General features: G+C 45.0%; 1 protein-coding gene across 1 annotated transcript; it reads right to left on the bottom strand.

Annotated features, from left to right (window-relative positions):
• Positions 1-5,665: 5,665 nt before the first annotated feature.
• LOC311157145 (uncharacterized protein C1orf21) lies at positions 5,666-109,253 on the bottom strand. The gene is made up of 6 exons (XM_084211571.1): positions 109,115-109,253; positions 64,153-64,358; positions 46,607-46,701; positions 17,581-17,657; positions 13,833-13,893; positions 5,666-6,578 (listed from the first exon to the last, which is right to left on the bottom strand). The coding sequence occupies exons 2-6, from the start codon at positions 64,244-64,246 to the stop codon at positions 6,540-6,542; spliced, it is 366 nt and encodes a 121-aa protein (XP_084067697.1). The 5' UTR covers positions 64,247-64,358; positions 109,115-109,253; the 3' UTR covers positions 5,666-6,539.
• Between the last annotated feature and the right edge of the window lie 15,239 nt (positions 109,254-124,492).

The following is a 124,492-nucleotide window of genomic DNA, read 5'->3' as shown; positions in this document are numbered from 1 at the left end:
AAAAAAACAGGTCTCACTTGGGCCTGATGAGGTGAGTCTTTGAGGGGTGTATCCCTCATCCTTGCTCTGTTACGAGCGTTCCTCCACCACCTCTCTTCCTGTAAATTTTCCTCTCTGGAAGTTAGGATTAAGAAAATGAGGATGAAGATGCAGGAGTCCTAAATTCAAGTCCTTGTTCAAGTACTGAGCAGTATTTATGATATGAAGTAGAAACCATTGCCAGCCTTACTAGGGAAGTGCTAAATTCTTCAGCCTATTGTTTCTGTGTTCTGGGAACATCAGGGCTTAGGGACTGGAGTATTTTGGAGCAAAGGCCCTTTCTGCCCCCTTCAAGAAACAAGGGACAACAAGTCCTCACCCTTCCTATTAAAACTGTATTTATTAATTTATGTCAGTGGTTGTATTGAGGGCCTGTAGCTCAACTGTCACGTTTCCATTTTCCATGCAGGTCACCCAAAGCTGTGACACCCTTCACCCAAAGCACTTCAGCTGCTCTGACCAAAATTCAGCCACAGCTGCTGCTCATCCCATCAGCCACCCTGGCTCAAAGCTGCTGTGGCAGGAGTTCCATTTTCTCCCCAAGTGCTGCATGAAAAAATAATGTTAATAAACATTTCCAGTAAAACACTGTTGATCTGCAAAAGTTCACTCAGGCTATTAATGCCCAGCACTGGCAAATTCATCTTTCCTAATGCTTTGGTGGAGAGCGCAGAGTGATGGGCTGGGGCCCCTGCAGAATTGTGCCAAAAAGCCTGTGTGGTACCCACAGGTGTTCTTGGGAAGCAGTGGGGCCACCCCAGGATGTGGCAGATGCCCCACTGGCTGCCACTCCAGGACAGACCTGATGGCAGCAGTGCAGGGCAGAGAATGAGAAGCATTCCAGAAAACCAGACTGATCCTTAAAAAGCCCAGCCCAAACCCTGCCCCAGCGCTTTTCTGCCCTTTGCCTGGGGCTGCCATCAGTGGGGAACACAGGGCTGGGGAGGAGCTGGTGGATTTTGGGCACAGGGGACACTCGGGGGTTCAGGAAGGGACACGGAGCAGCAACGTGGGTGAGAAAAAGGAGGAGCTGGTGATGCTGAATTTGATGCATTTCAAGATTTCCCTATGGACCTCCTGGCAGGCAGGTTGGTGGTTTGAGACGTGCCTGAGGCTCCTCTCTGCAGCAAAAGCCATTTCCTCATCATCCTCCGGCCCAGTACTCCTCATGATTGAAGAAAATGAGCAAAAAAAGCTTCGAAAGGTCTAAAAAAAGGGGAAAAATCTGGGGAAAAGATGCTCAGGTGAGGACAGAAAAGACATCTCCGCCCCGTGCTGGCTCTCTGGCACTTTTATGTAATGGAGCACGTGGCTCCCCACGTTCCTTGTGGGGCTGGACACGGGTTCTCTGGCTGCCAGGCTGGAGCATCTCCCTCAAATGATGTCAATCTTCACTGCACTGGCATTACAGCATCATAAAAAATTACAGAGCTGCTATTTTGGGTAGCAGCTCTCTCCGAGTCAGTGAATAAATGCAGCTCCATATGACTCACTCTGGGGGATTATTAATAGACACAAAAGCAGAATGCCAAAACCCCAGGAATATGCTCTGTTCCCACATGGAGCTTTCTAGCTCCTCACAGCAACTGCTCTTGAGAACTTTTTGTTTCAAAATTTAATTCAATATACAGATATATTAAAAGAATTAAATGTATAAATGTTCCGTTGAGCTCGCACCTCGGAGGCTTTAGCAGGGGCTGTTCTGCAGGGATGAAGGATGGTTGCTCCAGGGTGCCAGGCTCCATCTGGGATGGCAGAGCAGCAGGGTGGAGAAAGGGAGTCATTTCGAGAGGGAAGAATCACAGGCTTCTCCTTTTGCTGCCATGGGTGTCCATGAGGCTGGTGGTGGAGTTGGCTTCTACGAAGGAGGTTCACAGTCCCACACATTTTGATGATGAAGATGATGATCCTGAGGATGATGATGGTGACTCTCCCATCTTCAAACGCAGAGTGAGCATTTCCCTGGGTGTCATGGGTAGATGTGTGCAGCTAAATTGAAAGAAAATAACATGATTTTTTATAAAGCAAAGACATGAACATTTTTGAGTTCTATCAACTTTCCCATCTTGAAGTACCCTGGGCTGGGGCTTCTTTCCCTTTGCCACAACAGCACAGTAACAAGAATAGGAATTTCACTCAGGGCTTACCCAACTTCTTGGATGTCTCACCTCCCCAACAACAAAGCAAATAAAGTGCCCTTCCAAAGCCATGCCTGTATTTCTTGTGTCATCTTCCCTAAACTCCTACAGAATTAAACTAAACAGAGAGATATTTCAGCCTGAAAAAGGAGAGTTGCCCAGCAGTACCAGGACCCAAAAACATCTTTCATAAAGCCACATTGGCAGAAGTGCCATTAATCTGTGGTTTCTCAGGGAACACCCTATAAATTGGCTGTACCTGTCTCCTTATTGAGATCAAAGCTTTTGATTTTTCAGAGTGCAAGTGCCATTACTTCCCCCCTGGGCTGGGGCTGCCCCAGACAGGTAAAAGCTTCTTTAGCACAGGGGATGTTGCTCAGACTCCCCAACACCCCACCAAGGACTTGAGTCAGGGCACTGGTCCTATAACCATGGAATCCCAGAATGGTTCGGGCTGGAAAGGACCTTAAAAATCATTTTGTTCCATGGGCAACCTGGAACAAGGTTCCCTCCTGCCATGGGCACCTTCCACTAGCCCAGGTTGCTCCAAGCCCTGTCCTGCCTGGCCTTGGACACTTCCAGGGATCCAGGGGCAGCCACAGCTTCTCTGGGCACCCTGTGCCAGTGTCCCAGCACCATGGTGGAACTGGAAACCATCCTTTTTGTGCAAAGCCCATCTGACATCTGCTCCTTGACAGACACACACCTCGCCAGCCTCTCCTATCCTGAAGGTCTGGTGTGTCAGCCAGGCTGATCTGGAGTTGAGTCATTGCTGACTCCAAATGGAAGTGACAGGAAATTACTGTTTTACAGACCTGGTAAAACCAAAATAGCTGGGAACAGAATATTTCTCTCCAGGCCCATTCTCATGCGATGACAGCGATGTCTTCGGAGTTCAAACACGACTCCCTGGTGCTTCATGGATCCCTTTGCTCCCATCTCATCATCCAGAGTTTAAATCCTGCTGTACTCTGGGGCCAGTCATCAGCCTGGGTGTTCTTACACCAGGAAAGAGGCACACTGCAAAAAATCCTGGGATTGTTGAAGCCCTGCTGCTCCTGCTGTTTACAGGGCAGGGAGAGGTGCACTGAGCCAGCCTGGAGCTGGTGGCCCATCCGTGGCCACAAAGGGCTTGGGGCAGGGGAGGACACAGAAGTGCCTCTGCTGGGAGACCTAATTCAAAAGAACCAAACCTCTGACTGAATGCAAGGGAAGAAATCAATGTTAATTTGGGGGTGGAAGGGGCTGGGAGGGGGCACAGGTGAAGTGGAACTCCCAGTAATTAAGCAAGAGATACAACAGAGCCCAAGGCTGGGCCTGGGGTGGGCAGCAGCTCCTCAGTTCCCCTCCCAATGCTTGGGGCAGGCTCCAAGGAGGAAAACCAGCACCACTCCAAGGGCTCTGGACAAAGCAGAAAGCACTTCAAGGGAAGAAGGTTGATTGCAAAACCCCTTCAGCACCATTTTCTCCAAGATCTGAGAATACAATGTGGAGCTCAGGAAATACTGCATCAGCCTCCTGAAGAGAAGCTGGGGCCTCAAATCACTTCCCTGGCATTTTGAGAGGAACCTTGAAATCCCATTTACAGCCAAGCACAGCATAGCAGATAGGAGCAAGTTCTCCTTCTCTTCCCAGCCTCCTCTGCTCCACACTGCTGAATGTATTTGAGCAGAGCAAAGCAATGGGGAGGTGGAGCTCCAAGGAGACACGATTTTCAGGCAGAGTAATCTGCTTGTATTATTACAGACCTTCAGCTGCCACATATATTTAGACTTCTAACAAAACCTGCCAGGGTTTTGCAAAGGTGGAAGAATCCCAGAATCCCAGGAGATTTTGCAAAGGTGGAAGAATTCCAAACCCCCTGCCCACCCCTGTGCACCACAGCCTTCCCAAATATTGCCATCTACAGGTCCAGCAGGGAGGCTTTAACTCATCCAGAAGTCTAAAGCACCTGCTGCTGGTTGGGATCCGAGCACAGGGAAGGTGGGAATTGCTTCTCCTCTCCCACAAAACGTCCACCGAAGCGCAGGTCTCCAGTGGCAGCAGCAGCAGCCAGGAAAATGTTAAATAAAAGAACTATTAAAACTAAGAAGTGGCTGAAAGAAAGGCCACAACGTGTCTAACACAGTGTTTGTGTGGGACATTTACACACAAGATGTTCAGCACCTGGATAAGGAAATGTTCCAACACAACAGAGCCAACCCCATCACTCCTGCACTGCTGTGAAAGCTTTCCAAAGTGCTTTGCAGAGAAGGGTTTGTGGGACCAAGCCCCAGGACTCTTTATTAATTAAAGTGTTTTAAATAATTGAAATGCAGAGTCTCTCAACTCTCCCAAGCGCAGTCACCTGCTCAAGAGCTGGCATAAATTATGGAAAAAAATCATATCCAGGAGGAGAGAGACATCACCTTGAAGAATTCATCCCAAAACCCAACAGCTCCGTAGCACTGAGAGATGCCACAGCCCCAGGAACAGCCGTGGGATGGGAGGGAGGCAGAGAAACTTTGTCTCCAAGGGGTCAGGATACTTGGGAGGGGCTGCCTGGCAAATGCAGCTGCTCCAATGAGCAAGGATTTAGGGAAATCAGAGCTGGCTGGTGGTTTTTGGCCATTAACAGGATACAGCTGAATGTGCCATAGAGGACCCTGACACTGAGCTTTTATAGGAGAAGCTGCTGAAGCTTTGGGTTGTCTGAATCCTGGAACACAGCAAATGCTGTGCCACTGGGCTCAGCCTGAGGTGGCCAGGGGCCTGGGGAGCCTGCAGAGCTCAGAAAGAGCTCCTGCCTTTAGGAACAGGTTGATTTGCAGCCTCACAGCTGCTGCTGCTGGATGGGCTCACAGCCAGCCCTTCAGTGTCCCCACTGCTCACAAAGGTAAATCCAGTGCAGGGATGGCAGCAGAGGGAGCTGGGGGTTTCTGGAGATATTCCAGGTACAGCACAGTACTGGTGGGGAATTAAATCTTCTGATGTGGACTGTCCAGCCCTGCTTAGAGCCAACATTCAGGGAAACCCCTTTAGTCAAGAAATTCAGCAGTAACTTAGAGATTTGCAGAGGTCATAGGTGATCTTTGAGGGCCTTAGATCCTTTAGAGGGATCTGATTTTCAGAAAGCCCAGTGAGAAATGGCCAATATTTGGGCTGAGTGCCCCACTCAAGTGTCAGCCACATCCTAGGGGATGCTGTTAGTTAATGCACCCTCAGTCTGGTCCACACCCAACCCACAAATGAAATCAACACAATGACAGCAAACTACACTGACAAAGCTTCTCCACTGGGTGCAGTGCAAACCCTGCCCCCATATGGCATCAAAGCTGGAAGAAATATCAGCACAGGTAACAATCTTCTTTGAAATAATAAATACAAAAGCTGTATTTTTTTTCTTTTTTTTTTTAACTCATGACAGCATTTGTTAAAAATATTACATCTGCTTTTGAGAAGGTAATATCCTCTCCATTTAATATGGAAAAATAAACTCTACAGGACACACAACACATCCCCCCAGTTGGCACAGAGCTGCTTTAAGAGATCAGATCCACGGGACACATCAAGGCAGAGGAGAGGCTTGGTCTTCCTTGTCCCCAGACTCTTAAAACTTCGTGTTGTAGGAATGGTAAAAGACAAGAATACATAAAAACAGTAAAATGTTTATTTTCTTAGAAAAAAAGAGATTCAAAATGATTGTGATCACACTCCCATTCGTGCTCAGCAAAGCCAATACTGCAAGCTTAGTCCTTGATTAAGATACCTTTTAAATGAAACTTTTTTTCCTCTTAAAATACAAGTTCCTGCTCCTGTATCACTTCCAGTATTTCAGTGATAACATGCTTTTAATGGATAATAGTTTCTCAGCTTCTTCTCAGCTGAGAAACAAGGCCTGCCATGGCAAAAACATCCCATCTCCAAAGCTTGGAATCACCAGCACTAACAAGCACTCTGGCCCCAACACGGACGGACACACAGCTCAGGGGTGTTTCTTAGATGCTTGGATGTTCACTTATGGAAGCTTGGTATAACACTACCTCATCTGATAGAAAACAGGCCAGAAGCCTCAATAAAATCAACAACGTCTTTTGGATTAACTTTTAAGGATTTGCTGCATATCTGGACACAGAAAAAAGTGAGAAGTTGCAACAAGTTTTAACTAGCAGCAACAAAAACAGTTCCTTACGAGTTCTTAGCAATATTCCTCATGTGTTCATTAGGAAACACTGTAACTGAATGGAGCATATAATGTGGAAATGGTCTTCTTCTGTTATGGAGTGCTGTTCACTCGAGCAGACGTCCCAAAGGTTGTTTCCAGAAGGCTGGGTTGGATCTATATACACTGGAGGTGCTCCTGGGGCGAGGGCAGAGCTGGCACTATGTGACATCCTCCTCCTCTGAACAGTAGTCACGACCCTGCAGGGACAAAGGCCAGGCAGTTGGTACTTAGAGAAGCACACAGGAATAAATCCAGGCAACACTTACTGAGAGCAGTTCTCTGAACCTGGGGGGTTTAAATTCAGAGCTGGGTAGAAACCTCAGACACAGGGAATTTGCAGGAAACCAGGACAGAAGACACTTCCCTTTCTGTCACTATTAATCTCATAAACACCATCCCCCATATAGTGAATTCCGGGGGGGCTCCAACAAACTGATTTACAAACCAGCTTTATGTAAAGACCCACCTTGATGGACACAGCCCTGAGATTTGTTGTGAAAGGATAATCTCCGAGGCAAAAGCAACAAAGCATATAATCCTATGAGCAGCACAAGGCAGCTGCTGTGAACAAGAATCCCTCATCTGATAACCCCAGCAGAAGTTTAACCCCAGAGCAAAAGATGCCATTCGTATTGAAATGAAGCTTGTACTACAGGGGATTCAGCCTCAGCTTCACAAAACATGGATTTCTTATCAGGCCAGTCATGTAATGCCTTCTGTCCCATCCCAAACACAGGTGTGGAGCAGCATCTCTCTGGGTATTCCCCTTGGGACGGCCTGGAGAAGGCACATCCCATCCCTCCCTACCCAGTCCTGCAGAGCAGCAGGAAAGGACCTGTGGGAGCCCCTGTCCTTGCTGCCCTGCACAAAACCAGCTGGGCTGAGCTGCTCAGCACAAGCCACCCAGGGGATCTTGCATCAAACAAGTGCCTCAAGGGCAAGACCCAAAATCTCCACCTCTGGACTATTTCCCGTTGTTCCTGAGTGCTGGGTGGATCACCTGAGCACCGGGAGAAGGAGAGCCAGAAAGACAAAAAAAAACCTGGGGAGATGTTTTGTAGAAGTGATCAGTTGATTTGGGACACACAGCTGCAACAAAGGCTCCAAAAGGTCTCTGCAGTCCCAGTGCCAATGGTGGGACTGCAGAGCTGGCTCTGCTGGAGCCCAGACCCAGGAAATGTGCAGGGCTCTGACAACTCCCAGTGGCCCAGCACTGAGAGCAGAAGGGTTTTCTAAGTACATTAAAATAATCCCCAAGAGACTCAGCAGCCCAAATTCCAACTCAGCTATCACTGACCAAGAAAGAAGGGGAAAAAAATTACAGTTTTTGAACTAAAAGCTGTAACTCAAAAGGAAGGAACACTGAAATTCTTTGCAGTGAAGCTCAAATCTGTTGGTTTTCTTCAGGCCAGGGACCACATTTGGACAAATCCAGGAGACTGAGCTGGTGGTGGTGGTGAAGGCATTGTCCAAAATACTTCAGAGCTGTGAAAGGCAGCAGTGACTGAGGGCTGAGCTCAGGGCATCTCCAGGACATCCCTTTACTCAAGAGGAGCCCCATGGCCCAGCACTCCCCACTGGTGGCCATCACTACTCTTAAAGCCTGGAGCAGACCCAAATCTGACAGAGGAAAAGCCATCCTGCATTTCCCCCTCCTACTCCTCCTGCTGCTCTCCTGCTTCTGGGTGTGCTCCCTGGCTGCCAAGTGCATCAGTTCTCAAATGGACACCAAGAACTGCCCCAAACCAACGTGCTGAGCCAGCCCTAGCCATGGCACAGACACACCACCTCCCAGCAAGGCCTGAAGGCCACCAGGAGCTGGGCTGGTCCTTCCAGACATGTCACTTCCACCTGCACTCTGCTGGGACACATCACACCCCTTCTGGTGGCCCGGCCAGCTCAGGTGATGCCCAGACTCTGGTGAGTCCCAGCAGTGCCCAACAGAGCTTTGGTATAAATGTTACTCCCCAAATGCATTTTTGTCATAACAACAAGGTCAGCACTGCTCAGGAAGATCAGAGAAGGAATAAAGTGCCCTGTTGTCACAGCCCTCCCCACTGCACCAGAAATCCAAGACAAGGCTTGTGCCCTTGGTGCTGCTTGGGAGGGGCTGCCACTCCCTGCTGGCAGAGCCAGCCACAACCCAGTGAAATACTTTAAAATGTCTATTTTTGGCCTGTGGGCTGTTTCAGAGGATGTCTGCCAGATGCTGGATCCCTTGATCACTGAGAGGCTGCTGTGCTTGACACAGGCAGTTATCTTGGTGGGCCTGGGAACACCTGATGGGAAACGGTCAGCTCAGAGCTGGCAGAAACCACACTGCTCCAGTGGAAATGTCCCTTGGACCAGGAGGCCTTTAAAGGTCCCTTCCAACCCAAACCACTCTCTGACTCCATGGTTCCATGACTGGCAGTCAAATTCTGGCTGGGGGGGCAGGCTCCTGCATCCAGAGGGGCCAGAGGCACAGAGCAGGTGGCTACTAACAGGAAGGTATGGGCCACCCATGGACTAAGTAAGTTGTGGGGTCAACCTGCATGGGCCATTCACCTAAAAGTTGGACTCAATTATTATTGTGGGTCCCTTCCAATCCTGTGATTTCTGAGAAGTTTGAATGATTGAAAGTGTAAATGAACTATGTTGAGGAAGATGAGAGCTGTAGTATGTGCCTCCAAGTCCAGCTAATCCCTGAGGAATCCCATCTCCCACCTCTGCAGTTTCAGAATACAACTGTCAGCTTCTGTAGATGGCCACAGAACACCAGGAGTGTTTCTAAATGAGTCAGTGAGTTTAAGGTAAATTAAAAAGCAGACTGATGTTCTTTTTCTGCTGCCTGCACCCAAACCAGAAGGGCTCATCCCCCATCTCTCCCCTGCTGCACCTCCAAAGTGCTCCCCTCCTGATGCCCCTCCAGGGGATGCTCATGATACCCTTTTAGGGAATAAAAAGAGAAATCAAAAATTTGCAGGAAAAAGGCCTTTTCCCCATTGTGTGGGTGACAGGCCAATAAACAACCTGGCTCAATGGCCCCCTGTGCCCGAGGACTGGGCCAGGCAGGGGAAGGAACAGGAGGGTGAGGATGGAGGGGATGCAGGGGAGGGAGAGGTGGGAGGGGAGGAAGAGGAGGCAGAGGATGGAGAGGGCCAGCATCAGCCCTTTCTCCTGTGGGCTGAGGGGCTGGGGACACAGTGACACAGGGGCCCCTTCGAGGGGAACCCTTTTCACCAGGCTGGTTTTGTTTACAGCGCTGGGGGAAGAGAATGCCGGGAGGCGGCACTAAATCACTGCATACCGTGCTAATTTTTGTCCCTTTCTCATTTTGTTAGGGAAAAAAATCAATGGAGTCATTAAGAGCAATCCACTTTGCTAATGAGTTTCAGCCTAATCACCGTGCCCCGGCTGCGTGGGGCTGGCAGCCCGCTCCCAAGGGCACTCCCTTCCCTCCATCCCGCACAGGGAGCTGCTTTGTGCCCACTCCCTGCTGCCATCACTAACCAGGGATGCAGGGAGCTGCTGCCAGCCACCCTTCCCACGGGATGGGTGTCTGTCCTCCCACCGGCCCCAGGTGAGTGGACTGGTGCAGAAATCCCTGCACACCCACCCCAACACATGTGCTGGTGCTCAAGACCAAGCTGACCCAGGAGAGAACCCTGGTCATTCATTTATTTGCCTGAATACCAACACAAATGGCCTGATACCAAGACATGTTTCTATCTTCTTAATCAGAGCTGATAGCTCAGAACCAGATTTATCCCACCACAGGAGTGCAGTGATTGTCCCAGTCCCAGGTGCAGCCAGTGGAGCCCATTTCTCCTCTGCTGGGCACAGCAGATGTCAGATTTATCCAGCAGCAGCAGAGCTCCCTTTAGGAGGACTCTTCAGTCGCTCTCTGCCTCCTTCTCTGGTCTCCAAAGCCATATTTCTGTGTATTTCTGCCTTCATCTCTCAGGTCAAGCAGATCACTTGTACTCCTGACCCACATCTTTCTAATTTACTCCAGGGAACGCTCTCCTCGAGCTTAATTGCTGCTATTACCTGTTGCTCATCCTCCACTGGAATATATTTCTGTGATTTCAGGCTAATTTTCAATAAATGATGATAATGCTGACAGCAGATGAGCTGCCTCCTTCCCACTGCCTGTCTCTGTTCCATTTCCCCCTGAACTCTGGAACACAGGTGCTTTTTGTCTCCCAAAGCAAAGCCCCTGACTCTACTGCCAATAACCTCAGTGAGTGGGACGCCCCAGGAGGACTGGCTGCAGCTGCTGCCAGATGTTGGAAACATTTCTGAGCCTGCTCTGCCAACACTCAGGGCCTTGAGCTGCACACAGCTCCTTGGTCTTCCTCTCTGCTCTCCTCTCCAGGCTCTGCCAGGGTCAGAAAGTGTTTGGACAAGGCTTTCAGGCCCATGGGGGGATTCTTGGGCTTGTCCTGTGAGCTGGACTCCATGGTCCCTGTGAGTCTCAGCTCAGGATATTCTAACTACACAGAACAGTAACTACAGCTTCTTGTGCTGTCCACTGCTCAGCTCTCTGCAGCTGCTCCCAGTCTCCCATCTAACCTCTCACTCTGGCTTCTCATCAGGTCTTGGGAGTATTTTTACCTCAAATTCTCCCGTTTCGGGAAGGACTGGGCTGACTCCAGCAGAACCAATATCTAAGCCTACATTGGAGGCTGACTTCCACATTCTCAGCCAGTCCTACCCCAGCCCTCATCCCAGTATTTCCTCCTTCCAGCAAACCCTTTGAATGGCATTACCACCACCACAGGCAGCTCTGTACATGCCAGTTCAGCTCCAGCTCCTGAAGCAGGGACAGACTCACTCAGAGACAGAGCAGATGTCCCCCTCTGAACGACTCACAGTGTTTTGACACTGAGTTTTGGTAGACAGAAGCTCCATGCTTCATGACATTCTGTTTTTTACCTCCGGGTGACATTTGCAGGAGGCAGTGGAGCTTTGTAGGGGCAGCCAGGAATGCGCTACTGGGGGCAGCACTTCCAGAGAAACTCTCCAGACTGTTTCAACAAGGCTTTTTTGATCTCCAGGACTCACAAACACTTCCTGTGTGCAGCTGACAGAACAACAGCCCGTGTTCTCTCCATTTCCCACTCTGGCTGCAGGAGTTTCACTCCACAGAATGTCTGTGCCAGGTCCATGCAACACTCCTGCCTAATGCTCACATGTCAGAGCTGCTGCTGGGCACTTGGATCTGGTGAGCCAGCACCCCTGGGGATCTCAGTGGAGCTGAGGGTGTTTTGCTCCTGACTGGAGTCTCCATCACAAATCCAACAGCCCTGGTAACCATGGGAACACCACAAGGTTTGGGACCTCACCAGCCGCAGGCAACACCCGCCACAGGTCCACAGACCTTTTCAGCTGCAGCTGATACAACCCTTCTACATGTTTGACTGCTGTCCTCCATCTCCCTGCAGAAGGGACTGAAAACGCTATTGAAGGATCAGACAAAGCCCCTTATATTTTCCAATCTTTTTTGGCATTTGTGACAACACCTAGGAAAAAAATGTGTTGTGAGCAAAGATGAATTAAAAACCCCAGAAGTTTTCTAATGAAGACTATTTCCTCAGGCACGGGAGGTCCCCAGGGAACACAAATCCCACATTCAGCTGCACATTAACTCCTGCCAATCCCATCAGCTGTCAGCAGCTTGGTCTCTTTGACAGATAAACTGTGGATTTCCTCTGAACAGACAATCTCCTGATCCCCAGGATAAATTATCCCCAAGATAAATTAGCCCTGGAGATCACCTGGGAGCATCTCAAAGGCGATCCAAACAGCTCCAAGCGCAGGAGACAGGGTCAGCTGCACCTCAGTGTGGCAGCTGGGGAATGAGGGTGTTAGTGCCCTGCCACTGACCTCAGGAACAAAAATTAACCAAAATTCATAATTAGATACAGCCTGATGGCATTGTCTGGTCTGCAGATAAGATACATCTTTGCAAAATCCATTTTACTGGAGATTCTGCGCTCAACATTCTGGAAGGTGATGATGTCCAGGAAAAGCAATCTGAATATTCATAGGGTGAATGCATTTATTCAAAGGAGATAGAGCTGTATTATGGATATGTAGAAACTCACATTTTAAATGCATTAGGTTACATAAAATCTTGCCCCTGTGAGATACTGGGTACAGAAATATTCTTCTCAGGAATCTATGAACTCCTCACTTTTCCCTTTTATGTCTTCTTTTGTTTTCATAATTTTTATTTTTTAAGAGGAAAGTAACAAATGTGTTGCTTGGGACAAACACAAGATGCACCCACTGCAGCACTCTGACTCCTAGGACCAGGAGCGCTGGCAAAAAAGGCAAAGTTCAGAGCCATGCAAGTAAAAATTTCCCTTCTACTCTGCAACCCAACATGACAACAGAACAGAACAGAAGAATAGATTAGACTAGAAGTATTTCAGTTGGAGAGGACCTACAATCATCAACTGCCTGAGCACTTCAGGGCTGAGCAGAAATTACAGCGTGTTGTTAAGGACATTGTCCAAATGTCTCAAACACCCACAAGCCTGGGGCATCCAGCAGCTCTCTGGGAAGACTGTTCCAGTGTCTGACTGCCCCTTCCAGAAAGGAATGCTTCCTCATATCCAGTCTGAAACTGGGAGTACAAACTGGTACTCCGTGTACTGCTGATTAGGAATCAGTACTCAGAACAAAATAATTCCTCAGTGTACTGCTACTGAGGAAGAAAATATTTAATTTGAAGTATTTAAACAAGATGCACAACTCCCAAACAGGCAGTGTAAAGAGTAAATTGGTGTGTGAACATCAGCTCCCCCATCTCCCTCCCTCATACTCCCAGCATGAGCTGTGCTCCAGCTCCTTCACTGCTGTCTCACAAAGAAGCCAAGTGTGTCATTTAAAAGCTTTCTGAAACACACAAAAGCTGCTCTTAGGACAGCTGAGATATGCAAAGAATTATTCATCCTCTTCTTCAAAACATCTCCAGCACCATTATTTCACTGGCACAGCCCTGGGGCAGGGTTACCCACACTCACAGCCACACCACCCCTTGGAGCCAGTGGCTATTTCGAGGAGATTCAGCAAGAATTCCTGGGGTATCCCAGAATTAATACTTCAGTTGTCTCCCAGTGAGATGAAAGATCAAATCAGCAATGATGTAAAACCCCCCTTTGCTCTTCACCTTTACCCAGCATGTACGTCCTGAACATCTGAGTTAGCCTGCCATGAATCCCAGACTGGTGGCATTCCCCCAAAACAAAGGATTCTCTCAGTACCTCCTGCAAACTCTTCCCCTCCCTGGTCTTCCCTGCACTTGAGCTATGTAACCAAGGAGCTGGAAGGGAAATCTTGGGCCAGACCCCTCCAAATCATGGAGGACACAGAGAGCTGCAGCAGGCAGGTCACTGTCCTCCCCACGCAGCTGTGCCCACCCCTGAGGGACACTGGATGCTCACATTACTGTGCCTTACCTTTTCAATTTTTTCATCAAGCATTCTGAAGAATTCTTGTTGGCTTTCAGAGATGTGCATGCTGGAAGGCAAAGGAACAGTATCAATACCAACAGGACTTCCTCCATTATAGAACAGCCCAGGGTTGTTGGGGGGCCCAGCTGTCAGCTTCCACCACGGTGAAAAATAAATCACTTTATGCTTTCACTTACAATGTCAATTTTTCATCTTTTTTCCCCCTGTTTTTTGTTTGCCCATGAAAAATTACTGCATTTAGTTCTGTGTACATGTGCAACACGTGGGGTGGTATCTGGGATCCACATGCATCCAGAGAAGACTGCTCCCTTTTCCAGGCTGATAGCACAGTACCACTCTGAGAGGGAGAGTGAGAGCCCTCTCTCTGTCAGGACAGGAGGTTTTCCAGGACTGCCAATCTCACCACCACAGAATGAGACACCCACAATGTGAGGTTAAAGACTCTGTCCTCTTGTCCTGCCGCTTGTACTGGGGGAGAAGAGACTGACAACTGCTGTCCCCTCCTGTCAGGAGCTGTGCAGAGCCACAAGGTTCCCCCTGAGCCTCCTTTTCTCCAGGCTGAGCCCCTTTTTCCAGCTCTCTCAGCCACTCCTGGTGCTCCAGACCCTCCACTTCAACCAATTCTTCAGCACCAAGAGGCTCAGTGACAAGATTTTGCATTAGTAAAGAGGGCTGGAAAACACTCTTTTTTCATTTTCTATAAAATGCTGATGGTCACACAAGACCACAGGTCCTTCCCTGTGGGGAACTTGCAAGCAAAAGAAACACAGAAAGGATGAGGATGGATGGCAGGTGTTTATTTATGGGGCAGGTGTTTACGGTTTTTTGGGGTGTTTATTTATGCTAGGGGACGGTGAGAGCCTCCCTCCTGAAGGAGTAACACCCCTCCAAGAAGGGGAGGCTGGAGCATCCTCTGGACCAGCAGCAGGGAGGAGCACTGGGCTCCCAGGCAGCTGGGGAACCGTGCCAGGGACTCCATGTGCAGCACAAAAAGATGCAGAAAGGGGAGGAGGGGGACCGGAGCCAGCGGTGACAGTGATGCCAAACGGTCAGAAGGACACACAGCTCTTGGAGATTTTCCCCAGCACAGAAAGCTGGCTCAGCTTGCTGAATTCCCAGCCATCCCCTCTTCCTCAGAGTGATCCTTTCAGCTGTAATGAGTTAATGCTCTCCCTAAGTGCCCAACAACGGGCTGCCCTTCCCCACAAAGCTCAGCATTGAGCCCTCCCTGCCATGGGCTGAACGTATACAAAGATCTGCTTATGTGGGACATAAATGGAGCTCAGTTCACACGAGGAGGGCTCAGAAATGGCATTAAAACCTAAAGCTGGTGATTCAGGAGCAGGAACAATTCACCTTTCAGTGGTTGAGGGAGTTCCTGTCCCCAGCTGTCTGACTGTTCCTCAGGTTCCCACCTCCTCCTCAGATGGGGAAGAGATGCTTTTTTTGGGACAGCTGACCCCATCACCTGCATATTCAGGTGCCTTGCAAAGGGATTTTAGGGCAGTGCAGCCCTTCCTGAGTAGGCAAGTGCTTGAAAAATAGTCTTGCCTTTACAACATCATAAATCCAGTTTCTAATAAAATGAGATAATACTGTAGTGACTCACCCCAACCATCATTTGTACGAGAACTAAAAGAAGGCAGGGGAAAAAAAAAAGAGTATTGTCTAGTCATATCCCTGAAATGGATTCCCACAGGATAATCCTACAGATCTGGTCTAGTGGAAGGTGTCCCTGCCCATGGAAGGGAGGTTGGGTTAGCTGATTTTTCATGTGCCAACCCAAACCATTCTGAGAGTCTGTGATTTGGCAGGGTAAAAGTGGTCTGAAATAACCACTTTCATTTGGTGCTTCAGGCTGTTGTCACTCCCTGAGTTATGAACCTGTCCCAGGGTACTTGGTGGGTGTGTTTGATCATTCAAGGTGTCAGGGGGGTGAGTTTGGTGATGAACAGACAGAGCAAGTGCCTGTGAGGTCAGAGCAGAGGGCAGGGGGAAGCCCTGAAGGTGTGGCAGGCACCAGGGCTGGGTGTAAAGAGGAAGGACCAACCCTTCTCCCTCTGCCAAAGACCCCCATAAAGCTACTGCTGACTCCCTACATCCCCTGGTTTTAGAGTCCAGGGCTCTGGATGGAAAAATTGAAATCCTACTGCAGGGGAAAGAGCCCTCACAATCTTATTTTTCCGCTGACATCAAAATATTGTAAAAGAATTTATAATTTGGCACTTAGTCCGTGTTTTTTTAAGAAGTAACATCCATTGTACCAGAACAGTACCATAAGATGCATCTAATGAGCTACCTATTAATTTCTGCTCTTCCAGTTGATCTTTTCCACCCAATGCCACCCCACCCTGCAGTCAGAATTGTCATGGTTTTTAGATGATAAACCTTAAGAAAAGAAAAAAAAATTGTACATTATAGTAGCTGTTTGCTGACTTGGCAATTAGCAACTCAAACACGTGGCCACTTTATAAACAGAAATGCTGTGGTAGGTTGGGCAAACAGCAGAGCCCTGGGCAAACACTGGAGGATCTACCCAACAACCTTATGTGACATCCTACACCTCTCTGGGAAGTCTCCTTAATTTTGCAGGTCTGTGACAGAAATATTTATCTCTGTCAATGCAATGTAAAAAACAGGCTTTTTGGTCAGTTCTGATTTCTGTAGGGACTTTTCAAATTAGAGCTTTATGAAAGAACGGAAGCCATGGCCCCATGCAATTCCTCTGCTGTGGGTGTACCAAAAGATGACCCAATGAAAGAACAGCCCTTTTTTATGCCAGAGTAATTAACCTCATGTTAGAACATCTTAAATATATCTCTGACCCTGCTGGGAAGGACTGAGCCACAATAATGAAGCACAGCTTTGCTGAAGAGTGCTTCTACCTCCACCTCCCTACCATGAATTTCTTTGCAATTGCATCCAAAGCAGTTGGCTTTTCCCTTTGAAAAAAGGCTGAATTACACTGTCAGCTGATTAGGAAATAACTGAAGTTTCCAGACTTGAAATTGTGTTCAAGGCACCTGAGAGACAGCAAGTTTAGGTTAGTACGTGCCCTGAGGGCAGGGCACAAGGAACAGCATTTCCAAAACCCAAATCACAAACCTTTATCGCTTGTTCTTCATGAACCCAATATGTGGCTCTGTGTAATCAGTTATTCCTCAGTCAATTAGTGATTAAAATGTAACACTGAGTTAGAAAATAAATGAGTTATTACTATCAATAACCAGCTCTGCCACAAGAGGCAAATATTTCACGTAACACTGACTGACCCCAGGCAGAGCATGGGCACAGAACTGCCAACCAAGCAGCTACAGAACAAGTTCATTTTAACAACCTGACCATTCCCAGTCCCAGGCAGAACAGCTGCTAATCTAAACCAGGAGCTAGCAAAAACCTCCCTGGGGCTGACCCAGCTGTATTTAGGAACACTAGTGGATGTAGAGAAGTTTGTTCTATGTAAGTTGTATAGAAAGCTGAGAAATAGCATGGGGTCTTCTGTTTGGTACAGTAGGATGCATCTCACCTTTTTTCAAGTCCTGCATCTTTGCTGTGCAAAGGAATGGATGCTTCCCAGTCTTGGGACACAGGTGATCTTACCTCTAGTACTCAACTCAGCATGACTTTAGGGCTGCTGGGTCATTTTGTCTTTGCCTAGGCAGTAATTGTGAACCTCACAGACACTGTTTGTGTTTATTTGTATTATGATTTAAACAACAAAAATTGAACTTACTTTGCTCTGGGTTGATGTACTAATCCTGGGATCTCTTTATTAGATTTAAGTCTTGAATTTGAACTGGCACTTTTTTCCTGAAACACACAAAGAGCACACAACAGCATCAGTATTTATGAAGCACACAAAGGTGACAGGCATTTGTCATCAGGGCGTCACACTTGGCTGGGTCCAGGCTCAACTGAATGAGAAAAGCTCAGCAAAAATGAAATTAAAGGTAACACATGAGATGAAATGACCCCAGGTGGGCAATTTTTAAATGCCCTGGGCTCAGTGGCATGTGGAATTGCCTCTGGGTCAGTGGATGAAATCCAGGGATTGAACTCCATGCTTGCCGGTAACTCTCCAGCAGTCCATGGAAAATGGGGGGTGCTCATATAAATCAGTACCAGCACCAGGCACCACCTCCCCCAGAACAAGGCAAAGCACTGGGAAGGCAGTCCCAGAGTCACCCAGCACCCCCAGGCTGGCTCAGAGCAGAGTGGGGAAACATCAGCATCAAGGAATGTCTGCAGGAGGAAGCATGTGTCAGATGTGCTGGGGAAGAGCAGCAACTGCTCAGCCACAAAACTGGGCACAAGGGGCCCAAGGAAGCAAATCGGCTCTGAAGATCCCAAAAATAAGGATGTGGGGCTGCTGGAGAGAGTCCAGAGAGGCCACAGAGATGTGTCAAGGGCGGGAGCCCCTCTGCTCTGGAACCAGGCTGGGAGAGCTGCGAGCGTTCACCTGGAGAAGAGAAGGCTCCAGGGAGACCTTACAGCCCCTTCCAGTGCCTGAAGGGGCCAGGAGAGCTGGAGATGGACGTGGGACAAGGGATGGAGGGAAAAGACAAGGGGAAATGGCTTCCCACTGCCAGAGGGCAGGGTTAGATGGGATATTGGGATGGAATTGTTCCCTGTGAGGGTGGGCAGGCTCAGAGAAGCTGTGGCTGCCCCTGGATCCCTGGAAGTGTCCCAGGCCAGGCTGGATGGGGCTGGGAGCACCCTGGGATGGTGGGAGGTGTCCTTGCCCATGGTAGGGGGTGGGACTGGATGGGCTTTGAGGTTCCTTCCAAGACAAACCAGTCTGTGTTTGTAGACAAGAACACAACCCTGTCCTTCGCAGAGGACCAGAAGCATTAAAAACATCTTAAAAAGGCCTGGGAGGGGAGAGTTGAGAGCCAGCACTGCTTGGTAAGACCTCTTCATCATGTCATGAGCTTCTGTAACCCAAAACTTAGGGCAAACACGTATCTATTATCTCCAAAATCCTTCAGAGGGATACAGCCCCTTCCAGATCTTCCCAGTGCTGTGTGTTAGGGAAAGCTGCTGGTGCAGATGGGAGAGGTCTGAGTCAAATCTTAGAGCTCACCCGCTCTACAAATCCCTCTGTATTCCTTAGGCACATCACACCCATGGCAATTTAAGAAACATAAACCCAAGAATTAGTGTTTTTGTGGGTAATTTTGGTGGTTTTATTTAGCCATATTTAGTCTTTGAATGTCTGAATCACACAAGATTTTGGAAAGGGCTACTAAATCACTGATTTAAAAAAAAAAAAAAAAAGGAGGCTGTCTAGCAGTTAATATTTTAATGAATAATTCTACAAGGGCTGTAAACATCAACTGCCTCAGCATATTTAACACTGTTTAATGCATATCTTCTAATCCTCCTAACCAGGGAACAGTGCCTTGCATGAAAATAGCAGTGAGAGAGAAACAAGCCCTTCTTCCAAGCCTTAACAAGGGTGTCTGTGTTTGCTACACCCCACCAGCCACTGCCTGCTCAGGATCCTGTGATATCAGGCCAGAGCAGCAGAACAAAAAACAAAATCACTTTTTTCAAAGCATCTTCCAGTCTCAACAGTGCTAGGAGGGTGTGACATGTACATGTTGTGTGTGATGAACACGTGTGTACACAGACACACAACCCATGAGCTCATGTCTGACTCACACGGGTGTCAGAGCAGAACAAAAAGAGAGGGATGGGTCTCATGGAGAAGACAACAAAGCCTTAAATCAGCTAAAGCCCAGCCTCCTGAGCATTCATCCTCAGATCTTCTCCATGGGACAGGAAGGGGAAGGGAAGACTCTGATCTACAGCTCCTGTGTTGGGAGCTGTGATAAATCAAGGCAGCACACACTCAGCTTTCCACACCTCTGCTCGTGGTTTGGTGTCAGTGAAGCTCTATCAGGAGCTGGAGTCAGTCCAAATCCCAGCCTAAAGAAACTTCTGGCACTCAGGAACAAATAGAAAGACACAAGAAAAGTAAATGTTGCCTTCTCACTGTGGGTCTCAGAGCAATATTCAGAATATTAACTGACACGCATGGGAAAAGAGAAATAAAATTCCTGTTTAGTTGACTTAAGATTCCAGAGTTTACTCTTTCCCTCCTATTGCTCCTGTTAATTACCACACCTCAATTATCTATTAAAATTCTCTTATTAAGCAAAGAGTATGTTACCTTCTCCATCTGTTGCTCAGCAGGAACAGACAGAAAAGGAAGAGTTAAGAGAAAAATAAAACCCAACCAGGTCTCAAATTGGCTCATTGCTTTGTTTGTAACTCTTATTTACAGCAGTGATATTTCACTGCACTGATCGAAATATTGGCTTGGATAAAAATAGATATTCAAAAATAATTCTTCCAAATGCAAACAAATACAATATTTTTTCCTCATAGCTCTGAAGACAAACTGACTCATCAGAAATTAATGGCTTGGCTTCTAATTCCAAGCTAACAAAAACACCTTGAAATGCTTTAATGCAGTCCAGTTTGCTCTTCCAGAACTGACCTGACTTTGGCTGAAGGGTCACTTCTGGCAGTCCAACCTCATTTTCTCCCTTATTTAACATTAAGTAAGTTACCCTGCACCAAAAGAACCACAACTGGTTTTAGAGATCTAATCTGCTGCAAATTGAAATGAATATGCAGAAGCTTGGTTTTAATCTAGCTCTGCTTATAAGGATTATTTACAATAAATGCAGTAAATGCTGCCTCACACCACAGGCTTGAAAGGAAATCCCCCAGCATGCTGCATTTGTAGAGCAGCAGTAGCAAAAAGGGAGAATAGTGGACATTTTATTCCACATTATTTTGCAATTAATCATTATCAAGGTAGGGCTGTCATCCAATCAAGGTGATTTCATGTGATAGATTTGTTAATTATTGTTAATTCCTCCATAAAGGATGCACCATCTCCAGGATTTCAGGGCACTAACAGATGGCAGTGACTCTGCTGCCAGATGCTATTAACACAGCAACAGCCACTACTGCCATTATAATTAAATATCTGTCAACATTTCCCTTGATGCCTCCCCTCTGACGAGCCCATTTCTAGAGACATGTGAACTTCATTTGAAGTATTTTGCTTTTCTTCACAAGGCTGCCACAGATTCACTCAGGTAAGCTGCTAACAGTCCTTGTAAAATAATATTCCTGATTTATATCAAGATGACACTTTTCTTCAAAGGAGCCAACAGCACCTTTAAACTGCTTTCTAGACCTGAGCAAATCATCACTAAAGTCAGAGGAAAAATGAAGTATGTGCTTTCTTTTTATACCATAAAATATTCTTAAAAATAATTATATTTGAAAAGGAGGAACCAAATGCATGAGTTAGAAATGGACTGAATGATGAGATGTTAAATTTCAATATGCCAGCCCAGCACTTTTTAACCTCACTCAGTCATGAGCACCAGCCTCAGGTAGTAATATCTCACATGGGCTGTCTGCATCCATCAGGATGAACAAGGGAGAAGCACTGACCCATGAGATTTACTCAAGTTTCCTTGCTCTATATGTACTTAAAGGCTCATTTTTCATGCTATTGGCAGGAAGAGAGCCTCTCTTCTTTTCTCTGCCTACCTGGGAGCAAAACCACCTGAAAACATTTGCTTAGGGTAACTTTATAACAAAGGGGCAAATCAAATACGGAAAAATCTCAGATACTAGTCAAATTGGACGCAATTTCATCAGAGGAATCCCATTAGCCCTGCCAGAATGTGTACAGGCATCCAGTCCAGGAGGGTGTCTGAAATGGAATGTTTTATTAAATACTCTTGCTGTGTCAGGACAGTATCTCCTCAGCCCACCCCTGTCAGTATCTCCATCCTTGGAGATATCTAAAAGCTGTCTGGACTTCACCCTGGGCAGGAGGTTCTAGATAGCCCTGCTTGAGTCACGGCGCTGGACCAGATGACATCCAGAGGTCTCTTCCAACCTCATCCAGCCTTTAGTTCTGTGATAAAGTATAGTCAGAGCCTGGAAAAACCCACTTTTGAGTAGGTTTGGTGAGTTTGATCCCCAAGCAGCAGTGGGAGAGACTGAGGCCATTCAGGCACGCAAAGGGAAGGCAGCAGCAGACACAGTGCTTGGCATTCATTTTAGGAAAAAAACCTGATTCTGCAAACCCAGCCAGCACCACGCAGTGAGTCTGCACTGACACAGGGAGTGTAACCCAGGCTTGGCAGGGAAAATTCCTGTGCTTTCATCAGGGATCCAAAATGTGTTCCAGAGGGCAGACCTCATCCTGAAACCAGCCACTTAATGGAGCTCCTCCTTCCCAGGGAAACTGCTGGGAAATTCTGCTGCAGGAACTCCAGCTCCTGGAATGCAATATGGAAAAGCAGGATTCGTAAAGCCCAAAAAAAACCCCAAACCATTACTCAAAATAGGATAAAAACACGTAAAAAAGAGAAATGTGTAAATTCTGAGCAGCCCACCAAAAGGCCTCCATTGCTGAGAAGATATGGAATGCTGCTTTCAGTGTTTATTTACCAGTCATGCAGAGGGGCACACACACAGTGAGTGGTGCAGTAACACACTGATAACTCTTTTTAAATGCTTTTGAGATGTTAAAACTGTGAAGGGATTATTTTCAGAAGAACATATAATATGCCCTTTACACGCAACTCAAGCTGCAAGAGCTCAAAAATCAGAAAAATCCAGCCAAAAGTATAAAGTCAGGGGAAAAATAAAGAAGAAAACAAAGGAAGATGAAGGGAAAAGCTCCCTCTGGAGTGAGTTGCAGGACTTCTCCTGCAACCTAAATATAGTTCACCCTCAGCCCAAGTCAGTGGCCTTTAAGCTTTCATGGAGGACATCACTGAAGAGCAGGAAGTAAAAAAAAGGAGGGCAACTCCCACCACTGAAGGATTTTCACAGAGCATGTATTTACTAAGTCTAATGGCTACAACTTTCTACACATCCTCATCATCTTTTCTCCCAGGCAATATTAGAAAGTCTGGGCTAATTAGTTACAGTAATTCCAGCTAACATCAGGGCTTTGTGTGAAAAGCAGACATGGGAGCAGCAGCTGGCCTGATGACAGGAAATTAGGGCAGGTAAACAGATGAAATTACAAATAAGGCACATAAATGATAAATAAGTCCTACCAATAAATCCTGCAGGAAAACTCTTCCCTGCACCTTGCCACCCTGCTCCCTTTCAGAGCTCTGAGCTTTTATCAACCCACATGGTGAATCCTTGGGGTTCTTTATAGCTTGGGACACTAAGGTCCAGAAAAATAAAATCTGGATTTCTATCTCAAAGTTCCTTTCTGCAGACAGACTGATAAACCTCAAGGTGTCCCCTAGAGAAAACAAGAGGAGTAATCACTGGTGAAATGCCTCTGTTGTGAAATATGAGGATTATGCTGCCCTGACAATCAGGGTTTTCTGGTTCCTTCAGCCTCCACAGCACTCCGAAAGGTCAGCCAGGATAAGAAAATGAGCATAGCAGAGATAAATAAAGCCAGAACACTTGTCTCCAAAGGTGCATGAAGTTTCAGGTCACATGGGATATTGCCTTGCTCCTGCAAGGAGCCCTGCCCATCCGTGCAATAACCCCAGAGAGCAAGGGCAGGAAGCAGAGGAAGGGACACGTCTGCAGGACTGCCAGCAGCAGGGGATTTGCAGAATGAAGATGGGGAACGTCCCTTCTCCTTGGCAGGAGGCTGAAAACTGTCCCTTACAGCTGTATGCCCCAGAAATCCAGGTGGCAAGGTGCCATGGAGCATAAAGAACAGTGGCATCAAAAGATATCCAAAATACTGCAAACTAAATGCTACGGGCAGGAAGGCAACCTGCTCTCCAGCTCTCATTAATACACCTGATCTTCAGTGGTTTGGGTACGTCAGACTGGTTGAAACTTCTATCTAGCAAATAAAAAACAGATAGAAATTAGTTGATGTTGTGGAAGACTAGGCTGACTCTTGAGGAAACCTCAGAGAACATTTGGCAACAAAAAGCACTTGGCAACTCTGCACTTCTGCAGGTATGTTGTTCTTCTGGATTGTAGAGCCGCCCTAGATAACAAAACCCGGCTCAAAAATTAATTTTCTGCTTAATATTTTTCTGTGCCATCAACTATTCTGTCTCTCTCGCTCAACCAGCTTTTACTGAAATACACTTATTTATAGCAAATATAGATATTACTCATGCTCCCAGTTCCTCATGCGTGTCTCCTGAAGGCCTTTTTCCACCAAGTGCAGCAGCACAGAAAGAGCTGGCAAGGAGCATGAAAGAACAGGACTGGGTAAAGTCTGTGAAACATTTACAGCCGGGGACAAATGGTGTGAGAGGGAGTTGGGGTGGCAGGGTATTCCTGCTCCATGAAGGCTCCTTGCTGGAATGGCAGGAGGGTCACAGCATCACAATTTTGCAGAACTTTTTACTGGGATGGTTTTGAAGAGTTTTATGCCCTTCAAACCTATATGAGAGAACATAGCTAGAGAAAGGGGTGTGCCCTGGTTAAATAGCTGGGTCTACATTTTAAGCAGCTGTAGCGAATTCTTAAGCTGCTTTTCTAGAGCCAAAACTGGTCTTTTTCAGCCAGTTTTCGGAACATGCTCTACTTGAACCCTCTGTAAAATCAGCTTCCTGAAAGATGCCTTCTCATGCAAGCAAAGCCTCCTGTGATTTCCCTGCGCTGTCAAAACCAAACAAGACTGACGCAGATGCACACAGCTCCTCCTGCACTGCCTAATACAATGTTTGGGGTTACACTGTAGGATGGGCTCATGGAAATGATGGTGACCACCAAACAGCCACATTGAGGGAGGTGGTAAAAATAGCAGTTGGTTCCCCCCACCTGCAAACAACAGCATGGTGATGGTGCTTCCTCTGGAGTTAGGGTGGTCACTGGCTTTGATCTGTCAACTGCAGGTTTGGACAGACTATGCTTATTACATTTTTCTTATTACATCCAAGCAGTTCCATAAAGTGCACTGACATTAACCAAGTCTTTAAAGGGAATTTAGCAGGATACACGTGAGATGGAGCAGCTTGGCTGTGAGGAAAGGCTGAGAGAACTGGGATTGTTCAGCCTGGAGAAGAGAAGCTTCAGGCTGACCAAACTGTGGCCTTCCAGTGCCCGAAGGAGCCAAAAGGAAACATGGAGAGGGACTGTTTACAAAAAATGGAGTGCCAGGACAAGGGGGAATGGCTTCCCACTGCCAGAAGGCTGGCTGATGGGATATTGGGATGGAATTGTTCCCTGTGAGGGTGGGCAGGCCCTGGCACAGGGTGCCCAGAGAAGCTGTGGCTGCCCCTGGATCCCTGACAGCGTCCCAGGCCAGGCTGGACACGGCTTGGAGCAACCTGGGATAAGTGGGAGGTGTCCCTGCCCATGGCAGGGGGTGGGATGAGATGAGCTTAAAGGTTCCTTCAACCCAAACCACTCTATGATCCTATGAAGATACGTTTCCCCATCTTGTTCTAACCTGGGATTTGCAAAGGATGGAACAAGGGAAAACAAAGACCAAGTCCTCCTGGGTTTGTTGCTTACGATTAAGAAGAAAACCCAAACTAATTAAAGATGTGGTGCAAATGAAAATATACTGTTACAACATAGGGAAGCAGAGTGAAATGGTAGCAAGAAATTATGAATGATGTAACCCTGAGAAGTGAGATAACAGAAAACCAAGAGTGGTGCTACTCAGCAATACACATACATTAACTTCAGGAAGGGTTTGTGTGTTCCAAACCAGCAAGAATTCCCTACAATAAGCTCTCATTCTCCCAGCACTGTCCAAGGCACTAATTTTGAGATTTTCAGTAATTGCAATTATGTAAATGCCATTGCTGGAACATATTTTCAATGTCTGTATTTTGCTCCTCTCAACGTCTGTTTTATTTGCACTAATTCTCAAATTTGCACCAGGAGTAAGATTTAAGACCCAAGAGAATGAATAACAGCTCTTGCAACATGGCAAATTCCAGCATGCCTGGGTAAAATGTGCATTTTAAAGGATGTAATAGCTGGAATATTATTAAGTATCACATATGTACTATGACACACATGAGAAACATAAAGATTGCAGGAGAAGCCTTACATCTGACCTGTGTATTTTGTACCACCTTCTCCTTGCTCTAGTTGCTTTTGAACAGCAGAAAGAACCATTCTTATTCCACAGACTACAGTGGCCTGCTCACTTACTGCATTTCCAATCCTCAGCTGTATAAGCATGGATTTTGCCTGGATTCTCCCAACACATTTATCTGAGAGTAATACTGAGAAGAGAAACCATATATATCAGAATGGAAGACAATCATAAACAGCTTAAAAATTTTATAAGCCATTTAAATCAGTAATGGAGGCTGGGTCTTAAGTGTTTATCTCCTCTAAGTTTCCTTGGAAGAAGAGCAGATAAATAAATGTAACTCTTAAGTGCTGGCAAAATGAGGCACCAATATATTCCAATGAGGATGCAGAAATATATCTCTGATGCTCAGGGTGGTGCAGGTTAGAAGATATCCAAACCAGTAATGGGAGAAGAATTAGCCTAAAATTCAATTACAGGCCTGCAAATACTCAAGTCCAACATTTAGGACATTAATGGTTAGATTCAATGATCTTAGAGGCCTTTTCCAACCTTAACAATTCTACGATTCTGTCAACCTAAGATGACCAGTATTTCAGAGTTCCAAAATGACTGTATGCCTGTTATAGCCTTTAATACCCACTCTGCTTTTCCATCCTCTCATCTTCTGCATCCTCTCTTCTCAAAACCACTCCTTGTAGGTGGGAGAGGACATGGAGGAGACGCAAAATGAGCTCTCCCCTCCTCTTCCAGAAGGCAGCAAATCTTTCCTCCAGGAAAGGCTCAGAATGAGGTGTCAGCTCCCTTGGGAGCAACCATGGAAAAGGAGACACCATGCTGTGCAAGATCAGGCAAGCAGGGATGGATCCATCGTTCACCCACAGAATTTCAATGTCTCTCTTGATCAGAACATGAAATAGTGCAGCGAAACCCTACAAGATCAGTCTCCTCAGATCTTCACCTGGTATCAACCATCACAAAAGTAAGATATTTCAAAATACCACCCAATTGCACCACCCCAGGGCATGGACCCAAACCACTTCAACAGATTTCTGTCTAACCTGTTCTCCAAACTCCCACCCCACAGGTTTTCCCAAGAGTTTGCCTTTCATTTCACCACTTCCCTGAAAGTTCAAACGTTTAACCTACTACCCAGCTTTAATCCTTGCCTGGTGCCTTCCTGCCTCTCTCAGGCGTCATGGAGAAAATACGATTGTTGTGCCTTTTAAAGCAACCTTTCCTATACTGAATGACTCGTTTCCTTCTGTATTTTTAGGCTAAACAAATCAATTCCTTCCATCTTCCATTACAGCTTACGTTTGCTAAGTGTCCTATTCTTGTCATCCCCCTCTGGCTCTTCCCCATCTGCCCACATCTTTCCTACCAAGCACATTTCCAATTTCAGCCACAGTATTTAAAGCCCCTCTGAAGTCAGGACGGATCACGTGCATTGTCATATGTATTTTTTTATTCCTGTTTTTAATTCATTACCTCAAACAAGCAAGGTTGACCTACAACAGTTACAGGGTGCCCCTGAAAATCATGCATTCATACTCAAAAAAACCTAAGGTAAAAGAATGTTGAAGGAGAAATTAGCTAAGGTCTCCTTCTCTAATGGCTACAAAACATTTGTGGTACAGTGCTCAAGATGTTTCTCACGCCAAAAAATTGGTGGGGATGGTCTGTCTTCCTGCCTCAATGCTTGAAATATTAAACAAAACAATTTGGTGCTAACATAAATATCAGGTAGTAAAAAATCCACATGTTCTATGACTCACAGATCATCAGGTCTCCTTAAAATTAACCAAAATCACATGTAACATGCAAAACAGGTGTTCTTAAACCATTTCAATTTTGCTATCTAAGCAAAACTGGTTTCCAAGCCTATACTTGATTTGCAACCATTTGCAGACACTGAGTTTTAACACAAGTTCTATTTTCTTTTCAAGTGAGGTGAGTGAAAAGATAAGCACCTCTAAAATTTAACAGGGCTGTGCCATCACAGCAATATTGAAAAAGGATAGACCAGCACATCCCAAACAAGAAAGCTCTCTGCCTGAGTCAGAAGTGAACTCCAGTGCATGGTCATAGGCATGCTTACAATGAGGAGAAAACTAGAGTTTAGTATGGAGATGTGGCCTCATTTTTCACTGCAGTGTTGTACTATTAGCATTCAATTACTTCCCTACACTTAATTAACTCCTTGTTGAATCTTAATGTGATAATGAGAACTTTAATTCAAACGATATACCATGCCAATGCTATGATCCTAACAGCAAAAATAGATTTTATTTAAGTCACCCAAGCCCCATAATTCCTCTTCCTTTTTATAACACTGTGATTCATACAAAAGCACAGCAGATGCATCAGGACAAGAATCTTCCCTGATTGCCACTAAAAAGATTAACAAAATCTATTTTGAAATCAAAATCAGTTGGCTGTGACTAGTAGTTCTCACTTGTTCATCTCTCTGCAAACTGAAGAGCAGCAGAGATGGTGATCGAGCCCCTCTGGAGATCCTGTATGTGTGTTCAAGCACCTGGTTAGATCATTCATTCTGACAAACCTTTCACCTTTTGATCAACCCACAGCAGAGACACAGCAGAGACACATAAACACTCAAAACCAGACTAGAGACCTACCAAACCCAGAACAGCAAGACCCAGCAAGGAGCCCACTTGACCTTCCAGCAGGTTCTTCAACTCCATAAGAAACACCAACAACAAACAGATCACGTAACTTCACAAAGAAAATGGAATTATCATGCTTGGCACTTATCAGCCAAACCTAACAATCTGACAAACCCTAAACTTCCCAACCTGAAGGATTGCAGAAGCAGTTTTGAAACAAAGGGAGGCACAAAATGTGCGTGAGGATTATGTGTTTCCCCCAGCAGTGAAATGCAGAACTGCTCCAATTCCCTGACTCCTCACCAAGAGCACAGCCTTCCACATCACCTAGGCTTTGGGATACAGTGGAGTATGTCCTTAACAAAGCTGCTAACAGTTTTCCTGATGTAAACTTCAACACTTTGCTCCTGGATCTGCAAAGCACTTGAAGGCCCAAAGGTCCTTAAATGTCCCTAAACATGGAGGTGCCTAAATCCCCTGTAGGTCAATGGTGCACAGGCCCACTTGCTGCTCTCCTGAACCATGGGCTGCACAAGTCCTCCAGCTTGTGCTCAAGACTGATCCTGCAGTTATTAAACAGGAATGACTCCATGCTGGAAGGACTCTGTTTAGAACAGCTGGGGAAGGCCTGCAGGGAGGGAAGGCTGAGGGGGAAGATGGGCGAACAACCCGCCCCAGGAACAGCATCCTGTGCTGTTGGCAAAATTGCTGAAATAACCTTCAGCAGAGAAAGGAAGGGCGAGCAGCAGATGGGGATCACAAGATGAGGGCACATTTTATGATGTTTAAACTTCACTTAAACAACAGTGATCATCTGAGTGTAATGAGCAGAAGGAAATACGCTCCTTTCAGCCAAGGCTCCTGTACTCCTTTTTTCTAAATGAAGAGTCACACATGGCCTAAACTTACAGCTATAAATAAGCAGGTGGTAACATTGCACTGTCCTAATTAAGTTCTAGGGTCATTAAATCCTTTCTGTTACTATGCACTGGGCTTGCTGCTTTGCCTCAGCCATTGCAAGGCCTTGCCATGCGCTGCTCACCCGAGTTCCTGCCTCCAACCTGAGCTCCTACACCCATGGACTCTCTTCTCCAGCCCTCCCATGGACTTTCCTGCTGCTGGGGAGCACCAAGTGAGCAATCTGTGACCATGCAGCCCCACACTGGGATGGTTCTCAGCTCTCTTTCCCATCCCCTCACTTCTGAAAGGCAGCATCACACAGCTCACTCTGCAGCTAGGGTGCAGGGAATGCTCAGGATGTTGTCAAGGCTTATCTGGGAGGACAAGTGCTTAGATGATTAGCTAGTCTGTTCATAATCCTCAAATTCAGAGTTTAGTTTAAGCCCCAAATTCCTGAGGCTTAAAATTGCTTTCAATTAATTTCAATACTAGGCATGTTGGGCCCTACAGCCAGCCCCATGGACACTCAGCACATGCTCTCCTGAACTGACCAGAAACTCTGGCCAGCATTAATAGCACAATATGTGGTCTGAGAATATTTTTCAATATCTAAAGATATTTATTTTCCTCTCAGCAGGTCCCTCTCTCATTAGGAGTGCAACCCCACAGTCAGTTTGGAATCATGGAGTGGTTTGGGTTGGAAGGGACCTTAAAGCTCATTCTGTTCCAAGCCCTGCCATGGGCAGGGGCACCTTCCACTGTCCCAGGCTGCTCCAAGCCCTGTCCAACCTGGCCTGGGACACTGCCAGGGGTGGGGCAGCCACAAACCATGGCCATTTGACTGAGGTCTGACACCAAACAAGAAGACTGCAGAGTAGAAGCCACAGATGTATCAGGACTAAGTCCTTCATTCCAAACATTCAATAAGCTGGACTTCCCAAATGAATTTGGAAAGCAAATTTTGCAGCATAATTATCTTGCTAAAAGACAAAAGGATCTCTCAAAGTGTTGTTTAAAATTCTTTAACATGGAAGTATTGATTTAAACACTAAATAGCAGAGTTACTATTTATCACAAAAAAACAGAGAACAGTGAATAATTTCAAGACAAGAAAACTAATAAAATAACTAGTAATACGATTTAATTCTACATGCAGTACTCTGCTTCTTGTTATATTTGGTCTCAGCTATCAGCCTAGTGTAAAAGCCAGCCAAGAATTCTTCAAACCCTGCCAGAGCTACAAATACTAGCCAGAAATTTTTGTCGTATCACAGCTCAGTTTCCAAAAAGTAAGATGCTGGACTTTTACAGCCAGAAGAATACAAGGCGCAAAGGACAATAAAAAATGGACTTACTTAATATTGTTGGAATGCATCAGATCAAACGAATCCAAGTACTCTTAATCCTGTAGGACTGCAGCATGACAAATACACTTCATTTAGATACTCAGCCCCCGTGAGTCAAACCAGTCTGGAAGATTCAGCCTCACAATTGCTGGATGTTACTCAATTAGCGTGAGGCAATGATTTCCAGCCCTCAGCAACCGAGGCAGCCTCCTCCTCTGGAGAGCCAGACAGCTTTACCTTGGATTAAAGTGATCGATTTTTCCACTGTGTGCACAGAACAGCATCGTCAGGCAATTTGAGTTCACCGGCCACGTTATTAATGGACTTTGCTAATTTTTCCAAAGCACTCATAAAATACAAAAAACATGGTGCCTTGTAATGAGGTGTAATTGCAGCAGCAGCTTCTGCAACACGTGTGTCTCCAAGGAGAACGTGTTGACACAGACTTGCCCTTAAAAAGTTTGGGCTTTATATTTCCTTACTGTTGGGTACAATATCTTCAGCCACAGGCAGTCCTTCTCATCTCAGCCAGCCCACCTGCTGCAATAAGCCCTGCTCCCAGGAGAAAGACACCAGCAGGAATGAGTGTCTCCCAAGGAAACATCTTTGCTGTGTAATTCAGAACCCAGACATTCAGTAACACTAGTCAAGGCAACTCCCATGCATGAACCTAACAAATCAGGAAAATATTAGGAACCCTATTTCTTCATCTTGGATCAGGAAAAAATTAGGAGCAAACCCGAATTCTGCATCTTGGCTCAGTCACAGGTGTGCAGATGCCCAGATTCCAAGCCAGGAAAGCTGCCCTGAGATCCTGTTTTCACCCACCCTACTCTAAAGCATCAGAAATACTCAGCTGTCCAACTAGAATATTTACCTATTTAGAGTGAAAAAATGACCTGAAAACTATCAATGACTGGAATCAGGAAAGTTCTTCAGATGAGTTCACATGTAAATATATTGAAGATACTGACTCTGGAAGAAATGTAAAGCAGGATTTGTGTACTATTTTAAAGAGGATGAGAAAACCCTTCTCCAAGCTCATTTTGACATAATATAATAATGTCAAAAGTTCACTACTATGTCTGTGCTAATTGATCAGAGTGGCTGAATCTAAGCTTTGACTAATGCCAAAGTGCAAAGCTGGCTGAGAAGAAGGCACTTTACAATGGAACATTGTTTAAATGGAGGAATACATCAAGTAGGATTTTGCTGGTATCTGTCCTGGAGCTGAATTTTCACTAGGGACTGGAATAATAATGAACTGGAGACTACAACTGCTTTCCAAAACCCCAGAGAGCACCAAGCCAGGAAAGGCTCGGTTTTGCAGGATTCAAAGTTATCTTCAATTTGGAGAGATGTCCTGAAAAAGTGAGGAGATCATTCCAACAAGGGCCAAGTCCTAGGTAGTACACCAACAAAAATAACCAACAGGATACAATAACACATTGATATATCAATAATAAAATAACCAACATGGAAGCACTAGCTTATGCAGTAGCTCTGCTGGACAGGATCTAGAAGTTTGCTGGCCACCAGCCATCAGTATCCTGCTCTTGTAACCAAGCCAGGCTTCTGGTCCTGATGTATCTAGAAGCTGGGATGGCTGCAGAATGAGTGACGTGGCTACAGGCACCAGGAAGGTGTCAAAGAACAAGAACCACAACGGCTCCACGTGAAGTGGAGAAAACACCCCATGAACCAGAACTCCTCAGCCTCCAGGGTGACAGCAGTGAGACACAATGATCTCCTGCTCCCCATACCACCACCCCAAGGACTAGCAAATGGATCAGCAACACGAGGATCTGGATGGCAAAGTGTTTAACTAATACTGTGGTGGCAGAGCTCCAGCCCTTGCCCCTACACTGTATTCTTCACAATCCCAACATGCCTTCCCTCCTCTATCAATCCTATTTCATGCCCTCTCGATCCTTTTCCAAGTCCACACCCACAACTGTTCCTGACAACTTCTTCATTCATGTAAGGCAATGAGCTTGAAGCAAGAGCAGAATAATTATTTGGTATCTCCCACCCCAGAGTTAAGTTCCTCTAAACTCAATTAATCACGAAGAACCGCTGGCAGCTCCCTATTTGCCAGCAAGATACACCAAAGTAATAAGTGATTTCACATTCTGCTTTTGAAGGCAGGCTATTAAATTCACATACTGTATTACTTTAATCAAGAATAGTTAATTAAGCTGTTCCCCTGATATGAATTTTTATCATTCTGCACCAGCCATACATTACATTTTTATGACTCAGACCGGGCCCATGATGCATATTTGCAATCTGTCTTTCCAAATTAATCTGTCACCACTTGTAAACTCAAAGTGGATCCAATACATTTGGTCTTAAAGGTAACTAGGCCAAGTCTGGGGACACTGGGGACTGGAAGACGAGTGATGCTGAAGCAGCACTTCACAAAAGGGTTTCAGTGAATTACAAGCCACCCACCATAACACAAAACACATTGTTAATATTTTAGTCTGTTTGCCTTGTTTTATTTCCTTAAGTGAACTCGGCTTCATGCTCTATGCTACCATTCATAAAATCAATTCAATAACTTATATGCTCATAGTAATCATCAGCATCCATAATGCAGGAGTCATAAGTGCAAGCCATAAAGCAAGGGAGATCTGGAGTGTCAGGTTATTAAAAACATTAACATATGATATGAATCTAAGTTAAATTTATTACAAGCAAAAACCCCTCAACAACTTTCTGTTGCCGGAGCTTAAGGACAGGCTAATAACACAACGTTTTTCTAGAAAAACAGACTTCAAACACAGCAGCCAAGGAGCCAGATACGGATCTCTTATCTTTTAAAAGTACTTACAGAAGTAGAATAGCAAAAAGAAAAAGAAATGACATCACTATTTGGCTATGTGACTTAATCATAAGAAAATAGGTTTATGAAGTAAAGAAGTGAACAAAATGAAAACTTGGACAAGTTTTTCAAATATTAACTGGGAATAATCTGTTACTATGCTGTGAGAATCGCCTGGAATTTACCCTCAGGAAAATAACATAGAAAAGATGTGTCATACCATCTAGCCTTTTGTGAATCTATGCCATCAAGTCAAGCCAAGCCTTCCATAATCCCATCCAACCACTTTTATTCAGGTTTTCTAAAAGGCAGACTGACAAGGTTGATGTGAACTGGCTCTTTTCACACCTCACAATTTTACATATTTTTAAAAGGCAGTAGAACCAGAGGAGGTGGTTTAACATGGGACTACTGAACCCACTGAGCTGGCCCTGGCAAAGCCCCTGTCTATGGAGACAAAGGAGAAGCACATCAGGGTACTTAGGTCACTTATCTTTCAATGAAGATAGAAAAAACTATTATATTTTGTTTATTTTAGTGAGAAATCAAGTACAGCCAGAAAAACAGTTACCAAAACCCAAGCAGGCTCACAAGGAATATGCAAGTCTACTCCACGAGCCCTTGAATTGGCTCTTGGCCCTTCTACGTATTTTTCCCATTTAAGAGATTTGTTTAAATAAACTCACAAATATGGGCATTTACATAGCATGACAAAATGGTGTATTTAGACATTTCAAGTAGAGGAACATTCTTTCAGGCCCATCATAAAACGAAAGCATGCCAAACTTTAACTAAAGAAACATGTTCTAACACCGAGAAACTTTTATAATTAATCCTCGCCTTAAATCATCTCAGAGAGAGTTATGAGTCTAATTACCGTCAGTGGAGACATTGCTCATGTTACTGAAATGGCTGAAAGCAGACCCTGGCTAACAGACAATCTGAATCCCTCCCATCCCATGACCAATTTACAGCTAAGCCCTGACTCACTGCATTAAGTCCGAAAATATTTCTCGGCATTAGCGACAGCTCATTGCGGGAGGAGCAACGGACACAGGCGTGGGGGGAAAAAAATCCCCTCCAAACTCCACTGCTTCACAGAAGGGATGAAGATAATACATTGCTAAAATAACCTTTTTTTGATGTTGTGATTTTTTATTTTTTTAAAATCACCAGGGCTATTCTTAGAGGAATTACATGGTGTGCAGGTTGCAGCCAGCGAAGCCTTGGCCGGTGGCCAGCCCTGGCTGGGTTTGCTGCGAGGCTGAGCGATGCCTTAGCTCGGGAAGAGATTTCTGCTTGCTTTTCCAATGAAGAAAAGGAAAAGAGGATGCAGAGAACTCCATACACAAGCAGCTAAGAACGAGCTGTACTCTGGAAAGATGTGCCACCGTCTCCTCGCCATCACCCAAGGCCTGTTTCGGGGCTGAATGTTTACCCCAGGAAGGAAATGAGTGTAAACACTTCAGAGGCAGCGCTCCCATATGGATGTTATTCTTTGGAAAAGCTGGGCAGGATGCAGTGACTTAGAGAGCCAGGGGATCTCCAGCAGCAACAAATCCCACAAATATACAAGCTGCTAAACTTGTGAGCGCAGCCAAGCCCGTACGAAAAAAAGTAAGGCACGTTTTGACCTTGACTCACTCTTAGACACTGTGAAGCAACTTGAAGCTGGTTATTTCAGAGCCCCACCAGGCAGCTGAGATGGCTGAGATTTCCTACGCCTAGCTCAGGTGACTGCTTGTCTAAGGAAACGAGCTCTCCAACTCTACAGAGAAGTTGCTGATGCCAGAGAAGTTGCTGACACCCCTGGATCCCTGGAAGTGCCCAAGGCCAGGTTGGATAGCAGGCTGGATAGCAGCTGGGAGCAAACTGGGATAGCAGAAGGTGCCCCTGCCCATGGCAGGGGGTGGGACTATACAATCTTTAAGGTCCCTTCCCACCCAAACTGATCTGATCCCATGATTCCATGAAAAGGAAAGGGCATTCCATGAAAATCAAAGGCAAACCCGCAGCATTTCAGCCGAAGTGCCACACTACCAGCACTGCTCCAACCAAAACACCCTCTGTGTTCCACCACACCTGAAAGCCAAATCTGCCCCTCCTCTCTCTCGCACAGCAGATTTGTTTCTTTGAAAGGCTAAAGGAGAGGAGAAAACTAAGGGAAAAGGGCAGCCTGATGGCACTCCCTCCCAAACTGCCCCTCCACACTGTGGGAGCCCAACAGAATGTCCACATGTCCACAGAATCACAGAGTTGCACTGGAAGGCACCTTAAAATCCACCTCATTCCAGCCCCCTCCATGGGCAAGGACGCCTTCCACTATCCCAGGGTGCTTCAATTCCTATCCAACGTGGCCTTGGACACTTCCAGGGATCCAGGGGCAGCCAAAGCTTTTCTGGGCACCCTGTGCCAGGAAGAATTTCTTCCAAATATCCAATCCAACTCTGCCCTCTGGCAGTTTAGGGCTATTCTCCCTCAGTTATGTCACTCCAGACCCTAGTGCCAAGCCCCTCTCTCTTGTAGGCCCATACTGGGGGAAGAGGACAGCACAACACCCCTGTGGCACAGAACTTTCCCCACACCAGGCTGTGCTTTATTTTTAACACCCTGGCTTTGGAAACTCCCCCCAGCTCACTGTCCTGGAAGTACAAGGATTTTGGAATAAAAGTACTCGTTTGGGTGAAATTCTGGGGAAGAACTGGTAATAACTGAGCCCATTCTTGCTGTGTTTGCAGGCACAGCAGCTGCTTCTGATTCCCAACACTTGCCTTCAGGTGCTGCTGCAATACAAACTACATTTAAATACACACACACACAAAATTATAATATGATTACCTTATTAAAAAGCACTGGCTTTGTGTTCCCATGCAGAGATTATCTGTTGGCTTAATTTTTTTTTTTAAGCTGCCTGTCTTTGATGGTATCCCATGGTAAGATTGCATATTAGATAGAGCAGCACATGGTCCACACAGACCAAATGTGGGAGTTGAAAGCAGAGCACCCAGAGCTCTGTTTGAGCTCCAACAGTGCTTCTTCCAGGAGCAAGGAACAATGCAATTTTCTTTGCAATTTAAAGCAAAAAAAAAAGTATTTTCTTCTCAGTGAGAACAAACATGAAGCTGCATATTAACTTAGGTCAGTATTACTTTGGGATCTGTATAAACCACTGCTTTCTATCAGAAATTATTCATGAATTATTCAGAAGATTTTTTTAACATACCTACGTGTAATTCCAAACTCTGTATGCACAAGAGTCTGAATTATCTGCTCAGCTTTTTCAGAATATTGAAGTACTTACCTTTACTGGCATCAACTTATTTCCATAGAGATTTTCTTTCCATCCCTGACTTTTTCTTACTTAAAAAAAATCCTGAACTCTTGAATGTTATACTCTTGCATTGTTTCCCCTCCTCCGAGTCCAATTTCTTACTCTTCTCTCCACCAGCTGAAATGCAGAAATCCCTTCCAACACACATTTGAGTTTCCCAGCTGCCTGCAGAGCATCTGGTCTTGGCTATCCACAAAATCAAAGGGAAACAACCAAAGTCCAAAAGCTCAATTATAGTGAAAAGCAGACGAGGCTGAGCTCCTTCCAGCCCTGCTGTAGGAATACACAGCGCAGAAGGACGGACACACTCACTGTTTTATTCCTGGAGGCGGCTGAAGCACTTCTAGCTCAGCTAGAGGCAGCCCAGCTCCTTTTTCCTGGGGTGGCTGCACACCCATCCTGCTTTAACCCACTACCAGGGATAAATCCCCCCTCCTGGGTCACCCACCAGCTCCCTGAGGGTCATGCCATGGCTGCACAGCACTGGGCAGCACAGAGCCCTGGGCAGGCTGTGGGTGAGGCTGCTGTGCCCTTCCCAGAGAGCCCAGAACGCATCCCAGTTCACAGCAGCTCCTGGGGAAACCTGGACATGCCAATCCTGTCACCCTCAGCACACAGCAATTCCAGCTAAAGAGCTAAAGGACCTCTTAATGCAGCTAATGAGCTTCCCCAGCAGCTCTCTTTCCCTTTCTCTAGAGAAGACACCATTAAATCAAGATCTTTCCTGCTGATGTGTGCCTTCACATCCCAAAAAGCCTAAGCCTGGGTAGCCCAGCCCCTGCATTTCCCTGGAAGAGTGAAGAAGAAGAGAAGTCCACTCAAACATGTTCACCACAGTTTAAAGTCATTTTGAGCAAAACATCATTTTCTCCACGACAATGTGAAACATTTCCCACCTTTGCTCACATCTAGTGGTGAAGCACAACCTAAACATGGAACAAGCAAACACAAAACTCCAGCTTGCAGTGGTGGGAATGTTCCTGCTCAAGGTTGATGTGAGCATAAAATTGCCTAATAGATGGAAAGGTAACCAAATGAGTGAACTACTGAAACTGAGAGATCACAAAGGCTGTAGGGGTAAACACCTAATGAAGCACCTACAGGTGAATTTGTTATTATCTCCATGCTCTACAACAGTCTGAAATTAGCACCTGACCTGATATGGAGATCCCAGACCCTACATTTCCACCACAACCACTTTGACTGTAGGAGTCCCTGAAAAGAAAGTGTAAGCAGACCACATTATATCTACAATTAAAAGTGAACAGATGAAAGGCTGAATTACTCTGCCACTATCACAAGGAGGTCAGGAGATCACAGCTCACCACTGGTCAGGAGTGCTCCAAACTCAGACTCTCAGGCCATACCAGCTACCTGCATTTACAGCTTTAGTCTCTATCAGTGACTTCTGATGATTTTAGGTATTTCTGCACGATCCATTCCGCCTGTATCTTGCCTCATCCTCTGTTCCAAAGCAGCAGAGTTAATAATTAACACCTACTAGGCAACTGCTGAATAGCAAGTACCAAAACAGAGGATACAGAGAGCTTCTGCATCCTCTTCTCTTGCTGACAGCTTGCAAAATCCTACAGCTCATCTTTCTTAAAGCTTCAGTTCTGCAAGTGTGGAGATGCTCATGTTCTTTAAAAAAAATAAGAACAATAAAAAAGGTTCCTGGAACTCACAATCATGGAAGAAACTCTTAAATCAAGAACTTGACACCTTCCCATGACTCCTCTGTTTCAACAACAGCTCTATGTCCATCCTCCTCAACAGCAGAAGCTTTCCCAGAGAGGGGGGGAAAACCCCAGGCAGAAACTCACCTGTTAAAATGATACAGGCATGGAAACAACACAAGCTGTATGGAAAATCACCTGCTTCCACAAGTGACAGTGGGAATGTCTCTGCAGGTTTTGCAAGAATCCTTTCCACCAACAATGTGGGCTGGTTCTGAATCATGCTCCTGAGAGCTGCCCATCACTGTTACATTTCCTCCACCCTCAAGCCCACAATTACATGTTGCTCCTGGACACTGTTATTTTACACACTTTGAAAGAAATAGAATTACATTTTTTAAGCTTCCTACTTTAAAATGACATTCATCAAGAACTTGAAAAATCATATCGTTCTACCTCTCCATAGGGCACTGTGCACATTTATTCAACAAAGGGGGAAGAAGGAAACAAGGTCTGGTCTGAAGCAATGCACCTGGAGCTCAGCAATTTTTGTATGATTTTCTGATTTGCTAAAAATATTTATTAATGATGTTCATTTATCTTCTAAATTTTCAAAATTAAATACTGGAGGAAAAATGAATACTTCTTCACCAGAACCATTTTAATGGAATCCAGAAGAAGAATATTAATACCCAGTGCAATCGTTTACTTTGATGTCTATATAATATGTAGTGACCCATAAGGGGAATGAGCTAAAACTGTCATAAATTCATTATGAGAAACCATTCTCTGAAGAATATCAATGCAATTTTGAAATGAAATGAGCAATATGGAAATGAGCTAATTGCACAGCGTTTAAAATAACTGGCTCCAGTAGCAATGTCCTTTCTGTGCATTTCTATCTCAGCTGCAAAAAACACTGGAGAGGCTGGGTTATGAAAATTGAAATGCTGTAATTACTTAGTACTGATAGCGATAGGGCAACATTCATTTAGAATCTCAGGCTCTGGGGAAAAAAAGAAATCCAAAGGATGATTCTATAATTCTCATTTCTCTGAGAAAGGGAACCTCGGATGGCATGCAGTGTGAAATGTGCCAACCCAGGCCCTGTCAACAATGACTGGAGGAAAATACTGTATATTCCCAGGGAGTTTTCTAGGTATCAGCTTAGAAAAGTAGAATGCCAAATTTCTCATAGTATCCTACAGAGGTTTGGCTCGGAAGGGACCTTAAAGCTCATCCCAGTCCCACCCCCTGCCATGGGCAGGGACACCTTCCACTGTCACCAGTTGCCCCAAGTCACGTCCAAACTGGCCTTGGACACTTTCAGAGATGGGGTACCAGGCATCCAGAACTACAGAGGTATTTTCTTCCATGGGTCTAGAATGCACCTTCCCCCAGTGGGGCCCAGCCCCTGCTCTGCCCTCTCTGTCCCAGCACTGCTCAGAGTGGCTCTGCCCGGAGGAATCTCCACCTTCACCCTCGCAGGTGCCCGGGGCAGGGGTGCCCAGCCCACCCACCTCTGCCCAGGGTGAACCCTGCCACCTTGGGCAGAAGGAGCTTGGTGTTACACCCCTCCCTCCTGCACCTCCTTACTTTTGAATTTTAATCCCTGGCTTCCCTTTACTCACTGATTTTGGAGCTGCACTTTTGCAGCAGCGGCTTTTGGTTTGTGGTTTATTTCTTCAGGTGGAGGGAGGAGAGTCCAGATGTGGAGCAGCTGCATGCTGGGCTGTGAGGAACCTGTGAGACCTGTTCCCACAGAGCTGCCCCGGGCCCTGGGCTTTGGCTGACACAGCACCTGGGCAAAGTGGATGCCTGTCCCTGTGGGAAAACGTGCTGGGGAGCAGGCTGGCTTTGGAGCCCTCCACTCCCGGCTCTCTCCTAACTCTCAGCAGCACAGGAGCCGCATGGATGAACACCACGGGAACCTCTGCACATGATCCCATCTCCAGGCACATCTGCTGATGCTCACTTTGTCTTTTTAGCACTCCTATGCCCCAGGACCCAAAAAAAGGGCATCTCAATTTCTTTTTCCCCTCCCACAATGACCCAAGCTTCATTTTGCTGTGGGTTTTTGTGGGTTTCACCCTGCCAGGAGTCCAACGCAAGAACCAACAACATCTCCAAGTTTTTCATTAAGCTGAGCCTATATATATATATATATATACACACACACACATATATAAATACACACACACATTTATGTTACATTTATATGTACTGGTATTCCATACCTAAAGAGGCTTCAAGAGAGATGGAGAGGGAATTTGGACAAGGGTCTGGAGTGACAGGACAGGGGGAAATGGCTTCAAACTCACACAGGACAGGGTTAGGTGAGCTACTGAGCAGAGACTCCTCTCTGTGAGGGTGGGAAGGCCCTGGCACAGTTGCCCTATCCCTGGAAGTACCCAAGGCCAGGTGAGACAGGGCTTGGAGCTAACTGGGATAGTGGAAGGTGTCCCTGCCCATGGCAGGGGGTGGCACTGGATGAGTTTTAAGCTCCTTCCAACCTAAACCAACCTGGGAGTCTGTGATCTGAAAGCAGACAAGAAAACAAGGGGAACAAGATGCAGAGAAATTAACAGCCTCTCTTTTATATATAGAAAATATATTTCTAGATATCCATCCATTACACTGGATAATGAACCAAGAGGATGAAGTTTTCCCAACACTTGAACTGAGCTGACCCTATGCTGGTGGAACAGGGCTCCTAGAGAATGTCACAAGCAGCAAGGAAAGCAAACAAGGGGCCAGCACAGGATTTAACATACCCAAACTCTTCAGGATGGACAAAACCCAGGAAAACCTCTTCTTTCTAAGGGCTTAAAGGCTCTTGGGCATTTTATGTTTCTTTCCCCTTATAAGCAGAGCATGAGCAAGTTCTATCCTGAAATGTTGTGTTCTGAAACACTGCCACGGCACAATGGTTTGAAATAAATAATTAGGGCATCAGAGAGAGAAACCCTCACACTGGAATATGCATTAATATGTGCTAACTTCAGTTTTTAAAAAGCTCTGCACCAGTGCTGAAATAAAAATGCAGTTATGCATTTACAACACTGCAACTCAAAGCTTACCTAGCAATAATAAGCAGCACAGGCTTTAAGTATTTTAAAGTACCAAATTAATTCTATTTCCATGCTTAAATTTGCCCTTGTGATTTTTTACACCTGTAGAAAGGAAAACACCACAAGTACCCCCAATAAACTCAGTGGTGGCTACTCTATTTCTTTTAGCTGGCTTATTTCTTTTTTATTTAGTTTTTTTAGCACCTAGATTGGGCAGGTTGGTAATAGAATTAAAATGTATTTTCCTAAATTGATGTGGAATTCAATATATACCAATCTTTGCACTGCACATCAAAAATATTTCTGATTGATGTATCTATAACACGCATTTTACATCTTGTGTATAATATATATATTTAAATAGGGGTCTTCCATTTCACATATTACATTTTATATGGTTATTAAGGCATTTCATTCTGTATTTTCTGCCAGGCTTTTAATTTCACACACTTCATCTATCAGATATTACTGCCTACTTTAAACAAATCACCACAGAAAATGATAACTGGTGTTGAATACAGAGTCAGGGAGGCAGGGGGTTTGCAATTCCAAGTAATGTGGAGCTGGGTGATAAATAGAGAACAGCAGCTGGGCTGAGAAGCTCAAGAGAGACAAAAACCACATTTGCAGGTAAGTGGAGTGGAAATTTGTGGAAATTGGGTAAAACAAAAAGCAAAACATTGTTATTAAAGGTGGAGTGAGAGGTAGCAAGAGCAACAGAGAGGCAATTTTCTCCCAGCTCCAGCAGGAATTCATCTCAAGCTCTAACATGCAATTTCACTATGGAGCTCCAAGATGAAACACAGGATTATATCTAATTGTTTTAGGGGTTTGGATAACAAAGCATAAAAATCCCAGTAAGTAGCCTTTTGTGCCAGTACAGCCCAGAAAATGAGGAATAAAAGTTATAAAAACATCCAAAACCTGAACTGCAATAAATATCAAGATAACTACCCAACAGAAAAGAAATGCAGCTGTAGGGATTTGGTATTTTCAGGGATATCTGTACTATGACAGCCCAGTTCACAGGAAAATTGATCCAGCTCCTGAAGTTTGCCAAAGCAAGGCTAAGCTGCAGGAATACCACACACCTTCTCATTTTACCTCTCCTGGCAGTAATATTTTACAATGGAAAGCCAGGAGTGCTGTGAGAGTATGGAAATGAGGACAATTAAATTTGCCCTATTATGAGTATTAAAAAAGCTGTTATGCAATTGTACTCTGTATATTTAACATGATGGTGTAAGATCTCAACAGTCCCCTCTAAACAAAAGTTAATAGGTCTTTATTAATATGTTATTTATTTAGGTCATATCTGCTTGTAAAATATTAATACTGCCTGAGTTTGGCATTTAGCTTTCACAGTGACAAATCCACCCTTAGCTTTGGCTAATCCTTAGGGCCAAAACAACCCCATCCAGATCTGCTGAGTGGCAAACTCAAGGCTGGCAAAACTCCCTTTGTTTTGGAGAAGGCTTAGCATAAAACCTTCCCCCAAGAAGATGGGGAAATGCAGGAGAGGTTTTGTAGAGCCCCTGTGGAGTCCTGGGGAGCTGAATTTAGTTTTAACACAAGCTGGAGTTCAGCACCAGATGTGGCACATTGGCACCAAGCTGGGCATGGAGACAAAGCCCAGGATCCCAACAAACCATCCCAGGCAGGCCTTCTGCTTCTGAACTCACAAATAACCACCCTAGCTGCTCATTTACCTCCAGGAATAACAGCGCACACATTACCTTCTATGCATCATCTGACATGAAAATTAGCACAGCTCCAATGTTTTCTTACATGTGGGTAAAAAAAAAATTAAAAAAAAAATATATATGTACAAAGCAATGCTTGTGATCTAATAACATATATAATATGTAGTACAAATTACTTCTTCCACCTATTTATTAGTTCTTCGCTGTTCTGACTCCAAACATCTCTGGTTTAGCTGAGCAGCCATCAAAGCACGTGGTGCAGTGACAGCATCCAGCGCAGCCCCAGCTCCTGCTACATCCCATTCCCACTCTGCAGGCTGGGATGTGGATGGGATGTGGGACTGCCAGCTCAAGTGCAATGACTCTGGCTTTGTTTGGAAGGTAGAGGTGCTCTGGAAGGTGCCAGAGGTACATGGAATGAAACCAGGAGCAGAGATGCCAGTGGCAGGTAGAGAACTGGAGAAACAACCTGACTAAAGTGAATCAGGCCTATGGATACAAAGGAACAGCAGGAAAACAAGCTTAGTTTATATTTTCTTATTTTTTCCCCCCCTTGTCAAAGGTCTTAATCCAAAGGGGCCTTTGATTCCAGCAGAAAATGTCTTCCCATGGAGCATCTTGTGTTTCCCCTGGCAGACAGCCCTAGCACAGCCATTCCTGCTGGCACTGTGTCTTAGGAGCATTTCTGCTTCACTGTGCCAGACCTGCCCAAGTTGGAGCCCTGCTTAAGCCTCAGGTGGAAGCTGAGAAGGTGGTGATTCACTGACAGAGCCTCATCTCTCCCACAGATACCCACACTTGTCCCAGCCCTTCCCTGGCTCTTCCTCAAGCAGAATCAAAGCCTGGGACTCTGGCCTCAGCACCCAGTGTGAAATGACATCCTCCCTGACGACTGCCATGCCCTCCCATTCTCTTCATCTACTCATGTGACCTTCTTTCCCCCTGACTCAGAAATACTGCAGCACCAAAGGCAGAGATGGCAGCACATCAAAGAGCCTAAGATACAAGGGAAGCAGGTTTATTTTCACTTGAGCTGAGATTTTTTTTTAAAGCAAAACTTCAAAATACCTTAAAAAAGCAACAGAGATGATAATGGGATCAAAAAATTCAATGGCATCTGAATAAGATAATTCAAGCAGCAGTATCAGGGGATAAGATAACCCACCCAGAGCAGTTCCCAGACACTGAGGTTGCACATCTCATCTGGGCTGTGTTCCTGAAGGGGACGTGAATTTGCAGCCCCGTGACAATAAAGAAATGTGGGTTTAAGAAACAAGAGAGGAGGAAAAAGGGCCAGTTGATTCTCCCACCGCCTTTTCTTGTTCCTAAAATTTCAGTTGCCTGGAAATGGCTGATGAGAAGATGGGATTATGTAAGTGCTTGCCAACTTCTCACACACTAAGGAAATTAAAGCCTCAGTGATGGGTAGCTTAACCCATCCTCTAAGCAGTGAGCTAAAACATGTTTACTAAGGAGAGCTCCAATAGTGAAACCCCTTTAAAAAAAACAGAAGTGATGAGGACTTGACAATTCCCAGGATTAAAAAGCTGCATATATTACAGACAAGGTAATCTCCTTATAGTAAGAAGAGGAAAAGGAAAATAAAGCCTTTTTGGTGGGCAAGACAGTTTTTGTTTTAAGGCATATCTATCCTGTCTGGCTGAAGACTTCCTTGTGTTATTGTTTTGGTTTTTTTTTCTCCTGATAAACATGACAGAAGACCTACACTAGCCTTCCAAATCCTTACTGTTCCATTTTCCAACAAACTCACTGCTCCCATCAAACATGACCCACCAATAATAAAATAAGAAGCACTTTCCTCTTCCTACATTTAATCAGGTGAGCACTTGGGTGCTCCAAGACAGCTAGCACCAACCAAAGTGCAAAACAGCTCGAGCTAGTTTTGAATGGACATCCAGCATTTGTGTCATCCCAGCAGACCTGAGCTTTCCTGAGCCCTCCCCTGCTGTCATTCCAGTGACATGGCACCTTCTGCAAATACTCTCATTTAACTACAGCTGAAGGCCAGTCAAAAATCAGACTGGAAGGGACTCACAGGGATCACTGACTCCAACTCCCAGCCCTGCAAAGGACTCCTCAGCAATCTGTCAAAAAACCTCTAAATCCTGCTCCAGCTATGCAAAACTGCAGGTAGCAAATGGCTGATCTGGAGGTTGAAGAAGAAATCATATTGCCTGCTGCTCAGCCACAGGACAGGGCAGCAAAATAAACTCCAGGAATGTACCTATGGTTGTGTAATGTAAGCATGTGTGTACAGGAGAGGAAATACAAAGTAGCCAAGTTGCTGGAGCTCACATCTTCATCAAAAGTAAAAAATCCCAAAATGGCTTTTTCTACAGCTGCCCAATAATGGCAAAAGACAAATCCTCAGCTGGTGATAATGGTTATGGTTCCACTGGAATCTGCTGCTGCTGTTTCCCCTCTGGACCTACAGATGGAGGGGGGGAACCCAACCATTCTATGTGAAGAAAAGCTGCACTGAATGAGTGGAACCAGACGTGAAAACTTACACCCAGCTACAGGAACTGTGGGGTGTCTTTGAAAACTTCGACTGGTCAAAGCCCCAGCCAGCCAATAACAAAACCTACAGTCCTTCAGCTTTGGAAGAGAAGAAACAACTTCTCAGAAATGCCAGAAGTGACTCAACTGTGATTTTTAAGCTGCTTCAACAGCATCTTAGTTATTTCAAGTAGTCCTAAGAGTTTACCTGTGATTGCCTTCCCTTAATGGAACTACGAGCTGGCAAAGTGCTCGAATCGGGGCAAAAGAAATGTACACGATTTTTGTGACTGCTGTGTTATGAATATATTGTTTTTTCTGTTCCAAATTGCTTCCCTAGGAATTTTAAAATACAGAAAACCACCAAATATCTACATAAGTAGGTCATTTTCTTAATGGCAGAGAAGTGCTGTTTTACTCCAGCTCATTTGTAACACAGACACACACATTTCCGAATAAAGAGTATTTTCAGATCTGCAAGGAAGGGGAGTGACTTAAAATCATGGAGGCACTCACTCCAAGATCAGGTAGAGTCTAATTCAGAAAGACAAGCAGGAAAAAGTTGTATTTTGCACCTTCCATGAGAGCTTTGCAGGGAGTTGTGACATTTTGGAGAAAATCCTCTTGCCGCGCACAAGCCGGAGTTGGAGGGTGCTGCATATTCCATTACAAAAGCAGAGCCACGTTAGTTCATTAGAGAAGTGATAAGTTCAATCCTTACCAAGTTTTCTTGGTTCCTGGCTGCTATTTTCTGATCATCTTCTCCCCCATTTTTCATGTATTTGACCTCTTCCACTGGTTTGATCCTATACTCATCTGAGCACCAAGAAAAAAAAAAAAAGAAAAAAAAATTGAACCAGTGTAGTTCAGCAGCTGGGATAAAAACCAAACTAAAACCAAAACAGCTGACTAGAATAGACCCTAGTTAAACAAAGCAACTAAAAATTACATGTATATCTTTTCAAAGGCTTACATGTGGCTAATACAAAGGAAGGTTCTCCTGCCTAAAGCTTCAGTAAGAATTTCAATAGCTCTCTGGTTTAGTATAGCCATGGCACCAGGAAACAGGGATGTTTGGTGTGTAGTCTCTCCCAAATCCCTAGTTTTCTGTTTACTATGTTCAATACAAACAAGTTCTTTGCTCCTGCACCCTCCCTGGATATTTATTCTCAGTGGACCAACAAGCTATGGACAGTGGCTACTCGAGAGAAGGCTGCTCATGGGTGCTCCCTGCACAGCAAAGCTGATGGAGGATACTGAAAATGTAGGTTAAAAGCTGGAAAAAAGCCAACCCACACCATAATCACTTTGTCCTTTTCAAATTTTTGTTTTTCCTACTGACACAATGCACAGTCATAGAATGATTTCTGGAAAAAGGGCCCCATGCTGACCATCTTCCTCTTCCCACTTCCCCCACCAACCACCATTTTTGCTGCACACAAATGTTACCCAGACAGAAATTCAGCCTGAAAATAAGTAAGAAAAATAAGATTCTTGGTTGGTCCTCAACATTTATCAGCTCTTCAAATGCTAGAATTCCCAGCTCTAATGCCAGTATGGAAATGTTACCTAACATAGAGGTGCTATACCACAGTAAACCCAAAGCTCCAACAAGGGATTCTTTTCCTTGATAGGACAAGATGGGATTTGAAGAAGAATTATTCTTCCCTGCAGCCTGTGAATCCAGTTCCTGCAGGACCAACACTGCCCTTGCTCAGTCACTTTTTGCTCTGCTTATCTTTGCAGCATGTGAGTCTTTTGGAAAAAACACCCAGAGTTGTGCATCCACCCTCCTCCATCCAGGAAAAACAATGCAGAAGAGAAACTCCATCCCACAAAGGTGGAAAATATTACTTCAAAGTGAAATGAGACACAGTTCACTTGGACTAAAGGGCAAAATCATGGCAAATTGGAAGATACTGCACAAACTTTCCTTTTTTTTTCCTTTGGGTTTTCAAGCAATTTCTCTCACTTATACTAAGGGAAAAACAAAGGACAGATAGATTTTTCTCGGTTACTGTATTGTTAAAAAAGAATCAATATTATTTGAACAAAGTTGTTCTCAGGAAACTGCTAACCACAGAATCTAGAAGTTAAATAAGCCTCCCTTTGAAAAATAAGGCTTATTTTAAAAATAAACTTGCTTCAAAAAACAATCTTACTTTTTAAAATACATCATGGTTTTGCATTTGGACTAGTCCACATCTATACATTTTCTTTATGATAGAGTTCAAATAAACTGAATCTATCAAATAGAAGCATTTCAGACACAGAGCCTCAAATCAGATGGAAGAATTTAAGACAATATTATCAGATTGTAAATGTGAACAACTCTGAGGCTTTGGGTTTTTTTTCTTTTTTCCCAGTGTAATTCAGCTAGTCTGGAGATGACAATTCATAAGCCCAAAAGGGCTGAACACAATAAAGCCTGGGAATTAGAAATAGTTGATTGACTGCAATTATCTAACTTACATTTTCCTCCCTGCCTCTGTGCTCTGTGTTGTGATTAGCAATAAAACCCACACGCAGAAAAAGCATCAAACTCCCTCAGAGGCACGCAGGGATCTGAATGGGGAAACAGATGAGCAAGAGAAAGCAGCACAAAGGACATTTCCCAACCCACAGCCAGTCCAGGGGCACTGGAGGAGAGAGGAAGTTCAGCCCAGCCTCGTGGAAAACAAGGAAGGTATGGAGGGGCTGATGTTCCATGACAAAAATAACCCTGAAATGTGTCTGCTGCTTATTCCAAGAGATTAATTGTGATTAAACACCACATCCAGGCAGCAGCTGATCCTGTGGGGATGGTGCTTCATTGGACACATCATCCCTTGGAGCATATTAACCAGGGCACCGAGGGGTCCCTGACTGATAGCCAGGATAATCAGACTGACATGTGAAATTCTGATACACCTGGACAGGACAGAGCCTCCCTAGAAATCAAAAATTTTAAATTCACAATGGAGATGGGTTCAGATCCTTCAAATGCTGCATCATTTGCCAGATGCACCAAGTAGCTCTGAACTGGTGGCCAGAAAACTTTGCACAGATTGCTTATGATATTTCCAGAGCTATTTCCAACAGTGTTAGTAAACTTCAATACTTTCCTGATGATACAATAAGTACCCAATTCTCCCTGGCACAGCTGGTGTTACCGTACCCTCCATCCTACCAACTGGAGAAGTGCAGACAACTGGATAATTTATACCCAAGATATGTAGCAGCAAGAAGGTTTTGAAAAATAAACCAGTAATTTTCATAACGTTTCCTGGACAAGTTGAATCCACCACAGCAAGTCTTACTCTGGAGAAATCCAACTTCTCCTTAGGAGAATGGCTTCCCACTGCCAGAGGGCAGAGTTAGAGGGGATATTGGGAAGGGATTGTTCCCTGGGAGGGTGTGTGGCCCTGGCACAGGGTGCCCAGAGAAGCTGTGCCTGCCCCTGGATCCCTGGCAGTGTCCAAGGCCAGGCTGGACAGGGCTGGGAGCACCCTGGGACAGTGGGAGGTGTCCCTGTCTGTGGCGGGGTGGGATGGAATGGGCTTTGAGATCCCTTCCAATCCAAACCATTCTGTGATTCTGTGGATACAGATAAAAAAAAATCAGGAAGCCCCTGCAGATATTGGCAGAATCAGCCTAGTAATAGAAAGTGTCTTAGAAAATTAATATAAATGTCCTGGCTCTAATAGATGATATGTGTTTGAGCAGAAGAAATCTCTGCTTGTATCTCAAAAAGCAATAAAGCTTTGACACAATCTAAAGCTGAGGATCTGCCTTAAAGGCCAAGAGATTATCTCCTGGGATGAGACCCACTGGGGAAGGGGTTGAGGGGCTGGCACTCAGGCCCCAGTGGCTCAAGGAGTGATGAAGAGCCCAGAGCTCCAGGCAGCTCCCAGCTCCAGCAATCCAGGGGCTCTGCAGGCACCACGGTGAGACCAAAAGGCAAATGCAGCACTGGCCTGTGGAAAGGCAGGGATCAACTTCATTTTGGTTAATAACTGAGCCATAACAACTGTTTTATCAGCTACACACAGAAGTGAAGGGAGCAGATCAGAGATTTGTTATGTTTGAAGCAACATCATTACTCATAAGCTCTCCTAGTTCCCTATCATAGGCAAAATCCCTTCCTTAGACCAAGGAGCACTGGTAAAATATACTGGAAATATTTCTTAGTATTGAGTAGTCTCTTGCTGGAGGGAGGCATAAATAGGTATGATTCCACTTTGCAAGGGAAAAGAACAGCTAAGTAATTATATAGAATTATGCAGCTAAAAAGGACACTGCTTGCTGGTGCAACAGAGAGCTTTATTCACAGGTAAGACAACATCCTTCATTTCAAATATATTAAATATAGGAATTAAAATAAAATAATTCTTTTCAGAAGGTGGGTCTTGCACTGCATTATGTTATTTTTGGGAGGACATGATATACAGACTTCTTTTGACTAGGCAAAGACAAAATCTGCCTTCTATAGATACTTTACACATAAGGCAAGGTGTTCAGAAACTACAGATTCTGAGCTATTTATGAGATTGTTCTTGTTCTAAACCTACTGTCAGGGTGAAAGCTCTGCAAGTGCAAAAGGGATGTTTACACAACACACAGACCTTGAAGCAGATCGTGAGGAGTATGGTCATTAATAGTTTGAGGTGAATATGAAAACTGGATTAAAGACAGGTAGGATGAATGGGCCCTCAATGCCTTTCCTGTAGGGATGTGCAAAAAACTGCTAACCTGGTTTTGCCCGCTAAGTTAAGAGTGACCTGGAATTGAAGAAGTAAAGGGTGAAAAAAACCACCTTTTGAATTTTACCTTCTTATTTCTACTGAAATAAACACAGCATTTTGAGGTATTTTGGTCGGAGTGATCAGAAACAAACCCAGAGCAATCCTGAAATGTTGACTGAGATCCAGCAGGACCTCATTAAGTTTGCCAGCTAACAAGACCTTTAAAACTGTAAGATGTTCAGGATCAAGGAAATTTGTACTCTCTGAGTATTTACCTTGGTCTTTTCCCTAAATACAGTTTTATATCAAAAAGAAAAGTGAAACATGTTCATGCTTCTTTTTTGTATAGAACTAAAAATCAAGTAGTGAATATGATAAAAAAATAAGGACACTATCATTCAGAATGTGATATATCATGCATCCTTATGCTCCTTTCAGGAGTAAAAACAAAATCAAGTCCTCTCTTCTATTGTGTGGTGTATTATATAAAATGAGAAAATTTCCAATAACTCATATGGGGGAGGCTTTACAGGACTGTCACAGCAAATCCTGAGTTGAAGAAAAGCAACTCAATTAAATCAAAAGAAAAACAACATAAACGAACCACAAAAGACAGAAATATTGCGAGCATAACACCCACCACAAAATCACAGGATATAAACCAGAAAGCAAAAATGCTTCTAGCTCCAAACTGTGGAAAGGCACAAGGAGGAAGAATTTTGAAGTTGAATATGCTGCAAAAATTCTCAGCAGGCAAATCTTATGAATGAAGATCTCCATCTGGAAACAGATAATTCCACTCAAACATGTCACCCCGTTGCCATGGCAATGTGACAAAGAAAAACAGCACTCATTAATAACAATTTCAGTGATAAATGAGCATATCAACTTAGAATATTGAAACAATTACTGGGTGGGGGGCACAAAACTGTGGTGGTTCCCATGAGAAAAATGTCTTCAGCACTCACAGACATGGCTGTAAGTGCCCTTACCACAGGAATATGGGCAATGACATCAATTCTAGCTCAGTTTAAAGGAAAGAGCAACACCAGAAAAAAGCATAACTTTGTCAAATAGATCTAGAGTCACTGTGACTTTCAGAGAAATACTTGGTTAAATGTAAAATGAATAGAATGCTGATTTACACTGATTCCCATTTCAGACATCTAAGGACAAACAGATTTGGTTCCACGGTCATCAAGGGGGACGATGGGTGAGCCTCTTCTCTATTTTTAGCACAATATCAAGTATCAGGCAGGAGGTGAGTGGTACTTCAGTGATCCCACTGAGAGGGAAGTTTCTGAACACACCTTCATCTCCCTGTGCCACATATTTTTCTGCAGTTTCTCTTGCCTTTCTGTCACACGACATGCCAGGATTTATCCTCCATCCCTTACTAAACCACAGGTCTTCTCTGTAAAAAAGGAGCTTTATGTCCAACAAATTCCTCTGCACTGCACTTGGTCCTGCCAGGTGCAGAAAGTGCTCCTACTGCTGTGAATGCCACAGATCAAAGCTCCACGTGCTCCCCTCTCCCAAAGGCTTGAAAGCTCAAAGCTATATTTAGATAGAGGACTGAATTGCTTTTTCTAAAAATATTTGTTAAGAACCGTAAGAGATTTTGATGCAATTTAACTGAAACATAGAGCAGCAGGTGAGCCACTTAGAAGCTAAGCACAGAACATGCCAAACACCCCAGAATGGTTTGGGTGGGAAGGGACCTTAAAAATCATCCAATTCCATCCCCTGCCATGAGCAGAGACACCTCCCACTGTCCCAGGTTGCTCCAAGTCCTGTCCAGCCTGGCCCTGAACACTGCCAGGGATCCAGGGACAGCCACAGCTTCTCTGGGCACCCTGTGCCAAGGCCTCAGAACTTTCACAGAGAACAATTCCTCCCTAATATTCCATCTAATCCTGCCCTCTGGCAGTGGGAAGCCATTCCCCCCTTGTCCCATCACTCCACCCTTTATAAACAGTCACTCCAGCTTTTTTGTCAGGCACTGGAAGGCCACTGGAAGGCCTGAAGCTTCTCTTCTCCAGGCTGAACAATCCAACTCCCCCAGCCTTCCCTCACAGCAAAGCTGCTCCATCCCCCTGATCATCTTGATGGCCTCCTCTGGACTGGCTCCAGCAGCTCCATGTCCTGCCTGTGCTGGGATGCTGGAGCTGGATGAGCTCTCCTGGAGCCCATCCCCAGTGCCACTGGGAAGGAGGAACACTCCAGTATCCACACCTGCACTGGGAGGACATGAGCAGCGGTGGGCCCAGCTCTAGAAAGAGCCAGGCTACACATCAGGGATACAAACAAAACCACAGAGCACCAGGAGAGTCAAGGAGCAGAATTCGATTGCCTGGGTAGCTGCAGCTTCCAGCACCTGAGTCATCAGCCTTGGGTGCCACGGGCTCATGTGCATCTGGTCTGGAGGACTGGAAGGGTGAGATGAGCTACTCAGGTTATCCCAACCCTGCTATGTATCTGGGTACCAACTGCCTGGATCCCAAAAATCCCAAAAAAAGTCAACAGTCAGAGAAAGCAGTTGCAAAAATCCTGCAAATTAATATTTCTTGAACTAAATATTAGGAAATGGAGGATATCTAAGTTATCTTCTTAGGTCCAGCTTCAAGCACCCACAGAAAGCAGCAGCTCTATGGTTCATTTGAGTCTAAAGGGTTAAAGCATTTGTTCAGCTGTGGGGGTGGGTTTCTGATCCACTTGGATGTGGGCTGGGAGTGAAATTTCACTGGAGATCAACCAGTATTGGGTGAGCAGCCTGTTGTTTTCCTCATCACCAACCCTCAAAGCTATCAATTCACAGGCAGTTCCTGATCCAAGTGATCATGGTTTTACTGACATGAACAGAATAATAAAAATAGCTTAGGAAATAAGACAACCCATTTTTCTCAAAGGATTATCTGAAAATGATCATTCAGATTTCCCAAATTAATTTACCTTACCCTAATCCAATCTAAAAATACAGCCACTGCTGGGAGTCGAGGCAGTGGACAGCACCAGACACTAAACAGAGAACAGGTGCATGAGCAACACACCAATTCTGCCAACAAAATCCAAATCCTCTGACAGAACAGCTCTTGAAAAACCAACACACCACACAGACTGCAGCACATCTGCAAAGACCACCCTCAAGCACTTTTCCTTCTTCCTACACATCCCTGACATGTACCCAAGGAACGCCAACTGCTTCTGCACAAGGCAGATGTGACCACTAGGGCTGGTTCTTTGGAGGAAGGACTGTACATCAGCTGTCACAGCAGATGTGCAGCCGAATCAAGGAGGGGGTTACTTGCTTCCCACCTTCACTTGGTTCCTTCTTAGCTCCCTCTACTTGTTTTTTCTTCTTGGTTCCTTCCACCACTTGGTTTCTTCTTGGTCAAAAAGTCCCCAAGGCTGCTCTACGTTTTGAGCTGTCATCTGGTCCAAGCCCTGTGAAACCTGGAGTTGTACATACAATTTTCCATCACATTATGAGTTAGGGATTGCTTTAACTAACCTTACACCAGGGGCACAGGCCCACTGCTCTGTATATGCCAGGTCCACCTTAGCTGTAGGTAGGTCAGAGGAACCACAGCCTCAGAGGCCATTTCATTATCTCAGGGAAGATTTGAAAATACAACCTCAACATCCCCAAATCCAGTTAATGCTAAACACACAATCTCTGCCTTGCTCCCACTGTCTTTGTGTTCAGGATCTGAGGAAACACCATATGTGAGATGGTATTGAAAAAGCCTGCCATGTGATCATATAATTAAAGACTTTTGTGCACTCCTCTGTAATTACAAAGCCAAAGAAGAGTGCTGGTGGTGTGCACTCACAACTATCTTTCAGCTACCCAGATTTCTGCTTGCTGAAACTATATAATTCATATATACATATATATATAAATATATATACACACACAGACTTTTTTTTTACCTTTTTGGTTTCATTCAATTAACATATAACTTTGAGGCAGACACCAGGTTTTTTAAAAGAAGCCATTTCTCAGGTGGAGGAGATTACAGCCACAGTGCTTGGCAGGAAGGATACCCAGTAAACGCAATTATCTAGCCCACTAAAAAGATGAAACTGAGAAATGAAAGCAGGAGAGGGAACAAGCAGCAGAGAGATTAATTAAAGGATGGACAGGAGGAAAACAAAAGGTCTGTGCCTTGAAAACATGACTGTCCATATGAAGTCCCCAGGTGGGTGTCTGGATCCAGGCTGCCTTGAACACAGCACAGCATGGCCAGCTTGGAAAGGCTCCTTCAACTCCATTTCACTGCTCTGGTTTGAAATTCTCCCTCGGTAAGTTTAAAAAACCACCAAGCACAAAACACTTAATTCTTTTCAGGTTTTTCAATGTCATTAATGAAACTCCCAGTCTCTGCTGACCCTCCCTTCACCCCCATCTGTCTATGTACTCCTCTGAACATTCCTCACTCTGGCAGAGAACCTGTCAGGGACTATTCAGTTCCAGGAGAAACACCTAACTGATCATTTCTGTGAGCATCCCTCGTGCAGCACTGCAGGCTGTGCCTTTTACAGCCCCTCTAAGCTATCCACCCACCCCAAACCACTCCTGAACGGAGCTGCCCCAAGCATTCCCTGGAAAATAAGTCATTACCACTCCACACCCTCGAAATTACACATCTCCTATTATTGCAAACACAGGATGAGGTGCCTTCAGTTTCCTTGTCAATAAAAAAGCCAATTCCTCTTTCCTTAACAAGCAATGCCATTCTCAATCAGTCAACTATTAAATGAGATTGTTGCCCCGCAACATATGACTGGAAATGGATTTTCATACCCTTCCTGGGATAGTAACTTTTTTCTATTAATACTGGGCTATCAAATTTTCCATGCTCATGGGCCTCAAAGAGTGTTTGTAAATCAGCAGCTATTTCATTTTTATTAATTCCAGTATGGAAGGGACTGAATAAATACCCAGAACCAGCAACAACTCCTCACTGTCAGTATTTCTTTAAGCCAAGAGGGAAGATCTAATGAAGACTTGATTTACAAAATACAGCACACATTTCCAGATGCAAAAGATACAGAAGTTAATTACATTATTTTACTTACAGACCATCTAGCAGCTCCAAAAGTAACCTATTGGAAAGATTAATATTTTTACTCTGGTTAAAGATTTTCCATGCCTTCTTCCCTTCCCTTTGGGCAACACTTTTTAAAAGAAAGCAAAATACTGACATCTGAAAGAAAAGAGTTTAGTAATAGCTAAAAAACCCCAGCAATCCCACCCTGTGCATCCCTGGGAGCGTTGTCCAAACGTTCCTGGAGCTCTGGCAGCCTTGGGGGCTGTGACCACTTGACAACAAAATACAGGGAATAACATGCATGCAAATGTAACAACTACAACCATTACACAATTCAGGAGACTTCAGTGGAAAAAACCAACCCACTACACCCCCTTTTTTCCCTCTGAATAGCTCAGGATCATTCATGGAGCCATAACTCCTGAAACAAAGGCGACTGCATGCTCCTTCCCAGCACCACAGAACACAAAGTGCTCTGCACCCGAGCTGCCTGAACAGCCCCTGCAGTGCTCCTGTGACAAGAGCAGAAAGGAAAAACAGAATTTAAAAGCACCCTAACCCTGATCCTTTCTGCCAGAGTCCCCCACTCACACAGGTAAGAAGAAAAAGTGCATGGCAGGGCATAATGACACCCCTCAGCAGAAGCCAGGCTTTCTTTTTCACAAGTACACGAGGCAGAAGTCTTAACATTTTCCATTTTGCTCCCATTTTTTTCTGGTGCTAGCTCAAGGCAGAGCACTGTCAGTCTTGGGCCTCTGACCAAGGAGAACATGAGACCACTTGGTTGTAATATTTATTTAAAATACCCATGATGGCACAGTGTTTTTGAGAATTACCTACTGGAAAAACGCCTTCTATGTTCACTTCCTCTATCCTATGAAGGCACTTCTGGCTATGTATGCCAAAGATACACAAATACTTATTGGTTAGGTACCTTTTCTTTGTATTTAACAGCTATTCCTACCAGTAGATATTTCCTACTATAAAATTACAGCCTTGAAAATTTCAGTTTTGTGTGGCTAAAATGAATACACACCCATGCAGCTACACAAGGCTTACCTGGGGAATTGGGAATTATTCCCCAGAGTCTTTTCTGGCCAAATTCCAGGCTTTGGTTTTTTAGTCCTCCAAATTTGTGGCCCAGTAATAAAACACATGGAAAATGGCTAAAGGAACACTGCAGTAACTGAAAGTAAATGGCATTTTTACCAGGATTTTTCCTTGTTTGTGTGTCCAGGTAGGCAATGAATGCCAGAGATCATCTTGAAAAGATTAAGTGAAAAACTAAGTGAGTCTGTACCATAAAATAAACGGATTTCCTTTAGCACCAAGGCTGCCAGAAAACACATCCTGGCTCCTTGCTAGCCAGCGCCAAAGGCGGATGTATGGCCCTATTTATAGCCCACTAATGCAATTGTGAAATGCACACCCCTTGCACTTCACTTCTATGGGCTGGGACTGCACTCTCCATGGGGCTAAGCAGCTTGGAGGAAAGGTCACACTGCCCAGAACAACGCCACGTTCTCTCTGCCCACCCTCCAGGGACTGCAGAGACTCGGGGTCCCCCAGAGCCCTCTGGGTGCTCTGATGCCAGTGGAGAGCTGGCAAAAGGGGAAAGCTCACGTGAAAATAAGCAGCAAGGAAGTGATGACCTGCCTGTGATTAATTTCTGCTCCTAAAACAGGGATATCAACTGTTTGCCCACCTTGGCTCACCTTCTGACTCTGTACTGTAAATCCCCACTGGAAGTGCCGAGTCCAGCTGTGTGTGCATCGTTCCAAACCCAGCACTGCGAAGATCTGGGTAAAAACAGCTCCCTTCCACTGAGGGGAATGACTGTGCAGAATAATCCCCTCATCTAACACCATGACAAGGGGTTGTAAAAGCAGTCCAAGAAGATTAACCACCAGAAGAAGGTCACTATAGAGTGCAAGGGCGGTCTAACTAATTTATGGATACCTAAGGTAGGAAAACCTCAGCAACTTTTCCATGGCAAAGATCTTCTACCTCTTTAGGAAATATATCTCTTTTTGGGTCTTCCTGATTATTTTTTTTCAAATAGGCACCAAGAAATATCTTCAAACACTGCTGCTCTACTGCCTGGACCATTTACAAACAAGCAATTTTCCATCACCCACATATCTAAAAAGCTGCTCTCCCATCACTTCTGAACTGGTTTTCTTCTCTGCTGGATTAGTGAAAATAGACACTGAAAACCAATCTTGCCAAAAAAGGCAAGGTACCTTCTTGGAGCCCACAGGAACCTTTCTACAGCCTGGATGTCACCCCAAAGGAACACCAGATCAGTGCTTCTTCACTTCCAAGGGGGAAAAAAATGGGCAAAAGAGTAGGAGAAGGGAGAACTATTACAACCACCATCATTACATAGAGACCACAATTAATGGACAGCTGCTGTCAGTCCTGAGTGCACTAAGAGGCCACAACCAGCCCCTTGAGAGCCCACCTGCATCTCCTGCCCATGGATGCAGGAGCTCAGCTTCTGCTGAGACTGGGGCCTCCAGTCCCTGCCAGAGCAGGTCTGCCTGCCTCTGCTCCCATCTCCTGGAGGGACCTCAGTCCCACATTGTAGGTATCTCCTCTCCCTGTCTCAGCCTCATCTCCTGGTGCTCCTCACTGCATTCCCTGGATCTGGTTCATTGCCATGCCTGGCACTGCTCTTTGTGTTATCTTTATATATTTCTGTGCTGGAGAGGGAGAAATAGCTTGTTTTGTTACCACTCAGAGCCAACCCATAGTCCAGAGCAGCCTCTTCCCTCTTCTGCAAAAGCAGCACTTTTCCCAAGAGCTATAAAGATGAGCCACTTCTGTGCATAAAATGTGAAAATACAGTTTTAATTCATGTGGAAAACACTTTTTTTTGCACATATTGATCATGGATACATAACTAGACAAAACCTGAGGGTGCGGTTTGGTTTTGTTTTGATTTTCTTTAAACTCTGTTGCTTCCTTATGGTAATAAAATAGTAAATTATTGACTTACCAAGGGTGTTCTCAAAGTTACACAAACACATCATAAACCTAGATAACACATGCAATTTTGCTACATTCCCACATGAATATAACCAGGGTGGGTAGGGTTTGGTTCTATTCCTTTCTCTCACTTCCTGAAGCACTTGTTTAGAACTGCCCCCTGTTTACTTAGATAAGAAGCAGGCTATCAACAAATTGCTAAATGAGACAAGGAAAGAGAATCACAGAACCACAGAATGGTTGGGTTAGAATGGACCTTAAAGAATATCCTACCCCACCCCTGCCATGGGCAGGGACACTTTCCAGTGGTCCAGGGTGGTCCAAGCCCCATCCTTGGACACTGCCAGGGATCCAGGGGCAGCCACAGCTTCTCTGAGCACCCTGTGCCAGGGCCTCACACCCTCACAGGGAACAATTCCTTCCCAATCCCTAATCTAACCCTGACTTCTGGCAGTTAAAAAAACCAGAGTCCAGTACAATTTGAAAGATGCTCGTGCACTTCAACCCTCTGCTGCAATGCACTCCCTCACTCATCTGCTGCTCTTAAGCTTTCAAGCACTGAAACAAGATCTACTTTACAACACGAGCTGCTGCAACCATGAACAACATGAAACCTTCCCTTTCAGGAGCTCAGCTAGAATCTGAATTTAAGCAATGAAAATCTTGTCCTTTGAAACTCACTGTGACATTTGGTTTTAGACCCCTGAGACTGAGTTTTCAGAGGGTGGGCGCCTACAGGCCACTCACTTCCATGGAGCCTGGATTAAGAACAAGTGATGCACATGTGATTGTACATAAAATAGTTTTCGTGTTTGAAAATGTCTTTAAAAAAAAGTTATAGTCTCAAAGTATGGAATTAGGACACAGCATGGGGCTGGTCCCCTTGTGAATCTGTCCCCAGAATGAGTAAGAGCTGATAGTGGAGAACATACCAGGACAGCCACGTGAGCTGGAGCAGTTCCTGGTGGAGTGTTCATCAGCTAACCACCACAGCCCATCAAATAAAGGCTGCCAGGCAAAAGGAACTGTGTGTTTGGGTGCAGGGAGTCCTTCTGATCCCAGCACACATCCACACTTGACAGGACACAAGTTCCATTGCTTAAGCTACAGCATTCCAGACAGCTTCAGTTCACTGATAGCCCTACTGTCTTCTAGAACAAAGAAATTCTCAATTTTAGATTATTCCCCCCCCCCCACAATTGAGGGGAAGGAAGAGGGGTTAAAATGGTGTAACAACAGGAAGGTGTTATTCACTGAAGACACTTCTCAGATATTTTTCTGACTGAAAATTTTAACTGAAAACTTTCCCGGTCCAAATGGCCAGATGACCTCCAGCATTTTGTGTACTGGAACAAGATGGGTTTAGAAGTTATCTCGTGTTAATTAATGATATCTGAACAGTCTTGCTAGGCCTAGAGATATTTTGAATTGTCCTGCGCAACATCCCAAGACTGGAGTTTCCAGTAAGATGATACTTCTGGCCTGTTAAACAAAGAGCCTTCAAAGCAAACAAAGATCTGGAGACACTATTTTTGGAGATGACAATGCATACTTAGGAGAGGTATATAATAGTCCATATTCCCCCAGCTATTCTCCTGCTGCATGGAGTGGACATATTTTAAAGGTTTCCATTATTTTAGCAATCTGGCATTTACTTCAAACTAAGTCAGGGCTCTGCTGTCTTTGACAGAGACAAGGAAGGAAATACCTGTCACAAAGCAGGGATGAACAGAATGGAGACAATCCCATAAAACACACAGGGAGAAAGAAAACAGCATGAGAAAGAACACTGCCCTAGAGCTTGTGAAGCAATCAGATACCATCACAGAATCCCAGAAGGGTTTGGGTTGGGAGGGACCTTAGAGCCCCTGCCATGGGCAGAGACACCTTCCACTATCCCAGCCTGCTCCTGTGCATTACTGAATTTTTCAATCTCATTACAATACTCTACTGCTGAAGATTTCACTTCCTAGCCTTCTCTCAGCTGTTCTGAGGTAAACTGCTTTATAAACTGCTGTGCTTTGGGTTCAGCTTTATTTAGAAAGGTTTAGCAATTGGAGCTGCTCTTAATAACAGAAATCCCACCATGATATTCCCAGATATTGTCAGAAAATTCTGACCTGACATGTTCACTCCCCCTTTTGCCAAGCACCCAGGAGCTCCATAGAAACATCTGGATTAGGCCTCTCAGACTAATGAACACATTCTAGAATATTTTTTTTCCCAAATCACATTACCACTTACTTTCTTACAGAAAGAATTACTTCAATAACCTCCCCCTCAACGGAACTACCCATAATTTTTTATAAAGGGACAAATAAAATTAATCTACAGGAGATGTTATATTATTAAAACATATGCTGAAATCAACAATGCTCAAGGCTCTATCATGGCATTTTGTTCTTCATTGGTATTTACATATTATAGTTCTTATGTATTGCCCTGGAAATCAGCTTTGAAGTGGAATGATGAATAAATGAAGATTTATTATTACTATCCTTATTAGAGGGATTTTAAAGTCATTAGAGACCAACAGACATAATAATCATATTATATTCAATCTTCTCTAGAACATCTCCTTTGATAGGCCTGCTAACTCAATTATTTAAATATAAATTACAGCAAAATGCAGCATGACTTCTGCTTGGGACAGGGTGGAAATTTTTATGTTTTGGTTTCATTTACCAGGATTTGTCCTTGCAGAATTCATGGGTTTCATGATGGGTTTCTTGGTTTTAAATGCCGGAATTTAAATTTCAAAGTGAGCACCTGGGTCAAGGTGTCTGCTCAGCTAAAATAAAAGGTTAAAAGCTGGGGAAGAAATAGGGTACAGGAGATCAATCTTAACCTGCAGTGACTTTTAAAAGTTAAAAAAAAAGTTAAAAAAAATCTCTCAGAAGCCATGATCTCCCAATAGTCAATAGACTTGATGCAACCAATCCCATCATGAAAGCAGAAAAAAAGATCCAGAGGTTCTGAGGAAGAGCCAAAGCAGAACTGCACCACTCTAAGAAGCTCAGAAAATTCTCAGGATTCAATGTCAGTCAAGTAAAAACTACTCATGGGGAAAAAAATTCCAAACACTGCTTAACTGGAAAGTACAATCCTTACTATTGACTCCTTCTGCCTGCAGCTTGTCTGGGGCAGGTGCCAGAGGAAGGAAGGTGAACTGCTCCCAGTGGGGTGTAGTCACACAGCTAGGGGCAATTTCCTGTCAGCCACATCCTTCAGACCCCAGTGCCTGCCCAGGGAAGGCAGCACCAGCACTCTGCTCCTTTCCTTCAATCCTCTCAGCGCTGCACCAAATCCCTCAGGACTTCCTCCCCCAGCGAAACATCTGAGGCAATGTGGCCATCATGGCCATGAGGCTCATCCCTGCACAGGCACCTGATGTCACCTTGGTCCCCAGGTGCCAACACTGCCGGTGCTCCCTGTCCACGCACAGCACGGCTCATGCTCACTGATATTCTCAGGGTGTTACTGACACATCAGCCACCTCCCAATCCCACCTGACTTCTGCTTCCTTTATGTTGCAGCCTCCTCCCCAAAAATTAATTCCCTCTAATTCCCTCTCCATCACCTCCTGACTCCTCATTTCCCTACCACTCACCTTGGCTTAGCTCTGCCTGCTCCTCCTGCAGGGAACTTTCAGTCCCCACAGGCAGCACAGATGCTCTGCTTGTGGCCACTTCTGTCCCTTCCCAGAAATAAGAAAGGAAGCATCAGGGTGTGAGGCCCTGGCACAGGGTGCCCAGTGAAGCTGTGGCTGCCCCTGGATCCCTGGCAGTGTCCAAGGCCAGGCTGGATGGGGCTTAGAGGACCCTGGGACAGTTCAAGGTGTCCCTGCCCAGGGCAGGGGGTGGCACTGGGTACCCAGCTCCAGACCTAGAAGCTGTCTTTCAATACAAGGGGAAAACATGACTTCTGTGCTTACCATTCAATGAGTTAAGTCAGACTCCAACTCTGCTAAGAAGGGATCAGTCATGGATTCAGGTCTTTAGGAATGACAAATCCCACACCTAAACTAAAGGGCCAGGAAATGGTTAAGAGCAGGTAGTACTCCTGACAGTAAAATACAGAACAATTTACAGCCCTCAAATGGATCCCAAAATACCTAAATGATACTGCTGACACCAGTCCAGCTCTATAAATGGGAGCTTTTTAAAATCCCTTCAATCTTCTTGATCCTCTGACTCCAGAAGCTACTTTAAGTTTCCTGCGTTAAAGTTATGATCTTTGGCCCACAGCATGTGGTTAAACCACCACCAAAAAAAAAAAAGAAAAAGACTGAGACTTACATTTTGCCAAAAACTGTTCCCTCACTAAGTATAAGCTAAAATCTAAACTGAAATTCCTCTGAGCAACTGATAGAATTTTCTGTTTATGACAGCACTTAAAGCCTATTTTAAACAAAAGCAATGTACTGAGCTCACAGTTCCAAACTCAGCATCTCCCAGGGATGAGAAAGAGGGCTGAACAGTCCTGAGGTTCAACAAACAACTGCTTTCTCTTCAGGTAACACCTCTGGGAATTCTTACTTGGGGATCCACTAGGAGACCAAGGCAGCCCTCAGAAAGGCTGGAAAAAACAGCAGGGAGGTTTGGTGTACTCAGTACCAAGGCACTTGTTTTAAGAATAACAGGACCAAGGCAGCTTATTCACAGCTGACTTAACTTTCAGGCAGGTATCCAGGCCAATCTAGAAATTTCATTTCTGAAGTCTTTCAGATAACTGCTGACATTTTGAAATCTGTATTTAAAGATTTACATCTTTATCTAAAACAACCTTTGTGTATACTGACAGAGCCTGGGGCAAAAGCCCCCCATGAAGCTGGCTATGATTTTATCTCCTATCACTTACCTCTCCTGATGCACAGACCTGGATCACAGACCAGTCTCCACAGTGAACCAGATGTTTTCATTCCATGTTCCCAGCACCACCAAATCCCTCAGTTTCCAGCTCCACTGTCCCTTCAAACCCTCTTTGCTACAGGACTTCAGAACTAATGTTTTATTGCTTTACAGGAGCGAGGAATTACTTTTCCTACCAATTTTTATTTTTAGGAAATGAGTCAACTATGTTGGTACCCAATGGCATATAAACATTTAACAGAGACACATATATAAATACATATATAAATATCTATATAAATACATATATAAATATCTGTATAAATACATATATAAATGCACATCTAAATATCTATATATAAAAATACATGAGGGGGTTGTGCAACTCGTTGTCTTTGAACTATTCCCGGACCTGTGGAGGTAAAGACAGCGTAGTACCGTACACCACTTAAAATGTTATTTTTTCACTAAGGATTTCACCTCTGTTTCAAGTGTCGTGGTATCCTCCCCTGGATGGGCCAACTGCTCTGCCATTGTGCTGTATTTTAGCAGGCATTTTGCTTTGTATTTGGTGAAAGGTTAAGAGTCCCTTTTACACCTTCCAGGACACTCACGGTGCCGGGAGAAAGGCAATCCCGCGACACTCACCCCCGAACACATCTCCGTTCTGGTAGTTCTTGCCTTTCTGAGTTTCCTCTTCGTTTTGAACAGTGGACACATGCTTGGCGGAGGCACAGCCCATAGCTTCATTCAGACAGCTCCAGCTGCACCGAACCACAGATCATCTCTAGCGACGCCCGCTCATCCTCGCAGGAGTAATCCAGCTCCCCGCTCGGCTCCCGCGTGCCTTCCACCTAAACACGGCCAGAGAGAGAGGAAAACGTTCACACAAGGCACCCTCCACACCGAGCTCCGAGGAGATCAAAAGTGGAGTTTGTGAGGAGGAGCACAAGGGCACAGCCTCCACGGCCTGAGGCTGCTAAAACCATATTCCTGCTACAGGCAGGTCATGATAAAGGTGCCTCCACCCTGCCCTGGGACAGAGCAGCTGAACTCAAAGCCTCTTCCAGCCTGATTCTTTAATCCATGGCTTGAAGAAAGCAACATGCAGCTCTGTTTCCCACCCAGACAGCTATTCTCACAGAACACAGAGGGTTTTGGGAGAGGAGATAAGAAACCATCAATATCTGCTCCTCCTGCTCCTTTTACCAATCTACCCATCAAGCCAGATTTCTTAAAAGCATTTTACTGATTAAGAGCTGCTAATTGCAAGTGTTGGGACAAAGTAACCCCTCTAAATCAATTAAAGATCTTATGTTCCCAGATGTGAAAGGCGATAGTCAGCTGTATTATCTTTTCTCTATGTGTTCATTATTCTACTCAATCCATAAAACCTCCATTGCTCAAAAAGACAACCATCCCCATTCTAAGATGGAATAACACTCCCTCAACAGTCCAGATGTCACATAAAACAATGGAAAAGAAAAATCGAATCCAGAACTGTAATATTTTAGGTTAAAAAGAAATTCAAATTAATGAACTGTTTATTGCTAAATGGTTCTGCACTGGAACAAAAGCTACCTCAAAGTTTGGTGAGATGACCTGGTTTGCCTTTCCACCAGCCAAACTTTTCAGAAGAAAGAAAAGCAAGAAACTCTCCCTTTTGCCAAGTTTTTTAGCTCAGCTATAGCATAAGATCATACACACCATTTGTTAACTCATTACTTCTGAGCATGTACTTTACAAGGCTGTGGCTCATTTTGCTCCAGGCTGACCACAAGTTCATGGCAACATCAGACAAGTGCTCCTACCTAGGGAGAGCTGGAGCAGGTCCCTTCCCAAAGGACCCCAAGGGACCCAAAACATTCTATGATACAGCAGTATCCATTCCAGCAGAAATGTGTAATCCCAAGGGAAATGGTGACTTTCCTTCCCCTGAGCACTCAGCACTGGGCAGCTCAGTGACACACCAGCACATGGTCTAGGAGGGTTTTGCTCCTGTCTCTGCAGGGATTTTCCTGCCCACCCCCAAAGCCACAGACATGAGGATGTGGCAGCCAGGCTCAGAGTGATTCCATTTAGCAGACTGTGGCTTTCAGCAAGCAAGGGGAAGGACTCTGGATGCAGAACCACCTCTAACTCCTACTCACAGCCAGCTTCCCCCTTCCCTGGACAGAGCAGTGCTTCTCCTCCACTTGGCAAGGGCATTCCAGAACACACAGTGTGTATCTGCTAACCCCTGCTCCCAGCAGCCACCCCTCTCTAGTTTTATTCTGTACATCCCCCAACATGCTGTGCTCCTTTTTTCCTTTTCTTATACAGGCACACCTGAGCCTGAATTTCTCATTGCCCAAGGCTTCTCTTCCTCCTTGGACAAAGCTAATTACTCACCCCAAAGCAAAGGGTTTTATAGGATCACAGAAAAATCAGGGTTGGGGGGGAATTTAAGCTCATCTCATTGCAACCTCTGCCATGGGCAGGAACACCATCCCCTAGCCCAGGCTGCTCCAAGTGCCATCCAACCTGGCCTTGGACACTTCCAGGGATCCAGGAGCAGCCAAAGTTTTGGGCAACTAACACCAGGCATTGTTGCTGTCGGTGGAAGGGAGTGAGCACACCCCTCTGGAGCTATTTTTCAACCCTATATGGTTACATAACTTCCCCCATCTCCAAAAACTTAGATTTTACAGGAAAAGTCACTATAAAGCCAGGGAAGTTCCTCCGTTTTTGCAGTTCAGGGAGGTTCACAGCTGACGGTTCATTCTCTCCTGGGTCCAAGTGGCAGCCTGCACTAAGGTTTTCATCCCACTGTTGGGGGGAAACAAGGATCCAAAGGGATTTAAAGCATCAGCCAGGCTGTGCTTGGAGATAGGTAAAGACACAGGGGTGTGGGAGATGGAGGAGAAACAGCAGACTGGAAGAGGGAACTGCTGCTACCTGGACTGGAAATGAAATGGGGACTTATCTTCCCAGAGAACATAAATTTGGATAAAGACAAGACCTTCTAATGGACCAGCTGAAACATTAACAACAGTCTGGTTTTCTGACTGACCAACTGACTTCTGGTTTAAAATACAAGCAGCAGCATTATTCCAGGGGAAAGGGTGTGAGCAACTATAGGAAAAGGAGCAAGGGAAGGCTTGATGTAAGCCTGGAAAGGATGTTGAGGTGTTTGGGTGAGACCTGGGTAGGAGGCTGTCGTGGGGGAATTACTGCCTACCACAGCTCAGCCTCTCTGAGCAGCAGAACTGCAGGCACAGAAGTACCTGTTCAATGAATTATGCTCCTGCCATATTCAATTATTTTTCCTGTTTCCTTTTCTGCCTCTCAGCAGGGACCGTTTACAAAAGGGAAAACAGCTGCTTAGTAATAAAACCCAAATGTATTTCACAAAGGAGCAGCGGGATGGGTTTAGGAAGGAGATTTTTTATGAAGCCTTATACAGCCAGCATGCAGCACAACAAATTGCAAAATACTTAATTTTTGATTATTACCCAGGATGGTGATGGTCCCAGGACCACTGAGCTGCATGAACAATCAGGAGCAAGGAGATACAGAAGAGGAATGCAGAAGGATAAAGCTCATTGGGGGAGAAAGGGAAAAAACATCCACTGTCAAATCTCTCCTGCAGCATTTTGGAAGCACACATCAACCTCTAAAAAATATGGTCAGGTTTGAAGGCATACTGTGATTAAAGGAAACAGATGGGGATACAAGAACTGGAAGTTTCACCTTTTACATTAAAGAACAGCAATCACAGCAGCACCTGAAAAAGCCATACAATTAAAAGCTGGGTTATGGAGGCAAACTTCTCCTGGTGCCAATAAACTGAGCTGAGAAAGCTACTGAAAAATGACCTTCAAGGTGAGTCTAACACACACTTCCAGGCATGTTCCTTGGTCTGCTGTTAACATAGTGCTGTGAGACACAGGTAACTAAACACAACCCAGCGACAGTAGAGGATTTAATACCAAGAACAGAGTGGGAGGAAAGCAGCATTAATTTCACAGGGGATGAAATCCACGGTACAGGGCAGCAGGATGTTCCCGAGCCTTGGGAAACTTCCCCTGCCTGAGGACCAGAGCCCTCAGGAATGAGGTCTGGGAATCACTCAGAAGAGAGGTGCTGGTCCTGACCCAGTGGGATGCCTGGCAAAGCTTTGGGGATGTGAAACACAGCACTTCACAGGGCAGCAGAACAACACATCCGTTCCTCCTCCTCCACCCCCACTTCTGCACACATGTAATCTTCCCTTTTGTCTTCCACAGCATTTTGGGGGCACACAGATTTTCAGAAGCCAAAAATAAAAAGAAGAAGAAAACCTCAAACCATTTGCAGTTCATGTTCACCACCCACCATCACTAATTATCAAGATTTGAGAGGCAATTTGCAGGCTCCGATCTGCAAAACGCTGGTGAGAAAAATCTCTCAGGCAGATCAAAAGTGTCTACACCACCCCCAAATGAAATGCAGCAGGTTGAGGATGAACATCTTACACATGGGTCAGAAGAAGACTAGAGGCACTCTCAGATGCTGTGCTTTGTACCCCAGGTTCCTTCTGAGCTAAAAATGGGGGAGCTCAACTCTTAGAATAGAGAAACCTTCAGCAAATCCTTTTTTCTTTCTTCTGAGCAATGTCTATGATGTGTTTTTTTCTTTTACCAACTCTTTCAACACTTCATTAATCCACTCATTACGCCCTCACCTCTTATTTCTGACGGTCAAGGGCTGCATCCTTGACAAAACACATTTTGCTTCCACAAACGCTTCATACAAATGGAGGACTTCCAGTGATTTACAACAAATGCATGCTAATTCTTCTATTACAACAGGTGTATTTGTTTTCATCTTTATTGCATTGAGATAACTGATCTTGCATCATCTTCAGGCTGCAGATACATCCACAAGTTTCTTTTTGTGCTGACCACACAGGAAATCAGGTTAAAATTTCACAATGCTCAAGAGATCAAAGCAACATGTTTCATGCAACCATGAAAAACCCCCAGCTACAAAAGCCACCCTTGGCTTTTCCTATGAAACAACCTGTTCCAGGCAGAACTTGAGTATTTCACTTACTGCTACTCATTACATTTATCTCCTATAAGAAATAGGCCTGTTTGCTTTCCATTTCATTTTTTTCCCCAAGAAGAAGAAAGCAGAAATGAATTCTGAATTTGTCCTGCACAAGGGGTGCTGGTAGTTAGCACCTGGGACTTCTCCACTGCAACATCTCTCTTTCTCAGCTACCCTCCACCACAAAAGATGGCTTTTTGGGTTTTATTCAACAGCCAAAAGGCATTTTTGGAGCCAAAAAGATATCACTTTTGCCTTTGAAGTGCACCAATGGCCTAAGGAGGGAAGGAAAAAATATTAAAAAAAAAAAGTTTATATAAGGTCTTTTTCTCCTTCTTCAAATTATTCAAATTGCATGAATAGTGCAGTTATATTGAAAATTAACCTGCTGACTTGCTAAATAAGCAGGGCTAAATGAACAGCAGAATGAGTGGTGAAAACACTCTGGAGCAACATCTTCAGGTGGCACTAGGGGGGAAAGAAAAACCAGAGTGAGTGGTGACTTCTGTTCCTTGGGAGCCATGGACAGAACAGGCTGCCCTCAGCCACTGGTACAAACAGCCAGGAAATGAAGCATTTTTTACCCTTCTATGAACGGTTTGGATGCTCAAGTCCTGTGTTTATTGCAATTCCAGCCTCCTGCTGGAAGCAGGCTGTCCCAGAGAGGCAGGTGAGCAGGGCAGTGACTGCCTGGAAGGCAGGGCATCAGCTCCAGGTGTAAAGCCAGGAGCACAGGGAAACACAGCATGGCTTTACACCAAACCAGCCCAGCTGCCCAGGCCAGAGGGCTGCCCTGCATCCTCCCTGGGGAGCTGCACTCAGCACAAACCCCTTTTCCAAGAGAAAACAGGGATACTGCAACTTGACAGCTAAAAACACCCAGCATTACAGAGAAGATCATCCAGCTGTTTTTTTTTTTCTCAGCAGGGAGAGCCTGGTTTGAATTAATTCTACTAATTCATATCATCAGCTTAACAGAGGACAGCCTTTACTCTGCTGAGGCTTAGATCACCTTTTTCATCAGCAAAATTTGCTGATCTTATTTTCTTTTGCTTGCAATGAGGATTTCTGCTGATCCAGTATATGGGGTTTTGATATATTAAAGCAACAAGTGATTTCCAAATAGAAAAGCTCGCAACAGCATCATGATACTTCCTGGGAGCATCTTCTCCTTGCTCAGACTCTTAAGGAGAAATACCACTAGTAAATCCATGCAAAAAGATTTCAGACATCATGGAGTAAAATGCAAATATGGAAGGGAAAGGGAATTGCATTGCAATCATCCTCTTCATTCACACAGGGGGAAGTTAAAGTAAAATCAGTGTGAAAAGCCCAGCAGCACATGAGATGTCAGTCATAAAACTTACCATTTTTCCAAAGAAAATTAATTACATTTCATTCTGAATTTCTTTTATCCTCAAATACTTTAGGAAGAGTGATACAAAGATTACCACCACCATTACAGAATGCAGTTCTAATATTTAATAAATTCCCCCCCCCCCCCCATGAGAATTAATAGACAAAATTTTGAAGTTAGATGAGATTTAATTGGCTGGCAAGACTGCAGAATATTTGTTTTAGCTTGCACACAGAGATGGCCTGTTTCAGGTGAGAACCCAAACTTTTCAAACATATTTCATCTGCACAACCTCTTCCAAGCCAGCAGCGGTACCAGAGCTTGCCTTTAACACAGAAGCAGGTACTACTCAACCAGATTTCCAAAGATTCAGGACATTATCCTCAATATTTTCAGAAAAAAACAAGAACTTTTCATAAAAAATAGGACTTTATGACAATATGCAGAGAACACCTAAATATTTCCTGCTTCTACAGCAGAGATTGCTGTGGTTGTTAGAAGGACATGACAGTGAGATGTCCACAGAACCATGGAATGGTTTGGGCTGGAAGGGACCTCAAAGCCCATCCAGTGCCACCCCTGCCATGGGCAGGGACACCTTCCCCTAGCCCAGGGTGCTCCCAGCCCTATCCAGCCTGGCCTTGGACACTGCCAGGGATCCAGGGGCAGCCACAGCTTCTCTGGACACCCTGTGCCAGGGCCTGCCCACCCTCACAGGGAGGAATTCCTGCCCAATATCCCATCCAACCCTCACTAGAAAACACTACAGTCAACACCAATAACTAAAACCCACCAGCAACCACCATGAGGAATCTGATTAAAAGCAACAAGACCTTTCCACTGACTCGAGGTGGCTTGAGGTCACTTCCTGAAATTCCACTGTCATGAAACAAAGATTGTTTTGTGATTTATTTCCAAAGGGATTTTGAAAATGCAGCGCTGGTGGTGGCACCCTGGGCTGATGTGATGTGAGACACTAGGCAGGACTACAGAAAAGCCAGGTTCCATTTTCAGTACATGACTTTCTTGTGTATCTAAGAATAATCTCCAGCATTTACTGTAATGGGAAGGTAGCTCAAGCACCTCTAAAGCATAAAAAAGCAAGCAATAAGCTCTCCCATTTAATTTTATTTCTATCTTTATGGTTTAAGAGTAAGATGCTTTACTGAGCAGGACACAGTAAAAGGCCCTGAGGTACAGGAACAGAGATTTATACAATATTTAGTACGCTCTAAGCACAGGTCTGAGCATCATCTCCCTCTTGAAGAGTCACTCCCCTTATTCTGCCTTAATAAAATAATTTAAAGATGCAACCATTACATCCAGGCAGTCACCACCATCATGTCAAATCACACTAAAATAATTGATGTAGAAGCTGCAGCCACTTCATCAACAAGACCCTGCTGCTTTGGAGGAAAACCTTGAGGGATAATTACCACTGAAAAAACAGCCTTGTTCTCCTGAGTTCCTCTCATCTTCCCACCAGGGCAGAGGGATCAATCTCCAAATGTCAACAGTGACTCTGGCCTGGAGCTGAGCTCTTTTAAGGACTGCCCCTCTCCCACAAAAAGCAGTGGTTTAACAAGTCTCTCCTAAAAATGTGAAGTGCATACTTCTTTATTTCAACAGGAAAAGCATCAAGGATCTAATACCACCCACTAGTGTGGTAGCAAAGACCTGGAATTTAAGACTTGTCTTAAAATTTGATTGTCTAATCTTCATTTTTTCTTGTTTCACACTTTGATTTCCTTCCCAAACTACTTCTTGATCTTTCCTGTGTGCCACCATGAAGGTAGAAATAACCACTCTGAGATGGGCCCTAACACAATTATCTGTAATTGCCCATTTGCAGGGTCTCACCTCCCTTCAGACCCACAGATTTATCATAACAGCTCTGTAACAAAAAGCCCCACAGTCAGCTGACTGGTTATTCCCTAGAAAACTCTTTAAAATATTCACAAATGTGATGAGAGACCCTGGCAGCTCCCTCCCTCTCCAGCTCCATCAATGAATGATGAATTCATACACAGCAGCAATTCACCTCTCTGCCCAAAAACCCAGCACAGAATTACCCCACCTCACAAACTGCTTTGACTCTGCCTTGAATGTCCACTCTCCAGTTATGCTGCAAGCTTCCACCTGGAGACCTCTCCTTGCATGCTGGTAAGCTTGGTCAAACAGCATGTCTGGGCCAAATTCCTGCCCACAGAGGAAGAGGAAAGCAGCTGCAGCTGGAGAGGGGTGGCTGGATGTCCCTGGATGTCTCTGCACCCACACAGAGCCCTCAACCCACCCCCCACCTCACTTCCAAGGCATTTTTCATCCAAAGAGCTACAGCAGGAGCTACTTTGTGTGCCACTGAGGATAAACAGAACACAGAACAACTGAGCTCTGCAGAAGCCAAGAGGCTGAGATGCTGGGGACCCGCTGCTAATGTATCAGCAAGGAAACGTTTGCCATATGCACGCCTGCTGCTGCTGCTGTGCAATTAGGGGATGGAGCAGCTTCAAGGGGCCTCCTCTTCTGGCAGATGAGCTAGAGAAATAAGAAATCTTTCTTCACTAACCTGATAACACTTAAATGACAGAATAAGTGCAGAGATGCTGCTCAAAACCACAGGAGGTGACTCATCCAGGCTGCTGAGGAGCGATCCCAGCACAGGCACCCATTCCATGCACGTCTGCCTCCTCCATGGCTCAACCAGCAGCTGCAATCTGGCTAAAAACCAGCAGGTAAAATTCAGGGTAAGAGCTAACAAAGCAGCTCACTTCACTCTTAGATCTTCTGAACAACTGCATAGTATTTTTACTGGCTTTTGGGGGGTTATTTTTATGATTTCCTAACTGTAGTCCCGTGGAAATGGCACAAGCAGGAATGGAAGGGATGCACACAGCAATCTGCATTCCCAAAATGACACTACTGACTGCTCCCTCCTGCTCTGCAGGATAACTCCTCAGCATCAAGGAGAACACAGAATTCTTGGTGCTGAAGGCCACAGTAGCTGAATGTTTGTGCTGGTATGGTTTGATCCAAGAGCCCTATGCCATATGCTATTCAATCTCATACCCTATCCCACAGGTTACCCCTGAGAATCCCCAGCTGGAGGGGAGCTGAGAAAGCTGCTCTGAGAGCAACAGAGCTTCAGAAACCTCCAGCCCAGAACAGGGAGCTGGATAAACACAGGTGAGAGAGGAACCAGGTCCTGCTCCTGTAAAACCTGTTGTGATCCACTCCCTACTTTCATCCCACCCCCCCAAGCAGTACTCAGGCACTGGAGCTTCTGGACATCCCTGATGGAGGCAAAAACATTTGCTTCAACACAGACTCAGGAGATTACTCCAGTCCCAGCTTTGGGTAGTAGCTTTCTCCTTTTTTTCTTTTTTTTTTATTTTAAAAAAAGTCTTAGAACATCATCAGTTACTGTTCCATGCTGAATGGATACACCCATAACCAAGCCGAGATGTTCACAAAATAACATCTAAACCGTGTTTCAGCCTATGACATAAATAAATGAGCAGCAGACTAGCCAAAACCAATTGCAGTATTTTCAGTTCATGTTAACACAGTTATAACTCAAACACAAGCAGGCAGGGCAGAACTGGATCAGTGGCACAGGAGCAGGGAGGGCTGCAGATCTCTCCTCCCACTGATGACAAGGAACAGCCAAGACAGCAACAGCCCTCACAAGGATTTAAAACACAGAAAGCAGCGTCTGTCTTTTTTTTTAACTACCTACATCTTATTCCAGCTGGTAGCACCCTGTTTCTGTATCTTGACTTAATGTTACATTTCCCAAAAGTGACCATGATAATTTTCTGTGAATAGGGAGCTGGGCCCTCTTCTGCATTTCACACACCTGTACAGTGCTCTTCAGCTCTGACCCACAATTTAAGCACCGTTTTGAACTCAAAAACCACCATTTAAAACCAACTCTGTATAAAGCACAACTTTCAGTTTGATGGTGTAAACTTTTCCTGGGTACCACTTGAATTTATTGAAACCAAATACCATGCAGAATAGTAATGATGAAGCAACTTTTGGTACATGAAGAGGTTTAAGAACCACCCTGAGAGCATTTACAACTCACCCATGAGTCCCAGCTCAGCAAAATCCACGCAGCAAAGGGACACAGCATCCTTTTGGAAAGGTCTGTTAGATATTGGTTAGATATTGAGTTAGATTCAGCCCCAATGCATGCAAACACCATGCCAGGGCTTCCTGCATGCACAGCATGGATGCAGGGACTGCAGAAGGCATTAAATAATTTAAGTCATCCTTGCAAAGTGTGTGTGCCTTCACATCTCTGCAGGAACAGTGAAGGGTATAAACTGATCTGTGCTGTTCACCACCAAAAACTGAAACTGGAGCTGACCTGGCAACCAGGAACCACCCAAAACTATCTTGGGTCCTGCTTCCAAGCCCCTTTAGGCAGCACACAGAGTGTAACCCACTGAGGAAGGAGCAGAGGGTCCATGTCAGTCCAGCTGTGGGACTGGGAAGCCTCTGGATGCAGGGAGATGAACTGCTGGCTGGTGGTCCTGCAGTTGTGAAAGGTCCAGCCCTGAGCAGGGGCAGGCTGGAGGAAACAATCCTGAAAGCACAGGACAAATGGAGCGTTCTCCCACGCCCCCTCACAGCCACACTGCGGCCAGAACACAGTGGCATTTTCCTGCCAAATCAACACATGAATAGAAGGAGGGGAAAAGCCCAGCTGGAAAGAGCCTCAGAGTAGTCAAAGCAAGGAGAAAATCCATACAGAGCAGGGGAAAAATACAAATTCTGCTCAGCTGTAAGAGCAGAGAAAAAATGTATTCTAAATAATTGAAAAGGCTTCCAAAGACCATTGAATACAATCAGTAGGAATTGAAATATAATAGGATTTTTTTTTAAGAATTGCAGTGTCAGAACAATACAAATGGCCACAGGATCATAATTCATGTGGAAAACCCAGGTCAAAATAGGCCAGAGCAGGCATCCAAACACGCTAAAGCTCTGCAGATGCTCCTGCAGTTTTCTCATGAAGAGAAAACTGATGGGGAGAAGAGTCAATGCAACACTGTGAGAGTGGGACAAAATTATACAAGGCCCCTGAAGAAATCAGAAATATGGATTGCAAAAGACTGAGGCAACTTTGAAAAGCAGGGACAACACGAGTGCACGGTGTGTTTGGCCTGAGGAGGGACAGAGCAGGGACCGGCTCTGGGAGTGTAAATACATCCCCCAGGCTGGCCCACACTGGGACCCTCACTCACACCTGAGAGCAGAGGACAACATCCATAGGCCAGTGAAAATTTCACCCACCATACTGCTTTCATCATCCTGAGGACAACACTGCCTCAAAAGTTATTTCCCAAGTTCTTCCACTGTACTCCTTTTTCACAGGGATCAACTCAGCTGATCCTTTAGGAGTTATTTTGAGTCCTTCTCCTCCTGCCCACAAGGATTCTCCTTACAATTACTTTATTATTCAAATGTTCCAATACTGCTCCTTTCCAATTCAATCAGTTATTCTACAGTGTCAGTTATTACATAATGTCACTAGGTAAGGGGCCAAGGAACATGTACCTCTGTGAACTACCCACACAGCCATAAAGAATTCACCTTCAACAGCCTTTAAACTTTATGTACTTTGACCTCCTGATAATTTGGGCAGAAAACCATCACATTTCAAAGGTGCTTACACTCAAGTGTCCAAGGCCAGGCTGGATGGGTTCTGAGCAACCTGGTCTAGTGGAAGATGTCCCTGCACATGGCAGGGCGTGGAATGAGATGAGCTTTAAGGTCCTTTCCAATACAAAGTGTTCTGGGATTTTGTGGTTCAGTAGCACAGCATCAGCTCAGTGTTTTTGAAAGCCTCTCAAAAAGGTTGTCAAGGTTTTATGATCTTCCCCAGGGGCTCAACTCTAAAGTTTTTTTTAACCCTGTCACAGTTATTAATTTGGGAAGTGATGCAATGTTGCTTAAATTCCTTTTATATTTTGTTCTTTCTTTCGTTGTTGTTATTTCCCTCCTTGTGTGCAGCAAGGACTAACAGCAGTAACCTGAGGTCTCCTAGTCCAGCTCTGCAGGTCCAGCAGGACCATTCCACTGCCCAGGGTCTGTGATTCCCTGTGACAGAGACACTTGGACACAGCTGCATCCCCTGATAAAAGGCAGCCAGCCAGCCAGCAGCTGGACACTGTGGAGCTCAAAGGCCCCTTCACTCCCACATTTAGCTTTCTGACATGAAAATAGCAGCTGCTTTCCTGAGAGTCAATTCTGCAACCCCTTTATGGGCTTTCTCTCCTTCTTGTAGGGTCAAGTGTGAGGAGGATTCCTTTTCAAAATTAGAAAAAGAGATAAGTTTATGAAGGCTGAATCAGCCTGCCTCTCTTAGATACACTTTTATTATATTAGGAAAGCAACACTGAGACTAAATTCCAAAAATATTGAATTGGATATTAGAAAGAAGAAGGAGGGGGGGGAAAAGGAAAACGGGAGAGCCAATAGTGCAATGTGCAAGGTCCTGCAGACTGAGCACCTCCCTCCCAAACCCATGCTGGGATGGTCACGGCTGCACGAGGAGCACATAGCTGGAAGCTGATTCAATTTTATTTGCAAGAAAAACCATTTAACTGAGTCCAGTTCCCTGGAACAGCCTTTAACTCAAAACAACACAACTGTAAATGCTGGTGCCATTTATAGCACCTGTAAATCATCCACTGCCAGACAACTGATAAACCCAGGCTCAGGAAAATCAGCGTCCAGAGCAATATGCACCAAAACACCATAAATCCTTCTCACTATTACTGTACTTTTCCATCCCCATGTCATAAGCAAATTCTGTGCAACTGAATTATAATACTGTAGCTGAGCACTTCCCAATGATATTTTAAACAGACTATTTAAAGGTGCCTTTAACCCACTGCAAAACACATCCTCAAGACAGCAACAGCAGAGAAGCATCCGCCCCAGAAATAATAACTGGATTCTTCTCTCTTGACTTTGTTTCTCTTCAGTTGCATGTTTTATAATTAAAAATCACATGACACAGAGCCACTATTTTCACATCTCCAGTGAATCATTTAATACATATGTCAGTGCTCATAAAAAACCCTTACTGCATCCAGGTGGAGCTGACATCCTCAACTCCAAAGACTAAATCCAGGAAGTCACTGTGAGAGCTTGAAGCTAAGACACAGCAAGGACAGAAACATTGTCTCTGGTTCATCAAGAACAACCAGTTTCTGTTCAAGGCTAGGCTGGACAAGGCTTGGAACAGCTTGGGCTAGTAAAAGATGTCCCTCCCATGGCAGTGGGTAGAATGAGATGGGATCCCTCCCAATCCAAACAATTCTAGGATTCTATGACAGGTTTTAAAAGATGCTAAAATAAAAAATTTAAAATTTTATTTTTCCTTAATTTTTTTCCTCACTTCCCCATGGTTAAAAGAGAAACAAAGTCTAAGTGCTCAGGTTTACAAAAAATGCTATTTAAAACAAAAAATAAAAAACAACTCAGGACATTCTGCCCAGAAATCATTTCCCTTTGCTTTCTGATAGGCAGCTTTCTGTAATTCACCACTCCCTCATCTCCTTTGCTGTGTGGTAACCCCTGAGCCCTCCCTATTTATGACAGCACCACCACCACCCCTGGAAGGGCTTTTTCAACACAGCCAGACCCAGGGCTTGGCTGGAGACCTGCCACAGGAGCTCACAAGGAATCCAAGCAGCATGAGAAGCAGTTTTGATAAGGAGTTAGGTGAAATCAGCTTTGTGTTGCAGCAGTACCATCCTGCCCCCTCACAGTGGGATGATGGGAAGTGACTGCTTACCGAGATGGAAGAGACCCTCTAAAGTCCACCAAAACACCGGGGAAGCAAAGAAATGCCATGGCAAGAAAGGAAGAAGTTGCTTAGCAACTCTCTTATTCTGACAGCCAGTTGGATGAAAGAAGTTGAAAAGATAAGGGAATTAAATACAGAAACTTTGTTTTCTCCAAGGCCCTCAGCTGACCTTAGTCACATTACTCAGATGGTTTTTGATGGGCTAAATCAGCCTGTGCCAGTTGTGGATGCAAGGCAAAAAAAAAAAACAAGAATCAGCAGCTACCCAGTGAATAAATAAAGCAGCAGAAACCTTGGGAATGCAGTCTGGATCAGCATCAGGATCTACACAAAGCAGCCACTTGGATTTCCATACCCAAATGCCAACAACTTCCTCTCAAGCAGCCCAAAAAGTGAGTTTCTGAGCAAGCACCAGAGTTCAAACTTTAAATACAGCCAAGATGCCAATTCAGGATGGGGCATTTGCCAGCCAGCACCAGCTGGAACGGAGGCTGTAACCCCAACAGCTCAGTTAATCCTCTCTTTTTAGGCCATAGAAAGATCTTGTAGAGGCCTCTGAATTCCAAGAACAAATGGCAACATTAAGTTAAAATGTGACAGGAGGAATGATGTGGGTGCTCACAGATCCCAGGGCTCAAAGTTGGGCTTTCCAGCAGCTTCAGCCTGGGCAACACACAGATCCCCCTGCTGAGATCCAACAGAACAGAACTTGATGCAAATGAGTGTTTCTGCAGACAGAGTGGTTTAAAAAGAAAAATAAAAGTATTGATTTTTGCTATTATTTGACACAGAAGATCAATCTGCATGTGACTAGTGCATTTCAGTCTATATATAACATAACTGATAAAAGTGTAATGGAACACTAATCTTAATTTAGGGTTGTTTAAGTGCCTTATGGGTGGGAGGAGGGAAGGATCTGATTTTATATAAGCCAAAGTACAGCCTCAGAGAAGGACATTATCAGATTTTTTTATCAGTGTATAAAAACCAATACCAGTATTTCAGAGCACAGCAGACTTATTCATAAGGAGAGGAGTAGGTAATCCAATTTTACATGATAAAATCCCAAACTTTTGTATTTTCACCATGGCACTTAGCTTCCCTTAATGGTTTGAGCTGGCAATTTCCCCCTGAGCCCCCAGCACTTCTTTCTCTCCCTGCAAGCTGCCACACACCCTCACAGAATACCAATGACATGGGATGGGACAACTGGGAACCAAACCAGGGGCTCCAGAACAGGCCAGCACAGTGCAGCAATAAAATCCATTTATTTTAGCAAATGAAACTAAAGACATGAGGTAAATACACTGCCCTGGTCCCTTCTCACCCACTGCACAAGGAGGAGTTCATGGGTGCACTAAGGCAGAGCTCGAGGTGCATGCTGTGCCCCTGACACTTCCCTGCTCCCCCCTTGGCAAGAACACGGTTGATTGGTTGATATAAAGCCATAAATGATTGGTTTTACTCATAATTTACCCGGGAAAAATATTCCATTTCCCATCCAAGCCAGCTAGAGTGGGAAACGCTCTGGAAAAATCTTGAAAATTATAGATTGATCAGCCTTACAAGTTGTTTGAAATCAGAATTAATTAATGACAGTGTTTGAAAGCAACTAGAAGAAGATGCTAAACCAAGAAATTTTAAGCTTCAGTCAGAGAAGTCAGTGTGCTTGGTTTTTTGGAATAAAGAAAATGTCATGTTACTTGAACATTCAAAAGCCAGGGACAGTGACTTGAAGGAGCTTCATTGGAGACATTTGGAAAGCGGCTTGGAAGGAACCCCAGAATGTTACCTGGCCTGCCAGGGGGAAAAGAAGAGGGAAATCCTCACAAGAGCAAGTTCACCCTCAAGAGGCTTCACTGAATGTCAGTGTAAGCAAGGAACTCCTCTGGGAACACTCCAGAGCCTGACCTGGGCCCTGTGACCTGCCTAGTCCTCATTAATCCCCCTGCAACCACACAGCAATCAACTTCAGTGAGAATAAAACACCCCAAAACCCCAGAGCAGCATTCATCCTTGAGTACAGGTATGGGCTAAAACACATTTCCTGCAAGGAGTGGCCAAGGAGGAGCTATACATCATGGGTGGTGCTAAACTGCAAATTCATCCAGACTAGATGACAATTAAGCTGCCTGAATTTGAAATAAATTTATCTTGACAAGCACAAGGTAACACAGATTAGAAGGAATAATGTACAACTGTGATGAGGGTGTTACTGTAGACAACTAGTAACAACGTTTCATTGAGATTCAGAAAACTCTGTGAAAAACTGATAAAAAACAACACAAAGCTAGATCAGCACTGTGGTATTTTGTTTTTTGCCTTCATTTCATTATTAACCATAGGATATTCTGACTACTGAGTTAAAATGCTTTTAAAAACTACAGCAAAACACATGTCCTGATTTGTATAACGAGATGAGTTGTAACAGACACTCACATTTTATTTTGGTGATCAGGATTATATCTCACAATCATCCCCACACAGACTTTGTTTATGCACCTCAACAGTCAACTGGTCTCACCAGCAGAAGGCTTCACCCTGATAGACTGTAATTCAGTAGATCTCTCACAAATTTTAAGAAGCCCTCTTGAAGGCACAGCACCACTTCACAGCAAGTTCTAGCCACAGAAAACACTCCGGAGAGGTGTCATGATGTGGCAGGAGAACATGCCAGGCAGTTCTTGCAGATTATGCCTGTCTCAAGCAACCTCTGGTGAAAGCCCCATGAGCCCCTGACTGCTGGGACACCACCAGCAGACCCATAAACTGCAGCTCCTCTTCCCTAATTTCCACCAGCCAGGGGGTGTTGTTCACCAGATTAAATTTTCATGCTCAGCATGAGAGACTCCACATGCACCCCCCGATGCTGTCCCTAAGAGGGAGGCATTTGTATTCCAGAGCAGCAGCACAGGCAGCTCCTTGCCAACAGCCCCTCATTAAGTCTTCAGCTCAACCCTGAGCACCCCCTTCCATCAGCTGCCCTGTCAATGGATGTTTTCCCTCCCTGTAAAGGAGCCTCGTATTTCGTACGAGGAGGCTCAGTCAAAATAGCAGACAGAGCAAGGAGAGCTGAAAAACAATCCTGGCTGGCACATTTCCTCCCACTTCCCCAGGCTGAGGGCAATGCACTCTTCCCACTTGGATCATTTCCTGTTGGTCCCACACACCGAGTCCGTACATTTTCACTCATCTCACAGTAAGTTACTTGCATTTCCTTTTTTCAAGGAGTATTTTTGTCACAGTGCAGCTGGGGCTGCTATAATATATTTTGGACTGCTTTTTTAGCCTAGAAAACCTCTGGTGTAAACCCCTACATGATCTTATTTTTTGTTTTTCTCTCCTTAGACATTTTATGAAACTTCATTAGATGTTTCAAACAAATTACTGCTGGCTAGAGGGAAAAGCCCAGCCACCTTCAGTTCCTCTAGATACCCTCTTGGTTCAGAGAGCAAAATTTATATCTTCCAACTCCCCGAGGTAAATGAGGCAAATCTAGGACAAGTCATGAATGAGCAAGTGAGCAGAAGCTGAGGGTACCTGTGAATATGTGTTCCTGTTCTCCCCTCCATCTTCCCCTCTAGCATGAAAGTGTCACAAAGGTGCATCTGCCCATACAGATACATATATATAAAGCATGTGTACACACACACACACACACATATATAAATACATGTGTGTATATCCTATAAAGGCAAACAAAGCATCTTGAAGGCACCAATACACACATCTCTGCACTGCAAAACCAGGATTCCTAAAAATGCCAGTCCTTACCTCCTCCACCCCCCATGGTGCCAGGCTCTCTCAGCTCTAACAGATTTAAGAGCACTTTGTACCAGAGCTTCTGCCAACTGGTTTCCAGGACAGAAAACATCTCTCATCCTCTTAAACATCAAAACTGCTTTCCAGAGGGGCTGCAAGGCAAGCTTTAAAACTACTTTCCGGTTAATTATCCCAACACTGGGTTTTAAAACATTTTCCAAAGCCATTGCAAATACTTCCCCTGATTATAAAAGCTGCATTTATTTATTGCCTTTAACCTAAACCTCAAGTGGTGTTGATTAATATTAATCCAAATGAGACCTCCCCCTCTAAATAACAACACGGTATGGAAGTTCTAAATTAAAAGCAGAGCGTTCTGTGACCGTGCAGCTCTCCTCCAAGAAGCTGGGGAGAACTGCCTGCAGGAGAGGAAGGATGGGGTGGGGAGGAAGGGCCCATAACCCCTGTGACACGTGCAAGTCAAGCTCCCCAAGCCAAGGCGCTCCCAACGATTCCAGATGAATTTCCAGTCATGCTGGGAGCCTTCATTTCTGACAGAAACAGCCCCAGCCTCCAGATTTATGTAATTTCTCCTCGATGCCAAGCAACAGCCAGCAGCCTCTGCTGAGCTCTGCTCTGATGGCTCAGATTAAGAATAAGCCATGAAATCACAGCACAATTCCAGATGCCAAGCAAAGAAATGGTTGCATCCTGCTGGGGTTCTGCTCTCCATGGCTTCCCAAACATGAGATGACAAATATAAAGGATTGTTCAGGCTTTCAGCGTCTGGCTGAGCAGCAGATTCACAGGACAAAGCTAAGTGTCTTGCAACAGAGCAAACATCTCTGGTTGCAACAAATAATAATAATAATACAGGTTTTAATTAAAACACAGCTCTCCAGGAGTATCAGTTTGGTAGCTGCTATGAAAGTACATCACTTGGAAATTGTTTTGTTCAGGGTGGCTTTGGGGCTTTTCACTAAAAACAATGCAACTGTTATGCACTGACAATATTCTTATTATGCAAAACAAAGCTTTTCATGCTGTACACTACTAAAAACTTGAAAGCAGGAGACAAGGACGAAGTATAAATGTTGACAAACCTACAGTAAAGAACAGTGACAGAAACCTTCAGATACTAATAGTATCCTTTCTTAATTGTAGGCTTCTATTGTTAGAGCTTCACACTATGGTGATGGGAAACAACACACATGAAAAACAAAATAAATTTTAAAAATTGCTCATGCCATTCATAAACATGATCTATCCTAACCCCTGCAGAAGATAAACCAAGAAACAGATCATTCTATCAAAACAGCAGGAGAATGGTACAACTTTAAATCATAAAAATGGTATTAAAAGTCTCCTGCTTGTTTGGTTTTACCCCTGCTTTAAATTTTACTCTCATCTGTGGAGCAGAATCTTGTTTTCCTGCTGTAGATAACAAAAACACACTTTGGGAGTTTGATAGGATGCTGTCACATGACCTCTCTCTACACCCAAAACCATTTGTCTCTGAGTGCACATATCTTACAACCTTGAATTCCTTTGCTTTAGTCCCAACCAAAACCAGCCCTTCCAAAAAATGATCCAATATTCACCAAGGGCCTCCTCGATTCATACCTGCAGCTGCTCAGGCTATAAGGCCCTGCTAGAGGTGATTTATTCACAAAATTGTGTTTTAACAATCACAGCTGCCAAAGGAACTTGTTTCACCAGGTACAGCACCAGTGAGTGTCTGACCAAGGATGCTGAGCTGGGGGTGAGCAGTAAAGATGAAGAGTGACTGTACCACTGAGTGAGACCAAATTAAAACTCCTGTGTAGCCAAACTTACCTGGCTCATCCCTCACACAGTCACCCCAGGAGGAAGGAGTCAGCCTGGCATGGCAGCCCTGCCACAGCTGACCACACCCATGCTGCTCCTGAAGCTCTTGAAGGACTCAGGACAACATCACATGATGGTTTTGATAATCCTTTGAGACAGTTCCTATTCTTTATTTGAGCATTTCTTTAGCCTGATGTTATTTCGTTATTAAGGTTTAAATCTATAACATTCTGGTCTGAGAGAAGCCACAGTTCAACCAGACAGCTGAACCCTGGCTCCACTCAACAGGATTCCTGCATTGCTCAGGATTGCCACCACAAGAGGTGCTACAAGCACATTACAGTATTTATACTGTAAATACTAATTTAAAACTGTAAATGGATGATACAAATCAGTCTTCCTTTTACATATCTATCTTCTTCTAAATATAATAAATATCTGTTATTATGTCACCTTAGAGCTTTCTCCTTGCACTTGAAAATCCCCTTCTGGTGTCTCTGCAACCTTTCTCACTGAAGCCTTCCTCATCATCAGCCTGTTCTAGAAACATCCTCACAGGTGAGACCAACCACACCTACCCAAACATGAGTTATTATGTTATTATGTTGTTATTGCATTGGCAAGGGAATCATTCCACCAGGACTTAAACACTCCCCCTGTACTGTCTTATATTACCCAAAGACACTGCAAGTGTTTCACCCAAGGTGAAGAAGAACTTTGTGTTTCTCAGAGAGCCTCTGCTCCAAGCCTGTGACATGAGGCTGGTGTGGCAATGCCACCTGAACGTGTCTGACTGTCACTGAGCCCATCAACAGCTGCATCATAAATCACTGGCTTTAACAAAGCACAGGTGGAATATTCAAACCCATCTGGAGCTGCTCTACCAAGCACTGGAGGAGGACTGGGAGCAATATTGATCATACCTGACTCATCTCCCTGGAAAACACAGCTCCTCTGGGCATCTCTAACAGCCCAAAAATTTGCCATGCAAAAGCAGAAACCTCCACTAATCCCTGGGATCAAAGAGAAGCTTAAAGCTTTAGGGATGTGGCTATCCTTGGAATGGTGTTCTTACAGAACTGTGTCTATGTCAGAAACCTTCACTTATGGCTTTTTTTAAATGGCATTTGGAAAAACAGTACCCAAGGTTTATCCTCCAAAATGGAGATATGCTGCATTTGAAGTCTGAGGGCTCTATACAAATCATATAATTAGTACTTTGACAAAAAGATCAAGAAAAATTTGTTGGTGTTTTTTTTTTTACTGTTTAAGTGCAGGTATAATTTTTAAGAAAAAGCTGGCTGTCTGCCAAGAAAAAAAGCTTGTAGCAGAAATTTTTCAGGGGAAAAGCAACATGTCCTATTCAGTTTGCAAAATCCTGAGTATTCCTAAAGGCAAGCAAAGAGTTGAGGAGAATTAGTTAGAGGTTTAAATGCTATTGCAATGCAAATACTAAACCCTTACAAAAAGAAATTTTAGCAGACTCACTAAAATGCATCTTAACACAGCATCTTAAAAATATTATACTTGCCAGGCATCATGATAGCTTCATGAATAATCTCTCACAAGCCAAAAGGTACGAGATTATGCAGTCAACAATTGCCAGGAGTGCAGTGACCTAAAGGGTGATCACTGCTGACATATAAGGGACACAACCTCTTAATGGAATAAAAAAGCACTTTTACAGGAAATAACAATGATTTCAGAGCTGAGGTAGTAAGCTGTTATTCTGCAAACATTATTAACCTGCCCTATACACAGATAAAATTGTACATGAGGCATACAAGCACTTTTCAGTACATTATCCACTTTTTAAAATAATTTGTATTTCAGCAGAAAAGCCAAAACAAAACCAGCTCCTCCCTCCTTTACTAAACAGCCTTAACTTCAACTGCAGAGCCAGAGGTGTTCAAGTTGTAAAAAGTAAGCATTTAACAGTTAGACAGACTAGAGAATAAAAGCTCTGTGCAGAAAATGGTAATTGAAATAGCAAATTAAACATTTTCTCAGATTACTGGAGCCACCTTCAAATCTAGGGTAGGAGCTGGCAGAATTTGGATTCCAGGCACAAGCCAGAGGTGCCCACTGTCAGCAGGAACAGGGTTTGGGGAACAAAGCACAGGGGCAAAATGCTAAGAACCTCAAAAAAGAAAAAAACATTTTGGTGTTCAGTATTTCCTGTACCCCAAATGCTCAGAGAAACAAAAGCAAGAAAAGAAGAAAAAGTTCTGTGGAAAAGGTGCTTCCCAGTGCCTAAAGGGGCTACAGGGGAGCTGGAGAGGGGCTTTGGCCCTGAACCAAGGATTACTTTCATTTTCTGCCTCATCCAAAACTTTACTGTGACACCAAATCCATATCTCAAAAATTCAAATACTCACCCTGTTCAACATCCCCTCTCAACATGACATCCCACAGGGCTTCCTTTCTGATGCAAGTGGTTTAGTACTTACAAGCCAACCAACACGCTCCCTGAAGTGGCATTCCCTCAGGAAAACATTCAAATGAGCTCCTCTATTAAATTACAAAATAGATCAGCCTACAGTTGTTTAACATGCACTCGAGTTCCTCTTACAACAGGGCATCCTTCAGTGTTTAGCAGGAGCATGTTCCTCCTCTACTATTCAATTATCTTCTTGCTGAAGAAACATCAGAGCTCTGAAATGAAGGTTAACCATTTTTGACATGCAAACACCATGTATGAGGGTATTTAGGACACCACTCATATCACTAATGACAATATTGCATTTATATGTAGTCTACCTGCATGAAATGCAATGAAAAAAATTGGCTGCAGGCTGCAAAAGCAGGTTTAAAAATGGATACCATTATCATTCAGCAACATTAAAATCCAAGGGAGGAGAAAACCCCACCAGTCTTAACTCTGTAGTCTGCCTTTTATGAACTAAAATCTACAGAAGGATTTTACTGCAGGGTACTCCTGTTGATAAATAGCAGTAACAATCCAGAATCCTGATGATCTGGATTAGAAGAAGGTTTCTGCATCCTCAGCAGGAATTTTTCTCTAGAAACACAATACAGCTTTGACCAAGACCTTTTCCATGACTGTGAAGATGCCTTCCCTGCAGAGAGGTGGGGAAACATCTTGTTGGATCCCTTACCAACTCCTCACTCAGTAGATTTTTTTTTTTTTTTTTTTTTTTTTTTAACAAATTAGTTCAGTTTCATGAGCTGTGACTCCAGGTGGAGATGCAGAGATGCACATCTAGGTCACAATGACACATTTCTCACTCTGCACTTGGAAGTCTCAATTCCAGACTAGCTGGGAACATGGATTCATGCTCCAAGCATCCTGACCCTGGCATAAACAGGAAGAGCTACCACAAACTACCTGTACTGCACAGCTGGAACCTGGACCCTCAAAGGCACCAAGGAACAGGAAAAACTGCACCAAGGCTGGGACAGAGCAAGGCAGGACAGACCAGGGAAAACATCCAACAGAGATATCTGCTCTACCATGGGTCAGGAAGAAAAAGGTCATGTAACGTTCACAGAGCACAGTGTGAACATAGTCAGGGGGGAAAAAAATTGTGTTGTTCCCAATCAATTGAAAAGAAGTCAATAAAGGAAATTATCACTGCTTTGGTAGGATTCCAGCCCTCAAAAGCCAATGAAATCTTCCCCTTTGATGAGCATGTCTTTTCTTTATACAAAAAGGAAGACAATTCTATTAAATGAGAAAATAAATTTATATAGTTCTCAGTATCAGGCTTCATTTTCAGCCACTCACAAAACCCAAATTCTTGTATCTTGTACAACAGGAATGCACTGGCAATCTGGCAATAAGGGATTTCATTTCAATCCTACAGACAAGAAGCTCTGCCAGGCCGGTCAGTGAGACCTGAAATGGGAGGAGCTCTTTGCCAAGGCTCTCTGAAGATGTGCAGGACAAGATGCCCCATCCTGCAGCACCAGGAGGATCAACACTCACACAGTTATTCACAAGGAACTCTCTGTGCACTTCTTCTGCCCTTTAATGCTCTCAAGGCTGCATCCACACATCTGAACAGAAACAGGAGCTCCGGTGCTCCCTCAATTCTTGTATTTGAAAGGAAGTGTTTCAGATGACAGCAGAAGAGAGGAGACCGATAATGGGAAGCAAAAATTTGGTGGGGAGAAATTCAAATGTGAAACTGTTAATTAAATATGCAAAATTCTTGCAGAAGCAGCAAGGGATAGGAAAATAAACGAAAACAAAACCAAATGCTGCATCTCCTGTAAACAAGTGTGAACACAGAGAATAAATATCTCTACCTTCCAAAATGGGATTTGACTTTCTAATCTCTTGTCTAAAAATTTCAGATTTGCTTCTTTTTTAAACACATGTTCTGTGAAGGATGTCACTGCAAGATTAAGACAAGAAGTAAATATTTCAGCATTTAGAAAAGAAACAGGAGAAACTGTTTGTTGTTCAAGATTTCTTGAATTCCTCAGAACACAGCAAACAGCTCCTGCTCCTGTTTAACAGAAAGGGTTTACCACCATGTGAGTAAAGAGTGTCCCTTGTTACCAAACAGGCAGCAGGAGCTGTGACAAGCTCAGAACAATTCTAGGCACAATTCACAGGGCTGCAGATAAGAAAGGAGGAGTTGAACAATTTAAAGCAGTTTGTGGAGGAAAGGAAAGAAAGCTGCACACAATTTCATTATTACTTCAACTTCTGTAGTTCGTGGGAGCAGCATGGGAAAGAATCCCTCTGTGCTGGACACTGTAAAATGGAGCAAGAGCAGGCTCCCCCAGAAAGCCTGTGATTAAAGCATAAAACAGAAGATAAACACCAGCACAAGGTCACGTAGAAGACAATTTCCAAGTCCTACTCAAACTAATTTTACTTCTAGATACACAAAAAACTCAAACTGGGTTTAACAATAAACACTAACTACTATCAACCAGCCCCTATAAAATGCTGCTCATTCCAGCCACCAGGCCAAGTTTTCAGAATATGGTGGGTACCACACAGAAGATGGAGGGTACCACAATTCCCATCTTACATGGGTGCAAAGAGACACCTAAACAGAACTGCACTGGGTTCCAGATTAAAATAGATCAGCCCTCAGCCTGTGAACACAAGGAATCACCCTCAGCTTAGAAGATGGTGTCCTGGCTGAGGCTGGGAGAGAGTTGATGCTCTCCCTGGTAGCTGGTACAGTGCTGAGGTTTGGATTCAGCCTGAGAACAATGTCGATGCTTCAGTTGCTGCTGAGCAGAGCTTGCCCCAAGTCAAGGACTCTGCAGGGTCCCAGCTGTGCCAGTGAGGAGCTGCAGCAGGAGCTGGGGTGGAGCAGGGCCAGGAGAGCTGATCCCCCTGGGCAGGGATATCCCACCCCAGGGGAGGCCATGCCCAGGGTGGAACTGGGGCAGTGGCCAGGAGGGGCTGAAGGCTGCTGAGGGAGGGGCTGGGCATCAGTGGGTGGGTGGGGAGGGATCACTCACTGCACTGGGATCACTCCTCTCTCTGGACTGTACTCCCTTCTTCAATGGTCTCCCTCCTCATTACAATAACAATACTAATAACATCATGATTGCTTAATTCAAGTATTAAACCATTCTTATCTCAACCCATGGGTTTTACCATTTTCTGATTCTTCTGCCATTCCCCCAGCAACTGTTAAACCAGGCCAGATGGTTTCCAGAAGCAGATCCAGCCAGCTGAGGTCTCTGCAGCCAGCCTGTAGCATCAGCTGAAACATTCCATGCTCACAGACTGAACCAAAGCTCAGGACACTGCTGGGCTCCTGACAGGAGCAGTTTTATGGGGAAAGGGGAGTAAGCCTTTTGGGGGGAGTTTTATGGGGAAAAGGGAGATGGAGAGACCAGAATAATCTCATATACACAAACTGACAAGGAGAGACACACAGTGATTGATGCTGCACATAACAAACACAACTGGGAAGAGTCTAGACAAGCTTTCAGTGTGTAAATATCAAATTATATGAAACATGCTGGAGGGACTTGTAGCAACCTCTAATTTTAAGGTTCTACCTGAATTTTAAAAGAAAGGCAGCAATGCCCTCCCTGGCTCCTTGCCTAAGCAGATTCTGCTGATTTGCTTAACCAGACAAATCACATAAACCCTGTGGTTTATAAACACTTTAAAAGTTTATTCTCAATGAGTAAATTGAGAAAACCTATGGGTCTGGGCTTTTTTCCCTGAAGAAAAAGTGAGTGAGGGAGGAAAATCCCCTTTCCCTTCACATCCTTCCCCTTCATTCTTCTTCATTTTCATAGCGAGGTACAAAACTGCATTGTGCCCAGCACTGTCACTGTCCTGCCCAATGCTCACAGGATGGAGTCTATTTTCCCTTTGAGAACAACATGAAAATAGTTTCCCACTGCTTTCTTCCCAAACACTTTGCCTAAATTATAAAAAGGCAACATTACCTGCTCCTGCCACAGTCCTGGTGCTCTGTGAACACTTCCCACAAAGCACATCTGAACCACCAACCCTTTATCACCTCTCCAATTTCAGAAATGTATCAGTCCTGCAGTTAAAACTCCTCAGATGCTTCTGTGATGGGCAGCAAAACCAGAAGTCAGTGATATACTACATAACCTGCTAAATTTAGTTAAATGAAAGATTTGGGGGGGGTCTGAAAAGGGGGTTTGATCTTCCACTCAATAAATAAACAAACAAATAAGTGACCCACAAGATGAATGCAGTTTACCCTGAACACAGGGAAGAGAACTCCAGAGAGATGACCAGGATTGTATCAAAAAGCCTCAAGTTCTAAGAGCAACAGATGCCTCCTCTCAAATCCTTCCTTTTGGGACCAAAGACAAATCCCTGGGTTTCTGCTGGATGCAAAGCCATCAGGTGTAACTCACCTGTCTCACACCAGCTACACATCAGTGCCTGCACATCTGGCAATCTCTACCATGGAGCATCACATGATGTGGAAGAAAGTGGATTCTCCGCAAACAGCCTGCTCTTTATGCTGATTCACTCTAAAAATTCACTTTTTTCTCTCTTCTCTTTACTTTCTGTCCTTCTCAAAAGAAAAGCTGGACAAGGAAGGTTTTAGCAGACCCATCTCAAAATGCTGAAATTGCTTCAAAGGTTCCCTGATGGAAAAATACCAGCACAATAGTGAGTTTTCAACAGAAAACCTGAATCCCATGAGAAAAGCTAGTATTTTCAGCAATTTAATACTTCCCATCTCTTTATCAGAATAGTGCAGATTTTCTTTTCAGCCAAAGCACTTCAAACATACACATACTTCAATCAGAGCAAGCTTGAGGGCCCAAAGTTACACATATGCCAAGAGGGTCTGGTGAAAGACAACCAAAACCACCAGCCAAGACTTTTGGTCCAGTAGCAAAGTGCCCAGCTTGCCACAAGTACTTCCATGGCCCACAGTGGGCCAAAAGCAGCATTGTGTGTTTATTTTATTAACAGCAAGTTCACTTATCTGAAACATGCCTGACATCACCATTGCCCCACATCAGATGCCATTCTCCAGCTCTGTCTCCTCCTCTCCTCCAGGCTTCCAGTAAAATTAGACCTTGCATTAAACTTCCAGTAAAATAATTACAGTTGGCAGGTATTTTTCAACACTGATTTGGAAGCCAAGAAACCAAAGCAAAACAAAACAACATCAAGTCAAGCATTACTCAACTTCCCTCAGAAATAGCTTGTTCTGTAGATCAAATACTGTCACTGGCAGATGGTTTTGCTCTCCACTATTTCATGTGCTCTATGAACTTTACAAAAGCACTGGCTGTACACCTTACAAAATTTCCCTACAATAAAATAGGGGAAAATGTCTCAAGAAAGAAAAGAGAGAGAAAAAGTCCTCCTCAAATGCAGTGGGCATTTTTATTGTGGAGAAAACAATGAAAAGAAAAAGGAAAGCAAGAAGGAGCTAGAATCCTTCACAAGATTTCTAAGCAGAATGCATCACCACCATCACTTTCTTCTGCATGCAGATGATATGCTAACAAGCCCTTTAGATAATTTAGTCCATATATATGCTGTGTAGGTGTTTGCTAAAACACTAATGCCAGCATCCAGTCACTACAACGGGTGTGCTTTCTACTTTATTGCATTAAAAAGTGTTAGGAGAAGTCACAGAAAAATGTGACAAGAAAGAGAACTCCATTTTCAGAAGTATTTGAAGCCAGTTCACCTCCATTTATTTTTCACCAGCAGCAAGGCTGTGGTTAGAGCTGTTTCCTCCTGGCATCGCTAACTCAGCATTCCGTTGATTCCCACACTTTATCATTCCCCTTTCCTGTTTTTGTACTCACTGCTGCCTTTTGAGGATGCTGAGCAGGGGCAGGATGAAAAATCAAGAGGAGAGCCCTCAGCTTTCTGAACAGCAACCTCAGGAAGCAGAGCATTTAACAAACACACTGGAATGCTGATCTTTAATTTTCAGGTCATTTAGCTAAAAACATGATGTACAGAAAGGAAAAAGTGATGTTCTAACAATCCTGGAGGTTTCAAAAACAACAACTCTGTCCATTCAGAGAATCATACCTAGCACTTCCTCCTCTGTCTATACCTACCACTTCTGTCCCATTCCACACTCTTTAGAAAATTCAGGATGTTTAACAAGAAGTGAACCAGGTTTGACTGCAAACATCTTTCGCCAGGATAACTCTCAAAATTGCCTAAGGGCTTGAGACACTTAGGTGCTTTAACTAATAATTGAACAGGACACTGCATTTTGTATAGCTCTGAGATGGCTCTGAGACCTTTGTCAGTGGTTTTTTTCCCCCACATATACACAGCAAAAAGGATGGATCATTCTGGAGATGAGTCACTACTGAAACAACAGAATAAACTCCTGTGAAATGCTGTGAGGTTTCTGCTTAACGTTCTCCAGCTCCTTTCTGGGATAATTTGGCAAGGCTCTGGCAAACGCTCCTCCCACAGAAATCAAGCAGAGATTTTGTCAGTGAAATTAATCTAGAAGTGCTTAATATTAATTTCAGTCTCCACTTACCTTCTCCTCCCACTTCAAGTTTGCTTCCTCACAAAGCTGACAAAGGAGAATGGAAAGCCACCAGGAGCAGGGTGACTGCTGACACCAAGCCCACAGCCAGGACAGATTTCCACACCCCCAGACAAAGCTCCAGCACATTTGCTACTGCCTGAATATGTACAATGCTACAAGGTGGTTTAGATTTGGCTTCCACTTGTAACAAGTTCAGCAGGAACATCTTTTGGCTAAAGCCAATTAACACAGGTAAAATGGGGAGGGGAGTGAAAGGAAGGGGTAAGTGAGGCCTTGGTGTCAAGCAGTCAGCAGAAAACTCGACCTAAACCCAGAGCTTCCTGCTGCCATGGTCTGCTTGCACATCCACCCACCCTCCCAAAATCCTGACAGACCTGTACACTCTCCTTGGGCACAGGCATCACAGTAATTACTGCCAATCCAATCTGCACACAGATCACTAATTAACTCAGAACACACAGAAGGTACCCAACCCAGAATCACAGATAATGTCCCTGCCTGTCACCAACGCTAATCTCAGGGTCATCAGGGGACACCGGGTGCTTACCTGGACAGCTGTCCTATGCTGCTATCTGCCCCATTGTCTCTGCATGTGTCCTGCTACTCATTCATCCCTATTACCTTCTTATTTATCCCTGTTACCTTCTTACTCATCCCTGTTACCTTCTGGCTCTGCACAGCTCTCTGACAGGAGGGGGCAGCTGGGGGGGACGGGCTCTGCTCCCAGGAACAGGGATGGGACAAGAGGGAATGGCCTCAAGCTGTGCCAGGGAAGGTTTAGACTGGGAATACTGGATTGAATATCAGGGAAAATTTCTTCATTCAAAGGGCAGTCAGGCCCTGGAACAGGCTGCCCAGGGCAGGGATGGAGTCACCATCCCTGGGGGCATTCACAGGACATGTAGATGTGGCACTTGGGGACATGGGTTAGTGCTGGGCTTGGCAGTGCTGGGGGAACAACAGGACTCGATCTTAGAGTGTTTTTGTCCTTTTTAAACTTTAATGACTCCAAAATTGCACTTAAAAGCTCCAATATAGATTATTATTATTATCAATGCTGCAAATATACCTTCAGTTAGGGACACCTGCACCTTTTATTAGAGTTCCTCTGCAGGAACAGGTGCATTCCTACCATCCCTGCTCCCACATCTGCACAGAGGCACTTCAGGAGATTGGACATGGCAAACCCTTTGTTCTTAGGGTCACTGCCCAATCACTTCAGTCATTTTATACTGGAATCTGATGAAGAATAGAATAAACTGCTTTTTTACCATACAAATAATAGTAGGACTAAAAATGTTCTGATTGGCTGTGCATAGCTGAGTAGGCAGAAAACATAAGGAAAAATGCAATCTTAAAAAAAGTGACCAACTCTGCAAATAAATTAATTTTTCTACTGGCTCAAAGAGACTAAATTTAGGGAGTTTCACCAAAACAAATCATTAAGTCTATAAACATGAAAGTGAGTTTTGTCACTAGCAAACATTCATACCCCACAGACACTGAGTAACAGCACACAAGGAACAAGTGCACTCACAGTGTGCTCAAAATTCACCACTTGGATTGGACTGTCAGTCCCTTAACGGATGATGATCCATCATTCCTCAGAGACTGCAGGAACACCAGCACTTCCTTCAGCACTCATTGGAGAGGAAGATGAGAAAGCAATGTAAAAGAAATTAAAGACAGGCAACCCCCCCCCCCCCACTCCAAACCCAACAGAACAGTTGCTCCTTTTCATCAATGGGGAAAGCACTTTACACCTTCATTCCCCTGTGCTGAGCAGCGCTGGTTGGCATTTTTACACCATTTCACAGACAGGAAAGCAAAGGGCAAGTAGCACAGCAGAGGCAAAAGAAAGTTCCACCTTTCCATCCCTCTGCTCTTATGTCCATGGAAGAAACAGGTTTTTTAAATTTTCAAATTTGATGACAAACTTTTATTATATTCCTTTGCTTTCCCAAACTGTTGTTATCCTAAAAGCTCAGCTGGGGATGTAGAGAAACAAAGAAAGAAACAATTCCTTTTTTTAGGAAGCCTTCAGTGGAATCCCCCAATCCTCCCAGCCATCCTACACAGACCCCATAAGCTCACCCAAGACTTTAAAGGTGAGTTGACAGTACAGTTATTCCCAACAACTACATCCAGTCTGTGAAGTCCATTTCATCCTGTACCCAAGGGAAACCAAAAGCAGATACATGGGAAATGGTGTAGGAATACAGAAACCATCAGGTAGTAACACTCCCTCCTACCACAACTCAAGTACAGGGGCAACTCTTCTCTCCTCAAAGAGTAACTAAAGTTGTAGGAAGTGCAAAGCAGCAAGTCAGCATGGACTGACCATCACAGCTGTTGGGCTCTCCTGTCCATTTCCTCGTTCCTTCACTCTTCCCCATCTTGTGAGCTTTGGAAAACAAAACTCCTTGTTGAAAGGCATGACTGCACTTCCCAGAACAACACCTGGTCTCATCTGGGGTCTCCTAGTCCCAGCAGAATACAACTGGTAATGTGGTGAGGGGAAATTTAAGAAGAGGAAATGGGAAATGGTGCCAGTGCTGGAGAGAGGAAACTCCGTAAGAACAGCTTTTTGACTTGGAAGCAAAATTAACCAAGGAATTTCTTAAGCACTTTTTAGAAACACCTTAAAGTTTTAAGCCAATAAAGAAGACCCCCATGGAACAACTTTATGTTGCCTAAGACTTCACAGACAGCACACACATGAGGTTCCCTGCCCAAAACCAGCACTGGAGCTCTCTGTCCTGGAGACGAGGCCCTGCTGCACCAGCTCTGTGCCTTCCCTGCATTACTTCTGCTGACAAGCCAGCTCTTGCTCCTTGGTGTCCTGCCAGGACCTCTCCTGTCAAACATCCCGTGTGCCAGCACAAGTGGCAACATGAAACTGCACGAGAATTGGTGCTGCTCTGGCTTTTGCAGGTCACTGCAACACACCACACAGCACGGGTGGGGACATGAAACAGAAATACCAACGAGCCTCCATCAACAGAGCAGGGCCTTTAACCAGGCAAAGCTACTGCAATCACAAATCTCTGTATTCCCACAGCCAGCTAGTGCTCCCTCTTTCCCAACAGTGTGCCCACAATGAGACTGGTTTCTTCCATCAACCCCATCCCAAGTTCAACAAGTGAAGGCTCACCCATTAAATTTCACCTACACCCTCACTTCTCCCCCCAAAACAGACACTTGATTAGCTACAGTTAAGGTATCACAGTAAAATGGATTTTAATCAAATACAGCTCCTTTTGCTTCTTGTTGCTGTGCTTTGCCTTTTACTTGCTTATCTACTTGTCTGTCTCGCAATCAAATCCCAGAATACAAAGCAGCACCACTGAGAATCAGGGAGCTAACATAAGTGGTGATTATTTTGCTGTAACACCAGTTATCTAAGTGGTTTGTGGTAGAAAGAGAGAAGGTTTAGGGAACAAACAAGGGGTGCAGCCAGAGATCAAAAGAAATAGTGCTCCTAAGTGGAATATTAACATTTCCCTATGGAAGGGATGACAGGAAGATCAGTAAAGCACATTAAGCAGAATCACTGCAGTTCAAAACTGGAATATTTACAAGCTTTTTGGCTGATCTTTAGTTTTTCAAATTGAAGAAAAACCCTGACTGAATCTTTCCTCTTCTGCCTTTCCCATACCTAGTGGTGCTGTTCAGCACAATTCCAGTGACAAATTTTCCGTCTGGATCCAGCCCAACTCTACGTCACCCATTAGAAGAGAAGGGTGCACAATGAAGAAATGCAACACAAAGCCATGGCAGCCTACAGAAATCAGCTCTGGCCCTGAGCACTCACTCCAAGTTTTCATTCATAACACACAGCATATGAAGGATGGGAGAAAGAAGCATTTGATCATTTCTGCCCCTGACCACACACCTTGGGACAGCAATGCAAAGCACACGTGTGCCCTTACACAATGTCCTTTCCAACACCAAGTGCCTCCTTCTGGTTTTGCTAGGCCGTGCCTCAGTTTCTCCTGCTCACGTTTCCAGCCTCATGCCATCAGCTGTTCAGCTCTTCACTTTCCATCTCAGCACTCCACCTTGCCACCACCTTGTTAATTACATTTATGAACATTATACTCCCACTTTCCATGTCATTTTTCTGGTTACTGACACCAGCTCTGGATGGTGACAACCCAAACACAACATGCCCAGGCTCTGCCTTTACCCTAAAATGAAGAGTCAGCCAAAATGAAATACCCAAGGCCAAGCTGGATGAGGCTTGAAGCAACCTGGTCTAGTGGAAGGCGTCCCTGCCATTCCAGGGGTTGGAATGATATAATCTTCAAGGTGCCTTCCAACCCAGGCCATGCTATGAACATCTGTGAAATCTCCCTTGCTGGGCATCATGGTGGCCAACCATTACTCTGAACTTCTTCCCAGAAGTTAATTTTTAATGCATGCTAAGCCCAAGGTATAAAGACTCCAGTCTGTATGAGGTAGGTAGGGACTGCAGAAGGGTGGTGGGAGGTGAAGTTGGGGGACAACCAAACACCAGATGTGCAGAGGAGCCATACACCTTCTAAAGAGGGCAACCAGAAAGACATGTGCTAAACCTCACCTATACAAATTTTCCTATTTGTAAACAAATTAACATAGCCACAATACATGACTGTACTTCTGTCTTCCATGACCAGTGAGTCAGAATTGCTGTTTACAGTGATTAGCAATGCAACCCTGCAGTCCATCAGCACTGCCTTTGCCCTGCAGAGGCAGGTGAAGCTTCAAAAAACATCAGGAAATACGGATGCACACCCCGGCCCCAGGACTGCACTCTGAGCATTAGTACTTGTCAAAGACAGCAAGAGGAAATACTCTCTGTCATAATTCTGACCTTAAAAATAGTATTTGACAAGCAAATCTATTATGAGAACAGAATTAAGATACTGAGGTTCAAGTTGATCAAAGGATTTTGAAAAATAATCCAGATTTCACTCTGGATCAAAAAAAAAAAAAACAAAACCAAACAGAATCACTTCAAAAGCGAGAAAAAGAACCAGTTTTTATTTTTGTGACAGCAAAGCGCAGAACAAGCTCAGAGCCTTACCACAAAGACACTGTGGTGGCTGCAGAGAGCCTGGCTGGGCAACTCTCATCACAGCAGCTCCACAGCCCCCTGGGAAAAAGAGCTGAGGTCTCCCAACTCCCATCCCAGTGCACCATTCCCTACCCCACATCATTTTTCTCCTATTCCAGCAATATCTGGAAGCACATACATTTTCTCCTCCTTATCACAGCCTGTAAAGCTGTTTTACCAGCGCATCCTTGTTCTCTTTTCCCCTTAGTATTCCCTAAAACAAAGCAGCAAACAGGAGAGAAACCAGGGGAACTGCCAAAGACAGATGCAGCACACAGCACTCGTACATTTCCAGGTAGTCACAAACAACTGAAGGTCTAAGGCACTGCCCCTCAGCCCACTGTAATTTCCATCAGTTTTCAATTTAGTCCTAGAGCACCTCGAATCCTTCAACCTACTCAACCTGGTGGCTAATGACCAGGTAAGGATGAGGAACAGGAGACTGGAGACAGCTTCCAACCTCTACCACCAACAGGCATACTCTGCCTTAAGGGCCAAAGTCATTCCCATATTCTGCTTTCCATCACTCCTTTGCCATTTAAATCAAGGCCCAAAACCAGTCCTGCAGTCTGATGATACAGAAAGGTCCGTGCACTCCTCCAGTGCTGGGGTTCTTCTCCCTCAGCATTGGTCAGCATTCCCACAGTCAGCACCACAGCTCAGTCTGCACTTGGAAAAAACCTTATGGATATGGATGCTAGCTCACAGAGCTTGATTTCACTGGCACTGAAGCAGCAGGCTGAAGCTCACATGCTACTTTCATTTTTACACCCAGTCACACTTGGTATTTTGAAAGCAATAAAACCATTTCAACACAAAAATTCAGGCATGTTCATGACACGTTAGGGGAAATGGTAGCAGGTAAGGAATGGAAAATTATAGACAAGGAAAAGAAGAATGGGAAATTGAACACTTAAGAAAGCAGAGACGTCACCAATTTACCAATTCAAAGAATCCACCAGCAAACCAGACAGCACCATCCACCAGGTCGCAACCATGAAACAGAAATCCAGAAGTCTTCAGAGCTGCCTCCACTCTTACTTGCAGTTTTATTCCTGAGGATATTCAGTCACAACCAAGATCAAAAGCAGAGCTGACCCCACACACTTGGAATGCTCACAGATTTTGGGGGATAATATCCTTACGGCATGGTTAATTCACCTGGGATCTTCCCTCCCACCTCTGCCTCTGCCCAGGACTGCATCAAAACTTGCCTCCTGCTTGGCCAGAGACACCTCGGGAAGCAGCTGATGCTGATTGTGGCCAACAACAGCCTGTTTGTGCCTTTTCAAAGCACAGGATGATGAAAAAACGCCCCAGAAAAGAGTTGCTTCTTCTGCATTTGGCTTAGGGCATAAAACATACAGGAACACAACAATTATCCTGGTTATTTACACTCCACTAAAGAGATAAGGGCTGTGACGACAAGAGCGAGCAACTGGGTTCTTCGTGTGCTTTCCCAGGAGAGCAGCAGCTCTTGGGAGAGCAGGGTGGAAGAGAAGAGAGGAGGTATTGCCATCAGTCTCCATCACAGCCAGATCATTCCTGTACCTGAAACGAAGTGTTTCATTTCAAAACCAGGTCTTTAGGTGGGGGGAGGTTTGCACCTTGGGCTTTCTTTAAGAGGGCAGCAGGAGGGAAAAGGCAGCAGTAAAACAACTACTTGCCTTACTCATCACCACAGGAGCAAAGAAATCTGTCCTCATGCACTGGAGGCACTGTAAACCCCAGAAAAACAGGAGCCCTCAACACGGTACACCTAATGAACACCTTCAGTGAACTCCCCCTTGTTTTGTATAGCCTCCCTAGCCCTGTGCTGCTGCCCAACCTGTTCTGCCTACAAAGGAAAGCCAGGGCAGGGCCTGGAAGGGTTTGGACCAATTCTTCCCCAAGCAGCAACATCGTGATGTGCTGATTCTGCCACATTTGCTATTGCTTCAACATCAGCACCTTCAGAAGCCCAAAGCCCCAAGGCTTTGCCCGGCCAATCTTCCCTGACTGGGCAGGAACGCCATCCCAGTCCCACAGCAACAACACCATCCCAACCCCACATCTGCACCAGGACAGCGTTCAGGGCCTGGCTGGGCGCCGACAAGGGGCAGGAAGGGCAATGGCCCTGTCCCCCACCCTGGCAGCTGCTGGGTGGGAAGGACCGGGAGGGAGCCACATTTGCTATTGCTTCAACCTCAGCACCTTCAGAAGCCCAAAGCCCCAAGGCTTTGCCCGGCCAATCTTCCCTGACTGGGCAGGAACACCATCCCAATCCCACATCTGCAGGAGGACGGGAGTCAGGGCCTGGCTGGCGCTGAGGGACACGGGGCGGGAAGGACGATGGCCCTGTCCAGAGCACAGCAGCTAGAGGGTGGGAATGAGCTGGGAGAGAGCCACATTCGCTATTGCTTCAACCTCAGCACCTTCAGAAGCCCAAAGCACCAAGGCTTTGCCCAGCCTATCTTCCCTGAGTGGGCAGGAATCCCAATCCCACGTCTGCACCAGGACGGGAGTCAGGGCCTGGCTGGCACTCCAACACGGGGCAGGGAGGTTGATGGCCCTGTTCCCACCCTGGCAGCTGCTGGGTGGGAAGGACCAGGAGGGAGCCACATTTGCTATTGCTTCAACCTCAGGACCTTCAGAAGCCCAAACCCTGAGGCTTTGCCCAGCCAATCTTCCCTGAATGGGCAGGAACGCCATCCCAATCCCACGTCTGCACCGGAGTCAGGGCCTGGCTGGCGCTGAGGGACACGGGGCGGGAAGGACGATGGCCCTGTCCAGAGCACAGCAGCTAGAGGGTGGGAATGAGCTGGGAGAGAGCCACATTCGCTATTGCTTCAACCTCAGCACCTTCAGAAGGCCAAAGCCCCGAGGCTTTGCCGGGCCAGTCGTCCCTGAGCGGGCAGGAACGCCATCCCAACCCCACATCTGCAGGAGGACGGGAGTGAGGGCCTGGCTGGCCCTGAGGGATATGGGGCAGGAAGGGCGATGGCCCCGTCCCCACCCCGGGGTGGGAAGGACCGGGAGGGAGCCGGGGCACAGCCCTAACTCCCAGCTAAGTTGGGCGGCTGAATCAGCGCGGGTGGACAGCGATTTACTGCTGACACAGAGCTGCAATAAATCACCACCTTTCTGGAGCAAGCAGGAAGTTGCAGGGGTGACTTAGTCATCCTCCATCCTGACGCCATTCCAGGAGCAGAGCCACATTCGTCGCCCGGCTTTGGGCTGCGCCCGTGGCCCAAAAATAGCTTTTAAGCCAAATCCTGCAGTCATCATTCAAAGCTGAAACCCTTTTATTTACACTCAGCAAGAACTCATGTATGTTTTTGACGATGCTGAGAGTAACCAGTGCTTAAATTATTTGCTTAGCAAAGGAGTCTATTTAACTACAAGTTACACCAAGTATGCAATGTTTTCTGACCCACATAGAAGCTAATAATTTGCATTTTATGGAACCACTTTGCATAGACAACCCATCTTAATGGCCACAGCTTACTGTACAAGAATTAATAATTGAAAAGCAACTCGTCAGCACTGTTATTTGCGTTACAGGTAACTCACAAACCTCATTACACTGTAGCATTAAATTTCCAATGACCTTCTGGAAAGCTGCTCACTCTGAGAGTCTTTTTTTAAGACCCGATCTCTCAGAATGCCAAACAATTGCAGAGAAAGTATCTGACAGCTACCAAGAGGCTGTGGGAAAGGCCAGGCAAAACACCCTGTCAGAAATGTATCAGCCTGATCCCCCCCTTTGGCTGAAGAATTGACTTTGACTTCATCAAACCCCCCTCCCTCCAGCCAGTCACTTGACCACGCTTCTCTCACAAATTTCTGCCTTAATGCCAGATTAATCCTACTTCATCCAGTCCCCAGACATCTAAGAAGCTCCAGCCCTTTTTCTCTCAAATCATTGGCTTCCAAACTATTTCTGTTGCAGCACCCAAGCGTTTGCTGCGGATGAAAGAAGGCTCAGAGACTAGCACAGAAGTGTAAAGGCAAACAAAAATTACATGGCAAAGCCTGGGATTTCCATAGTCTTAGGGAAATTAGGTCCCCTGAATCCCACGGCAACTCTGAGAAGAGTCGAGTGCATAATTTTCCATTATGCTTGTAAAAAATCCCCAAATAAATGTACAACTAAATGCAGCTTCACGAGGCTGAGCGTTTCTTATTCTCCTAAACGTTCTTACTAAGCCTGAGGTCTTTTACTCCATGTTTTAAGGGCTGATATTTCAGAAAACAGCTCAGAATGGTAGTTCCAGGAGAACCAAGCTCAGGGCCCTGTTGTTGGGGAAGAGCAGCAGAGCAGCCCCACATTTGGAGCTGCCTGTCCCGCTGACAGAGGCTCTGTGCTGGCATCACAGTCACTCCTCGCTGTGACGTCTTTGCTCAGGGCTGTGCCCCTATGCAATCTGCTCCAGAACATGCTCACTGACTCTTGCCATCCCCAAAGCTCCTCTGGCATGTTTCTGCCGACTGAAGCAGGAAGATTTGGGGCAGCCAGGGGCTGGTTTATCTCTGTGTGAATGCCTGCGGGTGTAATTTGTGCAGCTCTCCCAAACAAAACATTTTTACTGCCATAGCAAAGGCGAACTTGCCCAAATCCAATTTGTTTGGTACTTAATTAGCATCTCTGCTGCAATGCTGGAGACAAAAGAAGGAAGCATTCCCCTCCTCCCATGAGCATCAGGACTTTTTAATCTCAAAGATACACCTTATCCAACATGACCAAAGCAGAAACAATACAGCTCCCTCTTACTATTAAACAGAGATCATCTCAGGAGCTTGTTCATCACGAGGTTTTGATTTTAATTTCAACAGCCCTGGCTGATAGACTCCCACACCTGAAAACTAGGGGATAATTTAAAAACATAAATCATGAGGAAAAACAATTATACCCATTAGAGCTTTGAGTGGTAAAAAGAATAGAGATGGGATTAGAAAACCCTGGCTGGCTTTCCTTTCACCCACTAATAAAACAATTCCCTGAAGTACACGCAGGAGTTTCTCCTCTCCACATTTCTGTGGCAGATGAAGGGGAGAGCCAGATGTGCTCCCCTGGATTCACAGTCTGGCTTATTCAGCAGCTTCAGCTCTGCTATTTCAGATTCCTGCAAAAATAAAGGCTCGGAAGGGAAAGCTGAGCCCCTGGGCATCCACCAGACCACAACTACTGCACGCACATAGGCTGCACTGGGAGGAGAGGAGCAGCAGCCTGTCCTTCAGCATCACATGGCTGGCCACGCTGAGCAGCCCAAACCACAGGCTGAAATTCAGAGAACGCCCTGGAGCCGGGCACAGCCACCGCTAACAAAAGAGCAGCTCCCGCACACTGTCAGTGCATTTACTGCAGTCAGCCTGCCTGTGCATTTACTGCATGTCAGCCGTGCTCCCTTCAATATGCAGCTGGGGTGAGCAGGCCTGTAGATGAAATGAAGCAGCAGGATCCAAAGTGGATATTGCCAGAACAGAGAAACATCTTAGTCATCCCTCAAAGTTGAAGCAGAAATGGGCTTACAGCCCATTACCAGCCCTTAGAAAGACAGCATTTGTTTTGGTTTACCAGCCGATTCTTCCCTCAGACTGTTTTCCACTGGAGAAGTGCAAATGTCTGCTACTCTGAGCTTTACTGAATAGCAATTTAAAAGGAATTCTTCAAACAGAGGTGAACTTCAAGAACTTCAAGAAGCCTGCTTCCCCAGGAACAGCACACCAACATCATGAACGTGCACAGGGCATGGAAAATGCTGCTGCCGCTGTAAGAAAGGGAATACGAGCAACGTGTTCCTTCCTCTGTGTCTTCCTGCAAAAACAGCCTCCCTGCCCAATATCCAAAATTGCACAGGCTCCACAAATCTAATTAGCCATGACTCCAAAAGGCAGAGCTCTAAGTGCATAAACATTAACGTTGTTTTGCTTTTATTAATAGAATCTTGGGACAGGATGAGATAAAAATCCTAAGGAGGAAAGTCTAAGAAGTAAGCACCCCCCTCCCCAAGAAAAGAGCTGTCTTTGTGTGAATAAACTGGACAACCTAGATAAACTTTTCCGTGTTTATTATAAAAGCACAAGTTCACCAAGGTCCTTTTATGTCCTGATGTATGAAATTATTCCAGCTATATATAATTTCACAGAGTCAAAGGGGTGAGGCTATGGTAGTATTTATAGATACATTCAGGGCTAGAATTTTGGTTAGCAGCAACATTTTTATGGCCTCAACACCTAACACACTTTTGGGAAAATGCCCACCTGTATATATAGATCCTGGGAAATTTTCCCTATTAAATATATATTTCAAGTGAACTTGCTCTTTATCTTTTTCCAAACTTGACAGATAAAGCCTGTGCTTTTCTCTTAGAGATACAGAGACAGAAGGAGAAGAACCTGAGGCCACTTTAATAGCAAGAGGAAGGTCTCTAAGCCCATCCTGAGGATTTCAGACATGTTCGCTGGTTTCATTTTTTTATTCTTCAAAATGGGGCCTCAGATTTCCTAAGCACATGCTACACATTAAGACATGAATCTCTGTAAACAACTCAAAACACCAAGAGACAGACAGGGCTCCACAAAATAAGAGGAAGAATCATTTTCTCTCATTCAGGTAACAAATGAGGAGCTCACAATGGTTTAAAAACCTCTTTCTCCAAACTTCTAACCCAGAGGCCTGTGTAAAATCTGCTCAGGACTGGATCAATACTGCAGTTAAATCACTTGGCACTGGCATCTCTTCACTCCAGAATTACCTTCCTTTGAAGCAAGCAACAGCAGACATGCAGGCAAGGGATGCTGTTAGATTAACACTGCTCCAGAGATCTTATCCATATCCATATACTGTTGTTTTGTATAGCATCATTATGTAAGCCACTCTATTTTTAAAACAAAACCTTTGTCTGGTCAGTCTCTACTATTATCCCACCCGTAAACCATCAGGCTGAAATTCCACCCACTTTAATCATAAGTTTACAGGCTTAAGGGTAGAAAAGTAGTAGAAATTACAAGATCAAGAATTTCTATTTGCTTTAGAAACATGAAAATTCTACCCTTTTTTATCAACAGGATTTCAGAAGCCACCACAATAAGGGCACTGCCCAGGCTTCCCAGAGAGGAGGCACAGCCCCAAGGCTGCCAGAGCTCCAGGAGTGTTTGAACAATGCTCCCAGGGATGCACAGAGTGGGACTAGAGGGGTATCTGTGCCGGGACAGGGTTGGACTCCGTGATCCTGACAGGTCCCTTCCAGCTCAGGATACTCTTTCTATGATTCTGAATAAATTACCAACCTTTGAAGAGCTTATTTTAATAAACCAAACACAACTTTGCCACCAGCATCCGAAGTTTGTGACCCAGAGGGCTCCTGTAACCCAGACAGACTCCTGAACCACCAGCACAAAAACAAATACTGCAGGTCAATTCACAGCCAAAGAAGCCTGCTTCGCTGCCTCACAAAGAAAAAACAGAATTTAAACCACAACTTTGTTACCACCCATCTATTCTTGAAATGTTAGAGCATGGTGTGGTGGAAGCCAACCTATAGAACAGTTCAGGGACTGAGTTACTGCTTTATCTGCATCATGCAGCACTTAGTGGAATCTGTATTACTTAACTTCAAGCTCTTTATTACAACTTTTAAATTCTGTTCTCTGCATTCTTACGCATGCCCTAAAATGTTGCACCAGATCCCTTGCTAAGATTTACCTTGGTAAATCTTCCAACAATGTTGCTGAAGTTGCTCCTTGGCTTGCAGCAACTCTTTTGTCATCTGAGCATTTCTGAGTCAAGACTCACCCCAATCTATGTCAAGGATGCACAGCTGCAGAAATCACTTCTTGTATTTGAACATTTTTTGGCATGCAGTCACCTAAATATGACAGCCATAATGGTACCTATGCATGAAATGTGACTGCAAACAGGGCTGGGATTATACCTCACTGCAAATATAAAGCAGTTATCTTCACTCGCCTTGTAAGATCAATTAGCAACCCCACATACAGTTAATGTCTGTGTGAAAATCTAAAAAGAAATATATTCTTCTAGAATTAAGATAAAATTACATGGACTTCAAATGGCAAACTGTAAAATGAAAATATAAAATCCTTTTCAAACCGGGCAATTATACCAGAAGTTCACCAGCACTGGAGGTTGTGAACACTAATGCCATGAAGTTTTTCAAAACTAATTAAGAGATTTTTTTAGAGAAGACAATCCATCAGCAGCTATTAAACACAGTTTAATTCCTCCCTGGAGCTGCCAGCCCAAAGGTCTCCTAGAGTGGTGACTGCTACAAGGGTTTAGCAGGAGGACAACTTCACTGTTCCAGTTTTTCTGTGCACCTGGGAGTGGTCCCATCAGAAGAGCTACCGAGCCAGACAGACTTCTAGTCTGACAGAGAATAACTGCTCTTACCTCATTCACAAGATTGAAGATGACAAGAGAGTAACCTGTTAATAAATCAGAGCTGAAGTAAACTTGTACCAGTAAAAGAAATAGTCTTAACACGACTGACTGCATATCACATTCCACACTGCCTCCTCTGAACATCCTACAACACAGCCTTAATAGTGTTACCTATTCCCTGAAGTACCTCTTTAGATTCAGCATACCCAAAATGTGCTTGTGTACATTTATCACAAATGTTATACAGCACACAGAGTAGACAGTAGCACCGTGACAGACATTTGCAAGTGCCTTTGAAACCCCTTTGCAATTACATACCTGCTTATATAGAATTAAACACAGTCAGCAAGGAAATAAGTAACAACAACAATAATAATAAACTCTTTCCAGAGTATTTCTGGGCATGTATTCAAAATGTAGCCCTGGTACATCCCCTGCTAGAGGATGAAAAAGCAGCACCCTCGAGGGTCCCTTATCGTTCCCTGAATGAGGGGAAGATTGGAAAGCTCAGGCTCCACACCAACACAAAGGCCTCTGGAAAACTGACTGCAGGAGTTGCTTACTCCTCATTTCCCCCAAACATTTGATACCATCACACGCTGTATTTTCAGAAGTTGCCCCGAAGGTAATTCTGGAGTGAAGAGATGCCAGTGCAGCTGCAGACGGGGGTCCCAGCACACACCTATGGAGAGGTCAGTGCTGACCAACACCTCCCTCCCCTCCCCACGTCCCAGCCTGCCCTTTCCCTCTCAGCTCCTGCCACCTCCAGCACGGCGGTGATGCCTGTGCCGAGCTTTGCCCGCACGTCATCACCTGCTCGCTGAGCAGATTCAGGGAGACAAGCCCTGAGAACCTCTCCTGCAGCAATGCCACCTCCACAACAGAGACAAGAAACAGCCAACTAATAATGGACCGGTTGAGGGGCTGCCAGCTCCAGCAAACACAGCTGGAATTGTATTTTTTGTTTAATTCAGGAAGCTTCCAGTTGAGCATCGGTCATCTTGCTTGACCCAACCGCTGGACTGCAGTAACCCAGAGCCTGCACAGCACCCCAGGCACCAGCGGCTGCGCACAAAGACTTTCCACAAGGCCTTGGGTTGTCAACTAAATGAAGCCAAAAGTAAGTTTGCCCATGCATGCAGGCAGCACCTAAGGCGCTGCAGAAGCTCCTGGAGCACTGACAATCGACAGTAAGTACATCGTAATCCCAAAGAGATTGCTGAAAATTTGTTTAGTACATTACTGTGTCCACTCATTGTATTTCCATCCAGTATATGCAACACGCCAAGTGCAGATCTGCCCGATGTAAACAGCTGCCCTAATCCACGCTGTTCTATAGATCGTGTTTACCCAAAGCTGAATGATCATTTCAACCTTTGTTAATCTGATTGCATAACAAACCACAGCAGCCCGAAATAACCAAGCTGCTCTCTCTGGCACACATTAGTTGAAATCAGTCATTTCAGCACCCCGCTTCTTCTGAGAAACGGAACAGACCAGATCATGGAGAAAGAAGAAAACAAACCGAGTACCTGGCCACTGCTTTTGCAGCCAACCACCAGACACATCGCAGCACGCAGATGCCACGGGGCACATTCGCACCTGGAGCGGGCTGGGAGCACAAGGCAAAGCAAAACGTTCTCAAGCCCTGAGCTCCACTGCGCAACTGAAGCACAATCTGCTGGAGCTCACTCACAGCTCGGGCGCAGGCTCGCGAGCAAACTACACAGCGTGGATTTCCAAAACATGAAATTGCACGTATATAAACAAAGGCTGTAATTTACACAGCAAGATCCTATGAAAGCTTATCTAGCAGATGACATCACACCCATAAATTACAACTTAAAGCACCTGTGCCAAACTGCTCCCACCCCAAAATGAACGTGATTAATATCATCTGCTCATCCATGCCCATGCCTCTTGGGAATAAACACACATGAAGTACCTCCCAAGACAGAGTAGCATTTAAAGATTCTTCAGACAATGAGAAGATTTATAATTATTATTGCATTGCATCATCACAAAGCCTTAAACAAATCAAGCTGCCTCATCATATGACACCTAAGATAATACAAGGTTAAACAGCATCAAGCAGTATTGGTTAACTTCACTTGTACGGAAGGGCAAATACCCCCAGCCCCTGGGCACGGGGATCTTCAGCCTCACAGCTATTATTAAACAGCAAGTTAGACAAGCAAAATCAAAACACACAGATTTCTTTGAACAGGCCCAGAATGAGAATCTTTCCATCGAAATCCAACCAACCGGAGTGTAGGGAAAGTGAAGGGCAGGCGAAGAGGGAAATGAATAAGGTGAGGGATCTCTCAGCTTTAGTTCACTGGTCCATGATCAGCTTGGGAGAAATCAAGAGGCGGTATCAGGAGCTAACATTACACTGCCTATTGATCACAGCCAGCTTTCCACAGCACACAACAGAATTCCTCCCCTGGACTGACGATAGCCGAGGAGGTTGCCTTATGGCACAACTGGCAGACAAGACAGGCATTAGCCGACTCTCTAACCATAACACGCCTGAATACCGTTGTAAGGCAAAACCAGCCAAGTATCTCCGCTCCAGGCATAAATATCTACTCCTCCGAGTCCGCAGCTACCCACAAATAATTGCTAATTATCGCCGTGCCCCCACGCTCCGCCCGCGCCGGGGCACTGCCCCCGCAGCAGGCCCTGCGCCGGGAGCGGAGCGGCTCCGCCGGCTCTGTCCGCGCCAGCTGGGTCCGTGCCGTCTCCATCACGCTCTGCCCGCACCGAATCCCCATTTCTGCGCGTTATTACCAATCTGACATCACCCCAGAGCAAGCACAGTCTGACATCTACAGTTAACTCGGCGATGGTGTAAGTGCCGCCCGGCGCACGAGCGCTCGCTGTTGCAATACGTTGCTGCCGAGCATCGAAAAAGAACGTAAATAGGCACAGATATCGACACACAGCTATACGTACAAAACCCGCCGGAGAGCGGCTCGCAGGGCTCGCTCCCGCCCCGGCCGTGGAGCCGCAGCCGAGCCCCCCGGTGGCGACGGCCCCGGCCCGACAGCGCCAGGGGGGCTCCGAGCCGCCCACCCGCAGCCATTTCCCCGCCGCGGCCGCGGGTCCGGCGCTCCCGGCGAGCCCGCTCCGCACAAAGCCCGCCGGGCCATGAATAAAACATCGCCCGGAGGCGGCGGCGAGGGAGGGGGGGATACGAGAAATAAGGGAATGGAAAGGGGAGCGGGGGAGCGGCCCCGCGGAGGATGGGGGGGGCTCCTCCCGGCCCCTGACCCGCGCTGCCCCGGCCCCGGGCGCTCACCTCGGCAGCCGCGCTCGGAGCGGCTCCCCCGCGCCGGAACGGGCGGCGGGCGCGGGCGGCTGCGGCTCCCGGGCGGTGTGCGGCGGCGGCGGGGAGCGGAGCAGAGCCGAGCTGAGCCGAGCCGAGCGGCCTGTCGGGGAGCGGGCGGGGCGGGGCGGGGCGGAGCGGGGCCGTCACCGCGGGGAGGAGCCGCCCGCCCGCCCGCCGGGTCCCCGCGGGCTGCGGGAGTACCGCGAGTGCTCATCCCGCACTTGGATCCTGGGGTACCGGCACTGCTCATCCCGCACTTGGATCCTGGGGTACCTGCACCGCTCATCCCGCACACAGATCCCGGGGTACCGCACCGCTCATCCCGCACACAGATCCCGGGGTACCGCACCGCTCATCCCGCACACAGATCCCGGGGTACCGGCACCGCTCATTCCGCACTCGGACCCCGGGGTACCGCACCGCTCGTCCCGCACACTGATCCTCGGTGTCGCAGGGCAGGGGCTCTGAGCGGGGAGGAAGCAGGCGCCCGGTGAGGTCACGATGCACAAATACAGAATCATGGAATTGGTGGGGGTAGGAGGGACCTGTGGAGATGGTTCAGTTCAAACCCTCACCAAGGGAGGGTCACCCGGAGCAGGTGACACAGGTGGGTTTGGGATATTTCAGAGTTGGAGGCTCCGCACCTTCCCTGGGCAGCTGTTGCAGGGTTCTGCCACCCTCCATGGAAAGAAGTTCTTCCCCATGGAAGTGGAGGGTGATCTCCAATCTCTGTTCTCTGTGCCCAGGGACAGGACCCAGGGAACAGGACTGGAGCTGTGCCAGGGAGATTTATGCTGGAAATCAGGGAAAGGTTCTTCCTCAGAAGGTGCTGGGCACTGCCCAGGCTCCCCAGGGAATGGGCACAGCCCCAAGGCTGCCAGAGCTCTGGGAGGGATTGGACAACACTCCCAGGGATGCACAGGGTGGGATTGCTGGGGTGTCTGGGCAGGGCCAGGGGCTGCACTGGATGACCATGTGGGTCCTTCCAACACTGGATATTCCATGGTTCCATGTTGTTAAACTTGTGTTTTACTTTTTGTCCATTGCTCCTTGTCCTGTCACTGAGCACCACCGAAAAGAGTCTGGCACCATCCTCTTGGCACTTGCCTCTGGGATATTTATGTGGCTCTCAAACACAGCCCCCTGTGCCTTTGGTGTCCATGGCCCACTCAGTAGGAGAACAGCAGAGTGCTTCTCTTCCTTAGCATGGAAGTTGTTTTCCGAAGGAATGCAGTGCCTATCAGCTCTATGGCACCATGCACCCAAACTTTCACTGGAAACCTGTGTTTTTCTGTTCACAGAGGCAGAGTTTTTCATGAAAACAGCTGAAAAATTGGAGATGGAGGTGAGGCCTCTTTGAAGATTAGGTTATAAAAGCTGTCTCAGACTGTTCCTGCCAGGAAGTGCTACCATGTGAACTAGAAAGACTCCAGCAAGCCTACATCCTTTTCATCACTTACAGTTTTAGTATCATCCAATAAACCAGGCAGATAAGTTTTCATCTAAGGACATTTTTCCTTCACCATGACGAAAATGTTGAAATAAATAACAGTTTGTTTGCCAAATCCTTGGCAAGATCCCATTTGAAGTAATTTCTACCTTCAACTTTCTAGCAATTAATTATTTTTCGCTGCACTGGAAATCACTACCAGAAAGGTGCACATAAACAACATCAAGACATTCCAGAAGAGGGAATATTTTCAACTGTAGGTTGATAACTGTGAAGTTTGGCCAACTTTGTTTTTCTGCAGAGAGCCTGATACTGTTTCCAAAGAAACGTGGTGCTTTTACAGTGAAACATGTATGATTGCTATGCCTCTATAAACTGTGCTTCCAATAAAAATGCCCATAAAAGAACAGCAGGAAGCAAACATATTTTGTTTAGCTTCCACAAACAAACCTTCCTGATGTTTTCCTGATGATGTGTGCAGCTAGTTAACATTCATAATAATTATTTACATGAAAATCCATTTCCTTATGCACAAATTCGTTGATGGAGTCTTTGTCTGCCACTCTCATGTAGTCAATGATATGTTTAAAAGCAGAAAATAGTTATTTCCCTGATTTCTGGTGTTTTACTCATTTCTGAGATGAGACAGTGCGTACTGGAGACCTATTTTTAGAAGCTGAAAAATGATAAACAGTGTAAGCAATTTCTGATATCTAGTACAATTTTGCTACTAAGAGTACCATCAGCTGGGCCTTGTGCTCTGTCCCTGCCTAGTGATGCTCAAACCAGGTATTAGTTGATTAACTCATAAATAAATTACGGGTTTAATATCAAAACCAAGTGCTGGGGGTTGTTCCTGCAAGAGGAGGACAAATTTCATCCTGACTTTTCTGTACATGAGAACAGAAATTGGTTTTCCTTCTTCCGTTCTCCTGATGCTGTAGGAATGAATTGATTTGGATCTGGGAGAGTCATGGACTAAAAGTAGCCAGAGACAAATATTTGCAAAGATGAAATTGTCATTATTTTTATAGTAATAAGCCCCTCAAAACTCTTGGAAAGAGGAAAGATGAAGATATATCTGAGTATGGAAAGTCAATGGCTTGTACCTGGTTGTCTTGTTTGGAAAGCAGCTCCATCTCTTTGCCAAAAGAAAAGAACAAGCATCTTAAGATAGCAGGTGAAACAGAGGTGTAGAAGCACCAATTTGGCCTATTTATGAGGGGAAAAAGATTTGGTTTCATCACAGTACTGCAGTGCAATCAGTGTGTGCATGCCTCACATGTTGCCTCAGTTATATCAGTACAGCAAGGCTAATGAGACTCTGTTTTCCCCTAAAAATGGGAATGCAGTTCATTGTTTATGCCAAAAGTATATGTATTGTACCTGTGTCCTACTTGTTATGGGTGAAAAATAGACCATTGCTCGGATCAGGTAGCTGCTCTCAGCACAACTGCCTATGTTTCAAGCTGAAAACTGTTTCAAATGCCTAAGTTACCTTGGTTTATTTTCTGAAAGGCACTGATGATTTCCTGATACTTCAGTGAAGCTCTTCACTTCAGAAATGGGAGAAATGAGAGCAGTCATGGCTCACCTTATAGAAGAATAAGTGAAATTGCTGCACATTTTCCCCAATCAACAGGAGTTCAGAAGAAAAACTAAAATGTTGCACAAGCTGCTGGCAAAAACAGTTTTAAGTATTGTTATTAATTGTTATCACCTCGACCCTGGCTATAGTAAACCTCACAATGACAAATTCATTTTCCCTTCAAGTACTGTAGTCCCAAAACATTGAACTATTTCCTAACTGTGTTGATATTCAAGGATTTTTGTAAACACAGTCCCTGGGGTTGGAAAGTATGGTCACTGTGCATGGACTCTGACTGCCAGGGTGATGTAGATATTCCTCCATCCCCCAGGACTGCTGGAGAAGCCAAGTCAGGCTCACATGGACCACATTGCAGTTGCTGCTGGAGAAAGAATAAAGGGCACAGAAAGGCATGAGCCCTGCAGATGCAGCTTCCTCCCATAGATTTTGCATGTTCTATAAAATTTGAAGATGTCGGGTACCATAATTTTTTATAGGATGCCAAAGTTGTTGAGGTGAGTTTGATGCTGCAAACCAACAAGCTGCTCTTTGAGCTGCTCTGCTGCTTGACAAGTGACACAGGAACAGACTTGTGAACTTCCCAGCTCCTTTTTAATGGTGTATTAACATCAAAGACTAGCTTTACATATTTAAAAGACTACAAATTAGCAGACTTTTTTTTTGCACAGTCTGGCCCTGCTTGTTGCATTCGCTCTCGGTATTAAAATGGAAATGGATGTTAATCTGCAATACAGAAAAACATGGACTGCAAATTCTGGGCATATAAGAGAATGCATTTTGACCAATAAATAATTATCTCTGAATAAATAATGCCCTTGGAAGTAGGAGCTGCTCTCATTCACCTCACCCAGCACTACACCTGTTCAGAGGGCAAAAAGGAGAATGAAATATTTTTAAAGAGTCAAAGATTATTCTGCGTCACTTAACGCTGCATAATCCTCCAGAGTTTTCTGTTTCACAACTTCATCATCACAGAGCAGGGCCTACATCAAAACCCTGGGACACAAAGCAAGCCCAGCTGTAAGAGAAACCTACAGATACACCTGGGAATTTTCAGGCAATCTTTACTGATCCCAGTTCTATGTGCAGTGCTTGTTTATTTATTCTGCAGATTCAATTATTCTGTTTATACCTGAGCTTGCAATTAGGAAAGATAAGACAAAATAGGTAAATAAACCACCCACGTTTTGGAAGCTGTATAAACAAGAAGAAAAGGTCGGTGGCAGAGCATCCAATCCTGAGGTTCTAATTCCAGATTAACAGTTTAGTAAAACTGTCTGTTAATTTCAGGGAAGGGCTGAGAGAGGAAAGACTAAACAGGAACTTTAATTGTCAACTGTTCAACACTTGGATGCAGCACAGGTACTGCCAAAGTCAGTACAGTGGGGTTTTAGCCTGAAGAATGCTTCGTGCTAGGACTGGAATCATAGATTAATCACCTATCCTTACAGTGAAGGATCACAGAATCACAGAATTATGCAATATCCTGAGCTGGAAGGGGCCCACAAGATCACCAAATCCAACTCCCAAGATCGACTTTTATTTGTGTGCCTGAAGCTCCAGTTCACCAGAACCCCTCCTCCTCTATTATAGCACTTCTCTAAACAGACAATATATGGTCTGAAAACCCAGGGAAGGAGTGGCAGGTGAGGTTTGGGTGCTCTGGTCCTCTTCAGGTCACCAGCAGAAGGTCCCTCTGCCTTTCAAGGTGCAGAATTGGATGCAAAGCACAGGCTGAGTTCTGCTGGTTACTGAGCTAGCACCAAAAATCCAAAAACATTTTCTTCTAGGCTGCACATTTGTTTCTCAGTGCCAATTAGCCTTGCACAACTTTCTCCTTAAGCCTCTTATGCTTTAACACAGCTCATTCTGACACTGACTTATACAGTGAACACTTGTGTGAGCTGTTCTACCTCCTCCTGGGGAGAGGGGCACATCTCCTTTGGGAGGGACACTGCTCACTGGTGATTTCTTCTCTGGCACAGCTGTTTGCAAAGCACAGAACCACTTCCACTCCTCAGCCCCACCAGGAATAAACACAGTTTTAAGTTAAAGCCCAGTTTTCAGTTAGAGTTTTAAGTGACAAAAAGAGAACCTGTCCCAATAACAATAACAGCAGTTTACTTGTTGTGATAAGATCTCAACTGTATCTCTTACATTAGGAGATAAACACTGTTACATTTTATGTAAATCAGTCTTTCAGGGGCCCATAAAAACACTGCTTGCAAGAACATAAAGCAAAACCAGGTGACTATAACTGTAATGAAGATTTTGGTGATTTTTAAATGTATTTTATGCACAAAAAAAACCCCAAACAAACAAAAAACCAACAAACAACATTCTAAGTTCATAACTGGTTGAAGGATGGCTTTGAGCAGTAGAACTGACATGGGTGAAGTCATCATTTGTGCTCTACCCAGGGCATCCAGCAGCATCACAGCAAGGGACTGTGTGCCATGTGCAAACTTAAACCTGCACACAGCTTTTATCAGATCAAGTCTCAGGTCTCAACGTCTCAGGCTGGCAAACAGGGATTCAATAAGTAGCCTAAAGCCCAGACTGGGCTGAGAAAAAAAGCTACAAGCCATGGCTGAGTCCCTGTCCTAACTGCTGGCACAACTTACCCCTTTTCATGCACAGGAAGTAGGCATTAAAAAGAAATATATAATTGGGTTTTCCTGCATCCCTTTCCATACCAGAAAGGAGAACACACTGACTTGAGAATACTGCTGTCTGTATGGAATTGAAGGTCTATTTCCTTGTGCACCAATGTGTGTTATTCCCTTTTAATTTCCAAGCTGAGGAAATAAAGAAAAAATATTCTTGTCATTATGCTGCTATTATGGCAGAGAATTTAATTGCATTCAAATCAAGGCAAAGTTATGATTCCCTTAGAAACTGTAACTTGGTCCAAAACACTGAGGTCTTCTGGAGCAATTGTTGCTGCACACCTTTAGAGAAAACATTAAGCTGACAGGAAGTGTGGGTTATGGTTCATCAGGGAACTATTACATGGAAATCCCCAACTTGTAAGGATATGTGATTAATCACAAATGCACTTTCATCATGGTTTTTACGTACAGGTGATGGTACAGAGCTGTGGGTAAGGATTTGCCTGCCTTCTCCTGCCATCTCAGAGCGAGATACCTGTGCTGCAGCAACTCCTCCATGGATCCCTTTAGAGTCAGTGGAGGGAAACAAGGACCTCCAAAGGCTGGTTGGTGTTGAAATGAAGTGAATGACCTTCCAGAGGCTTGTGCTATGCTGGGATAACTGGCACAAGCACAGGCACCTACGTCCTGATGTCTAAGCCATGTAAGGTGAATCCACCCTTGGGCAATTTGATGGTGTTTAGGAAGACAATAATTTCCTCATCAGTTTTGGGAGCTTCCTCTCAATAAACATGTCAAAAGTCTTGCCTTTCTTTCTCCCCCATGTTTTCAGTGTCTATCTATCCTTCTTCCTCCTTGTCATTTTCAACTTACAGATCTGTGAAAAGGCTCCCAGTTCAACAGTACCTGCAGAAAAAAGGGTTTTCAATTCATTATCAAAACAAACTCCCTTTCTCCCTAGGCTGCTCAAAAGGTTCTGTCTGTGAGAAAGAAGGACAAGTTAGTAGAGAAGGATGTTCCTTACAAAAAGGCAGGGATGCTATTGCCAGCAGTTTTGTCTTAATCATCGCTATAGGGTAGACACAGAGAGGGGAACTGGGGTGGCAATAGGAGACATTAAAAGGGAAGCCTTCCATAAAGTCATACTGGAAGCTCAAAGTGATTTAAAGTTGCAAATCACTTAGGAGTTCATTCCAGGTAAGTTTAGTTGGTTTGGGCACAAGTCAGACTAAGTGTTTAAATTGAAATGTGTTAATATGTGACACATTGTTTGGGTGTTATTTATGCATGTTTAAGCAGAATGAAAAAATGCACTTTCCATTATAATGTCTGGACAACGGAGACCGTTATGGACCTAGAAATTCAGATTCAATGTCCCTTTCAAAGACTTATATATCCCAGAGAGAGAGAGAGAGAGGCTGTTCAGTTAAAAATTATATGAAAACATTCTGGCCACTCTCAAACCAGTGAAAGGCAGTAGCAATATGCAGTTCTGTGTTGTTATCACAAAATTCAGCTTTATTTCTTTCTTTGAAGTCCAAAGACCTCTGTCAAGTGGGTCTTCTCACCAGCTTCTTCTGTTGCTGAGCAATAAGGAGAGGTGAGGGGAAAGCCAGGACAGGTTGACAGGATGATGGGGAGAAGGCTGAACATCTTGCCCAGCCCTCCCTGAGTCTGCTTTGGTACAACCTTCTCTGAAGAACTGCACAGAAAATCTACTGATGTCCCTTATCCCTGAGCAGGGTCCCAAATGGATTGAGTGGGGTACCAGTCTCCTGTCACCCCCCTCAGAAAACATCTCTGCAAGAAGAAGAGATTCAAGTCTGCCTCAAATGGGGGTCAAATGGGGCTTTTCATGGCAAAAAGACAATGGATACCCAGGAGAATGTCAGTCACCAGTGACCATGGGGACTGGAAGGGAATCTGACCTGAGGAATAAAAGAGAGAGATATTTCCTCCACAGTCTGAGCCTGTGGCAGTCCGTGTTAATTGTAGTTTTACAAAACCAGCTGAGGGTCACTAACAACTTCCCTAAATTGCTGAGCCACAGCAGAGGAAGGAGCTGGGCACATGACTGTGTATTAATGCCCACCCAGGTGATCCAGCTAAATATAGGGATAATGCAGCCTTTTCTGGGTGGGGGTAAGAGATGAAAGTCTTACTGACAGTGCCACAGGAGAAGAAAGGAAAGCTGCAACCCTTCTGCATCAGCTCCAGCAGCATCTGCAGTGTGCTCCTGCTGCTGCTGGGATGGCGTGCTTCAGGCTCCAAAAATTATGGAGGCATCTGCCCTAAGGTTACTCTTGCCCTGGGAGTCTGAAGAAACTGTAAGCCAAACTAAATATTAACCTGCCTCCAAGGACTGTGGCAGTGTCATTTTTTATGGGTATGCTACGTCTGAGACCATGCAAACATCTGTTACTGGTTTGTTGTTTGTTTTGAGTCTGTGTGTGTGAGCGTGTGTGTGTTTGTGTGCACTTTTCAGAGAGGGAAAGAACTGCCAGTCTCTGGAGCTTGCTGTGATTCAGAGGCCCAGGTGCCATGCTAAAGAAAAGTGGGATTGAACCACATTAAAAGAAAACACCTGAAAGATCCTTAAACAAGTCTCTGCTAATGTTCAGAGGTGGACCACTTCATCTGTCTTCTAGAAACCCTTGACTTTCATCATCCGTGCAATGGTAAAGGGAGATTTCCCACCTTTGCACACCTCTGGTAAGGAAATGCAAAGTGTTGTTGCCTCCCTCGGTGGCCTTGGGGCCGTCCTGACCTCTGTGACCTGCTCTTGGCATTGCAAAGGCGTGGGGCAAACCTGAACCTACAGCTCATGCTATTTGTGACTTCTGCTCTCAACCAAAAAGGGGAAGGCAGTTCTCAGTACCCAGTGTCTGTCCAGCAAAGCCTGTCACAAATGGAAGAACACTGTCCCATCAGCTTTGTAGGAAACCTTTCTCATAGTTCCTTGTGCATCTCCTTTCCCCAGATATGCCTGAGTGGTGTGCAAAGCCTGATTGAATCTGAAGTGTAAAGACCAGCTGAAAACACAGGGTCAAAAGGCATCTGACAGGAGTGGCCGTGGCATTTGGTGTTATAGCAGCTGTCAGTCTGCCCTCAAACATCTTCCTTACTCCATGTCAGGCTTTGAGGTGTCTGGATGAGCAGGATCTCACATTTCATTAGTTCATTAATGTGCAGAAGGTGGAGGAAGAAGCCTTACCTATTTTACTCTTTCAGCACATGCCCACCCTTCTGACTTTAGCTGGTGGTGGAACAGTTAAATGAAGGAAAAAATAGAGTAACTTAGAGATTGAGCGCATCCCAGTTATCAAAAAGCAGAGGATGACTGTTTTTCTGGTTTTGTTTCAATGAGGATCAAATCAGGCTCCTAAATGTCTTAAAACACATCCCAGTAGCTGGGAAATGAGACTACTCAATTCATCTCTGCAACCACCTGCGCTCCTGTACTTCCTTTTGGAAAATAACTGCCCCATTCATTCTCATTCCATTGAACTGGATTAACTGTTATCTATATTTTGTGTACTGTGACCAGAGAGGAGCCTGCCCACCATGCATAATCTCATTATCTATTTGTGTACAACCAAAGAAACACTGGAGGAGGTTCAGCCTTGCCCAGCTCTGTGGTGTTGGACAGCAAGGAAATCAGCCCAAGAACTTCTGAGACTGCATGGAAATACACCAGAGGTTGTGTTTCTACGGTCCAAAATATCATTAGGTCTCCTTTGAGTGTGACTAACCATTTCCAAAATAAAAGGAGCCTGTTCTTCCCTCAGCATGGTGGGGGCCAGCACTGATGTCCCAGCTGGGCCCATGTGGGGTTTGTGGGGACACAGTGTCACTTTGGCCACTCAATTTCCATTGAAACAGCAATAAACTCTTCTTGGTTCCCTACCCCAAAGGTGCAAAGCTGTATTTGGCTGTATTTGAAGAGGACTTTAAGGATACAAATCCCAAGCATTACGATTTGTTTCAACATGCATGTCCTGCTTGTAAAGCGCTGTGTAAAACCCAGCGCTGCTCTCAGCCAAAAGGGTATGAGGAACAATGCAAATGATTCAGAAATGTGGGTGCTGCAGAGCCCATAAAACACAGCAGATGTAAATAAAGCCAGCAAAAGAAAGCCTGCATCCTACAAAGTGGTATTGCAAAAGACTCTCATAACAATGGTAGCAGAATATAATTTGTATTGTAGGACAAGCCCCCAGTATCCTCTATGGCAAAAAAAATTGCATGTAAATCACAAGAATCTTTTCCAAGGTGCTCTAAAAATACATAAATCTTGCAGGCAAGGAGATGATTTGGAGACTGGTACACAATTTGCCCTGCAGCAGGCCAGGGAATTCGATCTGCTGCTGAAAGAGAAACAATTTTCCTAGATTTATAGACTGTAAATATTTTATTTACTCTCCAAAGAAGGAGTCCAAAGAATGTATACAAAGGGTGTGCAGGGCTGTGTCTTCTTTGGTTTGGTGTGGCTGTGAAAACAAATTGAAGCATTACTGGAAACCAAGGGAGTTCAGGTGTCCTTTGGTCCCACTCTCCACAGGGAGGGAAGGGGAGATTCCTCAGGCACATCCATCCTGCAGTGTCCTCACACACCTCTGACTGCTGGAGGAGTTGTTCAGGCCTTACTCTGAGCTGAGAAAATACAGATGAAACATGAACACAGAGCATCCTGGAATAATTTCCAATGTATGAGCTTGTGTCCAGCATAAGCTGAGAGCTCTTTCTGCTTTTAGCTTCCTTCCAGCTGGGTCTAAGTGAGCTGTGAGAGAGCACAGCCCCTCCCTTGCTCTGTACCCTCCAGGCTGTGCCTAAGGGTAATGAACAGGGGTTGCTGTGTGCATTTTACAAGTTTCATTAGAGGTAGCACTAATATTTACCTGTTTGCATTTCAAATGAGAGGGAGTCTATTTAACATCATCAGCAATTTGGTCAATATTGACAGGTGGAGAGCTGGATGATGTTTTCATTAACTTCAGCCCCCTACAGCTCTGTGGATTTCCCCAGGAGATTGTTTTCTGTCACCAGAGTGTGACCAAGGCTGTGGAGGAAGGGCACTTATAGGGCTGTCTACTAAAATCTCAGGCTGTTTCCTGAATGATGCTAAAAGGCCCTCCAAGGTTTATTCTCCAGCTCTGCTGCTTCTGTCCCAGAAACCAGATGTCTGTTCTTGGTCCATTAAGCACCTTCTCTTCCTCCTCCTTCTCTGTGGGCTCAGGCTGAGCCCCACAAATCCTCAGCTCCACATGGAGAGCTCCATTTTTGTCCTTTTCCTGCCACACCACCCCTGTCTGTGGTACAGTTGATACTTGTCCTTCAGCATCTGTGTTATAATAATAGAGTTGTGACTGCAATTGTCCATTCCTAGGGTGTGGTTATCTGGGAAGAGGAATACAGTGGATTTCTTTATTCATGGGTACCCTTGAGAAAGCACATTATGGAATTTGCTGATTACACTGCAGTTTTCAGGGGCAGTCATCACAGCATTCTGTAGACAGAATGGATTTGTTCTCAGAATTGGTCCAAGGAAAGAAAGTGTCCTGATTCCCATGCTAGAGATGGAAAAGCAAAGGCAGAAAAGCAAGATGACTTGCTCAAGGAGTTGTCTGTGGAGGAAGAGTGGGAGTGGAAATCCCATCTGCCAAAGAAGGGATTAATCCAGACTACAGGAAACGTGGGAGATGACTCAGCTGCAGATGATAGGAAGGTTGAAATGCAAGTGAAAGCTGGCCTGAAATCTGGATCAATGTGAGAGAGAGGAGCTGCATTTTTGAATGATGCAGAAGAAAGCCCCTGTACATGTGCAGCTGAAAGGAGAACCAGTGCCTGGGCTGGGCCTGGGTTTATCAGTCAGAAAGCAGAGACTGTGAACTGCAAGGTCATCTCCACTTGGCTGGAGCCCTGCTGGGCAGCAGGCTAGGAGCAGAGCTGCCTGCACACAGAGAGGCTGAATTCCAGCCTCTGAGCAAAACACCCTCCCTGGATCAATAGTTCTGTTCACAGCAGAGGTTGCTAGACAGGGTCACAAGAAAGAAGTTGTTCTTCTCCTGCTGAAAATTCTCCATTTCTAGCCAGTAACTATTGCCAGTTTCTGTCTGTTGTAAGTTACTGGGCTTAAGTTCATGTTACTTCACATATTTTAATATTTTCTATCTTTAAAAGTCATGGCAAAATAGTCGTCTGTCATGCTCCTAAGCGTTTTTATCATTCAGGTTTTTTTGCATAGTGGCAGAGATTTAGGTGAAATCTAAAATTACAGACACAAATTATTCATAAGAATTTCAGAAAGTTAATCTACACTGGACCAAGTCTATCACTCATCTATGGTAGTTTTTCACTTTTCAGATATCTCCCAGGCAAACAATTCCCACGAAGATTATTTCAACTCTTAACTCCAATCTTTGTATTCAACCACCAAAACACACTTTGACCTCTGCATCATCTGATGCTCCCACTCAGTTCCTTGATAATTCACAGAATTCACAGAATGACTGGGTTGGAAGAGAGCTTAAAGATCACTGAGTCCAACCCATGTCCCAACACCTCATCTAAACCCTGGCATTGAGTGCCACATCCAGTCTTTATTTAACACATCCAGGGATGGTGCCTCCACCACCTCCCTGGGCAGACCATTCCAGAACTTTTTCACCCTTTCTGTGAAAAACTTTTTCCTAATACCCAACCTATATTTCCCTTGGCACAGCTTGAGACTGTCCTCTGGTTCTGTAATCCACACTGACGTCATGAAAGAGACCATAGTGAACAACATAGTGAAAAAACTAGTGAAAAACCCAACATAGTAAAAAAACCAGTGAAAAACCCAACATAGTAAAAAAACTGTACTCCTGAAATAAAGAAAAAACATGTCTTAGGCACAGGATGAAAATTTCCTGTCAGCAATGACTTAGTTCAGCAACTGTTTTCTCACTGGCTTCAGGATTTCACAGTGCTCTTACTGAAGAAATATTTCACTGTGCTCTTAATGAAGAAATATTGCGCGGTGTGAGTAAAACTCCAGGCTTGGGTCACCCAGCACTGGAAGAACTTACCTGTGCCTTCCTTCCAGCTGCTGGCAGAGCAGACACCTTGGTGCAGAGGACTCCACAGGGATGAGCAGAGCTCAGTGAAAGGCGAGCAGGCGCGTTTTCCTTGCAGACAGCTCTGACAGCTCCTGTCCCCATGTGGGCTACAGGCTGGGAGCAGAGATGCTTTCACAGCAGCTCTTCTGAGTTGCAGAGAGCAGAACACGAGGCAAATGTAAATCCTCAGGATAGGGCACCTCAGGCAGCTGAGTCTGGAAAGCTCTGGCTCATGGCAGGGAAGGCTGGTGGGTTGGCTCAAGCGGTTCCCTTGGCAGCCCTGCAGCTGATGAACTCTCAGCTGATCCATGGTGTGAGGGGCTGCCTGTGTTTCTGCAGCTCCTGTTTGTGCACACCTTGGGGTTGATTCTTTATCTTCAGCTGAAAGGGAAAACAAGGAAGTCCTGCCTCCCATGGCCCCAGGATGATCCATCTCCTCTGAGCCAGACCAGAAGTGTCCTGAGCTCTCCCCCTCTTTGTCCGCTGGCATCTCTTGTGGCCACTGCCCAAGGATTAAAATGGGCTGTCTAAGGAAACAGAGTATTCCTGCTTGATGTGAAGCAACTGTCATCCCTGGCATCCACACCTTCCTGACAGAGGCATTTGCTGATTTCATTAGCAGAAATAACCCTTCCCTTCTGACAGATCGTTTTAATTTACCTCATCCCTGACACAAAATTTCCTCTGGATGCCAGTGAGGGGTGAAAGAAACTTCTAGAAATAAAGACTCAATAGAATATAAATAAAATATACCTCTAAAGGGTGTAGTATTTTAGAAGAAAGGCATCCTTCAAAGCAGTCCAGTGGGTAGTGAATACTATGCCTTCGGAGCTGGCAAGCACCCAAACCAGCTTCAGTGTTTGGATAACTGAACATCCTTCTTTGGAACCCAACTGTGGGAGAAACTGATGCAAAGATAAAAATTTCATTTGCAAAGAAGAGAAGAACTGGCAGAGACATAGACATATTGAGACCTGAAGAGAGAATTTCTTCATAAAATTACACATTGAGCTGGTTTTATTGCTGAGCAGTTTGAAGTCTTGAATGATGCTGTAAATGCCCTGGTATCTTTGCAGTCCCTCACTGGTCAGGCACTGCCCAGGCTCCCCAGGGAATGGGCACGGCCCCAAGGCTGCCAGAGCTCCAGGAGGGTTTGGACAATGCTCCCAGGGATGCACAGGCTGGGATTGTTGAGGTGTCTGTGCAGAGCCTGGAGTTGGACTCTGTGATCCCTCCCTGTGGGTCCTTTCCAACTGAGGATATTCAATGATTCTCTTACTAAACCACCTATTGGGTTGATGTCAAGTCTGTCGCCAAAATTAAATATTTTGATACAATTTAGTTCCTTTAGTCCTTAGGGCCACAATAGCACTTTTATCCTGAGTCATCCCTAGCAGCAGCCTGCCCAAGGTTTTAGGGCAGTTGCAATAAATTTTTGACTGGATCAAGTCAAAATCCTGCCCTTTCCTGTAACTCCCACCTCTCTGCAGTGACCAAGGCTGAGCTTGGGATGAGTGCTGGGCAGGTGATGGGCACTCAGCAGAGGGACAGTGCAGGTGATGATCTCTCTGCCTGGCTAAAACAGCCACACCAGGAAGCTTTGCCTTGTCTCTGCTCGCAGTCAGGAAGGTTCACGTTTGGCCCAGCCCAGCCAAGCTGTGCTGTCTGGGGAAGAGGGGTTTTTAGCATTCTCCTAAGGCCCTGGAGCTGGATGCATGGAAGCATAACCCCCCCCCCAAGGGACACAGTCACCTTGCATCAGGAGAAAAGCTTGTGGCAGCAGCCTCCCTGTGAGGATGGGGCAGGAGCTCTGCTCTCCAGACAGGCACAGTCCCACAGGAGTGAGCCATGGAAGGATGGAGAAGTCAGTGAAAACTGAGGAAAATTTTTAGGTGTCACATGGAATGAAGTAAGGAAGATAAGAATGAGCTTAATAATTGGGAAATTATTGGTTTTCAAAACAAAACCCTGTGGATTCAGTCCTCAGCCCTCGCTGTGTTTCCATACAGGACCAGAAGCTTCTCTGGGGAAACCTGTACAGAACCACACACCTGTGGCAAGGTGGGCTCCCAAGGGACCCACCAGCTATTGCTTCTTAATCCAGTGCTGCAGCAATTCCTTGCCAGGAAGAAGAGAAAATGCCCATTTGAGTGTGCAAAATTTCCATTTATTAGCAATTTCATGTTCTGAAGCTCAGCTTATTCATAGAAGGACCATCTGAGGGTTGAAGGGAAAATGCAGCTGGTAGTCTGCAATGCCAATGGCACCTCCTGAAACTCCAGGTGAGATTTTTTTTTGCTTTCTGAGAGCAAAACCACACCAGAGTAATGACCTTGTGAGAAGCTGAGTGAAAGCAGACCCAGCCACCACCTCTGATGTAAGAAGGAAGTGTGTTGAAGGTCTCAGCAGGAAAACACCAGACAAATTCAAAATGCGCACAGTCTAACTTTAAAGGTAAAGGAGAAAACTCCTTTGGGGCAAATGAGAGGAGATTTCTTCTCTTGAAGAAAATCTTTTCTTCACAAAAAACAGCTGGTATATTAGGGGGAATATATTTAAAGTAGCTTAATGTTACTTAAG

Source organism: Fringilla coelebs (genome assembly GCF_963513975.1).
Source record: "Fringilla coelebs genome assembly, chromosome: 9".
Classification (NCBI taxonomy): Eukaryota; Metazoa; Chordata; class Aves; order Passeriformes; family Fringillidae; genus Fringilla; species Fringilla coelebs.
The sequence above is the reverse complement of the archived record's forward strand: the minus strand, read 5'-3'. Positions and strand labels throughout refer to the sequence as shown.

Bases quoted from the DNA above. Each gene is read 5' to 3' on its own strand.
- LOC311157145 (XM_084211571.1), bottom strand. From the start codon at position 64,246: ATGGGCTGTGCCTCCGCCAAGCATGTGTCCACTGTTCAAAACGAAGAG. The intron at 46,702-64,152 runs GTGAGTGTCGCG...CTTGGTGCTCAG, and splicing joins GAACGGAGATGTGTTCGGGG to ATGAGTATAGGATCAAACCA. The intron at 17,658-46,606 runs GTAAGGATTGAA...TGTGTGTTTCAG, and splicing joins CCAGGAACCAAGAAAACTTG to GAAAAAAGTGCCAGTTCAAA.